The sequence below is a fragment of the Cryptomeria japonica genome, chromosome 2, assembly GCF_030272615.1.
Source record: "Cryptomeria japonica chromosome 2, Sugi_1.0, whole genome shotgun sequence".
Lineage (NCBI taxonomy): Eukaryota > Viridiplantae > Streptophyta > Pinopsida > Cupressales > Cupressaceae > Cryptomeria > Cryptomeria japonica.
Genome location: NC_081406.1, coordinates 203,212,304 through 203,356,482, shown reverse-complemented (window position 1 = coordinate 203,356,482; position 144,179 = coordinate 203,212,304). Strand labels below are relative to the sequence as shown.

Here is a 144,179-nt window from a genome sequence, read left to right as displayed (position 1 = left end):
TGTCACCCTTTGGACATCAATCAAACATGGTCAATGTGTCACCTATCATGCAACAAGGTAATTTGCCCATATCTAGCAACAAATCTTTCCATCAAGACTTTGCACCTCAAGTAGCCTCCATATCTTCCACCATTTCCTCATACATTGAGGTCACACAAGAGCAGTCCTGAAGAAGTCACCAGTGAGGAGGGACCTCAAAGAGATCAATCTGGACTGGTCAACAAGAGTAAACACAACAAAAACACAAAGATATGATGGAGGCAATGCATAATAGATTATATTATAACATGAAAATTGATTACAACCAATCGGGAACAACTGGGTTATAGCATAACCAGTTCACAGGCTTGGTAGAACATGTTCAAATACATAATAGGTCACAACTGGGACCTTGAATCTTAAGATCTATCTTCTACACTTAGTCTAGCTACTTGATTCATTGATTTATTACATTCTAATGTGCAATTACAATTATATATACAATCAAAGGGATCTGATTGACCCAAAAAGGGATCAAAACCTGTAGAACAAAACCTAACTTGTAAAATCAACAAGGTCGGCCTCTGCCAAGAGATTCCTTTGAAAAATCCAAAGGATGAAGTGTAGATTGTGGGAAAAGGTCGGCCACATGCCAAGGAATATCAGAATCAACGCCCAAGGCTCTGCAAGATTCAGAAGGTTTTCGGTAGATCACCAAAATAGGTCGAGGCAATTGGTAACAAGAAATTGTCAACTGGTAACAGGAAACTGATAGCGATATCTTGCCAAAAAATGATCCAAATGCGATGCGGTTTGGAAATAAGAAAGATGATCAAGTATTAAAGTAGAATCCAAATCCACAAGATCCGGTGAGCCAAAACCGAGACACAGAAAGAAAATTTGAAACTGCAAATATAAAACAAAACATAAAGAAAATGTTTTTGGTTGATGCAAGATTTCTATGAACCAGGGACGCTCTTGCATCAAGTCCACACCATCTTTATCCAATAACACAACCTCCCAAAGTCTATCCATAATACAAATCCAATCTAATCCAATTCATGATGCTAGTCCTTTCCATGCTTCATAAATTCAAGATCCAATGCCATTATATATTTCATTTCTAAGAAAACCCACTTCAAAGAGTTTCATTCAAAATCCTTTCTCATCAAGCCAATGTGTTGAAACATTCCAAGAATCTCCTATGCATATCCAAACTCTTTCCCCGTGTCAAGAGGATGATCCAAAATCAGAAGAAACGAGTCCTAAAACAAATAAAGATCAAGAACAAACCCTTCCATCATATCCAGTTTTCGATCAAGAGCCCACCGACCAAGAATCTTATGATGATCCCCTCACTCTTTTCTATTCCATTCATAATGACACCCTTTTATCTCAAGAACAAAGTGTCCTTTCAAGTCCCATCCAACATCCACCTCTTAAGAAAGATCAAGACATCCCTTCCATCCTTCCTAATAATCCCTTTCCAAGTCAAGATCAAAGTATTCCTTCACCTTCATATCCTAAGCAAGATCCCATTATTTCTCCAAATCCTGATCAAGATCCCTCCATCCCTTCATCTCCATGCCATAATCCTCCATGTTCCTCGCAAGATTCCCTCTCAAATGAACTTACCATTTCTCCTAGTCCTCCTCATGATCTCAATCCCTCTACACAAGTTTTTCATGAACTCCTTATCAGTGAAATCACCAATCTTGATCATACTACAGAGAACAATTTATCAATGATTATATCTGTGCCATTTTCACATGCCAATGTGGTCACAACTACATAACCATAATCTATTTGCCTCATACACCCACACTTGATAAATTGGGGCAAGAAGATCTACCAAAGTTGGATTTCTTTAAAAATGATAAGGCTATAGCTGAATTCATGGGTGCCAAAGCTAGATTTCCCTCTAATGATCCACAAAATCCAAAAACAAAGGAAATCAACATTGGAGATGATGAACATGTACACTTAGCTGAGTCCTTATACCCTATTGGAATTTAAGACATCTTTATCCAACTCTTCAAACAATACCAATGAACTACCTACACAAAACTCCCTGACCCTGTGAATAACATGCACCATAAACGATACTATATCTAAGGGATGAGTTAGTTTAGATTTTATTTTTTGCATCACATCTCATTTTATTCAAAGCACTGCATCACATATAGTTTCTTTTTCAAATGCATCGTATTCACAAATTTTCTGCATTTACATATAGCAACATCAATAAAACAAGACAATTGTCCAAGTTTATCATTTTTTGGTATTCAAGAGAAACAAGGGTCATCTCCTTTCTTAGATATTCAGACATGAAGTCTTCGAGATCCTAAGGTCATTCATTTTCAATATTACCTTGTGATGACCCTTTATTTATGGTTGGGTAGTGATTTCACTATTTGAGACTTGTTAACCCAAAATATATCAATTGCTAAATCTCAAACACATTAACAAAATTTATAATTCATTTGAGACACCTAGTTGATCATATGACTAGTGAAAAATATGAAATTCTACTTCAACGTTGCTGTAATTGTTACACCCAAGTAAGTTTCATTACTTACAAGTCAAGGCAAGAAAATATAAAAGAAAAAGTGCTATGCCAAATATTCATCTCAAGGCAAAAGAAAAATGATATGTAACTAAAATATCACGCATGAGAAATATTTACAATGGAGCAATGGAGCAATATTTGAGAAATTACAGTCTATAACCTCGTTGGAGCTCTAAAAGCTTGCTGGCAGTGAGGCTCTATTCAAGATGCTTTTGTAGTTAGAATAATCCACGTAGCTAGTCATATAGGATGCTAAGGATCTTTAGTGAACACAAGAGTAGGAATTAACTCATTTGCACAAGAACCAATGGGGAAGTTTTCCGTGTCTCCATTTGTAAATCCTGGTCACTGAGTGTGTTAATTTGGATGTTCCAAGGGACATTAAGGATCGATTCACCACTTATCTATGAAATGTTTTGTACCTCCAATTCAATTTGTGTATTACGAAATGCTAAACAAACACAGTCATCCTCGTTCGAATAGGAAATGCATATTCATCATGCATATTGAAATTAACATAGATCATGTAAAAAAATCATTGTCTTCACATGCATTTTTGCAGATCATCATGTCATATAGGTCTGCATACTAGGGGCATAGTTGAAAAAAATCATAAAAAATCATTAAAAAGTCCTTAAAAAATCTAAAAAAATCATAAAATATCTTGAAAAAATCCTAAAAATAAAAAATGACCGTGAACAAAAAATCCAAACAAAATCAGAAAATGTCCTAAAAAAAGCCTTAAAAATCAAAAAATCAAAAACTGAAAAATCAAAGCAAGAAAGCGTAGACCATCCATCAAATCAAATCAACAACAGACAAAACTCTCAAAGCCTACAATCAAACTGATAACATGCCTTGTTAATCAATTTATCGATCAAACTCTATCAAACATCAACATGTCTTATACGGGGAAGGGTACACTTGAAACCAGACAGATCGGTCTTACACGGGGCATTCACTCTCTCATACTAGACATTACGATCAATCCTCAAATGATCAAAATAATGACATAGATCAATATGGTTGTTGGATTTTGACCAAGTTATTCTTATATTTATCAATTGATGGCAAGTCATGTTTCATCAAATCCAAAGCAGAAAATACCAAAAACATTCAAATATCAATCCTGAAAAAATACCAAATACATTCAAATACGATCCTGGAAAAGTATACCAAAAATATTCAAATATCAATCCACAAAATCCAATAAGAATAAAAAATCAATAAAAAAACTTGCAATAAAATGTCTCACAAGAATCAAATACCCTAGCAGATATCCATCAAACACTTTGCATGAACTCAACAAAGGAAACAACTATCTAGTAAAATATTTGCAATCAATTGATCAAGTTGTCTTATCAATCGTATCAAATATCCATATCAAGTGATAATTATCTTGTCTTAAACAGAAGAGGATACACTTGAAATCAGACAGGTCAGTCTTAAATAGGATCCACAAATTTTTGAGATCAGACGTTATCAACTATCACATCAAACTATCAAAATGAAGATGCAAATCAGTATGGCTGCTGAATTTTGCCCTAGTTAGTCTTTATCTTTTATCATTTGAAGACAGATCATGTTCCTATGCTACTCAAGGATGTCCACAAGTGACTAGAGGAGCCATGATGGGCATTATATTTTTCTTTACTTGTTGTTTGTGGTGTGAACCAATGAAGTTTTGGGGCAATAGTTATAGTGGGTGTCTGTGATTGGTACGTTCATTCGGCAAGTATCCCATGAAGGATAACTATGCTTGTGACTACCCCACATACCTCGACCCTTGGAATTATCAATGAGATATCTTTACATCTTGGTTCCTTATACCCTGATGTGCAAAGCTCCATTGTTACATAATAAGGATTAGTGATGAATATAGATTGCGCTATGAATAAAGGCACACAAGTTCGTGAAAACCATCATCTTCATTTTCAGTCTATCATTATCAATCTATCATTTCATATCAATCATCCTCAATTGCTTTTAATTCTCATCTTTCATTCTATTTCATTTTAAGGTTCATTCTCTCATATTCTATTTCAATATCATCTTCACATCACCTATCTCTATCTCTAATCAACTAACTATTCTTCTATCTCACATTCTTTTTCATTTGAGAGATTATTAATACCTTTAATGCATAAACAATCTCTCGAGGGGGCATTGCACCCTAAGTATCGCTAGGGCATACTGGGGTAATTTTTCTTTTTGTTTTCTTTGAAACAATGTCGTTTCGACTTTGTCTCAAAGAGGGGCAAATGTAAACACCTAAAAAGGTCTCATTGATCATGTACTAATTATTCGTTTAAATTAGTTAAATAATTCTTTAATTCTTTAATTAAGTTAATTAATCTTATTCTAAGTTTTTCATATTTCTTCCATCATCTTGCTAATTATTCCAATTTCAATTATATCATTGTTTAATCATTTAAACCAATTTCTAATGTTAATTAAATATTTGTTATTTAATTGATTGTGAAAATTAATCCCTCAATTAAATAATCTTTATTATTTAAATAAATTCGTTCTCAATTCTATCTTCTAATCATTTAATCATTAACCCTCTTCTAAATATTAATTATTTAATTAATTATGATTTAGTTCCTTTAATTTAAATAATCTTTATTATTTAATTAAATTCATAATTTGTCTAATTTGTTCTAATTCAAATACATGTGCATGATTTCAAAAATGAAATTGAAAATCAAAGTCAAGTTCTAAATATATTTAAATAACAAGTTGAATTAAAATAAATTCAATATTTGAATTAAATCTCATGCAAAGATTAAATAGAAAATCCAAGTCAAAGTGCAAGCACATGCTAAATTAATTAATTCAATTAATTAATTAATTCAATTAATTAATTAATTCAATTAATTAATTAATTAAAGAATTATCTTTTTAATTCCCATTTCTATCTTCCACTTCGCTTTTTTCCAAAAAGCTTTCAGTCAATTAACTATTCCATCTAATTTAATTGATCATTTCAATTAATTGATTAATTACATCCTCTCAATCAATTCTCCTCCATCCACTCTTTTTCATCTTTCAAACAACTTTTTTCTCAATCAGTTAACTTAATTAACAATTCAATCAATTGAGTTCCACCTCCAAATCAACAGTTCAACTATCAATCAACATGTGAGCTCACCTGAGTTCCACCTCTTGATAAATCTATCCCACCTCTTGATCAATCCTCTACAATAATCTATAAATTGAGCATTCAATCTCCATTTTCAACAATCACGATGAATCACGAACTTTGAACCTTTGTGTCTTTTGCAGGTTGCCAACACGTTATCTTTGTGTCTTTTGCAGGTTGCCAACGCGTTATCTGAGAAGAACAATGGAAGCCATACGTAGTCATGGAATAGGGAGTTTTGATTGAATTTTATAAACCCTATTGTCTTCTTTATATTATTTCATTGATATTTGTTAGAATTATTTAATTAGATAGGGATTCGTGATTATCCTTTATTTCTAATTGAGTAATGATGAATTTAAGAATATACAACACATACTTGAACTTGCTATTATAAACAAGTTTTCTCTATTAAAGAAAATAATAATTAGAAGTATAAAACCTTATGACAACCAATTGCACATACTTGAACTTGCTATTGTGAGAGTAATTGTAGGTGAGCTTCTTCTTTCTTTCTCCTAATGTTGTATGGATTCTTTTTAATTTTGGAATAGTGCTCCAAAGAGAATGCAACTTCTATCAAAGAAGATAATTAGAAGTCTATAACTTTATGAGAGTGTACAAGTAATTGCACATATTTGAACTTTGTATTGTAAGTAATTTTTGTCTAATGAAGAGGAGAATAATTAGAAGTCTAAAATATTATGAGAGTATACAAGTAATTGTACCTACCTGAACTAGTTATTGTAAGAACAATTGTAAACGATTTTCTTCTTTATTTAGTGTTAGTCCTTGTGATTTTTGTATATTGATATCCGATATCATGGATAGTGGTATTTGTGTGGCATGTTTTGTGTTTTAAGTCCTTAGTTTTGACCAAAACCAAGAGATGAAGTTTGGATAGGATGGAGATGGGATACATATAGGACAAGCAAGATCAAAGGTAGTAATGGATGATGGAAGTACGAAATGGATAGATAAGGGATATGGATAAGGTGAAGAAAATAGGACACATGATGCTTATGAAGATCCATAGCCTTATCAAGATCCAAGATGCAAAAAAAGGGATAATGGATGTAGGTAGGATGATGGATGGGGGATGATGTGGGATAATCAAGGATGTGGTAGGTAGGATAACGTGGATGAAACTTGCTTCCAAGTGTAGAGTGCTAAAAGATAATGTATTATAGATTATGCTTGTTTGCTAGGTTTTCATCATTGTACTTGCCCAAGGTGCCACAAGAGGTGGTTTTTACCAGTGTATGGATTATTTCTCTTTATTATTTTAATTTTTTTAATATTTTTTTTACTTTGGAAGATAATGGATGCATGATAGTAGATGGAGGAAGGATTCAAGTGTCTCTTTATTTAGATATAACCCTTGAGATATGTGTTGCAATGGACCATGGCTATGAAGGTATAGTCAAAGACGTTGGTAGGGTAATGGTAAAGGGGAATGAAATGGATGAGGAGATTGCTATGAGGTAAGGATTTATGCAAAGGATTGGATGGGAGGGATGAAAATTTAGAAAATAGGTGCTCGATAATGGATGGGGTGTTGGAAGAATTGTGTATGAGGAGATGGAAATATTGTCAAGATCACCATTGTCACACACCTTGAACAATGGTGGAGTGATGGAGGAAAAATGAATTTTGGATTTGAGATTTTGATGGAGGAGTGGCTATGAATTTGGGGAGCTATGAATTTGGGGACATAAGGACCTAAAATAGATAAAGGAGATTATAGAGGAATAGATTTGGTAGGTGGGAGATGTTTAGATAGAGGAATGAAGAAAGCCTTTGTAACAACAAGTTTGGATGCCAATTTTGATTTTTCTTTGGGATGTAGTGCTTCTATGAGCAACATAGGAATCCACATGTTTTTTAATATTTATTTTTGTTTGATGGGCCTTTATGGCCTTTTGGATTTTTTTTTGCTTTTGGATCAAATTTTTCTTTATTTTTGCATGTCTTTTGATGAGAATGTTGGCAATATCTTGGATTTAGTTAAGTGTTGTCATTGATGTCAACACTATATTCCAGTTGGAGACTATCCTGGTTGGAACGATCCTAGTTAGTCTTGGTGATCTTTTTGGTTTTGGTTGTGATTCTGATCCAGTATGATCAAATCTTTGAAATTGGTTTTCGATGCTTTATTCTAATGGTTACATGCTTTCTATATCTAGTGGCTTCATGGATAGGTTATCGCTTTTGGTATTTTTGGTTATCAGTTGGTTTATGCCTTTACCAGCTAGCTTTTGGCTTCACCAGCTTCTAGTGTTCCCGGTTAGCTTTATCGGTATGTTGTTTTGGTGACTTGGTTAGTGGATTTTGGGTTTGTCTTATGGAATCAATTTATTTCATGATGTTGGTGCTTCTTGATCATATACTGAGAATTTGGTGACTTTGCTTTGGATGGTGTGCTATTATGATGGTCCTATTTGGATCCGGTTAAACTTTTACTGAGGGTTTCTATCGACAAGTGAAGTGTGTTAGATTTTGGTCTTAATGGAATCCCCGACAGTTATAATTGTTTGGTTACTTGTTTTAGGTCCATGCTATGTAATGTAAATCATAAAATTGGTCTGGTGGTATCATATGATGTAATTTTTTAATTATGGGTTTAGGGTTTAGCCGACCTTATCAATAAGGTTGATGATCTGTATTTATAGGTGATTGTTCATGTAATTCAGATGGACATGCAATGGTTATGGTTGCTCAGGTCTGAATTATCAAAGAAAGGATTAAGTGTGAATAAAGTCATATCATTCAAGTGAAGGTTGGAAAGGTTTTGTATTGCAGATTAGACATCAGTGCTTAATCAGAATTGTATCAGGCGTTAGTAGATGCAACTTTCACGGTTCATTATTTTCTAGATTATAGTCCGATGTTTTTGTAAGTCAGTGAGACTTCCCTTTGTGATGAGAAGTGCGCTCTAGGTTGTTGGCCTTTCTGCATGTGCAGACCCCTTTGTAATTATTCACAATACTACTGCAGAGTATTCATCTAATTGTGGGTAGGGTTTCCCATCATGGTTTTTCACTTTCCAGATTTTCCATGTCAAAATATTGGTGTTATGTGTGTTGTTCTTTCATGTTATATTATTCATTGGGTTGTGCTCCGATATAAGGTTTATAATTGAATTAACTGTTGTTATTATTAGTAAACTAATTCACCCCCCCCCCCCCCGTCTCAGTTTACTGCCAATATTAGTGCATTCCAACAATTGGTATCAGAGCAAGGTCCTCTCTATAGAAGCTTAACCGCTTGAGGAGATCTAATGGTAACTACATCTAGTTCCACATTCAATCCTTACCAGAAGGAGAGTCCCAGATTTGATGGTACAAATTATAAGATATGGAAGGAGCAAATGAAGATTCATCTTAGATATCTTGGAGCTGAATTTTGGGAGATAGTGGAGAAAGGGTATATACCTCATGATCCTAATTCTGGAACATCGACACCTACTGATGAACATAAGAGAGCTAGAAATGATGCAAGAGAAAAAGAAGCATTGTTAAGCGCCCTATCTGATGAAAAACTATTGAATATCATAGAGTTGGAGAATGCTAAGCTGACCTAGAAAAAGTTTGAAACTCTTTATGAAGGTGACCAGGCTGTGAAGATTGTAAAACTTGAAGGTTTCCGGGTAAGGTATGAAACCTTAAAGATGGAAGAAGATGAGAAGATAAGTTCTTTCATGGATAGAGTCAATGAGATTGCCATGGGTATCAAATGTTGTGGTGGATCTGTTAGTGAAGATGATATAGTGTCAAAAGTTCTAAGAGTTCTACCTCTGACTTACAAAATGAAGGCTACTGCTATCAATAAACTCCAGACAATGTCAAGTACCCCTGTGACCAGAGATACACTACTTGGGAAATTGACTGCTTTTGAACTTGAAGAACTTGGAGATCAGAGTGCTACTAAAACTAAGACTGTATTTAGAGTATTTGCATCTGGTAAATAGAAGATAGATTGGAAAGAGGTGTATGCTAAGGATATGGAGGAAATCAAGAAAGAAGCCCTGATTGCTAGAAGAATTCCTAAAGGACCAATTGGAAGTAAGTATTAAGGAAAAGTCCCTTTTAAATGTTTTTCATGCAATAAGATTGGTCATTTTTCATCTAGATGTCCTGAAAGAGCTACTAGGAATCATGAAAGATTTATGAATAATTATAAGCCTAATCCTGAATATCAGAGCAAACCTAGATTTAGAAGGAATAAGGATAAATCATGTTATTATGCTAGTGATGATGATGGTATTTTTGATGATGATGATGATGAACCTGTGAGTGGATCCGGTAATGGTGCTTTATTTGAAAAAGATTGGGTCTTTATTGCTATCAAGGATGATTCTCCGAAATCTATCATTGAACCAACACATACTGAGGAAAAGGCCTTGGCTGCTAAAATTTAAGAGAAGGATGAATGGGTTATAGATAGTGGATGCTCACATCACATGACTGGTGACAAAAGAAAGTTCTTATCATTGCAAGAATTTGATGGTGGATTGGTCAGATTTGGAGACAAAAAGGCATGTAGGATCAAAGGCAAAGGAATAATATAATTGGATGGTAAAACTAATACTGATAATGTTTATTATGTTGAAGGATTAAAGCATAATATTTTAAGTGTAGGTCAAATGGTAAATAGAGGATTTCATTTGCAATTCAAGGATGGAAAATGCAAGATCATTGATAAATCTGGATTGGAGATTGCTTCCAGAACTTAGACTAATGTTAATATCTTTCATTTGAACTCTAGTGAGAAGGCTTGCTTGATTTCTCAGATTGATGAAAGTTGGTTATGGCATAAGAGGACATGTCATGTAAATTTTGTTTGCATAGTAAAGATCAGTTCAATACCGGCTGTCAGAGATCTGCCCAAGATTGTTAAACCTCATAATCCAGTATGTAGAGAATGTCAAATGGGTAAGCAAGTTAGAACTTCTTTTAGAAGTGTACATGATAAATCTAATGAAATTATTGATCTTATTCATATTGATTTGTGTGGACCAGTAAGGACTAAAAGTTTTCAAGGTGATAGATATTTTATGTTACTTATTCATGATTATTCTAGAATGATGTGGGTGACATTTTTGAAAGAGAAATCTGAAGCTTTTGAGAAATTCAAAATCTTTAAGGCTATGGTTGAGACTAAGACAAAACTAAAGATAAAGTGCTTAAGATTAGATCATGAAGGTGAGTTTACATTCGATGAGTTCAACAACTTTTGTGAAAGGAATGGTGTTAGGAGATAACTTTCCACACTTAGGACCCCACAAAAGAATGGATTGGTGGAAAGGCAGAATAGAACAATTTTGGATGCTACAAGGACTATGATGACTGAAGCTAAATTACCTGATATCTATTGGAGAGAGGCTATCAATACCACTGTATGCACTTTCAACAGGGTACACATAAAAGGTGATACCAGTAAGATTCCTTAGGAATTATGGTTTGGTCATACTCCTGTCAGATATTTCAGAATTTTTGGAAGCAAATGTTACATTAGAAGAGATGATGCATTAAGAAAGTTTTATCCTAGAAGTGATGAAGGAATATTTTTGGGTTATTCTACTAAGAGCAAAGCATATAGATGTTATAACAAAAGATTGAATAGGATATTAGAAAACATAAATGTCAAGGTGGATGAGCATGTTAGTAATTCGATTAGAGCATATGATTATGGACCGAAAGATGAATTTATCAGAACTAAACCGGTAGTGCAAGAATTAGTTTAGAACAGTGAACCTGTGACATCGATAGCATCAAAAAATTCAACAGTGATAGAGGAACAACGGATTGAGTTAGCAAATCAAGAAAGTTCAAAGACTCCCAGGTATGTAAAGCTAAATCATTCTGAAGATCAGATTATTGGAGATAAAAGGAAAGGTGTGGTGAGTAGGAGAAGGTTAGCTGCTGAAGAGGTATGTTTAATTTCTCAAATTGAATCGGAATCTTTCATTGAAGCAAGTAAGGATGAAAATTAGTTAAAAGAAATCGAAGAGGAATTAGATAAGATTGAAAATAATAAGACATGGGAACTTGTACCTAGACCTAAAGAAAAGAACATTATTGGAACTAAATGGGTTTCCAGGAACAAATTGAATGAGGAAGGTCAAGTGGTAAGGAACAAGGCTAGATTGGTTTGCAAAGGTTATTCACAGGAAGAAGGAACTGATTATGGGGAAATTGTAATGCCCCTCCTTGACTTGGTTGATGCGATACTTGCGATAGGTTCACTGAGGCCATGGAAGGATGTTCAGGATTTTGATTTAGGACATTAGACATTATGGGGACTCACATTATATGTTGGTTGCACGGATGATGGTGTAGAGTTCACTCTTGAGCAGACTCTTGTTCCATTTTTGATAGACCTGATTAGGAATCCTATTTTTGCATGATGGATATGATTAGCCATATATGATGTTTAGATCAATTATGGTTTCTTACATGACTCAAATGATGATTTTGGTTGTTAGACATTGTATGATTTCATGATATTTAAAATTTTGGACTTTGCTCATGAGTAGTTATGATAGTATGTGATTTTGATTTCTATATGGATTATGATACGATTGATGCATAGATGGTTAGCGACAATATCTTGTGTATCATGTACTTGATAGATTTTGTGGATTATGCTTTATTATGAAATGGATTTACTAACCTAGATTTGATTTACTTACCATGCGATGCTTCATGAGTTGCATGTCTTCTATGAGGATATTGTTTGACTATATGCGTGGGGGAATCAACGTCACATCACTCATTGTGAGTGGGATGTGTCGTTGTGACATTCCTCCACTTGTTTGTTATGTATACACATATATATGCACATGTATCATTTTGTGGTTGCAGCATTGCAGGTACTAAGACATTCATTCCTCTCGGTCAACCGGGTGCGAGCTCCCCTGACTTGAAAGGCGTGAGTGTTCCTCTTCCCAATGGCGAATATATGGTCAAAGATGTCACTAGTTCCCTACCTGCACTCTAGGTCTAGTTGGTTGCTAGTGATGTTGTCAGTCTTGGGCGACCCGCCATCTTGTCATGTCGTCAGGGTATGTGAGTATGTGGTGTGAGGAGTGTGTATATTTGGTCAATTTATTTAATTTTGACTTGTCAGTTATGAGGATAAATTGATTATTTGATCCTTTGGTTATGACTGTGGATTAATTATGTTAAGTGATTATCGAATATTAATTAGTAATGTTATGATGATAATGTTTATTTTAATTTATTTAATAATGCTCCTTTGATTTATTTAATAATGTCTATTTCAATTTATTAGGTTTGGCATTTGATATTTTAATGATCTTTAATTATTTTATTATTTGCGCTTTTTTGATATTTGAATAACATTGTTTTGATTTTTGCTTATTTGAATTATTACGATTCAATGATTTTGAAATTGTGGAGATTAATAATTATTTAAATTATTTTGCCTCAAATATTTACTTAATTATTGGTGATTTGATTATTATCTATCATATATGACTTGATTATTTAATTAGCTTTATTGATTGGCGATAATCTATTTTGAATAAAAGTAATAATGAGAGTGAATATTGAAATAATTTCCCTTCGTATTTACCTTTCCATTATTATTTTTAGTGTTATAATCTCGATTTCAAATCTAATTGGAAATTATAATAATGTGTGTATTATTATTAGTTTGGATTTTGATATCCTATGAAAATAGTGGGAGAAATAAAAACCTAATAATTTGGTTGGAGCAAGAATATTTTATATTGTTTTATTCTCATTGGCACAAAAGAAGGTTGGGGTTTTCTTTCAATAATGATCTCCTTGTTTATATTCTCCCCGTGAGTGAAGTTGAGGGGTTCCTTCTTTTGGTTTTTGTTTTGGCTCTAGTTTTTCTGGATCTGGGAATTGCCTGGAAGTGATTGTTGCTTGTGGCTGGAAGGAGGAGGAGGTTTGTTCAGTTGGGGATTCTCTCTTCCATCACTCAGGGAAGAGGTTGGTTTTTAGTTTTCCCCCTCTTTTACTTGTATTTAGTTTTCAAAATATCTGTGTGAGTGGTTCTTGTGATCAAAATTTGAAATCATGGAGTGTATGGGTGTATTTCGTAATTGCTAAATTTGAACATGATAAATTCCTCCTTTGTTTGTGAGTCTGAAACTTCAATAACCTTTTTGAGATTATTAGATAGTTTGAAAATTTGAAACCCTACTCTTCTCTGCTCAATGGTTTTGGAAATGCAAAAAAATGGGTTTTGGGTATTCAGTTGATGAATGGTTACCTTTCTATAGTTATTTATTTATTTACCCATAATGGGGTCTGTTGACTGGATTCTTTAAGAAATCTCCTTACATGTATAGTTTTTTTGTAGCTATCCATTTATCTTTTACCCACATTTCATGGATTGCCCGTTGTTGGATCACCCATTGAGTGGGCAGGCTGAGTGGTCCTATCCACAACGAGGGTTCTAGATTTACTGTTGCCCTTGTTATGTGTGTCTGCTGCCATGTCATTTGCAGTTGAGTGTGTGTGTGTTGATAGGGGGAGTGTATTTGTTAGAGACTATTGTTGTAGGCAGCCCCCCTTTCCTTTCCTTCACCCCCCATGCAACTTTGAATGTGGCGCTATAACCAGCCAACCACCACCACGATATAGTATCGTTGTGTTGTACCATGATATAGTATCACGGTGTTGTACCATGATGCTAGTATCGTGGGTACAACCACCACAATACATATATTGTGGTGGCCTATATGCACATAAACCCCACGCCAAGGGGATGCCAATCACATTGCTTGTCCCTCCTCTTCGCTGCCATGCTGCCCGGGTCGCGAACAAACTAAAATTTGGGTGTGGTCTGCGACCACCCAAATTGACCAATTTACTTATCTTGTGTGTTGTTAAAACAGATGATAGATTTGTGAGTTGTCATGATTAATTTTGGCTCCATTTTTCTCAGAACTAGCTTGAACTTATACGTCACCCATATTCGATAGGTTGGACAAGGAAGAAGTTATGTATGAAATTTTGTTATCCACCCAAATTTTGTGCCTCGAGGATGAAATATATACCTTAACAATCTCAATTTAGTTCTTCCCACAAGATGGAGATTTAATCATTTTGTATTACGTCCTTGTTGTTCATATTTTTAATTGTCGTGTTTCAGTCACCTGACTGTTGTAATATTGTTGATATCTTATTGGGATGTTATTAATTTTCTATGAGTTGTGTGGTTTGAGTTGTTTATATGAATTCATGTCACTATCGCCAAGCAGATAATATGCTGAAATAATATTGTTTATAATGTATTTTCTTTTGAGTTGTTTATTCAAGTTCTTACTACCCAAGCGACATGAAGTTCATGTTGAGATGAATATACTATTATTGTGTAAGTATTTTGAGTTTTGTGTCAATGTACACATATTCAACACTAAATGTGAGTTGTGAAGTGGTTCAAGGATGCATCACATGAGTTACATCATAGGCTAAGATCTATGTAAGCATTGCCCCATGTTTTCCTTATTATCTTTCATTTGTAAACGTCATTTTCACGTTTTGTGTCATGCTTTGTTTAGACACTAGAGGCCACTGTTATGCTATTGCAACTTTGATTGGTTAAAATTTTAGTTTGATCTTTATTGATGTAAGGATTGTGATTTTTATGCGCCCTCATGATGGTTCATGCCATGAGGATGGATCTTGCTCACTGCTGATTTTAGGACAACAAGTGTGGAGACCTTGCTGGGTTTTTTTTTTTTTCTCATCTACAATAGTCTTATATTTTGATTATGTGCTTCCTTAGTCAAGAGGCTCACTTTCATTCTATGTTTATGTCTAATTCTTTATGGATATGCATCTATGCATGGTCATGCTATGACATGATGTTTTCTTCAGAATTACATTATTTTTGTAGAGCCTCTTGTGTTATGTGTGTGGGTCCATGTAGATGGAGTGAGATCCTTGCGATGATTGGGGTCATGAGAGATGGTATATCATGAGTTTCCTTGTAAGGATGCATGGAGTCCAAATCCCTTGGGTGCACAAGAGTTTACCTGCCATTATAATTAAATGATAATTAAATAAAATGAATTGGGTTGGGTAGTTAGATAACTTAATAAAAGATAATGGATTGATGGTGCCTCATGAATCAGTCCTAGGGAGGATGTTTTAGGATGAGCTTGAGAAGGTTGTGGAGACGACAAGCCAATTTCCCTTGGTCTCTCAAAGGTTCAGATGGATCTGCATGCCCTTAGGTTGGGCCTAGTTTCTTTTTTTTGACATGTGATGACACTCCCTTGTACATGTGTCCCCTAGTTTATTGCATTCATATTCTTGTTGGTTTTGTGTCAGCCTTTGGAAGTTTTCTTGGTTGTTTTTTCATCATGAAGGTTTATATGTGCATAAGTGTATGTGTGTGTGTGGATGTCTTTCTTGGTGTTAGTTCCCATGGTCTTAGCGTCAGCCTAGGTGTAGAGTGTTTGTTGGGACCTAGCGACATCTCCTAGCTCGGGGGGTGGTTCCTTGTAGGTTCCACATTGGTCAGGTGGTTGGAGATTTTTGCCATTGGGTTTTTTTCCTCTTTGTGGATGCACCTCTGCTTGCATGGATTGGATCTCCTCCCATGCTGATTTTTGGATTCATGGAGCAGATTTATGTAATGGTGATTTCATGTTTTATGAGATGCTCATATATTATACTAGAGTAGAAACAATGGAAAACAAGTGAGTTGAACTCATAGATGTACTCATTATGTACTTGTAACAATTGTGGTATTCATGGTTGATAGAATTTGTAAAGTATCCTTATGTAGGGATGAAGATGTGATATTATACCATTGTACATTGTAATGTATTATTGGAAGCCTTGTGTTCCTGTTGTAGAGAAAACTTATGTAATTGGATTGCATTGTTTATGTTATAGTGTAGATTTGAGATGTAATGCAATAATATTGTATGGTTAAGGTTGTTAGATCAGTAAGTAGGCCCTCTCATAATATTGTTATGATATGAAGTAAATGTTAAACGTATGTTGATAAGGACATTTGGCAATAATAGAAAAATGCTCTATTTACTTTACTTGTGTTCTATTTTAAACAATGGGAAAAATTAGTATGTAGCAATGGTGAAATCTTATATGTATAGCGATGCTGAAATAATAAGATGATTATGTTCTATTACACAATACTTGAACTTGAATGATGATACTTAAGCAAAGGACCATATAACTATCCATACTAGTACATGAACACCTATGATTTAATAGAGATTTCAGCTAGTACCATAAAAACAGAGCCAACCATAAGGTTGAAAACCACATTTAAACAAAGAGGACCAGTAACATTAGATATACAAAATAATATGTATGCATTTAAGAGATGGTTGTAATAAAGTAACCAATGGATAAACACAACCTATTCACATAGAGAAACATATATTGGTGTGTAAGCAAGGATGCCATGGTAGGATTAGATGGTACAGTTCATTTGTTATGCATTATGTGTGTGGGAAACAATATAGTCATGATTTTCATGGTAGTATTAAGCCATACTTGTCTTATGGAGGCTAATGTATGATAGGTTATGGGTTAAGCATTGAGTAGATGCATTTCACTCATAGGTTTTGTGTACTATAACAGCCTTCCTGCATTTCATTCTAGGAGAATTGTAAGCTTAGAGTTGTCAATGCATTAGTAAGTACGTTATGTTGTCTTCATTATGCATGTATGATTGTAAGCATGTAGGAATGCATGTTGATGGTCCCTAGCTAGTGCTAGTATTTGGGAAGATGCATCTCATACCTAGTTAGTGGTCGTAAGTGTTGTTGTTGGTAGGATGCTTTTGAGATTTTGAGGCACCATATATAGTTTGTCCTCATGTGAAGTTACCATGTTAGAGAGCATGCATAAGTTCATTTGTAGTGGTGTTTTATGGTAAGATAGATCTCAGGGTGCTTACATGTGCACTGCAATTGTTGGTGAGCCTAATGCATTGGATAATAATCATAATGTTGAAGTTGAGTATAGTAGTGATGTCAATATGACCTAGGGAGTTATGTGATTATGTGTCTTGGTTTCGCTTGTGTATGAACATCGTTAAATAACAACATTAAGATGTAGACTAAGTACACTAATCGTAACACATACATTCCTTAGTTTATGTTAAACGAATCTTTAAATAATAAAAAAAATAAAAAATTATTCCACTTTAAGCTAGATTGGTAAAGTTGTTCCCTAGGGTTTATTGGCGGGCGTCACATAAACAAATGCCATGGTTGCTAGAATTGAAGTGGTAAAACTTTTTCTTGCTTATGTTGCACATAAGAACTACAAAGTATATCAGATGGATGTTAAATGTGTATTTATGAATGGAGTGATGAATACTAAAAGAGGGGGGTGAATTAGTGTACCAAAAATTACTGAACTTAAACACTTAAACAGTTTAGTAGTAAACCGGTATAATAGTTTTACTAACAAACCGGTTAACACAAATGCAAACCAAACAACAAATAAGGCATTCACTCACATAAGCACAATCACCATGACACAAGAGATTTTGACGTGGAAACCCAAATGCGAAAAACCACGGTGAGATGAAACTCACAAGTAGCTATCTGCAGAATAGTAACCAGACTGGTTAAGGTCATACAATGATCTTTACCAGAACAGATCCTGTTAGGAATCTCAATCTCTATTAGGAGATAAGTCCGGTTAAAGACTACCTTGTGAGAGGATTTTAGACCCACAGTTGTGAACCACCTTGTTAGAGGATTTACAAAGGCTTTGTCAGACCTACCCGGTTAAGGGTTTTAAACTTGCCGAAGATGTGAGTAATCAATAAGTGAGTGATCTAAATACTAGCACAGTATGCTTGGTTAGATCCTTGATAGCTCATTGTTAATGCATTACAACATTACTTCAGTCTTCAAAATCTCCACACTCTATTTCTTCACACAGACCTAATCTTCTACTGTGATCGCACATGCAAAAACAACCTCATCAACCACACAAAACCCTAACTTCTTTCTCTGCCAAAACCCTAGACATGATGTCCTTAAAAATGAATCTGATTTCATGTTGGTCCAATAGGATTACATTGCAAGTTCCTAGGTTCAGTGCATCTAGACACATTTGGTAACACGACACAGAATCACCACCAAAGTGTTGGTGGATGATAACTCATCACAAAAATAATACCGGTTGGTAACTCATCACAGAGTAATACCGGTTCATACATTTACCTATTACCGGTTCATATATTTTACCGATTATCGATTCACACATTTTACCAATTACCGGTTTGCCAAAATAAAGACTGGGAAAATGATAACTGCCGCTTTAGTTCCTTCATTCCGCTTGAGATCCTCGAACCGCTTGAGGTCTACATACCGCTTGGGTCCTCTTGCCGCTTGAGATCGGTAAACACTTTCTGCAAAACACTGATAGTCTAAAGACTATAATACATAATACCGGTTGAGCATAATTCATACATACAAAAAGTGATCTCAAAGCAAGTGTGTGTCCATCAATGACAATCACAACAACACCATAAAAAATGCCAACAATCTCCCCTTTTGGCATTGATGGCAACACTTAGGAAAATTTTTGACATCTAAGTGTTTTACAACAAAAATATGCCATAATCAAAATTACTCCCCCTAAGCATATACACTATCCCTTTTGCAGAAAATACAATGTATACTACTCCCTTACAGAGATAAACATGAAAATATACATAACATGCATCAAAATTTTAAATACAGAATACTACTCCCCCTTTGCCAACAATGACAAAGTACAGCCGAATAACCCCTGTTTTCATTATCATTAAAATAATGTGTTTATGATAATAAAGAGTGAAACTTGTCAAAAAATGATTTAAAGTCTTGCATAAATGTCTTCATGGATAAGGACCAAGACTCAAGCAGTGAGGTAGCAACCTCACTTTCCGTTTGCATCTAGGATACCTGTTCCTCCATGGCGTCCAAGGTACTCATCTCTTGAGTGACCATTAAGGCATCTAGATTGAGATAGCACTTCTGAAGTATTTGCAATCATGGTAGTAGAACCAGTTGAAGTTCCTGCAAATCTCTGGTCCACTTGGTGATTTCCAACTCTATTCTGGCAGTCTGGAGTTGAAACCGGTGAACGGTTTGCCCATATGTGGTGAAGGAATCATAGGGCATCTTGAAGGTGCATATATATGCTTGCAGGTCAGATTGCAGCTTCTCCTTCTGTACAAGAACATCATTACAAAATAGATGGGGTTGACTAATCTTACTTAGCAGTAGATTCCCCTCATCCAGAGCATCTCTTATGTCTTTCTGTGCTTTCTGTAGTTCGGACCAGAGCTCGTTTAATTTCTTCACCAAGGCAGTGTTCAGATCCTTTTGATGCTTCTTTTGTGCATTGGCTTCAACAACATCTTCTAGGCATTGCACCTTGTCCTCTACAACTGTGCATAAGAGTTTTAGTTGGTCCAGAGAGGAATCGATACTAGGGAGGTTGGTACCGGGTATCAAACTGGTAAGAGTTCCCACTGCAGTTTGAATAGCATCTTGCTCTTTCTTCCTCCTTAATGATTCCAGACGCTCTTGGGCAAGCTTAATGCTTTGGAGCAACTTTGTTTCATTTGTAGATTGGAGGTCAATGGGACTGGTAATATCAGCAGGTTTGGCTTGACTACCGGTTGCCTTTAGGGTCTCCACTTGTGTGCTCTTTGCCACTTCCTCCTTCTCTTTGGCTCTTTTCTTTTCCTCGCCAGCCTTCTTTTGCTCCTCTGCTTCTTTCTCTTTTCTTCTTCCTTGTTTCTATCTTCTTCTTTCCACTTGTCTTCTTCTTGCTTCTTTTCCTCTTCCTGTTTCCTCTTCTCCTCTTCCTTTTTCTTCTCCTCCTCTTCCTGTTTCTTTTTCTCCTCTTCCTCTTTCTTCTTCTCATCTTCCTCTTTCTTCTTCTCCTATTCCTTTTTCTTCTTCTCCTTTTCCTCTTGCTTCTTCTCCTCTTCCTCTTTATTCTTTTTCTCTTTCTCTGCTTCCACTTTATCAGCCTTATCTTTGTCCTATTTTTCTTTGTCCACTTTCTCTTTGTTAGCCTTGTCCTTTGTTGTATTTGGGGTGACATTTTCACCATCCAAAGCATCAACGCCAATAGGGTCCATTTGTTTAGTGACCGGTTCTCCTTCACTGTCATACACCTCATCCGACTTTTTAGTTTCTGGTTCTTGTTCAACTTTCTTGTTGGCTTTGGACACTTGGTGCAACCTCAGAGTGGCTTTGGCATGCGAGTGGGTATCTTTTACCACTTCAGGAACTTTTCCTTCCAATAACAGGAGTCTTCTTCTTCTCATGAAGAAGAGGCCTTTATATTTTTCCATAACTTCAAAAAGTGTTGAATTTGATACATCAAGAAAATATTGTGTAAATATTTCTTCTCTTATTTCCTATTCCTTTTCTATGGCAATGCACCATTTGTTATCTAAATAATTATATAAAGAATCTGGTGTCACATATCTAATTTTTGACAGCGACTGATCATTAATACATAAATATTGAATGACTTCCTATTCAACTTCCTCCTTTTCATTGTCATTAAAATCATCAAAATGATCTATTAAATCACTTAGCACCTTTCTCCTAATATTCTTTATAGTTCTTTGACAATGTGTCAAAGGTTTGTAAGAGGAAATGTCTATATTTACCGGTGTTGATGATGACGGTTCATTGTTGGTTGTCTTTGTCTTCTTCCTCATTTTCCTAGTCTTCTTAGTTTGTTCTTCAAATTCTGTGTCCTTTGAGTCCAGTGTGTTGCCTTTTGTCTTCCACTTCCTCTCAAATACCTTGGCGGGTGCAACTTCTAGTTTCTTCTTTGCCAGTGACCGCTTGGTCACTTTAGGACTTGCTGAAGTAATTGGTGCCGATACAGATGGCATTGCCTTTCCCTTCTTTACTGAAGGTTCTTCAACCGATGTAACCCTTTCCAGATAGGTGTCGGTTCTCTTCTTTTTAGGATCAAGCAGTGAGGCAAGTAGGGTAGAAGCATACCCGTCTAGCATGTCATACATTACCTCATATCCCATGGGCTCCACTTCTTCTTTTCTAGGCTCAGCCGCCTCCATTATGCACTCATCTACTCTAATGATAAAGCAGATGTCCTCTTCATACTTCTTGACAATATCACCAGATATTCTCACCATCTGGATCATCTTGCGTCTGAACTCATCAAAGTATTTGTTCAGGACTTCAGGATAACCGGTTCCAACCACTTGAAGACTTTCTCTGATTTGCTTGGTAGCAGACCAATGAATATCACCTACTCCTGGAAAATAGCCTTGAAAGTAGAAAAACAATCCTACTAGCAGTTGTCCAAATTTAAATCTCAAGGAATTGTCCTGTTTAATTGACTTCAGGTTCACCAAAAGTTGCCTTTGCATACAGGCGCATAAATCAAACGAGGCATCTTCCATGATCATCTTGTAGGTGGCATTTACTACTACAGCAGAGACAGAGTTAATTCTGCTAGCATAGAATGTCCGGTAACCTATTACCATACAAGCATATTTGACTAGATCATCCTTGATGGTATTGACGGTCATTCCCCGTTGGTCACTCACAGAACCGGTGAGCTTGGTCATTTTGGTCTTGATGACCTTCCTTAGGGCTGGCACTTCTCTAACGTTACAGAAACCAGTGACGACATGAATCGCTTCCGGTGTGATGTCATGTGTTCGCTCTAAATACATTTTGTCATCATGCACTCTGCTTAGAATGATGCGGATGTGATATTCTGTGAACTCTTCAAGAAAATACACTGCATTGTGAAGTTTCTTTCTTTCTAGGATGTTGTATTCCAGTTTGATCTTCTTGTCCTTCTTGTAGAATACGCTTAACTCATAATGGATCACTAGAGATCCTAGGTCTTCAATTTTACAATCAATATAATCTGAAATACCTTCCTCAACTATAACACCAACGGGTATTTGGGATAGGGCATTATATTTTTCCTTCCGTTGGATGAAATCTACTGAATCAACGGGTGTACTAGAACTAGAGTGCGATGCAGAAGCCATGATAAACAAAGAAACTCGAAAATACCTTCGTAAGTCGAGATTTAGGGGTTGCAAATTCCACTTCACCACACACTACTTCAGTTGCTAGATCACCGCTTTGTGTTCTTCACTTGACCGATTGATATTATCTTTTGATTCTTCTTCAAGGTTTTTGAAATATCTCTGAATCGCAAGACAAATCGCCTTTTGTCGCTCTGCACTTGAAAACTTCTTCACTCGCAAATGATAAGTGAAAATGACTTGAAAATCCCTTTTAAACGAATTCTTCACCTACCATAATAAATGCTCCACCATTAGGGCATAAACCCTAATTTTCCTTTTACTGTTTCCGGTCTTCTGCCAATTGACAGGTATCTCATACCGATTAAGGTCTTTTACTGGTGTAAATCGGGGGTTCGAAACATTTCACCGATTTGTTTCTCCCTAAGCTTTTCTGTAGCTTAGTTTGCTGGTTCAGAGATTTCCACATTAGGTGCAGAAACCGGTTCTTCTTGAGACACTTCTTCTGGCTTCTTTTTCCAGGTTTTCTTCATATTTGCTTGAACAGTTTCAACATCAATCTTTCCTTCCGGAGTGACCGGTATATCATCTGATATATTCTTTCTCGTTCTACAGAATCTTGTTGTATGACCTGGTTTGTTGCAATGATAGCAAACCATTCCAGGTACTCTCCAAGGTCCTTTATTCATGTTTCCATTCTTCCTTCTGCATGTTGTAGTAGTGTGACCATTATCATGACAGATCAAACAGGTTTCTCTCCATTTGGTTGCCACTTGATAGCCACCGCTTCCTAAGTGATGATTATAGGTACTAAACCGGTTTGGATTCCAGTTCACAAAGGATTCAGGAAAAACTCCTTGATTCCTTTGAGGATACCTTCCGGTGTTGTGCATGGCAAACCTGCATTCAAATGCTCTATGCCCAAACTTTTTGCATGCATAACAATTTCCATTGAATCTATTGGATCTAGGCTTATTATTTAGAAAGTAAGGAAAGTTATTGTAAGCCTTGTTCTACATACATTAGCAATGTGTCCTTCCTTGAGACAATTAAAGCAAACAAGCTTGAACTTTTTCTTACCTTTATTCTTTGATGTCGGTTGCTTCTTTGATGCTACATCTTTTGCTCCACAGGTCTCACCTTCCTCATACCCAGAGAAACCAAGTCCATTAGTATTCTTTACCGGTTTAGCTGATTCAAGCTTTTGCTCTAACTTAGCACCACTCTGATTGAATTTGGCAAGTATCTCCTTTGATTCAGTGAGTTCCTTGGTAATAGTAGCATTGGACTCCTTCAAAGTTGCATTCTCAGAAATAGCCATGTTTAGTTCACCTTGCAGTTCCTCTTTTTCCACTTTACTCTCTTGGAGATGAGCGGTAAGTGCACTGATTTCTTGCTTTAGTTTGGAGATCTCATGATCTTTGTCTTTTGCCAGATCTTCAGCTTTTCTCCGGTTCTCAAGCTCTTGACACATCCTAATAGTTAGTCCTTCAAGTTCCCTTCTTAGGTTAGCATTAGATTCATTCAGTTTTTCAACTTCTTCAACTAGGGCTTCCATGTCTGCTTCATCAAAAGAACTATTTTCAGTAAGCTCCATCAGTTTCTCAGCATGCTCTCTTCTCTTTGCTAGAGAGGCTTTATATTTGACTTTGAGTTCATCATAGGCTTGCTCAGTCTGAGTGAGCCGATGAGTAAGTTCCCTCACAATATATTCCCCCATATCTCCTTCCAAGTGGTTGAACTTATAGAAAGGTTGGCTCTGATACCAATTGATGAATACTAAGAGGGGGGGTGAATTAGTATACCAAAAATTACTGAACTTAAACAGTTTAGCAGTAAACCGGTATAACAGTTTTACTAACAAACCGGTTAACACAAATGCAAACCAAACAACCAATAAGGCATTCACCCACAGAAGCACAATCACCATAACACAAGAGATTTTGACGTGGAAACCCAAATGGGAAAAACCACGGTGAGATGAAACTCACAAGTAACTATCTATAGAATAGTAACCAGACTGGTAAAGGTCATACAATGTTCTTTACCAGAACAGATCTTGTTAGGAATCTCAATCTATGTTAGGAGATAAGTCCGATTAAAGACTACCTTGTGAGAGGATTCCAGATCCACAGTTGTGAACCACCTTGTTAGAGGATTTACAAAGGCTTTGTCAGGCCTACCCGGTTAAGGGTTTCAAACTTGCCGAAGATGTGAGTAATCAGCAAGTGAGTGATCTAAATACTAGCACAGTATGCTTGGTTAGATCATTGATAGCTCAATGTTAATGCATTACAACATTACTTTAGTCTTCAAAATCTCCACACTCTATTTCTTCACACAGACCTAATCTTCTACTGTGATTGCACATGCAAAAACAACCTCATCAACCACACAAAACCCTAACTTCTTTCTCTACCAAAACCCTAGACATGATGTCCTTAAAAAGGAATTTGATTTCATGTCGGTCCAATAGGACTACATTGCACATTCCTAGGTTCAATGCATCTGGAAACATTTGGTAACACGACATAGAATCACCGCCAAAGTGTCGGTGGATGATAACTCATCACAAAAATAATACCGGTTGGTAACTCATCACAGAGTAATACCAGTTCAAACATTTACCTATTACCGGTTCATATATTTTACCGATTACCGGTTCACACATTTTACCACTTACTGGTTTGCCAAAATGAAGACTGGGAAAATGATAACTGCCGCTTGAGATCCTCGAACCGCTTGAGGTCTACATATCGCTTGGGTCCTCTTGTCGCTTGAGATCGGTAAACACTTTCTGCAAAACACCGATAGTCTAAAGACTATAATACATAATACCGGTTTGGAACAAATACCGGTTGAGCATAACTCATATATAGAAAAAGTGATCTCAAAGCAAGTGTGTGTCCATCAATGACAATAACAACAACACCATCAAAAATGTCAACACGAAGATCTTGAAGATGAAGTTTACATTGAACAACCTAATGGATTTTCTTTATTAGAAGACAAGGACATGGTTTTCAGATTGAAGAAAGATTTATATGGACTAAAACAGGCCCCTAGAGCATGGTATGATAGATTGGATAAGTATATTTCAAAGCTTGCTTTCAGTAAAGGTAATGTTGATAGTAACTTATGCCATGCGTGTGAAGTAGGATACCTGCAGCTACAACACAAACACTCAATATATCATTACAAGCATGGTTAGCAAATTGAAATCAAACGAAAGATAAACCATGACAAAGCGACCTATCACCTCCTAAGAGATGCAAGTGTGAAATTTTCTCTTGGATTTAGATGAACAATCCTAGTGACTTGACTACACCTATATGGAGGATTTAAAAGGATATGATATACAAGCTAGATGAGTATATGATTATGCTAGATTGATCTAAGAAGCTAATTAAGCTAATGAGATGCATGATTAAGCTAGATGATGATGCAATTAAGCTATATGAGATATTGATTATGCTATATGATTCAACAATTATGCTTGAATATGATCAAATTAAGCTAGATCTAAGATGTAAAACATGATAAAAATGCTAAACTAGAATGCTTGAAATGATATGCCTATAATAACAATGCTCTAAAATGATATTAGATAGATGTGCCTATAATAACAATGCATAAGATGAAAATGAGATAGGATCCTTTGTGCTCCAAAATGGGGGATATTTATAGGATTTCCAAGGCTAGGGTTGAGGTGGCAAGAATCAACAGTCAAGATTGAGTCTGAAGATATCAAGGGTCAAATTGGAGGAGGTTGGAGGGAGGGATACTTGTCATCTCTTTTTTGACAAGTGTCAGGGAGCCTTGCTCATAAGAGGGCAAGTGTCCAAGGGAGGAGACATGTGGCATAGGTGCCTATAAGGAAACATAGTTGTGGAAACAACTTCCTACACTAATCTCTAGAGGAAAGTATTGTGCAAATTCTTTTAAATCCTTACAATTTCAGATTCTTGAACTACTTTAACAAAGATATTGCAGCCATATACCATGCATACAGAAAATAGAGAATGGCACAATGATTTACCCTAGGGAAAACCTTTCGGTAAAAAACCCCAGCACTCCAAAACCTGCACAATTGATTATCTTCAACACAACGGTTACAACACACTTGCAATGCAAGTTCTTTCAGGAGACAATCAACACTTAAAGACAAATCCAGTAGCACGATATCATACCAACAATACACTCTTTTCATATCATAGTCTGTAACCCTAAAAAATGCTTATGCGCTTTCCTTTTTAGGGCAAGTTCCAAAGATAGCTGTATTAGGGTTTTACCATTCTCTGAGAAAATAGGAACCCTAAAATTTTTTTCGGGGTGATGCCCCGAACCCCACAATTGAGGAAGAGTGTACAGTACTCAACTTTATCAGTTGCCACATGTCTTGCATGTCTTCACCCGTCATTGAAATCTCCTAGAAATAGCTCTCACGTGTCATAGGAATCCGTCATAACCGTTTCAGCCACGATCTCCTTACACACAATTCAAGATGCCGACACATCAAGTGGAGTGACACATCAACATACCAACTAGACATGTACACTCACACTTAATTACATTATTTGCAAGAAATAAATTTTACAAAACAAATAATAAGAATAGGAATTATCCAAGGTTGAGACACCTTATTCCTAACAGTGCCATGTGTCTCAAAGGGAGAATATCCAACCCATAGGAGGTTATGATGAGGTTAGTTAAGCCCAGGATTAGGTGAAATGGGTTAGGTTAGGTGGTTAGAAGTTAGGAGGCATGTGGGTAATTTGAATTTAAAAATTCAAATAATAGGAAAAGGCTAATTAACTTTCAAAAACTCATAAATTGATTTGTTTTAATTAATCAAAGGATTAGAAGAATGAATTAAATGGGGGAGGATTAATTAATCAAAGGGGACTATTGAGATGAACCTATTAAATAAATCCTTAGATTTATTAATAAGTAGGTGAATGGGAGAATTTAATGAAATTGCTAATGAATTCAACTAAATTGGGAAGGGAGTTTAATTAAATATTTGCTTATTTAATTAATTATCTTTAGACCATTTTTAGGTGTATACATTTTGCCCCTCTTTGAAGCGAGGTGTGATGACGCATTGATTCAAAGAATAATCTCATCTTGATGATGTTGATGTGATCTTGGCTCGATAGGATGCCCTAGACATTGATTGATAAATTGCGATATGATGATGCCCCCTCGGGAGATCAATTGAGATAATTGACCTTTGGAATGTTTGAATCTTTGCGAAATTGATTTCCCGATTAGAAATGATTTGATTTCTGTAATGTTGATTGATGAAAGTGTGAGTTCTTTGCTCACTATGATCTGGTTCTCAATGTGATGATTGATAGAGTTTGATTGAATTGATAAGATTGATTAGATTGATAAGATTGAGATCTAGTCTGGTTTCAGGAATGACACCTCCTGTATAAGACAAAGATGATCAAAGTGTCTAGTTTTGGAAATGATATATCCTGTATAAGACATGATCAAAATAGTTGGTTCCAGGAAAGATACATCTTGTATAAGACATGATAGAGTGGATCAGATGAGATGGATTGATAGAATTGATAAGATTGATTGGATAAAGAACTGACATTTTGTTGATATTCTATTGCAGGAAGATTCAAATATGCTGATGTTGGCATATTCGAGGTAGTAGCATAAGATTTGCGTTGGGTCAATAAAAGCTAGAGAGAGATGAGTCATCATTCTGATTGTGTATACACCTATAATGATATATTGATGATTCCTATGATAAATGTGACCTTGGATAAGATGAGATTTTGTGATCCTATGCAAGAATGAAATGCAAGCTAAGTGTAAATGCAAATGAAATGCAATGCTATGATCAGACCAGTCACTGGGTTATTGCGTTTTGTCATCATTGAGCTTTTAAGATGTGGGAAGTGACTGCAAACATCGATGGTATAATTGAACCATGATGACCTGAGCACTACTTTCCTAGATTTTGATATTGCAAGTTAGCACAAGCATCGAGGTATAATTAAACCAAGATGACCTGAGTGTTGCTTGCATAAAATAGACAGTATTAACCATTTCTATATGCAAATTGGAAATGTCTTTGATGATACTCCAATGATCATGTCTTGAGACAAATTTGCACATACTAATGATTAATTTACAGAAAATAGACAACAAAATACCATGTTCCTTCCTTATTCCTCTAGTCAAAGACATCTTGGAGTCACTTAGAAATCATGATAGTGAAAATCAAGATATGGAGAAGTTGAACCAAAGTGTTAAAATCATTAGTCAAAAGATATCATCCATTGATATGTGTGTGTCGTTCTTAGACCAACATGTGATAGTTTGATGGTAGATAAGTTGATCTCGTGTTCAATGTTGGATGTGTCTCAGTTTCACTTGACAAGAGTTGTCTAATTGTTGTTCTACATGTTTGATTAAGCTCAAAACAATCAAATTTTTTGCCGCCAACTAGGTGCAAGATTTTGCCCCAAGCCTAGAAACAAATTTACTATGATATACCCAATGATCCAAACCATGGTGAGAAATCAGCTACGATGCCTGCGTATATACAAAGGCTTATTATGGATATGAATAGCGTTGATGGAAAATGAAATACAAGCGAAAGAATGCATGAACTAATAGATGGAAGAGCTAGTTGACAGATAACGCCTATTGCCAGGTTTTCACCATCTATTTTTATTGCACTTTTTCTCATATTGTTTTTTTTTTCTCTATTTTCGTTGTTTTTGTATTTTCTGATTTTCCACTGTTTTTGGATTTTTTCTGCTTTTTCACTGTTTTTGGATTTTTCTTCTTTTTCATCGTTTTTTTTTTTTAATACTTTTTCACTGTTTTTGATTTTTTCTGATTTTTCACTATTTAAAAAAAAAAACTTTTTCAGACATAAAACTTCTTCAAATGCATGCTATTGATGGGTTCCTCGAGCTGATCCCCATCCTGTGTTGATAGTTGATATGCTCCTGATCCAAATATTGTTGTGACCACAAACAGACCTAACTAGTTTGGTTCAAACTTCCCTTTCTTTTCTCGAGCTGCCTGGTTGCGTGGGTTTTCCTTTATTACTAGTTCTCCAACTTGAAAGGCTATTGGTTTGACATTGTGATTATAACTTTGGCACATTCTTTGTTGATACACATTTAAATGATCAAAGGAATTTTGTCTTCGTTCATGGATCAATTCTAGTTCTTGTAGTCTGGATACTCCTTGTTCTTCATCTGGGATAAGGCCTTGTAATGATACTCGTAGAGAAGTTATCTCTACTTTTATTGGTAGTATTACTTCTGATCCATAGATAAGAGAGAAAGGTGTGGTACCTGTTGGTGTTTGGATACTGGTACGATAGGCCCATAGAGCAGGGTTTAATTGAATATGCCAATCTCTGCCAACATCATTCATTGTCTTTTTGAGGATTTTCAGAATAGTTTTGTTTGATGCTTCTGCTTGTCCATTCCCTTGTGGATAGTAGGGTGTGGAGAATCCGTGTTGGATCTTGAATTTTGCACATAGCTCTTATACATTCTGGTTCTTGAACGGTCGCCCATTATCAGTGATAATGGTCATAGGTATGCCATAGCAACATATGATGTAGTTCAAGATAAATGCAACAATTTGTTTTCTTGTGATATTGATGAGAGGTACTGCCTCAATTCCTTTTGTAAAATACTATGTAGCTACAAGGATGAATTTGTGACCATTGGATGACGAAGGATGTTTCTTTCCTACTAGATCAAGACCCCATTGGCAAAATGGCCAAGATGTTTCCAAAGTATGAAGTTCTTGTGCTGGTGCATGAATCAAATTTACATGGATCTGACATTGTTTGCATGTTTTAGCTTTCTGAAAAGAATCTCGTTCCATAGTTGGCCAATAATAGCCCAAGTGTTTGATTTTTTCCAAAAGGGTAAGACCACTTGAATGAGTGCCACAAATGCCATTATGGACTTCATTTAAGGCCTTCTCAGATTCTTTTTGCTCGAGACATCTTAAGAGAGTACCGTCCAGAGCTCGTTTAAAAAGTGTATCCGCAATAAGAGTATAATGGGAAGATTGGCGAATAAAGTTTCTCTTTTGGTTCTTTGACAAGTCAGGAGGGAGTATATTATATTTTGGGTATGTATAAGTTTGGCCATAGTGGGATGAATCATGCCCTAAAAGGTGACAGATAGTTTGGGAATCAAGACAATTATGAGCAGAGTAAAACAACTCTTCCACTAGGAATTCATAACACTCTTGATTTTCCTGTGTCTGAAGTAGAGAAGCAAGTGTTGCCATGGCATCTGCTACTTTTTTGTCATTCCTCAGAATCTACCGAGAAGTTATTTCGACAAAGTATTTCTTGACATCATCAACCATCTTCTTATAAGGCATTAGTTTTTTATCCTTTGTTTGATAATATTCATTGATTTGATTGATGATGAGTTGAGAGTCTCCAAAAACTTGAAGTTGTGTATTGTTCCATTCTATGACCATTTTTATTCCTGTGACCAAAGCTTCATATTTTGTTGTATTATTGGTACATGGAAAGCTTAATTTGTATGCCTTTGGAACTGTATGACCTTGTGGTGTGATTGATAGAATGCCTACTCATGATCCATGTTGTGTTCATTATTGATTCCTGCTCCTGGACTGATATTTCGGTGATGTTTTAGAAGATTTGGATCTAACCCTGGACTGTCTGCATATGACCACCTTTTGATTTGCCTCCTTTTGAAGAGTTCCAAATATTTTTGCCTTTCTAGTTCTAATAGAGAAGTTTTTGGATATAGATCAGTTGTGCCAATGGTAATTGCCTCTGTTGGTTCTATTAGGATAGATGACCCCTCTTGATAGTATTCAGGTAAGCTGTCAAATATCCCATCTTTCGGCACATCGAGGAGGTTTTCACCATTAGATGCATCCTTTATTTTTACTTTTTCTCGATCTAATGTTGCCAATAAATGGTTTTCAGAATTAGACCTGATATTGTTTTCTTTATTTTCATTTTTGCGACTAGGAGATTTGGCACCCACTTGACTCAAAGATATGTTAGCGAAATCCCTGGTGGAAGTTGTTGTGGGTTCGATTGCATTAAGATATAAGGATATGGCATGGTCATTAGGAAAGGTATCAATGGTGGTATGTCTTTCATTTTCCCAGTCCATAAGTTCAGGATGTATTAAGGGTAAAGGATCCTTAGGTTGAATTGATTCAAATATATTAGGGGTCATGATAGAGATGTCAAAGCTTTCAATATGCATTTCAATGTCTAGAACAATACTCTCATCATAATGACCTCACATAAGTAGCTCCTGATTGTCATCGATTAATTCCAAGTCAATCGAATGTGATACTAATTCAAGCAGACTAGTTCCTAACATTTGCCCTGCATACACATGAACTATATCGACATCTACATCTTCTTCGTCCCTTTCAATTTCAAGTTGCTCTCATTTTTTATCTGTAGCGTCCTAAAATTGTGACACTTGCAATTTTGACTGCATTTGGGTCTTCACGATGGCGATGCAACACTAAACCTGAATGGAGACCCCGAAACTTGCTCACGACACCAAAAACTGCATTTTTCCAGCACCCTGGCCTGATCCTCCTTGCACCCCGTTGTCCCTGGAGGTGGGACCAGAGCGCCCAGCGCCCTGGTCCTTCAGGACCAAGGTGCCCAGCGCCCTGGTCCCCAAGGACCATGGCGCCTAGCGCCCAGCGCCCTGGTCCCTGGCCCTATTTTGGGCCCGGTCTCCTATGGGACTTCGGGCCTTTTTGTTTGCAAATTGGAAAATAACATTTCTTGGTCGGCCTAAGGTCGGGAAAATCAGTCTTTTAACCCTAATTGGCAAGTATATAAACTACATTTCCTCTCCCATTTGAGGAGGTCGAAAAGAGGAAGGACATATGTGTACAAGACGTGGAAACTCTATTCAAACATTCAAGCATTCAAGCATTCAAACATTCCTTCAAGCAATTGATCATTCTAAGTCTCCATTCAAGGCTAAGTGTTGCATTCAAGACAAGGATTCAACCATTGAAGAGGAGATCACATACTACAACATACAAACATACAACATACAACAACATCTATACCTTCGCACATAAGGATACAAACATCCTTACAACAAGGTATTAGTACTTGTTTTACATTACATTTATAGCATTTCTCATTTCTTGGTTAATTCCAAAATCGGGGTTTGACCTAAGGGCAAACCCCTAATCCCTAACCCCCCAATCGTCTTTGCTTTTCTATGTGTAGGTTGCAGGTACGCGGCTGAAATTGAAGATCTGGAATCCTTGTGCAAAGACGAACAGATCCCCCTTCGTTTCGCGGATTTTTCGGAGGACCGTGGCGTCGGGCGCCATCGTCCCGACAACTTTTGCTCAAATTTGCAGGACAGCGCCGTATCGACATTTTACTGCTAATTCCAGGTCCGCAGCTTCATCCTATATCCCTATCTCAGTTTATAAGCGAATCTTTGTCACTTTCTATGCATTCCTAGCTTAATTCTTCTATCAACATTCTTTACAAAAGAGGGTAGCCTTGCTGTCTTAACCCTTGAAACGCATTTAGCATCCAATCTTGCATTGTGTGGGATTGGATCTTGTGGGTTTCAACCCCTCTTTTGAATGTAAAGTCTCTCCCTTAAGTGAAAACCATCAACCCTAGCGACCTCCCTTCTCTCTCCTTGGAGTTGGAAGAGGGGAGAGCAACTAGGGTTCGATTGCGATTTTCCGCTTTACATTATCATATTCACCTTTTTTATGCTTAGAAGATGTGTCTTCATGTAGAGTAATTTTCCCATACCCTAAGCCTGATTTTTCTGTAGCTTGTTGAGTATGAGGTTGTATAGGTTCTGAGATACCTTCTTTTCATTTCTTTGTCTGTAGCACATCTTTGTCTTTTGTTTCCTCTGATAATGTCCCAGCACTGATAAATGCTCCATCAAATATAGGAAGATTTTTCACAATGGGTTGTTGTTTAGAGTTTGATGGTTTTTCATAAGACTTAGGACAAAGTGGTATCTGTGATAGTGAATATTCTTTGTTCCCTAGATCTCTTAGCTGCATTTGTTTTTCCATTCTTGACAAAATCAAGGCAAATAATTTTTCCTTGGATTGTGTGTTTGAAGACGATGCCTCTCTGTTATGTGGAACAATAACCTCTGGGGCCGGTTTTAGATTACTACAACACTGTAATGGATTTGAGTCTTCTGAGATAGTGATTTCTTGCCCATTGTATGGAAACTTTAGGTACCGATGATATGTTGATGGAATAGCTTGTATGTCATGTATCCATGGTTTTTCCAAGAGCATGTCGTATGATAAATCTTAGTCTAGAATTTGGCATGCTGTGTCTTTCTGCAAAGGTCTCACTGTGATGGGTAATATCACAATTTCTTTAGAGGAATGCTCTTCTTCATCATATGCTTTGAATGTGATATTTTTTTTGGGATCAACTGCATCTTCAGAATAACCTAGAGCATGAACAAGATTCAATGAGAAAATGTTTAAGCCAACTCCCCCATCTATTAGGACACGTTTAACAAGCGTTCTATGAATGAGGACTTCAATTTGGAAGGAAGTGTTATGGGGATATTGCAAGGAATCAATGTTTGGATATGAAGGAGATGGGCTTTGAATATGATCCTCTGAAATAGGTTTGATGGCAATTATGGATATCCCTTAGGGAACTTCATCCTTGGGTGTATTGTTTGGTGAGGATTCTATGGAAGGTTCTTGCACAAGAGGTATAGAAATAGATGCCTTTGGGGAGTCAATTTTCTTATGGGGGGATGAGCCATTGCTAGACATAGGTGCGTGATTTTGATCTTCCTCAACAAAATCCCTTAGGGATCTCTTTAAGAGTTTCATAAAAGAGCCACCTTTCTCTGGAGATGCATTTGAATCCTTGAGAGGTTTTGACATAGTTGGCTTTTGATTTTGGACTTGTTTGATTTATCTGATATGTTGACCTGTTATGTCTTCTTCTTGTATTTTGCTTTGGTATTCCATATTTTTATGATCTTCAGCTATTTTGAATGTTTCTATTTCCATTTTTGTGATCTTATGTCTCTGCACTCTAGTTAAAATGGGAATACACGTGTGTTGAATGTTGTGCAAGGATTCAATTGTCTAAAAGGTGTTTCGATAAGTGATCAACTGTTAATGTAGGTATGATAGAGTGATATGACATGAAAAGATGATTCAAGTATTTGTAGATTTGTAATTTTTTCAATCTTCGGTTGGAGTGCAATGATGATGATTTTGATAAGACCAAGTCCAATAGGAACGATATATCCTACGATGTGGGACAAGGTTATCCTGACCAAACGTTGTATTTTCGTGATAGAAGATGATAGATCCTGATGAGAAACTATGTTTTGAGTGATCAGTTTATCAAAGAAGGTGATGATGCACTTTGAGATGTTAGATCTTGAACTTGTTGAATATGAATACTTAAAATTTTTGGGGTGTCTAGTTCTAGAATCCGATTTGACTAAAGATAGCTTGATTGAGTGAACCAAGAAGACAACCTAAGCACAAAATGACATATATCAGTTGTTTATGATCACTGTAAATTGACCAAGCAAACATGACAGATCTAAAAAAGGCATGCAAGAAGACAACTCTGGACTGACAGAGACATAAATTCGTACGACAATTTATACAATCCAAGACGACAATTAATATAGACCCATACGATAAAGAAGGAATCCCGTACGAAAAAGGCCTAATCTTGTACGACACTTCCCACAAAATCAAATGACAACAGATAACAAATAACTCTCTACTAATATGACTCATACGACAATTCCCACAGAACCAGACGATAAACTAAATTTCTCGTATGACAAACTAGAAAGCTTGTACGACTGAGGACAGAGCAGAGACAATTTTTACTTTGACAACTTTTTGACCAAAAATGTTTGATGTTTTGATTATGTTTTCCAATTTTAGATGTCAGAGTTTTTGTTTCAGAGATGAAAACACAACAAATATGTGATATGATAAGTGACCTCAAGCACAACACGCTAAATCCTAAGGAAGTTGGCTGAGAGAGAAAACCTTTGCTTGCAAACTTAGGTACAAACCCAATATCTAATTAGAATGCGATTGCTGAGTCTCACGCAATGGATTCTCAATGCCGTATTATCCGACTCCAAATGCTAATTGGGGAATGAAATGGCAAGTGTCTTGGGAGAGTTACTATCTCTCTTGCACAAAGATTATCCCCCTTTCGGAGGTCAATCGTGTATCTTCTATCTTAGGGTTCATAGTAAGGATTTCCGTTTGGAATTACCCCCTGCAGTCGCACAAGCGCGATTGAGGCCTATAGCCCAACAAGGTACCAAAACAAGAAGTAGTCACGCAAGCATGATTGAGACCAAGAGGCCCTACTTAATGTTCGATATGAGAGATCTCAAAAGAGAAGACTCAAATAATCCCATCCTCCAAGACTTTAATCCCGAGAGGCCTATTTCCTAGAGTGAGTCTGATAGCTTAGGTCTAGTTGTACTCACTTGGGTTGTTCTCACAGGGTGATTACTTTTTCCCACTGTGACAGACCCGCTAAAGGTATTCAAATCTTAAACATAGAAGCACTTCAAGGGTCGGGATTTTTGATTGTCCAAATGGACAAGAGCATACTCTCCTACCTTTTAGACAACTTCTCAAGAATAGAAAGCAAGATGTTCATTAACCATTAGCAAAATAAGTGTGCCTAGAAAACTTAAGAATACACAAAGTCTTGTTGATTTTCCTTAGGCAACCTGCAAAACAAATACGTTAGTAATCATGTTGTTTTGAGAAATTGAATCTTTGGCAAGTGTAATCTTCGACAATCGTCTTGTAAAAACCAGTTAGGCTGCTAGAAAACTCAAAATCAGGCAAGGGTTAGCATTAGTGATATCAAATTTCAAGCACAAAAACCCTAAAATGCAAACTGTTTTGAAAACATAGAAGCAGAAATTCGTACAAGTATTATCACCTAATCGTATGAGTATTCTCACATACTTGTACGACTGCACAAAGAAACTCATATGGTACTATAAAGGTACTCGTACGAGATTCTGAAATAGGCCCAACCAGAAACCCATGAGATTGAAGATTTGATGATGAGAGAGGCTAAGAAATTAGATAACCTGCCCCACGGTGGGAGCCAAAATGTCATGTGTGTGAAGTAGGATACCTATAGCTGCAACACAAATACTCAATAAATCATTACAAGAATGGTTAACAAATTCAAATCAAATGAAAGATAAACCATGACAGAGCGACCTATTGCCTCCTAAGAGATGCGAGTGTGAAATTTGCACTCATATTTAGATGAGCAATCCCAGTGACTTGACTACACCTAGATGGAGGATTTAAAAGTATATGATATGCAAGTTAGATTAGTATATGATTATGCTAGATTGATCCAAGAAGCTAATTAAGCTAATGAGATGCATGATTAAGATAGATGATGATGCAATTAAGCTAGATGAGATATTGATTATGCTATATGATTCAACAATTATGCTAGAATATAATCAAATTAAGCTAGATCTAAGATGTAAAACATGATAAAAATGCTAAACTAGAATGCTAGAAATGATATGCCTATAATAACAATGCTCTAAAATGATATCAGATTCATAAGAGGGAAAGTGTCCAAGGGAGGAGACATGTGGCATAGGTGCCATGTGTCTCAAAGGGAGAAATTCCAACCCATAAAAGGTTAGGATGGGGTTAGTTAAACCAAGGATTAGGTGAAATGGGTTAGGTTAGGAGATGGTTAGGTTAGGTGGTTAGAAGTTAGGAGGCATGTGGGTAATTTGAATTTAAAAATTTAAATAATAGGAAAAGGCTAATTAACTTTCAACAACTCAAAAATTGATTTGTTTTAATTAATTAGGGGATTAGAAGAATGAATTAAATAGAGGGGGATTAATTAATTCAAATTAATTAATCGAAGGGGACTATTGAGATGAACCTATTAAATAAATCCTTATATTTATTAATAAGCAGGTGAATGGGGAATTTAATCAAATTGCTAATGTATTCAATTAAATTGGAAAGGGAGATTAATTAAATAATTGCTTATTTAATTAATTATCTTCAGACCATTTTTAAGGTATATACAACTTATATTACAAAATTGAGCATGATGACATATTGATTATTGAATTCTTTGTGGATGATATCATTTTTGGAGGAGAAGAAGGTTTATGCATGAAATTTGCTAATGATATGAAGAATGAATTTGAAATGTCTATGATTAGTGAGATGAAATTTTTCTTAGGTTTGCAAATTACTCAAAGTGATAAAGGTATTTTCATTTGTCAAACTAAGTATGTGAAGGAGCTACTTAAGAAATTTGGACTTGAGAATTCTAAACCTTCGATACTCCTATGATAACTGGTTGAAAACTGTCAAAGGATGATGAATCACCTAAGGTGAACCCGCGTAGATTCAAATCAATGATTGGTGGTTTGATGTACCTAACTCAAACAAGACCTGATATAATGAATGTTGTTTGTATTACTTCTAGATTTCAGGCAGATCTTAGAGGAACTCATGATATTGCTATCATGAGGATATTCAGATAGATATTTGGTAGGTACAACAGACTTTGGGTTATGGTATCGAAAGAATCATGACTTCACATTATGTGCATGTATAGATTCTAATTGGGCGGGAGACGTGGATGACTGGAAGAGCACTACTGGTGGTGCATTCTTTCTTGGGAAGAAGTTGGTTTCATGGCTTAGTAAGAAACACTTATGCACTTCATTGTCTAAAGTTGAAGTAGAATATGTTGTAGCTGCTACCAACAATACTCATATTTTATGGATGAAACAGATGTTAAAGGATATAAGGGTAAGTAATGATGAGCCTATTGTTATTCATTGTGATAATACTATTGCTATTGATATGTTAAAGAATCTGATATTTCATTCCAAATCAAAATACATTTCTACAAGGTTTAATTTCTTGAAGGAAAAGGTTGAAGCAAAGGAAGTCAGATTGGTTTATGTGCCTACCAAGGAACAAATTGCAGATATTCTAATGAAACCATTGCCTAAAGACACTTTTGAATATCTTAGAGATTAGTTGGGGTTTACCAACCCTCCAGAAGAGACTTAGAGATGTAGAGATGCATCAATCCGGTCAGCTTATCAAACATACTTTTCTGATCTAGGTTGATGAAGATGGTGCTACTAAGGGGGAGTAGCTAGTTGTTTGGTTCAATATTCTTGGTTTAGTATCCGTCCTTTGTCATTGATGTCAAAGGGGGAGAAGGTATTCATGTGAAAACTGCTAGATCTTTTGATGGTTTTGGAGATTGTTGGCATTCCTTGGCACTTGGATATTTTTGACATTCACTGTTGCCATCAATACCAAAGGGGGAGATTGTTGGCAATATTGTGGATTTGGTTAAGTGTATAATTGATGTCAACATTGTATCCTAGTTAGTCTTGGTGATCTTTTTGGTTTTGGTTGTGATTCTGATCCAGTATGATCATACCTCTGGAATCGGTTTTGGATGCTTATTCTGATGATTACATGCTTCCTATATTTTGGTGGCTTCATGGTTTGGTTAACGCTTTTGGTATTTCTGGTTACCGGTTGGTTTATGCCTTTACTGACTAGCTTTTGGCTTCACCGACTTTTGGCGTTCCCAGTTAGCTTTACCAGTATGTTGTTTTGGTGACTTTGTCAATGGATTTTGGGTCTGGCTTATGGAATCAGTTTCTTTCATGATGTTGGTGCTTCTTGACCATATCTCGAGCATTTGGCAACTTTTCTTTGGATGGTGTTCTATTACGATGGTCGTATTTGAATCCGGTTAAACTTTCACTGAGGGTTTCTACTAACAAGTGAAGAGTGTTGGATTTTGGTCTTAGCGGAATCCCCGACAAATATAATTGTTTGGTTACTTGTTTTAGGTCCATGGTATGTAATGTAAATCATAATATTGGTCTGGTGGTATCATATGATGTAATTTTGTAATTATGGGTTTATGGGTTTAGGGTTTAGCCGACCTTGTCAATAAGGTTGATGATCTGTATTTATAGGTGACTTGTTCATGCAATTCAAATGGACATGTGATGGTTATGGCTGGTTAAGTTTGCATTATCAGAGAAATGATTAACTGCAAATAAAGTCATATCATTCAGGTGAAGGTTGGAAAGGTTTTGTATTGCAGAGAAGACATCAGTGCTTAACCGGAATTGTATCAGGTATTAGTAGATGCTACTTTCATAGTTCATTATTTTTCGGATTGTAGTCCGATGTTTTTGTAAGTTAGTGAGACTTCCCTTTCTGATGAGAAGTGCGCTCTAGGTTGTTGGACTTTCTACATGTGTAGACCCCTTTGTAATTATTCACAATACTACTGCAGAGTATTCATCTGATTGTGGGTAGGGTTTCCCACTGTGGTTTTTCCCTTTCCAGGTTTTCCACGTCAAAATATTGGTGTTATGTGTGTTGTGCTTTCATGTTATATTCTACATTGGGTTGTGCTTCAATATAAGGTTTATAATTGAATTAACTGTTGTTATTACTAGTAAATTGATTCACCCCCCCTCCCTCCCAGTTTAGTATCGGTTTCAGTGCATTCCAACAGAGACATGTTGATCCTTGAATGTATGTGGATTTTTGGACTTACGGGTTTTATGCTTGGCATCCAAATTGCTTCCAAAGGGAATGAGATTATGTTGGAATCCAATAACACTGAGAGGGGGGAGGGGTGAATCAGTGTTATACCGGATTGATCACTTTTAACCTTATTAAAACATGCATACACCAATCGGTATACCGGTACATACAGAATTGAAAGAAGTAAAGCAACCAATAAGACAATCACATAAATAAGAACCATAACATATATAATTATACGTGGAAAACCTCAAAGAGGAAAAACCACGGTGGGATTTGTGACCCACAATATCAATCCACTGGCCATATGAAGAGATATTACAAAATATAGGGGCATGCACTTACAGGAAGGCTTACACCCTAGAGCACACTGCTCAATCGCAAAAAGGAGCCTCACTAACTACATATAAATCTAGACTACAATCCAGAGAAGTGTTGAATTACAAAAGATAGCATCTTCTATGCCAGAATACAGTTTCGGTTAACCTCTGACTGTTCTGGTCTGAAACCCTAAACCCTTACATAAATCTCCTCGCATACACGATCTCTCTGATATATTTCACATCATATCACATCCACATATCCATTACATAACAATACCAAAATGGTCTAATCCATCTGACCTATATACCCTTTACAACTTATCATGCCTTATGTCGGCTTACAAAGATAATTATAATATCAATATACATGTTGACTAGATAACATAAATACATGAATATTAAAAAATAATTGACGATGTCGGATCCAAGAGATGTCGGACTCCAATACAGATAGCCTTATTCTAAACCATGTCAGCCTGCATTGCCGATAAGCAAAGAAATCCTTCTATCCTACTGGTGTCGGTGTTGTGTGTGTGAAGTGCCTGTTGGTACACAACTGAACCAAAACATGAAGCCGGAACAAGATACCATGTTGCCAATTCATGGGTGGATAGGAATGACATGGAGATCTTTTGGATGAGTTGATGTAGGTAGATGGTTGGAAGGTTCTCAAGGATGTGTGTCTTTTCCAATCTTGATTTATCATAGGGTAATTTGCTAGTGAGCTAGGGATGGCATGTACATTGGATGGAGGGATATAAGGATGATTTATTTTTTAATAAATCAATTACAAGTGTTTCCTTTGAAAGGAGGAACTATGAAAGCAAGACGAGTCGCCCCCAACAACGGTGTTGCAATGATTTTTATTAACTAAAATTGTGAGCTTAAAGTAGGTATGTAATGATCAACTCTTATCAAGTTGATGCATAATATGATTATGGAAACAAGCAAATGCATGGATCCTAGCACACATTTCACTAATAACTTGAAGCCTATATGATAAATCAAATAAAGAAAGCTACAAAAAATAGAATAAAAATCAAACATAATGGATTTAATGAAAATACCTACTTGTCATTGTTGAAGAGTATTCTTTTAGTTGGTGTATTGAATAATGGAGTCCAAAGGTATTAATTAAAAGTTTGGGTGGTGGTTAAGGGCGGGCATGCATTAACTACTTCAATGCATTAATTTCCAACATTTTTGTAGTAGAAATTTAAAATAGAATTTTGTGGAGCATTAATGAGATGACTCCTCACACAGGATGGTAGAGACATGCATTAATTGTTGGCCATATTTAGTATATTCTATAGTCTAACATCTCCCCCTTTTCTGACATTATGGCTAGGCACTTTTTTGACAATGCCATGTGGGCCCACGTACAGAGTGTACTATTTCTCCATGTTTTTAGTTGTGCACATGGCACATATTAATAAGAAAACTAAATGGCCATGTATTTCCCCTTTATTTATGGCCTTTCCACGTATTTTTTGCAAGCATGTTTGATATTAAACTTGTTTTTGATAACTTGAAAACTATTGGATGACAAATTAAACTTTTTAAGGCTGGTTTATCATAAAATGTGGAATGACGAGTCCACAATAAAATGTGGTTTTATTTGCAATGATGTCAATGAAACAAGGAAGACAATTAATTTTTCCATGTGTTTAGTTGTGCACATGGGACATATTAATAAGAAAACTAAATGGCCATGTATTTCCCCTTTACTTATGACCTTTACACGTATTATTTGCAGTGATGCGAATAATATTATTATGCCTTTATTTTAGATGGGAGTGCTTCTGAATAATACAAGTTTAAATTGTTTTCAAGCATGTTTGATATGAACTTGTTTCTGATAACTTGAAAACTATTAGATGGCAAATTAAACTTGTTTCTAAGCGTGAGACAAGTTTATCATAAAATGTGGAATGATGAGTCCACAATGAAAAAGCCTAACAACTAATTAGGATCTTTCCTTAAAATTGAAAATAAACTTTGAAAAGAATTGGGGGTTAGAAATAAATAACAACTACATATTGAAAAGAATGACATATCTCCACAATTTTTTCTCTTTTTTTTTTCAAATTTTATCTAAAAAATTATTATTATTATAAATTTATTTTAAAATAGACTATTTAAAATAAACAATAATAAAATATATAATATTTAAGAATAACTGTTTAAATAATTGCTGACTAAATTAAGCTAAACAATAATATGTGACCGCAGCTATTCTGATTCCAAAACAATTAACTACAAAATAATATATAATCCACTTGAAACTAAGCATCAAAATTGAATATTCATTGGACAACAACTCTACAAATTGCTCCCTGACTAAAAACCACGAATAAAACTCCTTTTGAAAGAGCTTGGTCTAAATTGTCCATTAGTGTCATTTCAACGCACTTTCCAAACGTGCTGGCTTGACTGTGATTGACGGATAACTACAAAACCTAATTCAACTGTCAGTACCTCCATGAGAGACTTCCACGTATGCTCGAGGCGCATGGTAATCCTTTGCCCCGGCAAGAACAAATAGGCAATGTACAGGTGTCGCAATGTTCCACGGTCGTGGGTTCGAACCGGAGTATGAGTGCAGTAAAACATCGCGTGCCCGCTTTAAAGTCCCGTGTATGAGTAGCCTCCTTTTCCTTCAAACGTTTTCTGGCATTATCTTCCGCTCCCTGGGTGTGGGGAGTTTCTAAGGGAGGTACTATCTGAATGTGAGAGAAATGAGCAAGGGTAGGTGAATTGGGGACGCGGAAGGGTTATATTTTAAGGTTTTTAGCTCTGGCTGGAGTTTGCTTTCATTATTATTAAGCTTTTATGTGTAGAAGATGTTTTTCTGAGAGAGAGCAGGTACGGCCGTTTCATTTTTTGCTTCGTTTTGCAGAATAAGTTTTTTCTGGCGTGAAAGGGTTGGACTTGGACAGATCTGGAAACTTTGGAGACTTCCTTGGGCAGTATTTGAGGTCGGCTGCATCTTCGCTTTCAAAATAAAAGGTTTGCTTCTCAGCATTTAAAGACATTTACTTCTATTTGTCTTCTGTTGTTTTACGCAGTCTTTTGTTTCCTCTTTTACCGGGATCTGTTGGACAGATCGGAGACTTTGGAGACTCACTCAGGCAATATTTGAGGTCGGCTGCAACTTCGCTTTCAAAATAAAAGGTGTGGTCCTCAGCATTTAAAGACCTTTACATTTATTTATCTGCTGGTGTTTTACGCAATCTTTTTTTTTTCTTTTGCCGGGATCTGTCATATTTTAGGTAAATATCTGTGGTTTACATATAGAAAATGCACTCTGCATTATTCGAATGAAAACGAAAATCTTTCTCTCACCAGGAGTAAAACAAATTCGAAATAGAATAATAGACAGGAAATACAGAGGTATTTTAGTCTCGTACAGTACACATGCACGCTTTGTACAAGACAAATTTATCATCGGTCTTCCCCTAAATTTTAAATTGAGCCGTTTGCCAGTGAACTCGAGAATTCGAGATCAAGAAACTGTGAAAATAAACGTATTATTTGAAAAAAATATTTCGACTCTGCTGCAATAAAATCCATAGCCAACCAAATTCTAGCTTAGAGATGGGATCTTTAAAGAATTAGTGATATTTTATGACAGTTTTCTGTGTCCGTTGTCAATGTAAATAAAGTAATATCGCCGTCTTGCCGGAGCCACGCAAAGCACGAACGAAGTTTGGAAATTGTGAATAGTTGAGGCACGCGATGCACGGTCTGAGATGAGTTGGAAATCTCTGGTGTGAACAGAAAACTCTCGTACAGTACGATAAGCATGATAAGTGGACTTACTTGTAATTCATGATAGAGACATGAGTACCTACTCTGTAGACACCATTTTAAGTCTGGAACAAAAGGCATTTGCCGGATAGTGGAAATTCTTTGTTTCGCATGCCGTATTGCTATTTTAAATTTTTTTTATTTAATTTAATTTTACCTTTTGCTTTTCTTCTTTGGCCGATGATTAAGGCCAGCTGTGGACCCTGGAAAAGACGAGTACAGTCGTTTTCGGCTGCAGACAAGCGTGCACCATAGGATAGCCAAAGTCTATCGGATATCTTAAAAGACGACAATGCATACCGAGTAAGACGAGACAACGTTGTACAATCCTTTATGATGGATTGTCAATTCGCCTTCAATATTGATCTAGCATGTCAAATCAATTACTGACGAACTTGCAAATCCTCCAAACTTTCGAGTCATGAAAGTCCAAGGAAGGTACTACATGCGAAGTTATAAAATAAAACAAAATAATTCGGAAGTTTCTTCTGCCAATTCTAAGAAATTTATATCTAAATAATAACACGCATGATATTAAAAAATAAATGTTTTTCTATTAATATATATTTGTTATAGCTTTTTTTTTTTAAATTCAACTTTAAAATATTTTCATATTTTTTATATTTTAATTATTTATGTATTAATTTTGGTATTTACTATCATTTAAAGATTAGAATATGTTATAAAAGTAGCTTATTGATAATAAAGTTTAATTATTCTAAATTCATTAATTATGTATTAATTAATTGAGATAGTTAGAAGATTTGGGGTTAAGGTTTGTTTATGTTGAAGTTGGAAACTAAAATTGTTGTAAAATCTATTAGATTCAACCACTAAACCCTAATAAAACCAGAAACACAACAAAACTAAGAAGAAGTGTGTTAGAAAATGACAAAAACTTGTTAGAATTAACCAAAAATGTAATCGAACAAAAATCTACAAAAAAATCTTAAAATTTTGAAAACCTTAGATGTGATAGAAATTGACAAAAACATGTCGAAAACTTGCAAAAACGTGTTAGGAACCTACAAAGACACATTAGAAAATAGAGAAATCTAACCAGACCAAAAATGTGACAGAAACTGTTGCAGATGCGGAATTGTCCGGAAATTGTCGCAAATTATGGACTTGTAAACTTGAAAACACTAAACAACAATAAAAATGTTAGAAATTTAGGGATTAGGGTCCCATCGTGCGTGCCAAAATGTTTATGTTGAAATTGGAAACTAAAATTATTGTAAAACCTATTAGATTCAACCACTAAACCCTAGTTCTACAATGGAATCCAACCTAAAACCAATAGAGAACCATGAACATGCAAAACATGAGAATAAATTAAATTATACCTTTACATACTCTATGGGTTCGATCTCCATTGTTCTCTTATCTCAATTGATCTTGCTTGATATTATGGTTGCTCTCAAATTTTGTATGCACAAGAGCTCAATAAATAACAGATTGTGATTGTGTATGCAATTTGGCAAATTGTAGCTACTTCACTTGATTGATTTCTTCTGGAAGAGGGAAAAAATCATCTTTTATAGAGAATACCCTAAAAATGGAGGGCTAGGATTAAAAGGTGGAAAGATAAATGGTTGGTTCAGATTAGAGAGTTGGTATAAGAAATGGTAAAATATTGAATTGGTGGTTATAAGTAAATTAAGAGATGAATGACAGGTGCCATGGAGGGAAAATGCTAATGAATTAATTAATTAAATAAAAAATTATTTAATTAATAGAAGAGGCGGGGCCAATTAAATAATAAAATATTTATTTAATTTGGGTAAAAGATAATTTAAATACATAAAAATATTTATTTAAATAGGGAAATGCTAGAAGAGAATTAGTGAATTTTTTTTTTTTGATCAATAAAAGGCCGAAGTCAAATTTTATTTCTTTTGTAAATTTTTTACATCTCCATTCAGTGTGGGCACCGGTAGGAAAGAATGGAGATAAGAAAACCTCCGGTCTAGCCCAAATCCCTTAAAGGATCAGATAATAAACAACTGAAAATTTTTTACAATTCCTCATCTGAGGGAGATGACTGTCTTAATAAGACATTTTAGTTTCTTTTTGTACATAAAAGCTTGCACTAGAATTAGTGAATTAATTAATTAAATAAAAATCTATTTAATTAATAGAAGGCTTAGGATAAAATAAATAATTTTTTTATTTAATTAGGCCAGGTCAATTTTAGGTGTTTACAAAGTTAAACTCAGATTTATTTAATTAAAGATGAAAGATAAAAGGTGAAGGTCAAACTTAATTAAGGCTGAGGAGTAAAGATGAAAGGATGAATTTAAATAAATAATAAATATTTATTTAATTAGTTAGGATGGGACAAAGTCAAATTGTAGGTGTCTACACACAGATTCTTTTCTTGGTTATTCTACAACAATTGTAGGGCTTTTTTTTTGGTTAGTTAAATCTTGGGTGAGATTTACAAATAGTGGTGTCTCCAACCAATCTATGCGTGGAAAATTTATATATAAAAATATATTACACATGGGATACATCACATTAATATTAATAATTGTAGTATGATATACACTAAAACCTCTATTGATATACCATAAAATTGTAGATCTAATTTTTCAAATATTAATAACACATTTTAGACCCATGCTTATGTGCTTTATAGATTCCCTTTCTTTATGATTGTTTACTAATCTACATAAATTAAAAGGCTCTAAAATATAACCACTCTTTGAGAATAATCATAGGAAAGATGATTTGAATATATTGAAAATACCTCTAGATGTTATGAACAATGACACCATTTAAAAAAAAAAATGTAAGTTGTTTTACTATAGTGGCATATATTTAAAATTAAAATTTCTCTCACATTAATATTTACCCACTTTCAAACAAATACTTGAGACAACACGCTTTGCGATGCTATATAAAGGGTTCTCTATATTTTTTGTGTTTGGTCCATTTGAATGATCAAAATTACATTCTACAGTAAATTTTAAGGTGGATGTTGACAATGGCTCTTCTCTTTATATGAGTATTGGCTCACTTAGTGATAACAATACTCTCCACATTTTAAATTTAGTTTTAATTGACTTTTCTTTCTATAAAGGTGTTTCACCTCTACATGACTTTTTTCTTTTGTTGAGTACTTAAGCAATAGTGTTAGGTGTTAGTGTAAATATAGTCATTATACACCTAGTTAGGTAATCACCTTTCTAGGATTGATCTATTCACACCTAGTTTAACTTAGGTTGTTTCATACTTTTGTCTCACCTCATAGCTTTGAAGCATGTGTCCTCATCACTTGAGGCACTTATTGCATGTATACTTGTCACTTGCTCACATCTTTGTCAAGTGAGCTCACAAGTGTTGCACCTTTGGAGGTGTAGTCATAGTTTCATTCCTACCTTCTTAGCTCCTCATCCTTGCCTATATATGCAAGGCTAGATTGTCTAGGTATTGTATTTATCATTTCACTAGCCAAAAGTTTTTTTTTGTGTTTTCAAATCCTTGGCTTTCTCCAACATGGTATTAGAGTCACGATTGCACATTTCTTTTTGCATAAACACGATTCCAACACAAAGCTCGATTCAATATTTTTACTATTATACAAAAAAAGTTGCAAAAAAATGATTTTTTCTAGAAAAGTGTTTATCTACCCTTTGCCCATCTACCAATTTGATCACAATTTTCTGTTGTGCAATTTTTGTTTTGGCCTATTAATTTGTTTGCATGATTTGGACATTGCATTTCCCACAGGGGCTTCACTGGCTAAGCAATATTATATCACATGCATTCATATTGGGGGGTTTAATATCCCCAAAATGAGGGTACAATATATTGCCTATCAGTAAAAATAGGGGGATAATCTTACGCTTTCTGGATTCGACTGTGTAGCATTTTTTTGTATCAAAAAACTGCTACACAGTCTAATCCAGAAAGAGTAAGATTATTAAACTATGGATTGTGGAAATATGATATTAGAAAATAGGGGGGTTTTTAATTTAGGCTATGAAAAAATACAATATCTAGCGAAAATAGGGGGTTTTTAATTCAAGTTGTGTATTGGGAGGGGGTGAAAAAAATGAGTTTAGGGCAATATTTTTAAAAAATAGGGGGATTCTTTAGTATGCCATGAATGCACGTGATATAACCTAGGTTCACTAAGTGAAGCCCCTTTGGCATTTCCAAAGGCACAATACCTTGGGCAGTGTTTGAAGGAGATCTAGTTGGCTACACATTTGTTTTGGCTTTCTTGTAGTCAATAGCTCCATTATTAGGAACATTGGTCAATCTCTCCACATACTTGTGGCTACAACATTTTTTTTATATATCAAATCTCTAGTCACCAATGAAAATGACACACACATTGTTGTTTGCATGCTTGAACTAGGTGTTCATATGAGATATGGAAGAGTATGCTACTTTGGCTGAAAAATGCTACTAATAAATAGAGGCTTTCTACCAGTTTATAACGTTGCAAAATTACCTAAGCCACACACCATAGGCAAATATATCTATACTTTCAAGTGACTAGCTCATTCTACTAGTCTCTATTAGCTCAACCACATGTTGCCTCTCTATGTTAAAAGTTTTTTTGTGGTTTTCCATCTGCATATAACTATCTGTGTCCTGAAAGTGCTCATGGAGTACATTACCCTTGATGGGTAATACACACGAACTTTTGCCTACCACTCTGCGCTCCTTAATCACTTTCAACATAAGGTTAGAATCTCTTTCCCCTTCTTCCTTGTGTCGTCGTTGAATGCCAACATTGTAGAACATAAGAAGGATCCTGTTAAAAATCTTGTCTTGCATGAAGGTTTAATCCTTCTAATTTTTGAACATGCTAAATCTCTACCACCTGTGTCCTCCTCAGGCCTGAGGTTAATCTTGATTCAGTTGATTCTCAGTCTTTGAGGGATGACTACCATACTGACACTGATGATGATGACTTCTCTCCTAGAGAGTCCCCTCCTAAGACCAAGGGTAAAGCCCTTGTTGTTAAAAGCCCCAAATCTAAAAAACCTTGTAGCTCCAACTCCCCTCCCCCTATCTAGAATCTTCACCTAGGCTCTAAGACTTTTAGTGTTTTGGTTGACTATCCTTTGGGTTAGGTAAAGCATCCCTCTCCTTCGGCTTCCATTGATTCTCAATCTAACCTTAACATTGAGAGGCAACCTTTTACGAATACCCTTGACCCCTCTTCGCCTCTGCTTAGTGCTAAGAAAGAGTCTGTATTTGATGTCCATGCCTTAGCCAGAGATGGGGCGGTGGATACTTCAAAATTTTCAAATGGATCTTCCATGAGATCAAAGATATCCAACTTAAACAGAGAGCAGATAGCAGGAACTCAGAGGTAATGAAAGAATAAGTTAAGGATATGGGTAATGTGCATGCATTTGATTAGAATAGTCCCTGGTCTAAGAAAGAGAAGGCCTCTATTATCAATTGCCTAAAGAAAACTATGGAGGCCTTTAATAATTTCAAAAAAGACTATGAAGCTAGGATGGCGACCCAGGAAGAACAGATTGGGAAAATAAAGGATTCCATCAAAGTTGTTAAAATTAGTCATGGTGTGATTGGTGCCATGGTTGAGAGCTTTAAGAATATGATTAGCAGTCTTGAAGAACAGTTTTAGTCGAAAGACATTGTGGATGTGGACACCAATAATGTTTAAGATATCTCCTCGGTCCCCAACAAAAGAACGAGAAGCACTTTGAAGAGAAAGACAATGGGACCTCCTCCTGATTTTCAGAAGCTAAAGAAGATCACCAACACAATCATTGAGATTGAAAAGGAAATGGCACAATCAATGAAGTTGTTGGACTAGTGGTGGTGTTCTGTTGCCTCTTCACTGGGTTTGTTGCTGCTGGAGTTTTTGTTGTCTGGTTTTCTCTGTTGTGTTCAAGCTTCTATTGTTTTTGTTTCCCCCCTATTGTTATGAAGCTTTATGTATATCTTATGGGGCAGTTTGGTCTTTTGTGGTCTCTTTTTGGCTTAATGCCTTGTTAAGTCAGGACTACTTTATGCTATGTTGTTAAAGGGTTTCGAGTCCCTTCAAAACCTGTTTTTACCTTAATAAAAAACAATATTTGTGTCCTTCTGTAGTACACCCATAATTGTAGGCTAGTCTATCTATTATACGTTGTATTAATTTGTAGGATTTACTACAACCCTTGCATAGTGGCACTCTAATATACAATGGCTTCCTCTACAAAGTCATCTGTGATTCCATTTTTGAATTGTATATTGATTATAGATATCTTTCTCATTTGAGCATCAACATGAGACAAATACAATCTCCTTACGAGAAATCACCTATGTAAGACTAAGATTCACTACTTAGAAATCCACTTTTATTTAGAAATTGTTGATCTCTTTATTTGATGCCTAGGAGATACAACCTATGGGAAGTTATGCAAATTGGAGATTATAATGCACTTTACAAGAAAACCTTTAGGATTTTAGAAGCCGATTCTTCATTTTTTGCTTTGGGAAAAGGGAGATAGAAACACAAACATAAACAATCCTAAACTAAATCAATTTGACAAGCTTTAACAATATTTTTCTCATCACATAGTGAATATAATCTTAGTTAAACTACTTTCTATAGAAGTTTGAAAGAGTATTAAGTATGATCGAAAGCTCTACAAGCATCGATATAATTGAAATTATAAACGTAGAAACAATAACAATCAATAATTGTAACAATTCCCATATAGACACAAAGCATCAAGAAAATGAACAAAGATAAACACATTACAAAGGCAAAAATAGCACAATATTATGTATCTAATCTCTATTATTCTTAAGAACACAACCCGCTAGAAGGTTTGAAAAATGTTACAAACCATTGATTAAACTTCTCTCTAAGAGTCTTTGTAAACAAAAGTGATGAACCTTCAATGCAAATTAAATTGCTGCTTTAATAGGAAATCCTCTCATTCGAAAGACATGGTTGAAACATGAGAGATTATGTCCTTATGCTTCATGCATGTGAATTGTCATAATGGTGGTTATTGCAATTGCAAGATTGGGCAATAATATCTTCTCCTTTTCACACAATAGTAGTGGCATCTGTCATGCTCAATTACTTCATTTCAAACCATTGAGTGGATCAAGCTATAAATTTATATTGGCTCTTGCATTTGTGTGACTTGACATGTGACATCATCAACTATCTTTCACAGTGAATTTGTTTCTAAAATGGAGTTGTAAAAGGTGGAAAATGGGTGTTCACTATTCTAGGCATGCAAATTAGGAAACCAAACCCATTCCACAATAAAACTTTTAGGTAAATGAAATTAAGTAGGTTTAGCGTCAAAACCTATTGGCAAAGGGGTTGGAGATAGACTGGAATTAACTTGCTTGATTGAGTTGAAAATGATTTAGGAATGTTTTAATGATTTGAATGCAAGAACTAGGGTTGATGATGTAAAATTAACGATTATCAACATATAGAGATAATTTTAGAACAAATAAGTAAACACCAAGTATAGATCAAAAAATGGGAAGTAGAGAGGAACCAATAGCTGAAATCTAGACTTAGAAATATGGATCAATGACAATAGGTGACCGTGACCCAAAATTATTGGATGTAGACACCAAAAATAATTTCGAGATTAGGATACCACTTGAGTATCTCCCTAAAATTTCATTGAAAAAGCTTTAGTCACTAATGCTAGGTAGCCTTGACCTAATGTTTTTGCTTCTTCAAAATCGGGTTATGTGCATGTCTATTTTCTCTTTTTAGATCTATATTTATTGTCTCCACAATCTTTCACCTGCACACACAAGAGGGGAAAAGTGGTGCTGGGTTGATAGGTGTTTGGCCAGGTCAAACCTTGGGTTTGGACTTAACCCTTAATAAAATAAATGAAAGGAAAGATTTGAAGAAAAATATTGGATCTACAATATTGTAATGGTGGTGAAATTAGGGTTTCACCAATTAAGATAATGAAACCACTAACCTAACCTAATTAACCAAAACATTAAAAGAGGGGGGTAAATTCAATAGATCTAGACACAATTCAATTAAGAAAAGGGCTAAAATACTAATTAAATTTACCTATTTGTTGTCTTCCCCTTTTGAGTTGAATTGTAAATTATATGGCAAATCAATGAATAATTGAAGTGAAGTAGTAATAACAAAATGTTATAGATGTTAGATAGAGATTTTTGAAGAATAAAATGAGAACATGTTGCTGACAATTTGGGTTGAATTGTCGGGACCAGGGTGGTAGGTCGCCTTGGTCCTATAAATCCTAGACAGGCAAGTGGGATCTTTTCTGAATCAAGGAGACACATTGGATCCACTTTCAAAAGAACAAGAAAAAATATTGGGACTAAGGTGGTAGGTCGCCTTCATCCTGTACGTTTCACTCCTTCAAAATTTGAACCTATTCATCGTCATCAATTTTGTCGGAATCTTCAATCACATTTCTTGAATCAATTTCCTACACACCGAGAAAAAAAGGGTTGTAGATAGGGGTTTGCCTTGGGTCAAACCTCAATTTAGGAATTAACCTTGAAATTGAAATGATAATTGTAAAGGAAATAGAATTGAATTGCAACACTTGATGCTTTCCTTTTAAGGGAATGGCTAAATCTGAAATTGAATGCTTCTAATTGAAGTTGATACCTTTATGAAGTTTGTTGGAATCTTCACACAAGGGTTTATAATGTCATGTAGAATGCCTTCATGGAAGTTTGATCATGGATGCCATCTTGAATGCTTGAACTTGACTTAACCTTTCCTTTAATTCTTGATGAATGTTTGATTGCTTGCTCACTTGAATTGAATTTGCTAGAGTGTAATTGAGATCTCGATTGAGCTACTTAGATTTAAAATGATAGGGGTAGACCTCTTTTTATTTCTCATGCACTTGATGTAACTATTGTAGGGACCAAATTTGGGTCTTGATTAAGAGGACCAGAGCGGTTTGGCATTGTGGTCCTAAGCTAGGACCATGGGGCTCTAATGCTCTGGTCTTGAGAATCAAGACTCATACTTGGACAAGAGACATAAGGGGAAGTGAAAATGCAAGTTTTTGAAAGGTGTGAGAGAATCAAAGTGGAGACCAGGCATCGAAAGATAGAACATGAAGGTGGCGTCTAGGTGACGACAAAATTGTATATGGATACAATTTATGATGCTACAAATATTATACCTTAAGCTTGTTGATGTTGATAATAGTGATGATGCAATGCTCTTTTAATATGAGCCACAATTGTTGATATAATAACATGATAGGACAAGACATAAAAATGATTAATAATGAAAACATGCTTGTATGAAGATTGCTACAACTTACTGCTCCATAATACTTAGATCTAAAGGAATTTGCCAATCATACTTGCTCTAGGAAGTGATCTCAATAATGCTCAATGTTGTGGATATATTGAAAATGAATGAGGAAATATGCTATTATATATGGTTTCCAAGGTACTTAATTAGTTAGGCCAACCTCCAACAATCATATTGAAATATTGGGATCATGGATCAATTGGTCAAAATCGAGGCATTGACATATTTAAAAATTGGCCCAAAGTGGGTGAGAAGGATGCCTAGTACCCTTGTCCATCCAAGAATGGGTGAAATAAAGGTGGTTGAGGTGCACTCGGGCTCAAGATAGAGATCGAGATCATTGTGTGATCATATGATGATATTTTTATAGTGCAGAGGCTATAAATAGTCTTGGAAAAGAGATAGGAGGAAACACACTAAGACAAGGGCACAAAAAGGTGTGTAAAATTGAAGGGGTTATAATTTACAACACTACATTTAGCCCCCACTTTAGTGGGAGTATGAACTTGCACTCATTCTCACGATAAAGGAGAAGAGAGAGAGAGAGAGATAAGAGCAACCCAGAGTAAGATTACAAAGAGATAAGACATCACTAAATTCAAGGGAACAAGCCCCCAAGATTAGGATATTAACTCATTCAATCACATGCAATGATACACAAAACAAAGAAAAATAAAGAGAAACTATTCAAAAGAAAAGACACACAAAGGGATTAATACTAAAAACAAAGGCTCCAAGTTAGCTAGGCCTTGATAATAAAAATGTCTTTTAATGAGTAATATCATTCTTATAATGCTATTGCATGAGCACAAGTGGTCATATGAAAAGAACAAGAGCATGCATCAATTGATGAGATAAGAAACCATGATCCAATAATTAGCAAGGTGTGTTACGCTATGGGTTCATGGGAGAAAGAGAAAGGAAATATGGATTCCATTGGCTAGCAAACTATGTTATGCTAGGTCATTCATGGAGGAAGGGAACATACATTCCACGAACTAGCAAGGTTTGTTATGCTAGGTGATCCATGGAGAATGGGGAATGTGAATTCCATGAGCTAGCAAGTTGTGTTATGCTAGGTGATATATGGAAGAGCAAAAATTCTATGAGACAAAAAAGTGTTTTTTTGTGTGATTTGTTGGAGAAGGCAAGGAGAGTCAAAAGGTATAACTAGGTGCATTATGGTAGTTGAATCATCTTGAAAAAAAAAAGTACCAAATAAAACTTGCTATTTGCAAGGCAATCTACTACAAAATGGGAGTTCCAATTACATCAAGATAAGGGCTCGCAAATTGAACAAGGATAAAAAAATATATCACAACTTGCTAGCTCATGAAATCCATGTTCCCCTTTCTCCATGATCACCTAGTATAACTTATGCAAGAGGGAGGATTCACATCAACACTATAGATTGATTTTTGTAACCCTTTAACCATATCAACGTACTAGGACATAATCTGTCACTTGAGAACAGTCCTTAATAACTTTCACTAGAGACATTATTAAGCCAATCTCTTCGGTGAGATTTAAGAAAGCCTAAATACAAATATTTCCTCCAAGTTATAGCCAAATCCAATGGTTAAAACAAAAGTTATGATACTTTTTCCAAAATTGCTAACCCTAGGTAGGGCTCCAAGGAACCTGCACCAAATTGCTTATAAATTTTGAAAGACTTAATGAAATTGAACCAAAAAACCTTTAGATTAAACTAAAATCATTTCTTAAACTTTTCCAATTTTATTGAGGGATTTTATTGTACCAACAATTTCCATACCACAAATTTTGTAGACTGTTATCTTCACCAAAAACTTTCAAATTGGACAACCTTCACCAAAATCGCATATCTTACACAAAACTCAACAAACTTTAATGAGACAAAAATATTTGGAAACTAGAAAAAAATATATTTCCATCCATATATTATAGTCCTCAATATGAGACCATTAAAGGTCCGTAAAATAGCATGTTTCAGACTGCAAATTCTGAAAACTTAAAAAAAAAACAATGTAAGGATGCTACAAAAATAAACCTTCTTTATTCCATACTTCTTTAACCTTCAAAAACCTTCAACAACTCATGGAATTCATGTTGGAGGCCATATTTATGCCTTTTACAACCAACAATGATCAATTACAACTGACTTTTAAATGACTTGACCCTTCACCTTCCACATACAACCAACAATGCAAAATTGCATGACAACATGACAACGTTTTACAATATTTCCATATAACCCACAAATGACCTCCTAAGAATCAAACTCAATACAAATAAGTCCGAAATGGTCTAAAAGACCTTGTTACATTATCAAAACACAATGCTAAAGACAAATTTATTAAATTGCCTCATGGAGGCATAAAGTCCACCAGGTGCTCTTGCACGAATAACACACCTTGCTAACTTGTGGAATGCATGTTCCCTTCCTCCACGTATGATCTAGCATAACACAACTTGCTAGCCAATGGAATCCATATTTCCTTTCTCTTTATCCCATGAACCCATAGTGTGTTTTTTTGTGTGATTTGTGTGAAAAGGCAAGGAGAGTCAAAAGGTATAACGAGGCGCGTTATGGTAGTTGACTCATCTTGAAAAAAAGGGATTACCAAACAAAACTCGCTATTTGCAAGGAAATCTACTACAAAATGGGTGTTCCAATTACATCAAGATAAGGGTTCACAAATTGATCAAGGATAAAAAATATAACACATTGTTTGTAAGAAAACCCTCCTACAAAATGGGTTTTGTAGTGACATCAAGACATGGGTCCATAAGTTGAACAAGGAAAACCAAATAAAACAAACTGTTTATAAGGAAATCCACAAAATTGAACAAGTATAATCAAACAAGACCCACTATTCATAAGGAAACCAACAAAATTGAATAAGCAAACAAATTTCATTGTTTGTCTAGAAATCCATAAAATGCAACAACAAAATATGGCCCATGGAGGCTGAATATATGCCACCCCTTAAAATGTCAACATAACTCCACATTGATATCTTAAGGTAGGAAAGAACAAAGATAATCACCTTGATCAACTAGGAGATATCCTTTAAGAAACAATCATGGACATTCATTCCAAGCTAAAGAGTCCTCAAATATTTTAAGAAAGGAAGAGATAGCTATAAAAGAAATATCTTGCACAAGTGTAAATTGATCCTTTTGAGGGATGCATGATGAAAGGAGGAATAGATCTTTGCCAAAAGACATTTACCTCGAAGAGGAGATCTTTAACATTTAAACAACATCTTTTACCAAACTGGAGGGAAAGGAGACCAATAATGTACCACTTCTCTATTCCTAGGAAAGGGGATTCTTGATAAAGGATTACACACTTTCGGAACCAAGAATAAATCATTAATAAAAACAAACACTTTCAAGCAAGGAAGAGGTCCTAAAAAAGGAAACACACTTCCAAGCAAGGTTCAAATCTCATGAAGTATGGACAATTCTATGCAAGAAAGGACATCTTTATAAAAGATGCAACTCAACAACAAAGAAGTGAATCCTTAGAAAAGAAAGAGAAAATATTGTAAACTATTCTTCTCCCCAAGTAGAAGACACAGATAAGAAGGCCATTATGTTGCTAGCCAAGTATGATTGCACATAAAATTGTACCACTATGAGTGACATAAGTGAGAATGTTCTAAATCCAATTAACCTCTGTAGCAGCATTAAATGCTCCTCGATACTCAACCTCTATAGATGGAAAAGCAATTGCAGACATCTTCTTGCGTGACCAACAAATTGGACCAAAACTAAGAGAGAAGCAATATCTTGAAGTAGACTTGCTATCCTGAGAATTGCCTACCTAATCTGAATCTGTGTATCTCACCAAGTCAAAATTTGTGCCCACTACATAGTGAATCCCATAATTGTGAGTACCTTGATTGTAGTGAAGAATCCTCTTAGCTACTTTCTAGTGTAGCTCATGGGGCTCTTGCATGAATCAAGAGACCATGCCTACAACATATGGAATTCTAGATCTTGTGAGAGTCAAGTATATAAGACTACCAACAAGTTGTTAATATAAAGTGCCATGTACCAAAGTTGAAGAACATTTAGCCTCAAGTTTGACCTTAAATAGAAATGGAGATGGTGCAAGTGTATAATCAGTCATGCAAAATCTTAAGAGCATATCATGAGCATGCTTGGGACATGCACAAAATATTGTTGAAAAAGATTGAGTGATCTCGATCCCCAAGTAGTATAGAAGGCCTAAGTGTGATATTAAGAAATGATCATGAAGGGTAGTTTTCATTGCCTGAATGGTGGATGTGTGACTCGTTGTGATCAACAAGTCATCAACATAGAGAACCAAAAAGGTGAGAGTATCATCTTGCTACAAAATGTATACATTTAGATCAAAATGGCAATGAGTGAAGCCAACTATTAGAAGGAAGGAGTCCATCTTGGCATACCAAGCTTGAGACCTATTTAAGGCCGAAGAGAGACTTATGAAGATGGGAAACAAGTGAAGGATCCTGAATGTACCCCTATGGTTGCTTTGTATATAGCCATTTCTTTCAAGGGATACTTTTTCTATTTTGCAACTCCATTTTGTTGAGGATTGTAGGAAATTGTATGTTGCAAGTCAATGCCTTTAGAGACAAAATTTCTCAAACTTGTTGTTGACAAACTCCTCCCATTATTTGTATGTAGAAATATGCTAGATCTACCATATTGTTTCTCTACAAATGCTTTGAAGTCCAAAAATGAATAAAAGAATTCAAAATTTTGTTTAAGAAAATATACAAAGGTGTATCTAGAAAAATCATTAATAAATGTCAAAACATATAGGGCTTTACTGAAGGATGGATGTAGAAATTGTTAAACCAAATAACTATATACTAACTCCAAAAGATGTGAAGCTCTTCAAGCTTTGCCTTTGTCAAATTTCTCCTCAGGATGCTTGTCAAGAATTCATCCTTGGAAAATATCATAAAAAAGTGAATTGGAGGCAATCTTGTAACCATGTCATGTTGACTGAGCTACTTCAAGTGGCCAAACCATTGATTTCACAAGCTACATCATCAAAATGAGTGAGCAAAATAGATGAAGAAGGATCGAGAACAAAATGAAAAAAATAGGTAAAGTTGTGACTGGTGATCTACTCTCCCAACTACAACTATAGAATTATTATGCAAATCACAAATTACCACTATATTAGGAGAGAAGTCAACCTTCTTTCTTAAACCTATGTGAGGGATTTGATATACTGATAGCAGATTAGTGGATAGTGAGGGCATAGAAAGAACATCATGGAATCTGCCATCTCCCATATCAATAGACCCTCTCCCACACACCTCAATAAGAGTGTCACCACTCATCAATATAGAAGGCATAGAACTTCGCTACAAAGATGCAAGTTCATCCTTTGATGAAGCCATGTGGTGTGAGGAATCCGAATCAAGAAAGCAAGTGGATGGTGGTGAAGCAAATTCTACAAGGGCCTTGCCCTTTCCTTTCCCCTTGTTTTTTTTCAGCCTTGTTAGACCCCTCTCTTGAACTTTGTTTTAATAATTTAGGTACACTGATATTTTTTTTTTCAAGAATGTGTGTCAATTGATCAATTTATTTCTTCAAACATTTATGCTCATCATGACTATGTCTTTTACAATAGGCATATTTTACCTTCTCCTTTTTAGACTTGTCACCATTAGAAGATTGAGTCTCATTAGCTGCTTTTGGGATAGCTTGTTTTTGATCCTTCTTCTCATTGTTATTCTTTGGTTTCTTCTCCTTACTATTACTACTTAGTCCTTTCTATTATTTTGTGCCTTAGTTGACATCCAAGGTATGTAACTTAGAGGATTTTAGATTGCCCATCTTGATTAGCTTATCTTGCTCCCATGCGAGAGAAATATCAAAATCATCTAATGATGGCATGGTAAATTGAGTTCTGAGTGCACCCTTAGTAGCATAGAAGGTAGAAACAAAGACTGAATATTCAAAACTTAGATTAGAGAGAATGATAAGAATCACTTGTTCATCTTTCTTTTCAATTCCACATTGCTTTAACTGTAGCCTTAATGATTTCAATTTTGTGAAGAAATCTTGGATTGTGTTAAAGTTACATAGACTTAGACCTATGAGTTCATTTTCCAACATATGACCCCTCATTGAATTTTGAGTTCATAAAGAAGTTTCCAACTTTGTCCAAATTTGATTAGGAGTACTTAAATATACAACATGAAATAGTAGGTTAGGAGAAACATACAAACACAAAATTCTATATGCTTCATCACGTATGTTAAACCACTTAGGATTTTCGACATCTATAGTAGGTTCAGTTTCCAATCCCATTATTATCCTATGCAAATAAGATTTTCTTAAGTAGATTGTCATGCATGGTTTCCACTAAAAATAATTGTAAAGAGTTAGAATGAGAACTGTTGTTTGATCCATGATGTAGAAATGTAAAAAAACGTGCTGAAAGAAAAAAAATTCAAGAACACCAATACACCCTCACTCTTTTCACTAGTCTCAAAATACCCAAAATATTATAATACTCACACTTTATAATATGGTGCGATTACAAAGTGATGCTCTACAAAAAAGATTAGAAAATCTGTTTGATGGCAACACACACAAGAGCACAAGAAACAAACGTTAGTGTTAGCAACAAAAGATTATCCTAAATAGGCATATCAAGAGAGATATTAAGCATGAAATAGAACGCATATAAACATAGAATAAAATAGCTAATCAAGATGCTCATAGTTGCTCCTCCCTTGTTCCTCTCCTCTCCAAGTCCCAAATGAGTGTAGCTCTCAGCTTTTAGCACTAGCCATGGATGCCATATGGAGATTCAAGATAGTTGAATATGATAAGCAAATGCTATGCAAATGTAGATAGTGATGCTATGAGAAAGCTCTATGCTAATACCAGTATAACAACAATACTCTAATGCTTCTCTCTTGCTTGAGGAGAAGGGTTCTATTTATAGAAGAAATGGGGAAATGAAGGGTTAAGATTGAGTAATCTTAACAAGGGTTAGGATTGAAAGATATTCAATCCATGTGAGAATTTCAACCCAATCCCATGTTGACAAGTGTCACCATGAGGAGGCTTGAGAGGAGAGATAAGGAACATTAAATGCTTGAGGGGACATGATGGTTACCCTAGTCAAAGAAATAAATGCTTTGAAGAGACACATGGGTTACATGAGGGTTAAGTTAGGGGTCAAAGTCCTTAACCATGGGTGCAAGTGGAATTAACCATTAATGGTCATGTAAGAGTCATAAGTGGTTTGGAAGACTTTAGAGGTTAATTTGTTGAACATACAAAGCATTAATTGAGTTTCAAAGACTTTGGAGTCTTTGAGAAGTGACTACAATTTGCTTAGGAATGTGACAATATTTAGGGGATGGATTAGGTTAATTAGGAAAGGTTTAGAAGAATCTAGAAGGGGTTTAGGCATGCAAGTGGATTTTGTAGGAAAATGCAAGTGGGAGAAATTTTGGTATTTTCAATTAAAATAAAATCATTTATTTCAATTAAATGGTGTAATTTGCATTTGGATAAATATTCAAATAAATATTAATTTATTTAAATGAGAAAAAGGAAGATAAAGCATTAAAATGCTTGAAGACTTTGAAGGAAACCATCAAAGGCTTGAAGACTTTAAGGAAAACCATTAAAGTTTTAAGAAGACTTTAAGGGAAGCCATTAAGTTTGAAGACTTTAAAGCCATCAAGTTTGAAGACTTTAAGGGAAACCATTAAAGGCTTAAGAAGACTATAGAAGGAAGCCATCAAGTTTGAAGACTTTAAAGCCATCAAGTTTGAAGCCATCAAGTTTGAAGACTTTAAGGGAAACCATTAAAGGTTTCAAGTGGGTGAGGATAAATAGGATTTTAAATAAATAATTTATTTAAAATAGTTGTGCAACTTGCTTTTGTAGGAAAATACAAGTGGGTGGAGGATAAAGGTGATTTAAATAAATTATTTATTTAAAATAATTGTGCAACTTGCATTTGTAGGAAAATACAAGTGGGTGGAGGATAAAGGTGATTTAAATAAATGTTAATTTATTTAAAATAATTGTGCAACTTGCATTTGTAGGAAAATACAAGTGGGTGGAGGATAAAGGTGATTTAAATAAATGTTAATTTATTTAAATGTGAGAGGTGGGATTTTGGGGGATTTAAATAAATATTAATTTATTTAAATGTGAGAGAATATTTAATTAAATAAATATGATTTATTTATTTAATTAATGGTCTGAATTTGGTTAAGTGAATTAAATCAAATAAATTGAATAATTTATTTAATTAATAGGAGAAGAGGGTTAAGATGAATTAATTAAATATTAATTTAATTAATTATTAATTGATGGTTAAATAATCAAATAAATACTAAGTATTCATTTAATTAAGTGGACAGATTTATGTGACTACATTTGCCCCTCTTTGAGACGGTGCAGTTTATCGCGTCGTTTTAAAGAAAGAAAAATAGGTGTGAAGAAATGCCCCATAAAATGTAAATTTAATGGGTGGTATGCCCCCTCGAGAGATGGGCCGAATTTTTTTGTTTGAAAAATTGGATGATCTCTCGAAAAAGAATGAAAAGTGGAGGGGAGGTAGAATAGAAGAAATTAGAACTAATGATGAAAGAATGGAAGAAAATGGAGTGAATATGAAGAAACAACAAGCCAGCGAGTACTCTGAGGTCATGCAAGAGATACATAGCAGATGTAGTGTGGGGTTTGGATTGATGCTATACAATTGATCAAAATTGGTTAGACAATCTGGTGCAATTGGTTTAATTGCCCTGGTCAAGTAAAAGCGTGACAGTTGATGTCAGTTGGTCGCTTGGACATGATAAAGTCTAAGTAAGTGAATCAAAGTGACCTGATGTGACTTAGACAATTGATGTAATTGCCCGATGAAGTCAAGGTATATGAAGCAAAACACTCGTTAAGACGTAGACAATTGATGTAATTGTCTGTTGGATTGTGTTTGATTGGTTGATCAATTGATAGTGTGTGTGTGTGATGGATGGTTGCGGTGAATCATAGCAGCCCCGTTGAGACTATGTCATTATGATAAATGCCTATTGTAGTCTAGGTTTACCATAATCGATTACCTGTTGAGACCCGAAGATACTTGATCAGAGTATCTGTTGATAGTCTATGTGTGTGGGAGTCGATGTATCTGTGTAGACAGAGTAACTGGCTTAATTTTGTGGATGAGTGAGGATGGGAAGCGATGAAGGGATTAGGATGATGTTGATGATCAAGATAGGGAGGGTGAGGGGGGATTCGATGTTAGATAGAAGATATGGAGGACTAGGACTGAGTCCTGTGGAAGAAGAGGAGTAAAATAGAGTATGCATTATTATGACTATGTATGCATGATATGCAGCTATTATGAATGTATGGATGGGTGGAATGCAACGAAATGCAATATATACATATGCGATGGAATGACGATCCATGGTGCTTTATTTTCATCATTGAGCTTTAAAATGTTGGAAGAGAATACAAGCATCTTGACATAATGATTCAAGATGACCTGAGTATTCCTTATATGGATTTTATATAGCAAGTTAATACAAGCAACTTGATATAATGGATCAAGTTGACCTGAGTATTGCTTGCGGAACAGACAAGGATTATCTCCTTTCATGCATGACTTGGATCGTCCTCCTTGATCTTAGGTTGATCATATCCTGAGACAAGGGCATACCATAATAAGAGATAAAACCTTTATCCAGTTTGGATGAGGAGGAACCAAAGAAGGAGCATTGTACATGCAAACAAATAGTATATACATAAAGAATAAAGAATATGGATCCTTGGTAATGGTTCATGCTCATATGGTCGAGGTATACGCTGTAGTCAGCAAGCCGTAGTGATCTATGACTGCATTTTGCATAAGATCACGTAGCTTGGTGAACTTCCCACATAGACACCATTAGTACATGCCCCAGTACTTCATCGGAAGTAATGCGCAAACGATACAAAACAATGCTGAAAGATCCTAATATAGATAAACAAATGATTGTACTCCCAAATCAACCAAGTATTTGATAGCTTAACATAATTTTCTTGTCAAAGAAAACGTCATTTATGTCTTTGTTTTGGTAAGGAAGGATGCATCCTTGTTGAAGACAGTTTTGATTGTTGATGTCGATTGTTTGGTCAATTGATAAGTGGTCATTTTGTGGAGTATATCACAATGTTTGTTTGGTATCTGTGCGGATGAGTATGTATAATGTGTTGCCATGTTTTTGTTTTATTTTTGATGTTTTGGATTTTGTGAGACGTTTTTTGAATATTTTTGGATTTTGAAGTGTTTTGAATGTTTTTGGATTTTGAATTTGTTTTGAATGGTTTTGGATTTGGTGAGATAGTTTTAAATGAAGAACTTTAATGAATCACAAGACAATGTAGAATCCACTTCCATCAATAGGTTAAAGGCATTGCCCCCAATTTTAGACATGACTATGAAAAAGCGGGATGCAAGATGTATGGAGTACTTTCTTGGATTTGTAGATTTATAACAAGCCATGGTTGATGGATGGATGGATGTATGTATGAAGTAGATGTGATTGCAACAAGTTTGAAAGACAATGGAGCCATAGCCTTTACGAGTGGCGCCTGTTTGCCAGGTTTTCACCACCGTACTTACCCAAGGTGCCATCGGAGTGGTTGTTCACCGTTTGGATGCATGATTTTTCTTTACTTTTTTTGAATGTTTTTGTATTTTCTTCAGGACATTTTTCTGAATGTTTTTGGTATTTTCTGGTATGTAGGGGAGCCTGATGCTCTGTACAGCTTAGGTATAAAACCGTTTGAGGTGCATGTTGTTGATTGGATCTGCAAGCGGTTCTCCTTCTGATGTAGCCAACTGATATGCCCCGGACCCGAATATAGCAGTGACAACATATGGACCCAGCCAGTTTGATTCAAACTTGCCCTGATGTTCCCTATTGGGTTGATTGCAAGGATTCTCTCGTAGAACAAGATCACCTACCTCAAATGTACGAGGTCTAACTCGATGATTGTAGCTTCTGCTCATGCGCTGCTGATAGGCTTTGAGATGGTTGTATGCAGCTTGTCGCTTCTCATCAAGTAACTCTACGTCCTAAAGACGTGAGACTCTGTAAGCTTCATCATCAATGAGATTGTGCAAGGAAACCCGTAGTGACGGTATCTCGACCTCAATAGGCAAGATAACTTCTGCACCATAGACCAATGAATAAGGAGTTGCACCTGTAGGGGTTCAAATGCTAGTTCGATATGCCCATAGCACTGGATTTAGTTGAACAGGCCAATCACGGCCGGCATCATTGACTGTCTTTTTGAGGATTCTTAATATGTTTTTATTGGATGCTTTGGCCTGACCATTGCCTTGTGGGTAATAGGGAGTGGAAAAGCGGTGTTGGATATGAAATTTCTCACAAAGTTCATGGACATCCTGATTTTTGAAAGGAAGACCGCTATCTGTGATGATGGACATGGGTACACCATACCGACAGATGATGTAGTTGAGGATGAATGAGGCGATCTGCTTGTCGGTGACTTGGGTAAGTGGAACAGCTTCGATCCACTTTGTGAAATATTCGGTGGCGGTAATAATGAATTTATGGCCATTAGATGAAGATGGATGAATCTTACCCACAAGGTCAAGGCCCCATTGACAGAAAGGCCAAGGTGTCGTGATTGGTTGCAGTTCCTGAGCTGGTGCATGTATTAGGTCGCCATGAACTTGACATTTCTTGCATTTTCTGACAAAGTAGTAGGAATCCTTTTCCATAGATGGCCAATAATATCTAGCTCGCAGGAGTTTCTTGGTGAGTGATGGACCACTTGAATGAGTCCCGCAAATTCCTTCATGTACCTCTTCCAAAGCCTTTGTTATCTCATCTTGTTCCAGACATCGAAGGAGAGTACCATCAAGACCGCGTCGGTATAGGGTTTCGGCAATAATGGTATATCGAGCAGTTTGGCGAATGAAGGTTTTACGTTGGTTATTTGATTGGTTGGGAGGAAGGGTGTGATCATGGAGATAGGTGTAGAACTCACCATACCATGGGGATTCATAACCGACAAGGTGACATATCATCTCAGATTCAAGGATATCATAAGTGGGGATCCAAAGCTGTTCTACCAAGAACGCGTAGCGTGTTGAATTCTGTGGAAGATCTAGTAGAGATGCGATGGTAGCCATGGCGTCAGCAGCTCGATTCTGATCTCTTGGTATCTGCTCAAAAGTGATAGTAGTAAATGATGTCTTTAGAGTGTCCACCATTTGCTTATATGGCATGAGTTTATTATCTTTGGTCTGATATTCATCAGTTGCTTGTCGAATGACTAGTTGGGAATCGCCATATACTTGTAGTTCTTGTAATTTCCATTGGATGGCTAACCTGAGTCCTGTGATCAAGGCCTCATACTCTGCTATGTTGTTTGTGCATGGAAATGTGAGCCTGTAAGACTTCAGGATGCTATCACCCTGAGGTGTGATAAACAGAATGCCTGCCCCCGAGCCGTGCCTAGTGTATGAACCATCAAAATATAGTTTCCATGGTTGTGCGGTTGTGATCATGAATATCTCTTCATCTGGAAAATTGGAAATGAGAGGATGATCACCTATGAGAGGTGCATCAGCCAACTGATCTGCAATAACCTGACCTTTGATAGCTTTACGGTCTACATACTCGATGTCAAATTCACTTAGAATCATCACCCATTTGGCTAAGCGACCTGTCAATGCTGCTTTGCTGAGTAAATACTTGAGTGGATCAATCTTTGCAATGAGTTGTACTTTGTGTGTTAACAGATAGTGCCTCAGTTTAGTAGCTACTAAGATTATTGCTAAGCAAGCTCGCTCAATAGGTGTGTAATTGAGTTCATAGCCCACTAGTGTGCGAGAGATGTAGTAAACATCACACTCTTTTCCTTCTGCATTATGTTGTGCCAGTAGTACACCCACTGCTGTACTTGTTGCTGAGATATAGAGTAACAACGATCTACTTGGATCTGGTGGCATCAACAATGGTGGATTCATGAGATAGTCTTTAAGCATCTGAAATGCTTGTTGGCATCGGGCATCCCACTGAAAGCGGATGTTCTTGTGTAGCAGATGTGTAAATGGGTGACACTTATCAGCCAATTGTGCAATGAATCTTCGGATGGATTGAAGTCGTCCTTGTAATGTCCTTAGCTGACTGATATTCTTTGGTGGTGGCATGTCCATGATTGCTTTTACCTTTGCTGGGTCGACCTCAATACCTTTGCTTGAGACAATGTATCCTAGAAGCTTCCCGGAGGTCACTCCAAAGACACATTTCTTTGGGTTGAGTTGAACATGGTATTGTTCCAGTCTATCAAAGATTTTATCTAAGATGTGGAGATGCCCTTCTCTGGTGAGTGATTTTGCTAGTAAGTCATCAACATAATCTTCCATCATAGTATGCATCATGTCATGGAAGATGGTGGTCATTGCTCTTTGATAGGTCGCTCCTGCATTCTTTAGACCGAAAGGCATTACATTCCAGCAATATGTGCCCCATGGACATGTGAAGGCTGTCTTATGTTGGTCCTCTGGTGCGATCTTTATTTGATTGTATCCTGAAAAACCATCCATGAGTGAAAGCATGGCATGTCCTGCTGTCAGATCCACTATGATGTCGATATTTGGAAGGGGGAAGTCATCCTTAGGACAGGCCTTATTCAGATCTCTGAAGTCAGTACAAATGCGTATGCCCCCTTTTGGTTTGCCGATAGGCACAATATTGGAGATCCATTCCGCATAATCAATTGGTCTAATGAAACCAACATCTAGGAGTTTCTTGAGTTCTGTTTTGACTAGCACTGCAATCTGAGGATGCATCTTACGAAGCTTCTGCTTGACAGGCTTGGCTCCTTCTGCTACGGTGAGGTGATGCATGACTAAATCAGGATCAAGCCCAGGCATGTCTGCATATGACTATGCAAAGTTGATTTGACGCTGTTGAAAGAACTCTATAAATTTAGGCTGTTCCTCTGGAGTGAGAAGAGATGCCAGATGTATGAGATGAGGATTGTCAGGAGTCCCCACATTGTATTCTTTGGTTTCCTCGATGAGAATTGTTGATCGTTCCTGTTGTGCACTATCAGGGAGAATGTCAAACCCTTCATCCTTAGGTGCCTCAAAGAGGTTTTCACCATTGGATACGCTCTTTCTTTTTACTTTTGTCGGATCAAACAGTGCCACAGTGTGGTTTTCACTGGAAGATCCATGTTTTAATGTTATATTTTTGCAGCTGAAAGGTTTGGCATCCGCCCCAAAGTATGCTGCGCTATTAAGTTCAATGGCGAATCCAGCTTTGTGATCCCCGCTTGGTAGGTTATCCCTTAATTCCAAAAAGTCAATGATAGCCTCATCGTTTTGGAAGAAGTCAAGACATGGGGGATTTGGTTGGTTCCATTCGATGAGTTCAGGGTGGATAATGGGCATTACTTCATCGATTAGGTTAAGTGTGTTAGATGTATCGGTGAGGGTTAAGACGTTATGGTGAAGGTCGTTAATGGTACTCTCCCTGTCAGAATCAGGTGTAGGATGAGACGTAGGGTCTGTGGAAGATGTTTCCAGTTCAGGAACCCAAGTGGTCTTTATCTGTGCTTCTCCATAAACAGGGATATCTTTGCATGGCAGAGGTAGTGATGCATCTTCCTCATCTGAAGTGTTAAGCTGTACAGAATCAAATTCCCACTCATGTGAGTCAGTCTCTGAATCACTTTCCAGCATCCGATTACTATACCATACTGGGATGTCCTTTGAGTTAAATACCGCAGGTGTGATTGGTTGATGTACCTTTGTAATGATCGGTGTTGCAGGAAGGTCGATGGGGATTAAAGGATCTGGTATGGGGAGTATTGGTAATATTGATTCCGTTGCTTCTGCTGGGACTGCTGGTGTTATAGATGCTGCTGCGGGTGCTGATACAGTTATTGCTGCTAATGGTGCGACCGATGAGATGACGAGTTCGTTTGATGGGATGAGTGGCATTGGTGATAGTTGTGTTGGGGTTTTGAGCCTCAGTGGGGCTTTTGGGATGGTGCTTGAGGGTGCTTTGATTATGAAAGGTGCCCGCTTTGCAGTAGGTGGACAAAATGGTTTGCTGGGTTTTCCTTTGAACTTGAGTTTAGGAAAGATCTCTTTTTCAAAGCCGAGGCCTGTATTACCTTTGGGCTTGAATTCCGGCAGCAGGGGTTCATGTCGTCCTTGTTTGCAATATCCCAAAGCACTTTGACCATCATACCCCATTCTTTGCATAATGAGGAGACCTTTGCCATACTGTTCTATAGGAAGTGTAACTCGTGGTTTATCAGTGGTGATGGGATCTTTATAGATCCATTCCGCCAGGTCCTCATCTTGTGTTTCTTCCTCTTGACTCTTTCCAAGAACGAAAGGTGTCAAAGCACATGCTGGTATGTTTAGTGGTTGCTGGAGTACCTGCTGTGGTTTACCATGAGTTCTAGGAGAAGTGGGCATTTGTCTCACACAAAAGAGTTGACTCAAGTTGTATTCCCCAGGACCTTCCTCTGCTATCTTCATCTTAAGCTTTTCTTGCTTGGGTATAATGGTGTTTGAACGGGCAAGAGAGGCGGGACTTATATATGATGTGGAGGAAATGGCTTCTCTATTATTAGGAACGGTAATCTCTGGTTGATGGTTGATATTATGGTAATATGCAACGGGATTTGCGTCACCCAGAATTGTGATCTCTACACCGTTATGTGGGAACTTGATACATTGATGGTAGGTAGATGGAACAGCTTGCATGGCATGTATCCAAGGTCTTCCTAACAATAGATTGTATGGCAGAGGAAGGTCCAGAATCTGACAAATGATGTGCTTTACCACGGGGCCCACTTGGATTGGTAGTACCACAGCTCCTTTGGATGAACGCTCTGCATCGTCATAGGCTTTGATTGTGATCTTTTTACGAGGATCCACTGATTCTACCGCATAGCCCAATGTTGTGACCAATTGTAGTGTACAAATGTTTAGGCCTGCTCCATTATCGATCAAGACTTGCTTGATCCTATGCTGGTTAATAAATCCTTCGATGTGGAGTGAGGCATTATGAGGTTGCTGGAAGGAAGAGTTGTCATTTTCGGAAAAAGTGAGACAAGGTGATGACTTTAGACTTCCAACCATGGCTTGAAATTGGTCTGTATTCAGATTTGCAGGGATTGACGCCTCTTGGAGTGCTTGATCCAAGATAGTTTTATGAGATGGCGATAGACGCAAAAGCTCTAAAATGGATATAAGCGCAGGGGTTTTGTCTAATTGTTCCACAAGATTGTACTGCTTTGGGATGGAGGTGGTGCCTTGTGGAGCTGCCTTTATGGTAACTTTGCCGCGACGCGTAACAACATTGCAATTTGAGTTGGGATTTTTGAAGGTTATAGTTGCAACTTGTTCATTGGCATCATACAGATGATTTACAGTGTAATTATATGCAGCCTGTGTATAATCAGTGGTATCAGTGCCTCGCCTGGAAGTGGAAGGATCCCTTTGATCTTGTGATGGAAGTGGATTTTTGAACATCAAATGATCATTATTGGTTGTTTTAGGGTTATGTCCTTCAATTTCAATTTCTCCTTGATCAATAAGATCCTGAATGAAATCTTTCAATCGGTGACAATTACTTGTCTTGTGCCCTCTTCCTTGATGGAATTCACAGTGTTAAGTATCTCTCCACCATGCTGGTTTGACTTGAGGCTCATAGTTTGATAGCTTAGGCAGAGTGACCAAATTTTGAGAAATGAGTTGTCGCAATACTGTTTCAATGGGTTCCCCTAAGGGAGTGTATGTGCGTTTTTGTTTTTGCTGACGAGGTCTTGGTTCATCGTGAGATGTGATGCGACCTTGATTTGTAGGGCCATTTGTGTTGTTCTGAGGTGGAGGATTCTATCCTGCAAACCGAACCACATGTTGTGCATTTTGGACAGTCCTGGCATCCACAACCCTGTCATTGACAATATTCTTGTTTTTATTCCAGAAGTTTGGTTTATCGCTATTGAAGCGTGGACGAGGACAATCTTTTGGTTCATTAAAGATTTTGATGAGTCCTTTCTTGATGAGTGCCCATTCACATTTTAAACCCTTGGTGATCATATCATTAAATGAGTCTGTGTCTTTAACATCTAGGTGAAATTCCATTTCTTCGTTTAAGTTGGAAATGAATATTTCCACTAGTTCTCGTTCAGGTAACTGAAGAGAACGTCTGCTAGACATTTGGCGCCATCGTTGCAGGAATACTGAGAATAGTTCACCTGGTTTTTGTTTGGTGTTGCACAGATCAGCCATGGTGACATCGCGTTCAATGTTATGAGAGTAATGAGCTAGGAACTTCTGGATGAGTTCCTCAAATGTTCTAATGCCACCTGGTAGTCGGGAAAACCATGATGTGGTTGTTCCTCCCAAGCTTTGGGGAAAAAGGTGCATTAGGTAGGTGTCTTCATATGCCACTTCAAGACAAGCAGAATGAAATTCTCTGACATGATCCCGAGGATCTCCCTTTCCTCTATATTTTTCGAATTTGGGTGTTTCGAATCCTCGTGGAAAGGGTGGCATGTAAAGATTCTTGTCAAAAGGATAGGGACAGATGTCATTGAGGGAGAATTGGTTAATCTTGACACCACTATGAAGCTGTTGGGCGAGACTCTCGACTTGTTGCCGCAACATCTCCATTTCATTTGGAGGAGGAGGTGGTGGGTTACCTTGAGGAATGTTATATCTGATGGGATCTCTACCTCTTTCCTCTTCATGGTGACTTTGTCTTTCTGATGCTTGTCTTAATTGGGCAAGATCAAAGTCAGAGGGGAGTTTGGCTCCTTCTTGAGCGAGTCTTAAGAAGTGAGCATCCGCATTGCTCTTGAGTATTTCGTCAAACAATCTGTTAAAGAGAGGGTTATGTTGAGCCCTTTCTATTGTTGCAGGAGTGGGAGTACTTGGGTTTTCATCATCTGCATTTCCTCCAAGTGCTTCTTGAAATTCATTGAGATTTTCCTCTTCTTCTTCTTCTCTTTCTATTTCTCGTTGCCTTGACTGTGATCAGGTTTGAGCCATTTTGCTTGCAAGCTGTTGTTGAAGTTGTGAGAAAATAATGATGAGTTTTTGATGAAATGAAAGGTTGATGGTTGGTGAATTGTGTTGCACGTGGATCTCTAGCACTTTGAAGGTAGATGTAACTGAAATTCCTTCTTTGAATTGCTTGCTTGTTTGATAAGTTTTGATGTGATAAGGTGTAGAGAAATCTGAGATGTGTTACAGGTTTAACTACCTAGTAATGAGAGGATTCACTCATGAACTAGTTTTAACCTGCGTAGATGTGTCTCTTAGGATGAGCTTATCCTAGATGTAGAAACAATCTAAAAAGTGATGTGATGTGTTTGATTTCAAGCAATATCTAAAAGAGAACTTGGGACAAGAACCTCTTAATGTTTTGAGAGTTGGGACAGATTGATGATGAAGTGATGATGTATGAGTGAGATGATGGATGAAAATGTTTTCAACTTCAATAAAAACTTTGTGTTACAAATGGGACAAACTCTATCTCTTCCCTTTCGGGTGTTGGTGGTATTTCTCGAGCTGTGTTGTAGGTGATGCAGATGTTTGGGAAGAAGTTGGGATTAATCTTTCCTCCTTGATTTTTGTGATAACTCAGAGCTCTATATTGCATAAAAGCTCTGCGGTTCAATGATTCGGAATCAAATTCGTTTGTTTTGCCTTGAAGGTATAGACGCATGCGATGTAAAAAGACTCTATGGGAGACAAAGATTTGTCAATTGGTATAGAAGAATTTCCTCTTTTTGATTAAAGCCTTTGAGCTTAATGGTCTTCTTTTCAATTTGATATTCTGATGACACTTCTTCTTTCGCAAGATGTGAAGAATGGTCATAAAGTTTTTGACTCTTTGTTTGCACTTTGTTTTTGATGTGTTTGGTTGTTTTGACAGATGTTTGTTTGGATGAATACTTTGTTTTTGGGATTGATTTTCTGATTTTTCTTTGACAAGAAAACAAAGCAAGCACACAAACACAAGAATGTTGCCCCAAAGGCACAAATGAGTCTGGGTCTAGATTAACCCAATCCTTGGACTTGTATATGACCCTTCCTTTAGATGTATTTTAAGGTGTATTTCCAAAGCCTGAAGTCAGCTCAATTTGTACTTGGTCTTTAAAACGAACACACTTCAAACACTTTTTATCCCTAGGGTCAAATGGCCAGTTGTGATAAATTTAGCCCACATCTTGATATTTCTTCGACTTTGGTACTACATACCTTATGAATCCCGCCTTGGCAGGTAAGGATGTGATATACTAAGTCTTGCACGAGCATAACAAATAGATGATCCCTATGATGGGGGAGTCACCACTTTTATCAAGCCACAAGTGACTTTTCAAAAAGCTATGTTTCTACTCAAAGAAATATGTATGGTGAGTATCTTGGGAGCAAAACCATCTATGCTCTTGCACTAAATTATATCGCAAATATCCTCAATCAATAGAACAGGTGGGCTACTACTAAAAGGTGTTTAGTCATGTTCGATGTTTTTGGACATAAGATCATTCTGCAGTGACTCACTTAAGAGCCTTGTAACTGGTGGTTGGGCCCATTTGTCCTTTCGGCCAGTTACACTGTAGGAACAGCTATACCCAAGGCTACAGCTTTCGCTCTCACCTGATTTCTATAGCGGTTCGAAGGATTTACCGCTCGAGGTCGTTCCCAAGAGTGATGTGTCTCTTGGCAGGCCTCTCTTAAAAAGATAAAATTTTGAGTGTTACGAACACTTTTCTCTTGCACCTAGGACCACGAAAGCCAAGGGAGAGGATAGTGTGTGTTAGAAGTAGGACCACTCGACCAACTCTTTGCACAAGTGTGCCAAGCACGAAAAACACTTGTTCTTTTTAATTTATCATTGCAATGTGATCTAACTATTTGGAGATGTTGCTCCAACAATCATGGTGTTCTTTTTAATTTTCAAAGGCAATTGTTTGAGTAAACTAGAATTTGAAAATCTTAGTCAACTTAATGAAAAACACGTTTGCATGAAGTAAAATTGCTTTAAAAATGAGACAAGTTGATTGTGAATTTTATTTGCACCAAAAATAGAAGTGTGGATTGTGAGTTTTATCTTGATGCAAGAAATAAAATTTGCCTTGTTGATTTTAAGCACCAAAACGAAGTTTGTTTCCTAACTTGCAAAAAAATAAAGTTGTTTTTGTATAAGTTTGTGGTTCCTTTTACCTTTGAACAATGAAATTCTTTTTAAGAGCCCCAAACAAATGTGTGATTCTTTTTTTAAAAGCCCAAATTTGAAATGTGAAGTTAATTTTAAACTAAAATAAAAAGTAAATTCATTTTTAAAACCAACTTCAAAAACAAGTTAATAAAAAATATAAATCTACTTTTTAATCTAATTTAAATCTGCACAAAAGAGAAAAATAGTTAGTAAAATCCACCTATTTGGTGGGCTTTTACAAGCCTAATTTTTTTTTTTTTTTTGGTACAACGTTTTGTTACAATAGCGCTAGTCTGCGTTTGAACAGAGGCACTATTTAACACAAACGCACTAAAAGAAAGGGAAAGACAGAGAAGGCAAAAGCACTGAAACAAGGTGAATAGCGCCAAAATAATGTAAAACGCATCAAAACAGTGTCAAAAACGCAACCTATGTGACATTTTCAACATTCAAACATGTTATTGGTTAAAAAAAAAAAAAAAAGTTGATCTTTTTGGTGTTTGGATTCACGTCGGGTTCACCAAATGATGCTCTGCAAAAAGGATTAGAAAATCTGTTTGATGACAACACACACAAGAGCACAAGAAACAAACGTTAGTGTTAGCAACAAAAGATTATCCTAAATAGGCATATCAAGAGAGATATTAAGCATGAAATAGAAAGCATATAAACATAGAATAAAATAGCTAATCAAGATGCTCATAGTTGCTCCTCCCTTGTTCCTCTCCTCTCCAAGTCCCAAATGAGTGTAGCTCTCAGCTTTTAGCACTAGCCATGGATGTCATATGGAGATTCAAGATAGTTGAATATGATAAGCAAATGCTATGCAAGTGTAGATAGTGATGCTATGAGAAAGCTCTATGCTAATACCAGTATAACAACAATACTCTAATGCTTCTCTCTTGCTTGAGGAGAAGGGCTTCTATTTATAGAAGAAATGGGGAAATGAAGGGTTAAGATTGAGTAATCTTAACAAGGGTTAGGATTGAAAGATATTCAATCCATGTGAGAATTTCAACCCAATCCCATGTTGACAAGTGTTACCATGAGGAGGCTTGAGAGGAGAGATAAGGAGCATTAAATGCTTGAGGGGACATGATGGTTACCCTAGTCAAAGAAATAAATGCTTTGAAGAGACACATAGGTTACATGAGGGTTAAGTTAGGGGTCAAAGTCCTTAACCATGGGTGCAAGTGGAATTAACCATTAATGGTCATGTAAGAGCCATAAGTGGTTTGGAAGACTTTAGAGGTTAATTTGTTAAACACACAAAGCATTAATTGATTTTCAAAGACTTTGGAGTCTTTGAGAAGTGACTCCAATTTGCTTAGGAATATGACAATATTTAGGGGATGGATTAGGTTAATTAGGAAAGGTTTAGAAGAATCTAGAAGGGGTTTAGGCATGCAAGTGGATTTTGTAGGAAAATGCAAGTGGGAGAAATTTTGGTATTTTCAATTAAAATAAAATCATTTATTTCAATTAAATGGTGTAATTTGCATTTGGATAAATATTCAAATAAATATTAATTTATTTAAATGAGAAAAAGGAAGATAAAGCATTAAAATGCTCGAAGACTTCGAGAGAAACCATCAAAGGCTTGAAGACTTTAAGGAAAACCATTAAAGTCTTAAGAAGACTTTAAGGGAAGCCATTAAGTTTGAAGACTTTAAAGCCATCAAGTTTGAAGACTTTAAGGGAAACTATTAAAGGCTTAAGAAGACTATAGAAGGAAGCCATCAAGTTTGAAGACTTTAAGGGAAACCATTAAAGGTTTCAAGTGGGTAAGGATAAATAGGATTTTAAATAAATAATTTATTTAAAATAATTGTGCAACTTGCTTTTGTAGGAAAATACAAGTGGGTGGAGGATAAAGGTGATTTAAATAAATTATTTATTTAAAATAATTGTGCAACTTGCATTTGTAGGAAAATACAAGTGGGTGGAGGATAAAGGTGATTTAAATAAATGTTAATTTATTTAAAATAATTGTACAACTTGCATTTGTAGGAAAATACAAGTGGGTGGAGGATAAAGGTGATTTAAATAAATGTTAATTTATTTAAATGTGAGAGGTGGGATTTTGGGGGATTTAAATAAATATTAATTTATTTAAATGTGAGAGAATATTTAATTAAATAAATATGATTTATTTATTTAATTAATGGTCTGAATTTGGTTAAGTGAATTAAATCAAATAAATTGAATAATTTATTTAATTAATAGGAGAAGAGGGTTAAGATGAATTAATTAAATATTAATTTAATTAATTATTAATTGATGGTTAAATAATCAAATAAATACTAAGTATTCATTTAATTAAGTGGACAGATTTATGTGACTACACAAAGCTTTTTCCAAATTACAATACTATTAAGACCTACAATGGCTAAAACTACAATCACAAAATCTAGAAATTTAGCTATGAAATTGTTAAGGGACAAATTTAGCATACAATATTTGAAAAAGAAGATAACAAATCATATCAAAACCAATATGTATGTAATGTTCATATCTTTATTTTTCCAATGATATCTTGTTTGTTGAAATTTGACACCTAAGGAAAAGATATGACTTTTTGAAAAATTCATTTATTTGTAGGAGCAATTTGTTTTAGTAGCAATAAGTTCACTTCTGATTTGTTTTGAAAACATTATTCATTGCATGCAGATAATAATTGAAACCTGGAAATATTATTGAGCAACAAACCAAACCCAATTTTTTATTTTAATCTAACAAACAAAAGAGAAAAAATAAATTAAATTTAACTTTCAGCCGACTGAAAAAATGGTCAAGTGACACTTTTTAGACAACAAATTTTGCCAGATTTGACCAATATTTGGAAAATCTAACAACTAACTAGATGATTTTTTTGGGCTAAGAAGAAAACCCATAATTTTTTTTTTAATTTGACTTGTAGAAGATAGAAATTTGATACAAAAATGAAAAAAACCTCTAATCTTTCTCTAATTTTTTTGTTATGATTTTGGTGAAATGAAAGCTAAATTTGATTTTCTTAAGCCTTCTGGACGCTATGAAACAATTGAAAAAGCCACCAATATTACTAGATTGTTGTTAGATTTTGTCAAATATTTGCTCAAAAAAACCCCTCGAGATAAAAATTTTCCCTCAAACTTTTCAAGATTCTCAAGTTCATATGGAAATGCAAAATAAGAGCGTACTCATTTTTTAGGAAACCTGTAGAAAACTTATTAGCTCCCCTGAATTTCTCAAACAAGGAAACTAAAATCTATTCTTACACTAGAATAACTCTGATACCATGTCATAATATAAAAAGATGAATAACCTAGAATAACTAGTGGAAATAAATGAAAATAAAACTATTAATGTAAATGATACAAGATCAAAATAACAACACAAAGTTAATCTCTAAGAGAGAAATGCAAATGTTGTAAAAGAAATTTTTTATTAGGAGAATGCAAGAGCAAAAAGCTTTAAAATGCAATTACAATGCAATAGAATGGAATACAATGACTAGCTAGGAGTACGTATATATATGAAATGAGAGAGGGGGGAGGTGGCAAATACGATCAATGGAAAGAGACTACCACAATAGCTTAAAAAAGGTTATTATATTTCACATGGAAGATGCCAACACCTTGCACCCACTCACACTAATACTCAATTAATCCTAGGCAATCTTAATTAAAAGTGTAGAAAAACGTAGAAATAGGAAAATAAATAACCAGTTAGGAAATAAAAACCTACATTAACAAACATATGATTTTGATAGATATAGCTAATAAGCAATGCAATTTCACATGTGAAATAGAAAACTAGTTAGATTTTGTAAATTCCATTATGAGAAATCAAATCCGAAAACACCTAATCAGAAATATACAAAATGTTACAAGTGTTAGGTTCACCAACAATGTAAAAGGTTTGGTGAACTAGACCTCTAAATGTATGTAATGAATGATATATTTCGGAAAAGATTGCATATATTTTATTAAATGCATACAAGTTAGATTTGAAAGTGAAAATCAAAACTTAATGCAAGCATAGGACATGTCGGATTAACCAAAAATGTAAAGGTGGAAAATGAGTGTTCACTACTTTAGGCATGCAAACTAGGAAATCAAGCCCATTTCAGAACAATAGATTTAGGTAAATGAAATTTATTTGGTTCAACCTCAAAATCTATTGGGAATGGGGCTAAATACAATTTGGTATTCAATTATTTGATTGATTTGAAAATAATTTAGGAATGTTATGATTTGAATACAAGAACTAGGGTTCGTAATGTAAAATTGACAATTTTATGAGCATGCATAGACATTTTGAAAATAGATATGCCGACATGAAGTACAAATTTGAAAATGGGAAGTAGAGAGGAACTTGTGGTTGAAATATGGACTCGGAAATGCAGGTCAACAATGTTAGGTGACCTTGACCCAAAATTATTGGAGGCAAACAATAGAAACAATTTTGGGATTAGGATGTCACATTGAGTATCTCCTTGAAATTTCATTGAAAAAGCATCTGCCACAAATGTTATGCAACCTTGACCTAGTCTTATTGGTTCTTCAAAATCTAGTTTTGTGTGTCTGAGTCATCTCTTTGCGAATCTATATTTATTATGTTCAAAATTTGTTACTTGTGCACACAAGATAAAAACGATGTGTGGCTCGTATGAGTTTGCCTAGGTCAAACCCTGGGTTTGGAATTAACCCTTAATAAAATAAATTAAAACACTAAAGATGTTAGATGTACAATATTATACCTCAAGCTTGGTGATGTTGATAATGGTGATGATGCAATGCTCTTTAAATATGACCCACAAGTGTTGATACAATAACATAACACGACAAGACATAAAAATGATCAATCATGAAACCATGCTCACATGAAGATTTCTACAACTTGCTGCTCCATAATGCTCATATATGAAGGAATTCACCAATAATAATTTCTCTAGGGAGTGATTTTAATAATGCTCAATGTTATGGAAATATTGAAAATGAATGAGGAAAGGTGCTCTTATGTAGAGTTCCCAAGGTATTTCATAAATTAGGTTGAGCCGTTGCAGTCATATTAAAATATCAAGATCGATCAACTGGCGAGAATTTGGGAATCAACATATTTAAAAATGGACCTAATTTGGGAAGATGAGGATGCCTAGCACCCTTTTCCACCCACAAATGGGTAAAACAAAGGTGGCTAAGGTGCAATCAGGTTTAGGCTAGATACTTAGATCACCATGTGATCATATGATGACAATTTTAAATTGCGAAGGCCAAAAATAGGCTTAGAAAAGAGCTAGGAGGAAACACACTAAGGCAAGGGCACAAAAATGAGTGTAAAATTGTAAGGGGTATCAATTTACAACACTACATGACACTTTCAAAGTCCATCCAAGTTTTAAAATTTTCCCAATTTATGCCTTGCTGACATGTAGTTCTTGTGAGATTTTGCCACATAATAAAAAAATTTGCCTTTGTGCTTTCTCTAGAGAGTTGTAGCCTTGACACACAACATCATGATGCAACACCTAGACACTTTATCCTTGGTCACATTAAAGTGACTATAGAGTAGACATGTGGCTCCTGTGGAGAAACTATACTTTAAAAGTGAAAACCACTTAGTCTTTTTCATTAGTGGCATGCAGAGCCACCACATGGTACTTTTGCACAACTTGTTGGGAGTCACTACTCTTGGACAGGGACAACATGCATTGTGGCAACACTTGGAGCACTTTGAGTGGTTTATCAAGTCAAATATAAAAGGTTTGTGAACCTAGTGAAATGAAGTTGGGAAAGGGAGGGAAAGCTACCACTCACTCAAAATGATTAAAAACAATACAAAACCTCATTGAAATTTTTATTTCAAAACACCTTTCCAAAAACCTTTCGTAGATAATATCTATAGCTTCTGGTGACTCCTTAGGGACCTTTGCCTATAGAGGCGAGAATTCAAAAACTTTGGTTCATTGCCAAAACTAGAACACAAAATGAACACCATGTAGGATCACAACTTTGAGAGTGCTGATTACAAGGGTGCCTAGTTTTCCTCTGATGGTTGCGCCTTCTACTATAAATCCTCAAACACTTGATCCAAGTCAATTATCTCTTTTAAAGAGAAACTACTCAACATTGATAATAGAGATTTCTTGCGAAATTTGAGCTATTTCACGAGATGCAAAATTCCTTCTACCTTCATGGCACTTGGAGATGAGATGAGGGACTAAAAGGTAGATTGGTCCTACTACTTGTTCTCCAATGGTTTCCTTATTTCATCTTTTGTCAAAACCCATCCATCAAGGAGAAAACGGGAAAGGAGTCCCAATTAGACTACTTGCCTGACATGCCCTCTCATCTATTTTATTGTTAATTCTAGGGAATGGATACACTCCTTTCCTTTAAAGGCTACCTAATTAGATTTGATATATTCATTTTCTTTATTGGCAACTTGGCTTCTATTGCTGATTCCTACCACTGCCAAAGTATGATTTGTTGCAATGTATAATTTCTTGATCAACAAATCAGACTTTGCAACCTTCAAAGTAATGGATGACAAAATTTGCTCCACATTAATGCCAACATTTGAAGTCAATTTTTGGGCATCCACTGTGAATTTGAGTGCAATTCGAAAAGTAGTAGTTACATCTTTTATTTTTTTCTAGTATGAAACATACAACTAATGAAGCAAGGAAAGAATGTTTGCCTATCACACCAAGATGGATAACACACTATTCTATTTATGGATTTGTTGATCTTTATCTCTACATTTTACTTGCAATTTCCTTAATTTATTTATAGAATTTATGATTTCCTACCTTGCTTGCATTGATTCCCGCTCTTTTCCTTGAACAATGGACTTAGCAACCTCTTTTGCCTTCTTCACAATATCTAGTTGAGCTTGTGTTTCCACTAACTCCTTTTGAAATTTAGCTTCCTTATCTTGCATCTCCTATTGGATCTACACTTGCATACCCAAAGAATCCCAGAGCTCAAACTGCACTCATGTTATTTTTTTGCATTTTGTATTGTTATTGTGTTTTGGCCAATTCTTTCTCTTTCTCCTCCATACCTTGAGATTAAGCATTATTTAACTCCTTTTGCAACTTGATCTTCAAGCTCTATATATCTTGTTGTAGTTGTTGTTGTATGCTCATTCCATCTAAAATTCTCTTTTACATATATTTGTGCCAACTTTTGTTCCATGGCTTGTAAATTAAGCTCAACATTCTCCTTCTCCTTCTTGCTCACATCCATTAAATCTTGTGCATCTTGCAAATATTATTGCAACTTGGCCCCTTCTTCTTGCTTAGATTGAAGAGTTGTTGTTAGATCCTTGTCCTGTAGTTCTTTATTTAAGTCGGCAATCTCCAGATTTTTACCCTTGATCTCAACATTTGGCTTGTCAACCATAGCCTTCATGCTCTTTAGCTCTTGTTCTCTTTTATTTGCCTCTTAGCTAACTTTTAAAAAGTTGTTTGTGACAACTTTTTGAGTTTCCTCCATTAATTCTACCTTATCCTAAGGGCGAGCTTGGCTAAGGTTAAGAATAACAGTGTGGACTGTATAGTCTTTAGGTTGCATTTGTCCTTCAAGATTGACAACATTGGGAGTCACTGTTGCAACCATTGATCTCTAGTGAGTCTCATCATAAATGAACTCTATCATGGGAGAGACCGAGTTTTGAACCTTTTTCCTCTTCTTTTTTGCATCCTTTCCTTTTGAGCCTCCTTGGTTACATTCTTTTGCTCTTGGTATTCTATGGAGGACTGAATGTACTGCTCAACAAAAGGGATGCCGATAGGAAGGCCAAAAGGGGTAGAGTCTATGAAAATCTCTATTTGTGCTCTTGTTGAGGCAATTAACAAAAATCTTAATGTGGAAGGGGATAAAGGTGGAATGCTCTATAAAGCTTGCATTGGGCACAAGGTTATTAGAGAGACCAATGGGGTAGATGAGAATAATGACATTATGGAAGGTGGTGGCAACGGGATCTACGCGGTGGATGAAGTGAGTGTGCACGAGTTACTTATTTCTCATGGGTCCTTCCTTTGTTTTATTAGGCCCCTTTTTTATGCTCATATCATTTCTTCTATACCGCCATGCGTCAAATGGGCAGGGTTTTGATGAGACGTTTTCTTCTTGTATTTATCAGGCCCCATTTTGCTGCCACATGTTTTTTTGTCGATGTTTTGGTTTCATTTTTAGAGTGGGCCTGCTCATTATAAATTGGCGTTGCCACGCATCAAGCTTGCGAGCGTTCTTTCATAAAAATAAAAGAAAGAGTCAAAAGCCCTGCCTAAGTGCCACATGTTAGGCTTACGAATCTTTTTTGAAAGATGAAAGGAACGAGGAGTAGCATACACCGTTTGGTGGCCACATGGCTTTGAGAACATTTTGAAGAAAGGCGCTAAAGAATGTAAGAAATGGGAGATGGCCACCAACGATAGAGATTAATTTTGAAGATATAAATCGGTTAAGAAGTCGTTCGATGGTTGAAGTGGTTATAAAGCCATCATGACATGTCACAAAAAAAAGGCAAGACAAAAAGTGGCACTAGTCACGTGATCAGGAAGGAAGGTAGTTACCTAGAGATCTATGTCCACATTAAGGAGGCTTTAAATTAGGATTTTGCGGTGATTTGATGGGGCTCACTACTTAGAGTAGATTTTGATGTTATTCAAACTTTAGCAATTTAATTTTGTGTTTTGATATTTCGGACCGTGCCAACTTTTGACCTCTTCGTATAACTCTTTATGTTTTATAATACACTTTATGTCCCTTGAAAGGAAGACTGATATTTCTGTATCTATTTAAGTTTTTATAATTCTAAGCATAACTTGAATTGATTGAATCATGTTTTAGACTCTTATATTTCAATTTTTCGGTTATGCTGAGAATATATCATATTGGTCGTGAATCTAGAATGAATTTTATGATAATAAATGATAGTTTGGCCTTTGAATTATGCATTTGATGTATAGTTTATTGTGCTTTTGAAGTTGAGTGTTGAATTCTGGTGCATTGTCTAGACTAGTTAGAATTTTAGTTTTCTCTTCACTTTTCCCTTTCATATAATGAAGAACCAACTTCTAAAATCTCAGATCTCATTAATTAAGGTACAATAGGTACCCTATTTAATGAACTTCCCATAAGGCTATTGTCTTGGAAGCAATTTGAAGCATCAATCCACAGTTCTTTTTTTTGGCGTGCCCGGTGGGATCAATTTTTTTTTATATAAAGTGGGTGTATGACCATAGGCTTGTTACTAGAAGCCAAACTGCAGTGAATCGTAGTTTATTTGTACTACCTCTGGTAGCAGTCTAACCTAGAATCTCAAGGGGGGCGTGCAAATCCCAGTTCAAGCCCCTGTGCAAATGGTCGTTCCTCCTCGAAATTTTGTTACCTGAAATAATGTGTGTCCTCTTATTCCACCCGCGTCTCCTAATCAATGGGATCTCATTCTAGCTCTAGCTCTCAAAGCCTTACCAAAATTCACCAGAGAATATTCCAAGACCGTCGCGGAACACTTGTAGGATGTGGTTGAGGTTTGCACTGTGCACAATGTCACCCAACAAAATGTGGTGTTAAGATTGCTTGTGGCTTCCTTTAAAGGGAAAGGTCAAGATTGGTATCGATCCTTGCAACCTAATTCAATTGCTGATTGAGACAAGCTTGTGGATTCCTTCTTTGAACGATTTATAGAAAAGGGTGATAGATCTTCCTTACTGCAACAACTGATAACCATAAAACGGCTCCTCAGGGAGGCTGTTACTGATTTCAATAATAGGTTTCACAAAAAATGGCAAAGGATTCCTGTCACCGCCCATCCTCCTATGGATATGGCATTTTCCTTTTATCTCAAGGCCTTTAACTTTGATATATCCATCATGATTTAATCCCTTGGTAGGAACACTCTCCTAGATGCATACGAACTTGCAATCCAGACATAAAATAACCCGACTGATGCTAGGAAGCTTCCTTTGAGACTTCCCATGCCATTCTTCCCTAAATCATCAAGGCAAGTCCCAAAGCAAGTCCCTCCAAGCACATCAACTCAGTTGCAATTCATGTATGTCTATCCTAATTCCCAATAAAGTAATGTTGCTGCAACATCTTCTTTGGCGATCAAGGTAAATGATATAAAAAATCTACTACAAACCTTGTCAAATTAAATAATTAATATAAAGAGGCAACAAGCAGCTCTTGCAAGACCCTCGTTTTAGAGTTATCAATTCTGAAGGCCTCCATATCAACAGAATCAGTACCAAGGGGTACTAAAGCTACTCAATCATAGCCAAATAACCAGATTGTTCCAGTTTGGACTCCTCTACAAGTTATACCGACAAGTCAAAGCAAGGAGTTGGTCATAGGACATAATAACTTGGTAGATGATACCAATTCTTGGTGCTTCCCTTGTAATGAATCTCACATGCCAAGGAATTTCCCACAGGGAAACTTGCAACAAAAGGTGGTAGAGAAATGAAGCCAAGGAATTAATCTTGATGCTGGGGTCTATGCATCCCCAGAGATGGATAGTGTCGTGCTCACTGTACAGATGCAGGGCAAGTCTTTAGAGCAAGAGTCCGAAATCGCCCTGGACCACTCACTTTTCTCATGGATGGAAGGTGAGGAAGTAGTGTTTGCTAATGATGATGGCATTTCCACCTTAAAGACTCTTGTGGTGCAATTCGAATACAACCTTTGCTCGAAACACAGATTCACAAGCAAGCCGATCGTGTAGCAGCCTAAGATAGGTCCAAACAAAGTTCAAGAGCAGCCTGCCACAGTTCCTCCTTATCAAAGACTTAAGGGACCAAAGGTGTTTATTCCTATGACCCTTAATATCGTGGAGAAACTAAAAAGGGCTCCCACGAGTGTATCCTTATGGGATATTTCGCTATTCTAGAATATAAACCTTTGTTACGAGAAGCACTAGGTGAAATGAAGAAGAGTTTGTCTAAACCTATGACCAAGTCAACATTTGCAAAAGACAAAGGGTCTGATTCCATGAATCAAGAATGTTCAGCTACAATGCTCACAAACCAAGGAGAAGCATCTACAGATGAAAAGTTAGATAAGACGAAGCCAACTCCTTTCTTTTTAACTCTGATTGTTGAAGATAAATTGCTCCATAATTCTATGATTGATTATGTGGCTAGCATCACGATGATGCCAAAGCAAATAGAAGAAGTCTTGAAACTAGATTATGAACCTTTAGATGGGGGTGTTATGCAGTTAGACGATAATAAATTCCAAGCTATGGGCATAATTAGGAAACTTTCGCTTACCTTGTATGCTTACCCTAGTATTATAGTTCCCCAGGAAGTTGTAATAATTGATATTCCTCCCATATTTGGACTCTTCTCATCAAGAGATTTCATAGCCAAGATAAGCGAATACCTTTCTCTAGACTAGTCACATCTCATTTTCAGTACTAAGCATAGATCCAAGTTAAATATTGTGTCTGAACCTTTGCATTCTGAGCACGTAGTTGACGAAGCTTTGATGAACTTTGAAGCGACCCACACTTCCATTACTAATGATGTAATGTGTTGTGTAGAATTATTGGAAGATAAAGAAGTAACTGGAGAATGGACACCTGAACTTGAACTTTTCTTGAATGAGTTCATTGACTTAGATCCTTTTGGCAATTATCATGCCACTAGCATTGGGACCTATGTGATCTTTGACAAGGATCAATTTATCCTTAAGGTCTCCAATGATCCGTGAGATGAAAAGAAAGAAGAAGAGGACTTGGATTCTAAGCTCTGGACCTTGTATTTTGATGGAGTGAGATGTAAAGTAGGATCCAGAGCCATTATTTGCCTAACCTCTCCATTCGGAGAGCAAATCTTGAGATATTTCCATTTTCAATTTCCCTACCCCAATAATGAAGTGGAGTATGGAGGATTAATGCACATACTAAGCCTCGCTAAGCGTATGGGTGTCAAATAGTTGAGAGTCCTCGGGGATTCTGAGCTTGTGGTGAAACAAGTCCAAGGTCAATCCGCAACAAAGCACGTCTGAATGCGCTCATACTAGCATATAGTATGGGATCTTATAGAGAGCTTTTAAGCTTTCAACAATGAATGCATCAGAAACTGAAGGTACTTTCAAAAATGAGGAAGAAGATGAGAAAGTGAAGGTCGACTTGTTTGATCATCTCTTGTTTTATAATGTGATATTCTTTCACAATGGCTTAAGGAAGCATATAGAGTGGGATGGCATGGTGATTATGGCATGGTAGTTGTAGCAAGGGGTATTCATAGAGCATATCATCAGTGGGGAGGTGGAAAGCTTAGGGACTTTAGAACGAGAATATAGTAAGTAGAGAGGGTGGACCCACCAATCGATGGCAGAATGAAATCACAATGATGTGAACATCATCATCAATGTTTGTTACAGGATGGGAAAATGAATCTCTTGTTTATTTTTCTAACATTGATGTGAATACAGAGGAGAAAGAGTTTGCAACCAAAAATTATCTTTTAGAAGACATGGATAAAGTTGAACAAATTATTGTAGTGGATAATGAATACATTGTTGTAGCAGTAACAAAGAAATAGGTGATGCATGAATTTTATTATTTTACAAGAAAAAGAGAAAATTTATTCATATAATTTTCTATAATTTCATAGTGCATATTGGTGGGAGTTGGATTATGTGAAAAGAGAGAGAAAGAGACGAAGAATGAATGATAGTAGAGACATCAAATTGCAATGAAAATTGGGGAAGAATATTAAGGCACACAAGGTAGAGAGATGGATCCAAGACAAACATAGAATCTAGAGATGTTTATGAGTTCCCCTCACGAGACATTTGAATCTACCTTGGGTGTTTGATGCAAGAGCATCCATGTTCAAATGGGGTATCCTCATCAACCAGAAATATGTTAAATTTAAATTTTCTAAGGTTTTTGTAGAATAATGTTGTAGGATGAATAATAAAAGGCCAAATTTATTAAATATTTATGGCCATAGTTTAGGAGGCATGTTTAGTTGGTAATTCAAATTTGAATGTGGCATATTCTTCTTGAAACTTGGAATATTCTTGTTTGGGTGTGATCTTTTGGGAGTTAACATTTTGATCACTCATACTTTCCCTTCTAAATGATAGCAATTAAAAATGGATTCCAAGAATGAGTTATTGGTTAGTTTCTAATTTGGTGGTCTTGTTGAGTAGAGAAGGTGGTCTAGTTGACTAATATTATTGGTAGGTTTAGAGATGGAGATGGAAAAGCATCTATTGACATTTAATGCAATTTCTAATTGGAAAAGAGGCTTCCCTCTTTCTTTTGGTGTGTTCTTTAGCTTGGGGTTACCAAAACCATAGTTGGAGGTAACTCATGTGGAGTTTTAGCAATTTCAACTCCAATTCCTTCATATCTAGGCCAAGTTTTTGAGGTTTGAAGGTGAAGAAGCAAGAAAGAAAGGAGACATCAGATTTTGGATGGTAATTGCTGTTGTAGCTTCTTTTTGCAAGTTATGAAGCATTTGTAATAATATTTAGATGTATTAGATGTGAAGTCAATAGGCCCACATATTGTAATCAACTTATGTTTTTATTTCCAATACAAAATTCTATGTTTTGTCTTGTATATGTGTAATCAGATTTTTGTGAGTTTGCTAATTTATTTTAATGAAGGGTTGAAGGGAGAGAATCCCTTTGCATCACTTGCCAATTTTTTCTAGATTTAACTTGAATGATATTCCTCATCCTCAATATTTAAGATTCAACTTTATTTGTGTACCATGCATTAAATTGAGAAATACTTAAGTAAATTATATATTCATTATAATATGTATTATTTTTATGATGGATGATTGAACTCTATATGAAATGTCTATTTATTTTTATAAAATAATTTTTAAGTCTATTTTTTCTTATTAAATTATATTTTTTATTTTCTTTTATCTTGAAATTCCTCTTTTGTTATGTTTTGTTATGTTTCTAGCACATTCTTTTCATATAATTCAATCATCTATTTTCCTCATCCTCAAATGTATCATTAATAATTTTTAAAATGATATACTAATTCATTTATATCAATTGTAAAAATATTATGTCTACTATCCTCATTACAAGTTTAATGGGTTATATACCATTTAATGTAATTAGGGGTTAGAATTGTGTCATTTTCTTACAAGTGTTCACAATTCCAATAGAAATTCACTTCTATAAATATTGATAACTATTGATACTTCGGTTTCTTATTGTTTAAGATTCAAAATTTAATATGAGATCCAATTTTTTTATCATTACTTTAAACAATTGACTTATTGAATTTAAACAATTGACTTATTGAATGTAAGGTAATAAGTAACTTAAAAAAAAAGCATTAGAAAATCATTTTGCATAAAATAGAAGTGGAATTGTGAAGGATCTAGGATGTAGGATGATGAGTAACTTCTTTAAAAAATAAATCATTTAAACCTTTTACTGGGAGATAAGATTTATAAAAGTTTGATAGACCAAATGAAATTATTGAAAAAGTATCAAATATAAATGCAACTACTAGGTCCATATAGATTCTTCAATATTTATTAATAACTTTTTTTATTAGTTATACAATTTGGTTTTACTTAATAGACATGCAAAAGAGCTATTACAAACAAAGAACCACTATTTAAAAATTGAATATAATATAAAATATTTAAATAGCTATTTAGATTTTAGTTTATATTATCTTTAACCCTTTTATTGAAATACATATGGTTTTAGCTTTTTATGTTTGAAAGTTCAATAAAAATGAATGTGGGATGACTACATTTTAGTTTTCTTTATAAAAGAATTATTATTCAATATTTTATAAAAATTACAATAAATAATAAGATTAGAAATAGGCAAATTAGAAATATATAGGTTGGATATAAACATGAAGTATTATTATGAAATTATTCTTTTAAAATACATGCATTTATACAACTATCTTTTTTGTTGGTGCAGATTCAGTGTTGATCAAAAACTTATTGGTAAGATGGCTAATCTTCCAATAATAGAAGATGCTTCTAGCATTGAAATCAAAGCACACTCAAATTTAAAATTTACAAGTTTTCAACATGGAAATAATAATTGGCATGAGATTGGCTCAATTAGCCTTTCACATGATGTGCCAACAAAGGTAGTGGAGGAAATTGATGAAAGTGAGAAAGTGGCAGAGGCTGGTGATGATGGTGGAAGACAATCGTTCAATAGCAAAACAAGGCTTGAAATTAATGGGAATATGGTTGAGATGGGATTGATGCCAAATGATGCACTTGTTTATTCTTTCCCACATGGAGATTCTACATGCGCTGTAACTTCACTTGTAACACCATTGTCTTCTGATATCATTGAACTACCCTTGTCAAAGCACCCTTCAGTGGCACCGGAAGGAGGAGACATGGATAGAAACCAACAACCTCAACACTCACAAAAGCAAGTTAGTTTCTCAAAATCCATTTAGTGTGATATATTTCATGCATTTTTTTTGTTTTGAATAGTTCTTATCTTACCCATATAATCATTAAAGGATGTGCATGTGTAATATTGTCTTATATCTTTCATTTCAAATTTGCAGTAATTTTGAAATACTTATTAACCATTCAATACTTTTTATTTATTTATAGAATTTCAATATCTTTTGAATAGTGATGAGCTTATAAAATTGTTGTTACATGCTCTAATATATTTAACTTTAATATAAGAATAGCACCTCTATTAATTTAGTACCATCTCTATTAATTTAGTGCATTGTGATCTCCTTTATGTTACAAACACTTTCATGGGGTTAATATGCTACTCTCTACTTAATTTTTATTGGTAAAAGAAGTATTCCATTGATTCCCTTTCCCATTCAACAAAAAAATATATTTTAACCATTTTAAAGGTTGAAAACTACAAAATAAAGCACTCAAAAGACATACATTACTACCAAATTCAAAAAAATATAGTCCATAATGAATTAAAACTAGCAACTTGAGCTAAGGGAGAACTACCAAAAACCATAAGAAACTATCAACTTGATCTCCATTCAACACATAAAGAAACTTAAAACCTAGCATCCATGTTGCACACATTCATATGTCCTAACAACTAGAACGTGATCTTGAATTTCCATAGGCTCTATAACTATCTATGACTAGGCTCATTACTATTTGCAAAATCTAGGATTGTACCTCCATCCTTGTCCATAGCTATGCCCTGACAAAGATTATCCATTGCCTTGCCAATCACTTATATTTTTCCTTGAGGGATGAAATATCACATCCCGTTTTGTTAGAAGCTTCCTCTACACTTGTTTGAAACCTTCCTCAATAAATATAGGCTTTGTAACATTAATTACTACCCACTAAACACCTATCCTAATGTAAAGTCTAAAGGACATCCACATATCTAGCCCCATATTCACAATATTGTTATAGATTGATTGCATGCCTGGAAGACCCTTCACCCAACTTCACTATTTTATCTTTGCATAAAAAAAAATCTTTGATTGAGTCCTTTGAATTTTATCTAGAAAAATCCACATCTTTTATGAGAAGCACCTAGAAAATCCATTCATAAATATTTTCATATTAGATTGGATGTTGGAAATTTGGCTGAAAAATATTGTGATAAAATAGTAAACTAATTCTTCCTTACACCTATATTTTTAAATAATGCTACCTAAATCATTCTAATATAAGTTTGAATTTCAAATAGATTTGAATGATTCCCAAAAGAATTAAGTGACAAGCATGAATTTCTGACATAGAGTATATGAAAAGAAAGAAAAATGTTGTGGTTGGACTTTCTTGGAAGCCTACTCTATGCTCTCTTTGCACTATTTCTATTGATTGGAAAGTCTATCATGTATGAGTATAATAATTTATGTTCTAATATTCTTGATGATGGGGTGAAATATGACAAATGTATAGCAGTGGCTCATGACTCAAACTTTACAAAAATAGAGTCATTTTAGTACTTAAGTTTGAAGTTAAGGAAGAAATAATGAGGGATTTTCATGACACACCTTTAATAAGTCATCAAGGATATCACAAGAACTAGAAGAAAATAAATGAAATATTTTCATGGAAAGGGATTAAAGAGGTTTTTTTAGGTATATTAGATAATTCTTGACTTGCAAATAAAATAAAGGCAAGAAAGTTTCTCTAATAAGTTCACTTCAACCACTACCAATTCATAACTAGCAATGAAAGAGTATGTTTATAGAAGTCATCTTAGGGATTCCTAAGGTATATGAAAGAGATTGTATTTGTTTTGTTGATATGTTTGCTAAGTATACACATTATTTTCTATAATTACATAGTTTGAAGCACCATAAGTGAGTTTTTTTGTTAATATTTATCTTACACCCCTTGCCCAAGAACATTATGGGTGAAAGGGATATAAAGTTACTTATTTATTTTTGGATGGAAATTTCAACTTGATAGGTATACAACTTATTCCAAGTACTAACTCTTATCGATAAACATAGATAGTGAACAAGTGGATTGAGGGGTACTTAAGAAATAATATTTCAAATTAGCAATATGGATGCATTAAGTGGTTGCCACTAAGAGAGTTTGCTACAACACTTCTTTCAATATGTCCATTTATATGTTACCATTCAAAGTTGTATATAGATACGATGATTTATTATTTTTTAGATTTGTAGTGTCATAAAATTGCGACCCTTGCAATTTGCGACCACATTAAGGTCTTCACATTGGCGATTTGAATCCCCAAGCCTGCTCGGAGACCTGAGACTTGCTCAACCCCCGAAAACCGCACTTGTTTTGCCCTCTGCACTGCTTGAACCTGCTTCCTGTCTTGAGACAAGGGCAGGACAGGGGCGTGGCACCCTTGTCCTTGCCCTATTTTGGGACCCACTATGTCCTATCCTTGCATTGGACTTTGCATAAAGCGGGAAAACTTTCCTTGTGTAGGCCTGTGACAGAAAATCAGCCAATTGGCCCTAATTGACGAGTATATAAGTCGCATTTGTCCTCTCATTTGCATAAGTTAACCAAGCAAAAAATTTGGATAAGCGATAAGGCGGGCATAAGTTCAAGCATTCAAGCATTCCTTTGTAGCATTGAGCATTCTCAAGTCTCCCTTCAAGGCTAGGTGTTGCATTCAAGTCAAGGATTCAACCATTGAAGAGGATATTCCTTTCAACATTCAATTCAATACAAACAAATCTACCTACATTCTATCTACAACCTCTCTTGAGGTGACTTACATTTGAGTCTTTCATTTACATTTACTTGCAAGTACTTTCTTTCATCGTTTGGTTAATTCCAAAACTAGGGTTTGACCTAAAGACAAACCCCCAATCCCAACCCCTTTTCTTCTCTTTTTTGTGTGTAGGTTGCAGGTGTGCAGCTATGTTTGCAGATTCAGACTCCATTTGCAGAGGCGGAAAAACCCTTTTCGTTTCGTGGATTTTTTGGAGGACTGTGGACACTTTTAGCACGGTCGCGACAAATTTTTCTCAAATTCACAGGACAACTTCGTCTTGAATTCATTTAGTATTCAATCTCTTCCTTAAGAGATTGGATCTATTGAATTTCCCTCCTCTTTTAAATGTAATGTGGATAAAGTGTTTGAATAGAAATCTACAGTGAGACTTTCATCTCTTCTCGGAGGGAAGAAAAACTTTCCTCTTGATCTCTCCATCATTCACCTTTTTTCACCATTACAAGATTATAGAGTAGTTATAGTATGTGATTTGGTAAATCAAAGTCAAGACATATTGAGATCACTCAAGGATTGTTGGAATAGCCAAGATATCTTGTAAAATAAAACATGCTTCTACCAAATAAAAATTATTATCATAAGAAACAGTCATGTACAAAGGAGTTTTACATATAAAGGAAAGGGTGATGAGGTAAGAAGGAAGGAGTGAAACTTTAACTACCCTCTAAGAGTGTAACACATATAGGACTCTATGAAAAAAATATGCACACTTGGTGTGTACACATGAGGTGAGAAAAAGGTGAGATGTCTACCCACTGCGCCTAAGAGTAGTGTGAATAGGACTCCTTTAGATATGCTAAAAGTTAACCAGTTTAAGTATATCTCTCTTCACACTAACACACCTTCTTAGTTGATATTTTGGAAGAAAGCTAAATATTGAAAATATAAGTCTCCATAACAAGGCCTAATAAGGTACAAGATGAAAGTATCTTATAAGTGTATAGAAGGAAAAAACCAAATAGGAATTCAATTTCTCACCAAAAAGAGAAAGAGAAGGAAATAAATGTCCGCAAAAGTTGTTCCTTGAAGATATGAACATGATGACGAACTCTTGAAGAATGTAGAAGCTAGAAAATATTTTGAAGAAGTAATGATTTCTAATAGAACCAATTGAACCTCCAAATCCTGTAGATCAAGATAAGAGATGCAAAGAACTACACGAGTGACATCAATTACACTACTCAACTATGAATATTCAAAGAGTACAAAGGAGAAAACACTTTGTGAAATAAAAAATGCAGATTGTACTATGATCGACATTTATAAAATAAAGAAAGAAATAATTGCTTTCTATTATCCCAATGAAATGAAACTACAACATTTAAAAAATAATGCAGTATAGCCACATGGTCTTTCTCATTACAATAATGTGCATGCCAAAGTCGTAGTCTACATTACTAAATCTATATACCCTATAACCCCCATTCACTTGCTTTATTTGGAAAGTATAACTACCTTAGAATATTTTGGAAGCCTTGATTTGGGCACCAGAATCTTAACTGTTCAAATTCTAAGCGTCCATTTTCCTACTCAAGTAATTTTTTTAATGAAAATAGTAAATTTGGAATTCTAGGAGTTCAATTTTTGAGAGCCATAACTTCTAAACTGATTGTTAGATTTTCATTCACGATATATCATTGGAAAGATCATGAAGAGACCTACACCAAAAGATTGTGCTAACGCAAATACATTCAACTTTCAAGCCCATTGCATCTAAACCTGTATTGGTTAAATTTTATAGAATAAAAGACTCCAAACTAAGCAAGAAGAAACCCATTTGAATGTGAACCATGATGCGGTGACAGACATACAAGACCATTAGCAATCTGCTTAATAACTAGATGCATTAGAGAAGATATTTTTTGTTTGAATCTCATACAGGGTGAAATAGGGGTGAGAGTGAGAGGGGTGTGGGAGGGAATGACATTTCTTTGAAAGTTATGACAAAGTAAAAAATCCAATTAATCTAGTCCAGGGAAAACCCCTTGGGAATAATACACCAAAAGTGTCACAAGTCAAGAAAGGGATAAAACCATTAACCTTATTGTAAAGGAAATTTTAAAATCTTAAGAAAATAGGGGAATTGAATCTCTAGTTTCAGCTCTGTCCACCCCAATATGCCAACTACTTATTTGGACACCAATTAATGTAGTTGATGAACCATCAACTACATCTGACCCTTGCATGATGTAAGCCATTCATTTGTGTGGGATCCATTAGTAGCCATGTATTTAATTTATTTAAAGAGTGAATGCATTTATTGTAGTATCCATCTTTCATTCTACATACAAACTCTTATTAAAAATTATCCCAAGCACTTATGTTTAAGTAATCAAATTTGAGGATAAAAATTAATAAAGACCACTTCCTTAATAAAGACTCCGTCCTCTAAGGATTTTACCAACAAGGCTTGGAAACTTTCAGGAAAAAGGTTTATTCACAATAACCAACTCTTATTTACATAGGAACTCAACTATAATAGAACCTCTACAATGTGAAACACATTATCTTCTAAGTTGGCATAAACTTAGATTGTTGTTAACACCTTCAACTTCACCTCACTATTATATCTTTGAAATATTATTTTAAGGTGATGCTTTGTCATCTTCCCAAACCTATACAAGTCTCTATATTTACTTAATCACCACTAAAATCATGCCAAAGTAGAAATGTAACAATATATACCACCATCAATCCATCAATACCCATATCATATAGAAGCCAAATGCCAACATAAAAATAATGTCACTTCACAATTGTGACATTGTCTAAACTAAATGTGGCTTACATACATGATCATGATTAAGAAAACCCAAATGAATGTAAAAACCCCTCACTATAGATGTTCAAATTATAACCAAGTCATAATCTAGAGGATCCCACCTATAATTATACATCCATAAAACCTATCATAAGGGGTGTAGATAACATTCTAAAAATAAAGCAATATTAGGCAACTTGTTACTATTTTTTATTAAAATATGATTGATATCCAAGTCTTGTACCCCTTTATTAGCTGAAATATCTACCACATTGTTGTCTCTTCTATAATAATGTTTGACCTTAATGAAAGAAAATATTACTTTCCACAACACTTCCTCCAAAAGAGCCCCAAGATTCTAATCTGGAGAAAAATGCCTATTCACTACATTAATTATTGTTAGAAATTAGAATGTTTTATTACTAATTAATAAAAAATATAAATTAAATTAATTAAAAATTGTAAGATACACATATTCAACACATTACACAACATATGCATGGGAAAACCTTATAGATGAAAAAACGACATAAAGTATAATTTTAATAATTAAACAAATTAAAAATTATTTATGTAAAAATATTGATAGAATTTGGGGTATTAGTTGTGCTCATTTCCATAGGTCCACATTCTTGTGCAAAAAATATAATTCTTAACAAATTTAAAAGATGAATGCAATCTCTTTAAATATAGGAGAAGGAGTAGAAAAATACATAAAAGAATATTAGTCACACCTAGTCAGCATTACCATTTATAATTTTTTTTTGTTTTGGTCGATATGGTTTTATGCTCTACTGGTGGCTGGAAGCTCCTGTGTCATTGGTGTTAATCTTTATTTGCCTCTATGGATACAAGAACTATTGTTCTGTTGGCTTCAAGGTGTTTGAATCTCTATCAGGCTGCTCTTGGTGGTATTTTTTGTGGTTGCTTCTGTTTGAGGCTCTTTCTGGTTCTCGCCTTGGTCATTTAGAGGTGGAATCTCTTTTTTTCTCGTCTTAGAGGGGATTGTTTCAAGCCTCTTGTAGTTGCTCTATTTTTGGTGGTTGGTTGCTTTGGATCTATGGATGTTTCTGCATTGATGGTTTCTTTCTTCACTGACCCTATTGAGGTGGGGGCTTCCTCTATTGAGGTGAGGACATCTTTTATAGAGGTGGAGACGATTTTTTATGGTGTGAAAGGGACTTGTTGGAGGGGGGAACTCGACAGCTGTTATTCTTATGGTTATGGGAGCCATGTTAAAACCCTTGAAGATGGTTGTGGGTACCAGTCAAAACCCTCTAGTGCAACTTTTCTTCTTGGTGTTGGATGCTTGGGAGGAGAAGATGTTGATATTTTTTAAAAGTTTGTGGAAGCCTTTCAAAAATCCATTTACCTAGATGCTTTATGTGTGTATTTTTCTTATTTTTTGGGGTCTTAAGGTTATGGGAGCCTTGCAAAAACCCATGTTTCAAGTTGCAGGTGCCTTGCAAAATCCTTTGTCTATGTTTTTCTAATTTTTTTTGCTTGTTGGCTTTGGCCTTTTATGTGGGTCACCTTGTGCTTTGATGCTTAGTTTCTTGTGACTGGCTAACAGTTCATTGTGGAATGGCGGTCATTTGTCTTTGATGTATCTATGTGCAACATTTTGTTTCTAAGTTCTGGATCTCGTAAAATGTACCTGTATGGGTTTTCGGGTCCCCTCAAAACTTGTTTGATCCTTAATAAAAAAACATTACCATTTTTAAATAATCAACAACTAAACAGTTATTAAAGTATAATTATTTTAAATAAGGCATGTTTCTAATTATCATTTGTGAATAATTGACAATCTTATAGTTGTATTTTAGAGACATGCTTAATGAATCATATAATATATATAAGGTTTTATAATTGTATTTTAGAATAACATATAAATATTACAAGGGTACAATCCCTAATAAAATTATGTTCAAAGACTTTTCCTTAATGCTAATAAGGAGCATCACTTGCCATTTTTTATCAAAGAAAAAATGAAGTACCCTAGTAATGTAGGTCTTCTTTGACAATGATATGCATGCACAAATGTATGCCAAAATGAAGATCATTTATTTTAAACTACACGAAAGTAATCTTGTCATAATTTATAATATGTATTTTAAAAAATATATTTGAGGTATTATAAAGTTTTTATTAGATTTTGAGTCTCCTCAAACTAGCCTCAATTAGGTTCAGTACAATGCTAGGTTCAATACAATTCTTTTGTATGTGAACGAATTACCAAGAGAATTTTTTTACAATATATTAAGGACTTATACATATAATGCTTAGAGGTCTTCTGTTATACCTATTAGGTCCCACATCCAAGATTTAGGCACCAGGATATATGACTAACATACACTCTCCCCCTTAATGACATTGCCTTAAGGCTACAATTGGTTTGAATTTGGAGAATTCGGTATTGCATATAGGTTTGACACGCGATTGTTAAGTTTCCATCTTATTTCTTGTTGATCATAGTACATCTTCCACTAGATAATTAGATGAATAGAATTGAGGAGAAATTTTACAGGATGGAATACTATCTCTTGAGTAAAATTTTCACGATCTTCAATTTAATTTTTAGTCTTAAAAAAAAAATATTAATCTTTCGTAAGAGCATAATAACATGATTTTCATATAATGAGGTGGAAATTTTACTAGTATTGAGATGAAAAAAATCTTCTAGTAATATTTTAAGTCACATCGATGCATTTGGAGTTACTTTTATGTTTAACATTTTGATTAAAGATCCATAGAAGGTAGCTCGTTGAAGTATTACTCCATCCATGTGATAACAACTACACCATTTATTTTTGTGACATAGTTTGTGGTAGATTTGTTTTAATTAGTAAAGCAACATTAACTAGGGCGCTGACCCTTATCATAGTCAAATACTATCAACAACACATTTAACAACATCAAGCAGCAAGAACAAGGGTGCTTGTCCATAATACAACAACTTGCAGATAGTGAGAGAATAACTAACCAAGAGAGCAAGCCCCCAAACAACAAGGTTAGACAGGCAAATAGGAAAGCATGTCAAACCAAAAATAACCCAGACCCAACTCAAGGATGTGTAGAGACACCCAAGCCTTGAAAAGGAGGGTTTTGGGAGATGGGGGAAGACTTCCTCTTCGGCCTGTGACAAACTACAATCTAGGCGATACTATAATTAGGACCATCAAGAGAGAGATCAAGCGGAGAGAACCCCACAAGGTTACAACTAGTAGTGACAACAGAGTGTTATTGTAGGACCGCAACAAGTTGCAACAAAATTACAACAGGCTAATGCAGAGGAACACCATTAGGAGAAAAATTGGTAGGAGTAGAACAAGGCTGCAAATCCTCAAGGGTAGGAGTTGCAACATTGGCAACAACAACATCAACAGTAAGAGGTCGTGGTAGATTTGTTGTAACTAAGGTTTAACTAACATAGTCAACAATGACATTGTTCAAAGGTCCCCATTTAAATAGTTTCATCTAGTTCAAAAATAGAGTCATAAGGTAGGATGATAAGTTTTAAGTTTATATTAGGTGCAAACAAGGTTCTATGAAGTGACTAGGCTCAACCATAAGAGGATAAACTATAAAAGAACTAATACGAGATGGTAACATTTTTTTTTTCTTAACCTTGTGGTATCCCCTGGCAGGATCTTTCTATTCACCCGCTGTACGACTTAACCCAACGTCTCCTCAGTCCTTGCGTTGGTCTTACTTTTTCTGCCAAGTTGGGGACTTCGAAGAGGCAAGACTAGTCCACAAGAGGTGACTAATTTGGCCCCAACGCCTCGACCACCGGTTAATTGTAGAGCAGCGTGAGTTGACCTCAAGACCTATATGGGAAGAACCCAAAGCCCTTAACCAACCAGGCTACCCTATGGGGCTATAATACAAGATAATAACATTAAAAATTATCATGTGAAGACCTTGATTATTACATATATGGTTCATAATGATCATAAGTAATACAAATAATTTACTATAATGTGTTATTCTTACATGATACTTATGTGGTTTTGATATGCACTTCTATATTATTGTAAGCACAAATGACTATCTATAATAATTATATTTTAGATAACTAGTTAATAATAAGATCATGTAAATTTAATCAACAACTTATCATAAATAATTTTTTTCATAAAACTACAATAAATATATAGAAAATTAATGTTTTTGATTAGGCAAGCAGGGATTTTGAAAGGGTCTTGATCCATTGTACAAAGAGAAAGAAAATAATTATGCTTAGTAAAATATTGAACAATAGCTACATAATAACTACAAAACATTAAATGACACAAATGATCAACCTAAAATCAATGCACGGTTGAAAAAATGATCTAGAGCTCTTTGCTTGATCGCACTAGAAGGACCTTTCTCCCCAAATTTTAGCTCCTTAAGACAAGGAGGAGATATAAAATCATTGGAACATCCATCTATCGTACCCAATGAATATTCTATCCTTGAACAATCCAAAGAAGATGCAAAATTAAAGTTATAATGAATAAACAATACACAATAATAAATAATAATAACAAAAAATACAAATTAGGTATGTTGCATCCTTTATGAAATATAAAATTAATTGATTTGTCAAAGTGAATGCTTCTAGCTTCTTAATTTGGAAGTTTGAAGTAGTTCTATCTAAAAAGAAAGTAATCTATAAAAATTTGGAAATATTTACACTTGCAATGTGAAACTATTGGATTTATTTCATTACCAATGGTGTGTTGGACAGGTGTTCACTAGCGTATGCATTAATAAGACATCAAACAAAAATCAAGTTTGTAGATATCAAATACAAGATTTAACAAATAAAATAAAAATTATATTTATTATAGATTAGCTTGACAAATATTTTGATAATAGTACAATAAAAGTTTGAGAAGTCCAAAATCATAAGACAATTTATGAAAAATAAATGACTTGCTATGAAGTTGTGGGTTTTTATTTAAATAAGGAATTATGATTTTATTAAATCAAAACTAATATTAAATAAGTTTATTCGCCCATGGAATGATATAGCTATCATATTAAAATAGTTCATAGTAATCTATAAAGGGAGAATCTCATAAATAAATAGGATAAAATATCTCCAAAAATTGGTTATTACTTCATTTTGATAGAAAATTAGAGCTTTCCTTGATCAAGCTATGAATGCTACTATATTCATCATTATGTTGCCTTGACCAATGCTCTTGGGCTAGTCTCTAAGTTGTTGCTCCTAGGGGTAACATGAATTGCTATATTTAGATATCATTGCTTGCTTCTCAAAGAATGAAAATACAACGGCTTGTTAGATTTAACTTCTTGACATTACATGTTTATTAAAAAAATAAAATAATTTTGTTTAAATTGAACTCAAGATTTAATGTAATAATTTTTCAATACATAATATTTAGTTTTTTTTTAATGATTGAATTTGTTAAGTCATATAATTATCAAGGTGAAAAGTACTAGCCTATGTCTAGTCACATGTTATGGAAAGGGCACTTTTAATTTGAGTTAAAGCCATATATGCACATGCATTTCTATGGATATGGGAATTTTTAAAATAGAATATTTTTTGGGGGTTGAAGAAAGATCTTTGAAGTAAACTATTTTTAAAAGAAATTCAAAGAAACAAAGAATCAAAGTTGGAAAAATACATAAATAATAATGAAATCATTATATGTTTTAAAGGTGGGCATTATTAATACATGCTTAGCATGTTAAAAACATGATACTATTCTCAATGTCCTTTCATTACGTGAAACTATTAAATAGGTTATGAATTGTGAGATGTTTTTTATTATAAAAACAACGTTTACTAGGGTGCTGACCCTTTACATAGCCAAAGACTATCAACATTAACAAAAATAGTAGACAAGGGTGTTGATGCTTAAAAACACAGCCCAAGGGCAGTAAAAGAAACAACAAAATAGGGGTACAAACCCTAAAGGAACCAAGGTCAGACCTGTGAGAAGTTCACCTATCAAACCTGCAACAACCCAAAACCCAACTCAAAGATTGGGACAATCATTCGAGCCAAGGAAAATTTGGGGGAGGGGGTAAGATTTTCCCTTCCGCCTGTGATGAACCACGATCCAGGCAATACTATCATTAAGGCCATCAAAAGAAGGATTGGGCAGGGAGGGCCCCGTAGAGTTACAAGCACCATCGACAACATGCTATTGCGATAGAATGGCAACATGTTGCTGCAACATAACATCATTAGGATGCTGTAGTAGAACATCATCAGGATGTTGCAGTAGAACATCAACAAGATGTTGCAACAAAACAACACCAGGAGCATATTCGACAGGAGTGGATCGATGATGTAGAGCATTAGCAACAATCCTAGGGCCAGAGGAGGCCAAGTTAGTAGCACTGAGGGGTTCAACAGGAGCCTCAACAACAGTAAGAGGCACAACCTCATCCCGGGAGGAGTCATCATCCGCTTGAGAGGAGTCATCAGTATCAACAACATTGGCCATCAAATGATCAACAATAACATCCTTCCACCAAGTAGCAAAGCCTTTGTGTCAAGAGAGAGAACAATTCGAAGCCAAATGACCCGTAGAGAAGCACCTTCGACAATAGAAGGGAAGGCCCTCATAGTCCAATGATTGAGTCCAAGGCCTATCCCCAACCATAAGAACCACATCCCCAGGGAGAGGCTTGGAATTGTGAGATGTTTATTTTGCGATAACTATAATTTTTCCAATCATTGCCTAAATTCACTTTTAGAGTCTTTAATAAACAATGAACTTACATTTTTTTTTATTAATAACCACCATTTTCATTAATAATGATAAAGTACAGTATTCACAAAAAAAGGTAGGGGGATATAGGATCACAACTTAGGAGTCAAATGGGCAATGCTTGGATAATAAAAAACACAGTAACAAAGACTAAGACCAAAAAGCATAAAACATAAAACAACAGCTTAAGTGGCTAAAGTAGTAGTTGAAGGAGGTGGATCTTTGTCATCCTTAGGACCCCATAGGATAGCAGGGTTAGGGTTATCGTTCGGAAGGGACCACTCTTCTTCTATAGTAGCCTCCACTTTTTCCTTGTCCTACCTTGTTTGAGAGGGCAAGATTGCGAAAGTCAAATGTGGGAATCCTTTAGAAGAATCAGGCCACCCACTGTCACCACCAGAAATCAGCCAACCACTTCCACCACTAGAAGTCGACCACCCGTTGCCACTTCCATTAGTTAGGCCCACACACCTTGATCCCCAATTGGAGGAAAAACCCCGCATGGTGGAGAGGCAGAGTGCCACTTGTTGAAAGCACTACCACCATTATATTGGCAATAAGGAGCCTTAGGCTGTGAACAATGAGCAAAAGAGCTATGTCCACGTGGGCATCCATGGGGCAGAGTACTGATCATGAGAGGCTAAGGGACTAGCAGAGGCACCAACAAAAGTATAGAGAGGCACTTTGGGAAATGTACTTGTAGGGGCATTTCCCAAATGATTGAAAAAGGGTCTAAAGGTGGGACACCTCTATCACAACCTTGTTGGCTTGCACTTGAATATGAAGCATGACATTATTACATACACAAGCTTTAGTAAAAAACAAGATATGAGTATCAATAGAGCTATGAGGAAACAAAATATCATTCCTATCTTTCCAAATTGTGAAGAGGATTTCCACCCTAAAAGAATTTCAAATTTGGGCAATTTGAAAGGGATGTAAGGCGAATCCCCCAAAAGGGCCATATGACAAGAAAAAGGCTTTGGCCAGAAAGGTAAAAAGAATTATGAATCCAATTCTACAAGTTATGAGTATGGTGGCAAACCAAAAGAGGTGAATGAAATTTTTAGGCTGACCACAAAAAGGGTATTGCGGATCTAGAATAACCACATGCCTCATATGAGAACCTAGAGGCAAGCCTTGGAAAAGAATGCACTAAGAAAATTGAGCAAGTTTATTTTTGAGGATAGTAGACCAAATATTGTGGAATTTGCGACTCAAAAACACCTGGGAGGATTGCAAATCCATCAAAGACTCAAAGTTGGCACCATAGGTAGGTGCGAAGAGATCCAATGGTATCACATATGGGCTTTGTAATTGCAAAAGGAAATATTAGGAAACCAATGCTAATCTTATCACCAAGGTTTCTTAGAATAAATACTCGCCTTGTGTAGCATATTCAGAGGCAAAGTAGAAATGACATAGTCAAATGTTTGTCGATCTAGTCGGGCAAGCTGTAACTAGGCTCACATATCTTCCCATGAGTAAAGACTTATAGTAGCCTGAGGAAAAAAGTCTTAGGGAGTGTGGATGTCATGCTTATAAAAGCACAAAGCACAAACTCCAAGCACTTGGGCCAAGGGGAGACCACCAAATGTTATGCTAGTTGAATGAGAGACCATCTCTGAAACCAAATTCATTCCACCAAAGGGAAGGTTTGACAACTTCTCAAGCATGACAAATGCTTTTGGCCACAAAAGTACTTGTTACCTGAACAACATCCTTCATAGTGAGAAGGTTTTGAAAATCAATCCCCTTTTAAGAAGGTCTATTGGTAGGGAACCCTAAATAAATGCAATGACAGAGAAGGATTTTCTAAGCTTCATTGCTAGAGATGGCACGTATGATCCATTTAACACATAAGGTGAGACCTTGCTTCTAAGTAGAAAGAAGCCCAAGTCCACTAGACTCCTGTGGGAGATAACAATACTCCTAGGCCACTCTATGAATGTTATGGTGATCTGTTGAAGAGGCCCACTAAAAATCTCTGAGAAGCTTTTCAAGGTTATTGTAGGAAGCTTTGGACGAAGCTTGTTAAGAATTGTAGTAAACATGAGTGGTTGCCAAAATCTTCGAGAAAATTTGAAACATCCTGGCTAGAGAAAGTGGTTTGGTGATCAAGTAAGCTAACTTCTTCTCTATTCTTGTGAGGACTGCATTCCAAAGATCCATAGGAGATCCTTCGAACCTGGCAATTTAAGGAACTCCCCAAAATTGAAAGATTTTATCATGACCTATCCATTTCCACCCATACTAGAGTATCTAATGAGGGATCGGAGGGAAGGATTGTCGATAACACTGGGTTTTGTGCCATTGGATTGTCTTAACTTAGATATCTGGACACTCAACATAATGAATCCTTTTTGTAAGGAAAATGCTTAGCCACCACCAAGTAATTTAATCAAAGATCATTAAAGGTTTTAGTTTTTGTATAAGGCTCACGAACATAGGCAATGTTTGAAAGTACTCTACAATATAAGTTTTGATTACTATTTAGGTTTTCTCCAGATACATAATGTTCATATATGTTCCTATTAAAGAGCACCTCCAATCTTCAAAAAATAAGAAGATAATCTAAGATAACATTTGTAAAATTTATAAACATGTTGATTTTTAAATTTTTTTCTAATTATTTTTTATCAAGTTCTACATGCATTTAGTTCAACTTATTAAAATAATTAAAGTATAGTCTAAATTGCTTTGATGTCATATTAAAAATTAAGATCTTATATTATTAATCATTACAAAATATAAAAAATAAAAATTGTAAAATATGTAAACATAACACATTACATAATATATACATGGGGAAAACCATTTCAAACAAAAAATCACACAAAACATCGTTTTAATAATTAAACATTTTCAAAAGTTTCTAAATGAAAATATAGATAGAAAATGAGAATGTCACTTTACACAAGCCTTTATAGTCTTGTGCAAAAAATCCAATTCTTACCAACTCTCAATGAGGAAGAACCTCCTTAAACATAAGAAAAAGGGTAAAAATTACCTAAAGAAGTATTCATCACACCTATTCAAAACTACCATTTATAAATAACTAATAATATAATAGTTATAGAACTACAATTATATTAATGAGACATGTTCATGAATCATATAGTATATATCAAGCTTTATAATTTTATATTAGAATAATATATAAATATTATAAGGGCATGATCCCTAATAACATTATGTTCTAACTATAATAGTATGTGAATTCATTCACCCTAATTTCCTAATAACATTATAAGTAGTCTAAATGCCATACAAAAAGACTTTCATCTTTAGTTCATTAATTATTCTTTGGGTTACCTGGGAATTTCACCCCTTCTCAAAAGAAAGGCTCCATAATAATCCCTAATCACATTTCTATCCCCTACAACACGAATTTCTTTTGGAGGCCCATCAAATTTTTTGTTCAACACTACCTCTAGAAAAAACCATTTATCCTTACAACCATTTATTTTATTCCCTAATAATACATTAATGAGATATATTTTTATAATACTTTAGTTATTGTAAAGAAAACAATTTAATTATATTTAAATATTAAATTTAACATGTTGTTATAATTTTGAGGTTCCTTTGTTTCTTATAGCTATTAGATAATGTAAGAGGACAAATCCAATTATATTTATGAGATTCTTAAGAAATTTCTTCTAAATTTTTAAAAGATTATAGTGGATTTTGTAACTAAAAATTATCTCTATTAATGAAGTTGACTATGCATTAACTAACAATCTTTAAATATTTAATTTTTTCCTTACAAGGTAGTTATGGCATATTCAAAAGATAGTCATGGATTCAACAATGTTTATATCTAAGTTGATTGCTACATAATTTATTATTAACAAATAAAAAACAATTTATTATATTGGCAGGTAAAATGCTCACGAATCATGGAATATATATTGATCCTTTCTTATCTAGCAGTGTTTGGGATTCTTGGGGTAAGATTCAATATCTATATTTATAGTTTTCATATATCATAAATAAATAAGATTGTTTTCTCTAGTTGTCACATGTATGCTCATATATTTCTCATCGCTTGTATACTAGGAAAAATGGAAAAATTTAAATATTCTATATTACAAATATGTAGTGAAATTTGTAATAAAAAATGAGTAATTCTTAGCCTAATAATAATCTACAATATCTTTATACCACGTCACCTCATAAAATATATTAATATAACTTTACTTTACATGAGATACAAAATGCAATAAATTATTTAAACACATCTATCTAATATTTTAAAGAGACGTTTTTTTTAATAATTATGAAAATATATTTTTAATATAAGATCTAAAATTATATGTTTAAAACTTATATTTGATTAAAATCATTATATTTGAAATCGAAGCATTAACATATTCTTTTGTGTAGGTATTCATAAGGTATGCATTACAAATATTACTTGGACCAAATATAGCCAATGTAACAAATGATCATAGTGCTCTATATATTGATCTTCCTTCAAATATGGTGAGGATTTTATCTTTATTTTTTCCCTCTTTCAATGAGCATAATAAATCTCTCCCTTGTAGATGATGTTACAAATTGCTAGTAGCTAATGATTATTGATAATACTTCGATTTATGAGTAGTTACTTTTTTGGTGATAGGTTGGAAGCTTTTTCATGGGATGGGTTGGAGTTGTGTTCAAAAATAATATCAATGTTTTCTCTGAAGCATTGGCCATCGGACTATCATCAGGATTGATGGGAAGCATTACTACTTTCACATCTTGGACTCAAGTAACACTAAACTTAACAACTGAAGGACATTGGGTGACTGGAATTATTGGTCTTCTTTTAGGTAAGATAGAAAATAATAAAATATATCCCATAATGATTTAAAGCAACTTTTTTCTCATCACAAGGAAGAAAATTTACAAATTAAGTATGAACATACATAATCATTATACCTTATACACATTTCTTAGATATTTTATATTATTTTTAGCATATATAATCTAATGATTAAATTATCCATATAATAAAATATTATTTATAAAATGACAGGAATGGAGCTCTCCCAAATGTCACTTATATTAGGGATTGAATTTGCAAAGTTAATTGAATATATTCATAATAAAGTCAAGAAGCAACGGTTAGTCTTGACATGGATCCCATCTTATGAATACAATCAATTTCAATTATATGGCTTTATCATGCTCATGTTTATCATTGGAATATTATGGGGAGGAAGCCTTGTTTTAGTAGTGTTTGAGTTTACATCCCACCATAAGACAAAATTATGGATAGCCAGTATGGTTGGACCATTTGGAGTGTGGATGAGATGGTTTATGGCACGTCTGAATGGCCAAGGAATTGGAGCACAAAAGTACTTAAAATGGATCCCAATGGGAACATTACTTACAAATATCATGGCAAGCATTATGATGGCTGCTTTATCAACAATTCATTTAGTGGTACAACATTCTTTTAAAATTATTTTCCTATACTATAATTTTGTCTATCCACTCTATTATTATATTAAAATCATTTTTTAATTGCAGGTTAAGGATCATACTAAAAGAATTGTGATAGAAGGCCTTCAACTTGGCTTTTTAGGGTGCCTAAGTACTGTGTCCACATTTGTAGTAGAAGTTCGAGCCATGCATCAAAGTAGTCATCCTTGGAGGGCTTATGTGTATATATTATTATCTTTACTTCCTGCATTTATATTTGGAACTTTGATATACTCAATACCAATATGGATTGGAGTATATTCTTAAACATAAAATATGTAATTAAATGTTTTTAAAAAATCCACATTTATCTACTTGATTTACTAAATGCATTTTAATATATTTGAAAATCCAATAAGTGATTTATGATAAATAACTCATGTAAATAAGTTAATTTTATTATAAATAAGTCTAGTTAAATAGACACACATATTTCAACTATTTTATAACTCTTGTACATATCTATTGGACTTTTGCATATTGGACTATTATGGAAGGACATTATACATATGTAACACCCCGTTTCATGTATATCTAATACAACCCCAAACCATTACATGCTTTTATTCAATAAATGGTTAGATAGATTAAGGGATTATTTCTGAGATGATTGTGTGAAAATATTCTTGGTAACTCCATAGTAAAAATGATGAAAAAATGATATCAAATAAAATGAATTCTTATTGTTGTCTAACTATGCTAGTGAATGTCTTTGCTGTGTGCAGGAGAGTAATGAAGGATACTTGAGAAATACTTATTCCAAATCAATTTCCTATATGAGAAGCTATAAGTTAAACTATTGTTGACTTAGAAGGAAATGAGGTTTCGTTATTTGATGTAGATGTGTTTGTCAGGTTTATTATTGTGAGTTTTTGAGTGAATTCTCATGTTTAAATTACAAACTAGAGTTCTAGTGTCTATACCCTTGAGGTGGCACCCTATTGGATATGTAATTGAAGCCCTAAGGCTTGTTTTAAGTCTCCAAAATTCCTCATTAAGACGAGTGACAAATTTGGGGGATAGATGAGTTGAGGGTACCAACCCCACTCCGCATACCTCATTTATGAGGGAACACTTGGGGAATTGAGTGCCCTAATTTTTGTCCCCTCTTAAAAGAGTAAAAGACATCACCGAGGAGAGGATGAGAAGGTGACAAGTGTCACCTCCCCATCCAAGTCATTTGAGTTAATATCCCTTATATTGGGAGTTGTTCCATTCACCTTATTGACTGGATTTCATGGTGGAATGATGCTATCTAACATACAACTCATTTTATTTGCATCTATGGTAGATAGTTGGCCTTGTATCGTAGGCAGTCCTATGAGGATACCACCAAGGACTTGAAATCTACTACAGGAGCTTTAATGGCTAAACACTTCAGCCCTGATTTATAGGTCCAGGTTGCCCAACTTCAACATAAAAAATATATAGTAGATAACCATGCTGCTAGAGGGACACATATTAAATCCAGATTGCATTGGCTTAAGGTTGGTGACTGGGCTTATAAAGAGTAATTTTTGGATCTTAGAGCTTGCCATTCCTCTCTAGGGATCAAAAGGATTAAGGTTAGTCAATTGGTGCTCTCTGAGATACTAGATATTCTTCAAGTTTTTTTCAGACATTATGAGAAGGTGTTCATTGTGCAGGAAAATTCCCCTAAGTGTGATTGAGCCTTGCAAGAATTCCTTGCGGTTGTTCCTTCTCGGTCCTATGATGCTCAAAGTGTTTTGTGACCAATTTCTCACTCTTGAGGACCTTAAAGAGGTTATTTTTTCGATGGCATATGACAAAACTCCTGGTTGTGATGGCTTCCCTTGTGAATTTTATAGAGCCTTGTGGCCTTGTGTTGGCTCTGATATGCATAAGGTCTATTTGGATACTTTTCACTCCCAATCTACCATAGAGAGCCATTTTTATTAAAATTGATTTTTCCAAAGCTTATAATTGCATTTAATGGCCTTTTATTCTTGTGATGTTGAAAGCATTAGGGTTTGGACCTCGCTTGATCCAATCTATACAAATGCTTTTTGAGGATGCTTCAACTTGCATCACCATTAATGGACGCCAATATTTGGCCTTTGGCCTTTTTCAGGTCTATCCACTAGGGATGTCCTCTTGCCCCCTGTTTGTATGTGCTTGATTCTACCATTTCAATTGGACTTGTCAGGGGGATTTTCCTCAGTGAGTCATCTTCTCATCTTATCAATGACCATTTTATGGATGATTCTTTTCTCACTCTCATTGAAGAGGAGAATAATGTCAAGGAGGCACTTCATTGCTTGGACACTTTTTGCTTGGTGTCTGGGTTGTCTATCCAATGGCACAAAACCCAATGTTATAGGCAACCTTTCCTTCCTACTCCACCTTGGATTCTTTAGTATGGCTGGAAATGTATCCAACATGGGGAGATTTTTCAATTCTTGGGCATTCCCTTTGCTTTCCAAGGGTCCGTTGCTTCCCTTTGGAATGCTATGTTAGCTAAAATTGAGAATAAGCTTTCTTACTAGATTACCAAACCTCTCTCTTTGGCTAGTAAATTCTAGATTTTCTCTAAGGTGCTTGCGGCCACACATGTTTATTAATCTTCTTGTTGGGCTCCTTCCAAAGTCTCTTACAACAAGCTTAAGAAGATTCTGCAAGACTTTTCTTGGGCTAATGGAGCTGATCATCATGGTTTTCACAGAGTTACTTAGGATTTCTATTGTCTCCCATGCGATTCTGGAGGCCTTGGTCTTTTCTCTACCAAAAAAAATGGTGTTGCTTTGTGTGCCAAATGGGTCCTCAGAGCTATTTCTAGCAATGAAGCTTGGAAATTTTTGATTTGAAATTGTATTTCCTTGGGGCATGTAGTCAATAGACTAGCCTAGAAGGGGATTGGCTTTCACACCCTTTTATTAAGAAAGATGTTGTGCACATTCAGGGCACTTTTGTTGCCAAAAGTATTTGGCGGGCTTGGGAATTCATCAAGTCTTGGTTTTGCTAGGATGGATCGGGTTTTTGTGATGGTCTTTCCTTTAGCTAGCACAATATTTGGTGCTTGCCTCTCATAAATGTCTAGGGGCTTCCTCTTGCCCATGTTCCTAGAATTCATGCTCTACATTTTCACAAATAGACATTCGTACTCGTGATTTTTTTTTTTCTCATGTCACTATGAATCTCTATTCTTGGGAAGATTTGTAGACCCAATTTTGTCTCATTTGACCAGAATGATAGACATTTAAGCTTGTGATTTTTTTGCTGCCTCTGAATATGCTACACAAGCTTGGTATTCATTCTATGAGGCCTTAGTGGAAATATTGGCATTGGTTTCCCAACATCGCTTTCTGTAATTATAAACTCAAGATAGGTTATAATTGGCTTGTGCCTCATTTGCCTATGGTTACCACTTTGAATCTTAGATGGCTCTAGCAATATTCGCAAAGAACTTGGAGTCGTAGATTTCTTACTCTCTGGTTTGATATTAAATTGCCTAAAGTGGCTCATTTTGCTTGGTATATTCTTTTCCAAGGCTTGCCTTTGGGTTCTCATCTCACGCATTTGAGGGTTCCAAACTCTCGTTGTCCCTTTTGTGGGTTGCCTGAGACCTTGATGCATCTCTTCTGGTTTTGCAAAAGAGTTCAATAGCTGTGGACACGGATACATGATTTTTTAGGCCTTTTTGACCCGAGTTCTTCTCTTGGCATATGGTTTCGCTAGGAGATTCCTCTCGGCTCCCCTTCAAATTCAAGTAGATATGGCATGCTTTTAGGATGGAAATCCTCTTCAATTTAGAGAAACACAAAAATGTTGTGTTCTCATAGCTCTCTTGATATTCATGTTTCTTTGTATGCTAAAGCTTGTATTTACAATAATGTGATGTTACAGATTCAAGTACGAGTGAATAAAGTGGCTCTTGAGGTGGCCCACTTGTAGGTGCTACTTGATCACTGGGGTAATGCCCCTTGTACGATTTTCAGGATTCCGCCAGACCCTTCTACCTCTGGTGATCGTTCTTTGGTCCATGGCCACTGGCATGGTTGCCCCTCTTCTGTTGGTGCCCCAAAACGGGTTTATACTGACTCAAAGGCAGAGACCAACTTGTTTTCTTCTAAAATATCTATGGAAAAGCCACTTCCAACTCATTAATATCCTTCAGACTTGGACCAACAATAACAAGGATGTGAGATCCTTCTGCACTTTAGGGTCTGCAAAACCAGGGAGGGTGATCCCCATGCTTATTTGTGATTTTACGCCACACTCACAAATCATGCATGAAACAAAGAAGATAATCTCATATAAAGACTCAACAATAAGGGATAATGCTCAGGAATGGAAAATTCCTTAGTGATCCTCAAACAACTTGGAGCATGAGATGATTGATACACATGACAACATTCATGTAAAATGAAAATATTCAGATATTCAACAAGTTGTAGCAAACCAGTGGTGATTCCGAATAGTAAATAAATACCAAGGCATTCACATAACTATGATCAGTGCCTTACTCCATTGGGTACATGAATTCATATTGCATTAAACTGTACTTCTGACACAATTTATCTAACAACATATAACCTAAGATAATAGTGCCTTGCAATACATTATATTTATAATCCCTACCCATAACTACTTATCAAAAATCCCTGTAAAGATCCCTATCACTCTGCAATTTTATTCAAGCATTTAATTGACCCCTTAGACCAAAGCATGAATAAAAATGCATACACCACAATAGTGCAACGAATGATAAAATCCTTGATAATATGCATTCAAAACATGATAGAACAATACACTGGAGAGAAGTGGGTTTGAATTATATATTTATTTAATAATTTTGTTGTCTCTGTAAGAATACAATCCATACATAACTCCTTCAAGAACCTGCAAAAATTATAGACACAAGACTCTTTCTATTCTGCTCTGTAAAATAACCGTTTACAACCCTTTTGTTTCACCTAGACTTTGCTATTTGGAAATATAAATTTGGAACACTCAAGGGAGCAAAAATTTGAACCCTGTCTCATAGCCCTGAATTCTCTTTTATAAAAAATAAGGGAGAAAACAAGATTCGGGCCAGAGGAGACACTTGCCATCTCAGAATGACTATATATAATTCCATTATGTTATATAAAACAATCATCCTCAAACTTGCTTATGTAGGATCAAAGTATGCAGCCTATACAGGTTCAAATATCTGCCACTAAAAGACAAAAACAGTTATACAAACTATTTACAACTTTTATTCATCATTCAGATACATGCTACTCCACACACTATAGTCTTCATCAGATGGCCAATTGAAATTCATGACTTCATCAGCTTTTGCCCTGTATGGAATATACTTAACGACTACTTGGTTTGCCTCTCTTTCAAAATGATCCTATAGCAATTATTTTATCCATGCTATCCTCCAACATATCCATATTTATGCCTTCACAAATCATTTCTACCTGGGTATTGATGACTCTTTCTGCCTCCTCTTTCCAAAATTGTAAAGGATTGACTACCCCTTCTTTATCTTCAATTTCTAGCAAAAGAGTTTGTTCTAATTCACTAAAACTCTTTATCAATTCCCTTACCTTTCTTTCTATATTTTCTGGCAAAATTTGGGCTTCCTGCATTGATTTTACCAACAAATATGTTGGTTGGAGTGCATGTGGTCTCTCGGTAATTTAGAGGCCATGGAAATCATTCTGAGCTCATTTCCTCTTTGCAACTATTTTGTAAATAGGGGAATTGCCACTTCTTTATCATCATTAAAATTTTGGATAACATTAAAAAGTAAAGAATATAGAGCATGGATACTATTTAACTTGCTATCAACTTTCTCATTTAAATGAGTTAGCACTGAGCTAACTATATCCTTTTGTTGCCCAACTGATTGTTTTTTTTATTCTTTCAATTTATTTTCTAATTCAAAAATCTTATCTAAAAGCTGAGACTCATTTGGTTCAGTTGATCTTGTAGTATCAGGCTCATCATCATCATCATCATAGGGGACTAATGCCATACCAGGGACATCAGTACTTGTATTTAGTTGAGCTACTTCTCCTCCCGGGGCCATAGGTGGTGACCTGGATGTTGATGGCTTAGACGGCCCTGTAAGTGTAGGATAGGAAACCTTTATTTGTCCTTGCTCAAGGAGTTGCACTCTCGTTTGCAACTCCACACACATTTTCTGAGATGCATTATAATCATGATTATAAAATCTTGTCAAACTTTCTTATTAGCTTAGCCTTCTCTGAAGCTTCCTTTTTTGCGCTCTCATGTGCCAGATTAGCAACATCAACATTTAACTTTGTAGCCTCTACACTTGATGTGTCAGATGCTCTTTTTTATAATTAAGCTTCCTCTCAATTTGGGGTTTAAATCACTAATATTAGGCTTCCTAGGTCCTTCCTCTAGTGCCCATATTGCCAAGGTTGCATAATCATCTGCAAAATCTGATCCTCTTAATGCTAACCCTGCTTCTTCTTCCTTTGATTTCCTATTTGTGTCAAATACTACTGCATCTGCTATGTCCCATTCTAGCAAGATAAAAACTCCAACCCGACTTACAATTTTCCTGCCCTCATCAGCAGTGATTTCCTTAAACTCTTCCTTCATTTCACTCTTTACTTCCTCTTTGATTTCTTGATCTGATCTATCTAGCCTTTGGATCTTCTTCTTAGTAATTCTTCTTCTATATTCCTCAACCTTTGTCTTCCATACTAACTGCAAAAAAGCTTAGCTCCTTACAAAAGCATCATCCTCAAGGAATTTGTCACATGCCTCCTTTCTCGCATCTTTGAAGGATTTACCTTGGATATCCAAGGGAGTAAGACTCAACTCCAAATTAGGAGGCAATGCAGGAACACCAAATTGCATCTCTACATTTGTTGCAATAAACCTATCTTCCTCCATTTGTTCCTCATCCTACCTTATTGGTGAAAAAGATACAGCTGATGGCGAATGACTTCTGTCAAAATCTTTAAGTTCAATGATCTTGAATCCTTGAAAAGGCTTAGTTTGTATCTTGGGGAAAGGCTTTGAACTCATCATCTTCTTACCCTTTCTCCTTATCAATCTCCCACTGTCATTACTACTATCTTTTTCATCGCTTGTGTCTTCTCTTGCTCGTTTGTGAGAAGATTCCTGAATAGGCCTCCCTGCTACCATGCCACTTGCTCTATGGGATAAAGGAGGTTGTGAGCTTGAATGTTTCTAGCTATGAACTTCTTCAAGTTTAGCTATCTTCTCTTTTAAAATCTTCTTCAACTGCTTAAAATTTTTCATAACAATATCAATCTTGGCACAAAATGGGGAAAAATCCTTTAATGGATCATATTTTGGATCCATCTTTTGGATAGCAGCCCATAATTTTCTAAAGATTATCCACTTGTCTTTTCTCCATTCCTGAGTCATGGGGTCAAATTCATTTCTGATTAAGTCCTCAGAAAAATTATGCACATGGGGCAATAGAACTCCTTTTATTCTTGTTTAAAAATCTTTGTAAAAACCCTCAGGATCACTGTTTCTAGCTATACTTACCCCCAAATGATATGGAGCAAATAATTTGTCAAAGTTATCATATCCTCCCTTTAGAATTACAAAATAAGGGATAATAGTGTAATTCAGGAAAATTGTTCCTTTTCCCTTTCCTTTTAAATCCTTATCCTGAATGCATCCTATTTGCCACATCATCTTAGCAAAACCCATTCTCGGAGGAATGTTGAAGGGCAGTACATGTGGTTGTCCGGAGAAACCATAGATCCTAATAATAGTACTTATAGAGTAAGGGATAAAATCCCCCCAATTATGTTCAATCCTAGCAAGAGGCACCCTCTCCTTGGGTCTCACAAAATCATGTAGTTCCTTAAGAATCCTTGATGGATTTACTATCAACTTTTGCCTCAACCTAGAAGCAAAATTGTTATCAAACCTTATAAATCTAGCCTCTTGTCTATCCCAAGACATATCTGTGCTCCAGAGCTGTACTGACATCTCCTGGTTATCAATTGTCCTTTTGAGGTTCATGGTACCGTCAAAGTAATCTACATTCCTAGAAAGGAACATATACATAAGTAAAGAATACCAAGAGAATTTTGCTCCAACAACTTGATTCTTAATGTGTAGTAACCCCTCATGAATCTTTTCGTCAAGGTAGGGGGCAAAGTCAAAAACCACTGTAAAGTTTGGATGTTGTATTTGCATAGCCATGTACATAAAATTAGGTGGCATCACTATAATGGGATTAAAACCCAATATTTGGCATAACGAGAAGAAAGTAGCCGAAAAATAGGGAGCAAAAACACCAATTGGGAATGGATCCTCTGAGCTAGGGCCAATATGGTGTGTTGGATTCCCTTCTTTGGCTAAATGCATTGGAAGGAAACTCTTTCTAATGAATTCCCTCATCTTGTAATACTCTTATTTTTGCTCATTTAAATCTATCTACACTGGGCTCGGGGATGGTTCATATAGGTCAAAAATCTCTTGGAACTCTTCCCTTTTAATGGTTAATAGAATTTATCCATAATTTCCCCTAATAACCCTTGAAACTGGGTCATACCTATCTGCAATAGCTTTGAGTAGGTCGACATCCATGAAAACACCCGGTACTACCAACTTACCCAAATCATACTGCCAAGGACTGGATAATGGGGAATGCAATTTTCTTTGTCCATACCATAATTTAAACATTTCCAACCCAGTCATCGGTATATTAGCATCCGCTAAGAGGAATGCTTTGTCGGTTAACCCTTCCCCAAGGGTTTTTCCATCCACAAATATTTGTCCTTGTTGTTTATCATTTATAGAGGGCTCCAGTTGGTCCAAGAAATCATCATATAGATTTCTTTTCATATAATCCACTTGTCCTAAATGTTTCTGTGAGGGAGCCATCTTCTACAACTAGGGCTTTATACTATAACTCCAAATTTGGGAAGGAAAAAACTAGGGCTAGTACAAGATTTTAAATTACCAGAGTAATTCAAAGAAATTTCATTACTTTGTCTAGCACATAACCCTAGAACAAATTGAATTCTCTACTCACAACTTCACACACAATTTATAATATCAATTTGTTTCAAGAACATATGGAGATCTCAGATAAATTTATTGCTTTGATTTTCGCTAGAGATGACAATTTTATGTCACAGAGAGTTGTTTCAACCTCCTTTAGCAGCAGGAAAACCTTCTGGATTGCTATGAAATCTTTTGTGAATGAAGAAAAACCTTTTAAGATTCTTTTAATTATTTCCTAGAAAAGAACGCAAATGTCTCGTCCGCCATTAATATTCGTGTGAGCAAAACAACGACTCATAACTTTTCATTTAAAAAAGTTTGAAACCTGGTCATCGATCATCCTCCAAGTTGGTAATTCCAATGATCATCTCTTGTCAACTCAACACTTGACTTTCCATCTGTACCAACGGACTCACAAAATCATGACTAATCAGTACCACATCATCCTTCGACCAGACTCCGTTAGCGGCCTCACCGTAAGCCTTCCTGACCAACCTGGGACATGTGGCATCATCTCATGATGTCACGGTCCGTAACCTCCTTGCAAATTCCATCGCGGGAACATGGGGACCGTCAGATGTGTTCAAACTTTACTGTCCAACACAATGCCCGTTAACTCCTCCAGAATTAAAAATTGAGCACCTTTTACCTCAGGATAAAACATCTTTGTTCATTTTGAACACATGCAAAATGATAGGACTGTTAGTAGACCGACCTTTACCGCCCGAGAACCGGTAACACAATGCTTCGACCGATTATACTACCAATCCTGTTAGTTTCCGCTGATAACATGTGGCACAATCTCGCAGTGCCACGGTCTTTAAAACCCTCACATCTTTGATCACGGGGAAGTGCGAATCGTTGGATCCATCCTGTCTTTAGCAAACAGTTGAAATACTTAGGAATTTTGGGCTTAGGGAAATCGTGGGCACAAATATTTAAAAGGAAACTGGTCATAAGGAAATTTTGCGACTTAAGAAAAATCATTTTTCATAAACTGGTTACCCATCACTTAACACTTAGAAAATGAAATGACCCCACCCATGGTAAACAACCCTTGGCTTTAAGTGGGAAAAAGGTAATGACAAAATATAAAAAGGACCAAAAACTTTCTTTCAAACCAAGATTTAATCAAGAAAAGACAATACCCCTAAAGCCCTAAACCCTGATAACTTTACAGAGGGCAAAATAAAACCAGAACAACCAAATTTTACAAAACATAATTTTAGGTCCTATCATCTTCCACTGGCAAATTTCACACGCCTTGCTCTTAGGCTCATCATCGCCACTCTGGCAGAGGGAGAGACTTTCCACATTGCCGCTCAACCTCTCCCCCTTGAAGCAGATTTGCCTCTAGGTGGCTTGTAGTTGGCAGTGCCTCTTCACCTTCGAGTGATTTTGGTTGGCCCAATTGTTCTAAAGGGTTCCCCTGGCTTGGCTTGGCTATTTCTCCAATGAGAAAAGGTAAAGATGAATAAGAAGAGGTTGTTGAGGATGGGTGGTCTCTTCCAGACCCACCCTGACCTCGCTGATATATGGGGTAAAAAGGATGACATGGATCCACCTCCTCCTTTTGCTGCTACTACTCTAGCCTCTTAGTCTTTTTGTGTTGTTTTTGGATTTTCGGGTTGTGCCCGTGTTTTGACTAGCTTTTTTTGGGTGTTTCCAGGCTCTGCCCAAGTGACTTTCGAGGAGTGATTTATTCCTCCCACCCTTTTTTTGTAAATAGTGTACTCTTATATACTTAATTTAATGGAAATGCCTATTCATCAAAAAATCATTTAAAGATAGTTATATATTATATTATTTACTTATATAAGGAATATTTAATAAAATGCATCATTATCTCTTTTATAAATAGTAAAAATCTATTTTATTTAGACATATATGAATTCAATAAATAAATAAAATTATATTAAAAACAAAAATATATATTTAATAAAATATACTTTTAAAAAATCTTATTTTATTTTAGGATATATTAAATTATATATACATATATCTAATATTAAAATAAATTTATAAATTAAATACATATAAAAAAATTATATATAAATTGAAAAAAGGTTCACAACTCATTAATGGGGCCGCATGTCTTTTTGTATACGACTATTCTGCCTACAAAATGACATGTCCATGACATCATACATACATAACACAATAGGAAAAGTACACACCAACATAAGTGGGAACTCACCAAAAGTAGATATGGTGTGACAACATATTAGATGGAAAAGGAAGGCGGGAAAATGAAAATCAAGGAAAAAGTGTTGTTTTGGTGGGAAAAGTAAAAATAGAGGGAAACAAGTCAATATGAACACTATGGGGGTTTATTTCTAGCATAAATTGTAGTACAAAGACAACATCAGAAAATTGCAAACAAGGTGGTTAGGCCCATATAAAATTGCATATTTTTTTCCCAATGGAGCTATGCAACTTACAACGATTGACCCTGTGCAATTCAAGCTATTAGTCAATGGTCATTGCTTGAAACTTTACCATAAACCAACTTCTGAACAGGAGTTCCTGCAACAATTTAATGCTACTCATAGTTCCGAAACTCTTAAAGTTGAAGAAGGTGGACTTAATTTCCCACCTTCTACCTAGTCAAATATTTGCATGCATTCATAATAAATAATTCTACTCCTCATGGGAGTACATTTCTCCATCAATAAATTCACCACCTTTTTCATCTCACATCACTTGTCTTCCACATCACCTCACCATCATTCCACTTCACTTTTCAGCCAGTTTACTTGTTCAAATTGATACCTACTCCCACAATGTGTGGACATCATGCATTAATGACAAACTCCAGGTAGGTACTTACAAATCGTGTATATTCATTATTTCATATACTTTTATTTTCTTACTACTTTATTAATATGCATAATGCACATAGTATATCTCTTCCAAATTTCCTACACTTCTACACTAGACATGTGAGGACACCTGTCACAATTTAGGTTGGGGGAAGGGTACACATGTGTCATCCGTGTCATGACCTTTTTTTTAAGTTGTATGTTAACATGTCACTTTTTTATTTAAAAAAATCTTCTGAACCTAAGATGAAGTGACAATTTACATGTATAATGTGACCTTTCTTTAATATTAAACTTACCCATTTTGAGCCTAGTTGTATTGACACTGCCGCCATTTCAAGTTATGATCCCTTTATTTGGTATATCCTTTAATGAGCCTAATTGTCATAATAATACTGAAAGATGGGAATTGAAGGGTTATTGTCTTGGTGGAGGGGTGAAATTTCGTAAGAAGTTGCAGGAGGTGCATTTAGGGTATTTTAAGAAAATTTAAAAGATATAAGCTAAAGGTAACACAATAAGAGGACCACTTATTCAAAATAAGCCTACAATTCATATGATACTTCTTCAAGATCCTCTTTGTGAGCCAAAGTTCACGCAGTGTGGATGGTTGCATTATTTCTTGAAGATAAATGGTTTTAATAATAACATTGCTATGGAGTTTGCTCATACTTTCTCGAATGGCGAAGCAATGGTGAAAGGGTTAAAGGTAATTTCTACAGAGTGGTGGATAGCTAAAGTTTCAGGGTTGCCCATGGATAGTGAAAAATACCCTGAAGACAAGGATGCATGTTTGCCAGGGCTGAATTCACTAAACCTCATGACCCTCCACTAATTTTGGACAAGCAAGGGGCTAGAAGGCTCTCTTTACTAGACAATTGGAGGCAAGTATTAGTTTATGTGATCAAGTATCTTACCTGTGAAGGTAGCCAATATTGTCTCCATTCACTGCATTTTAAACTATTGATCCACATGAGACACGACTGGAGGATGAACATGTCAAATGTGCTATATAATCTGCTCTGAATCATGGCAACTGAAACTAAAAAAGGTAGGCCGAATTCTGTCTCACACCATTATTTAATAAAATTGCTTGTGGAAAGATCTTTCCGAGATATATCCTAGATGTCTTGGTATGAATTTGTTGTAATTACAGAGTTTAGAGCAGTTAATGTTGGACTTAGGGGTCAAGCTTTAACCCAGATGGTTAGAACTACGAAGGAAAATATTAAATTAACCCCAAGTGCCTCAACATCTAGGGCAGATACTGCATACTCTCTTGCAGTTGAACCAAGTCCATCTGAATCTTCATCTAGTAATGCTCGTAGCTCTTCAACAAACCCTTATGTTAATGTCTCACCTGAAACCCCAATGAGGACTAGGGTTGTTGTGCAAAAACAAAAACAAAAACAAAAGAAAATTAAGGAAAAAGAGGAAAAGGTAAAGAAACAAAAGTTGGAAAAGAAAATCCCAAGCCCTAGAGAACGAAAAGCTAAAGAACAAGAATCACCTACAACCACTTCTCAAACCAAGAAATATACCAAGAAACACAAACAAACCAAAACCCCTAAAGTGGCTAAGAAGGCACCATAAAGAAGTAGTCACAGGCTCAGAGGAAAACCTAGGAAAGTGGCTAAACATAGTGAGCCTATGGTTAATATTCAAATTGAATCATCGAAATCCGTTCATACTACCCCTAGTGAAGGGAAGAGGATAATTTTCAATCATCCTCCTAGTGAGGGCCTACAATTCTCCTCTTCAGCTAACCAGCAAGACAATCCACTGATGGAAGTTCATGAGTTAGAAGGGGAGAGGAATGAAGAGGTGTTGCAGGAAGGGAGGTTAAGATAGAAGCCTCAAGAGGATGTAGGTATGGAGCGCCTTCTTGGACTAGCTGTTGTAGTAGAGAAGATGGATAAATAAGTGCTAACAAGGAGAGAAGAAGAGGGATTAATACATTAAAGGCTCCAAGTAGTTAGGCAGAGGCCTACGTCTTTCTCATGGATGTCTCTAGCCTTGGACTTGTTCAAAGACATGATGGATAAGGAAGAAGAATGGAATAAATAGAAACTACAGATAATCAATAAGAAGGATAAAGAGATTGAGAGGGAAAAAAAAGATATTGCTACATTGAAAAGCAAGGTGGAGAATGTAATTATTGGCAATTGACACTCATCTGGTTTAGTTGTGTTGTCATTGATGGAAACAAACATCACTTTGGGTTGGACACTTAACCGATACTCACCGATATTCATGATTCGACAATCGATATTCAAGTCATCTGACAGACAAGGGAAACCAACAAACTAGGAATGGGTATATGAGGTCGACATAGGAGATTGATTCGGTTGATCTACATGACAATAATCAATGGCATCGGTCACAAAGTTTAATGTATTTTTTTTTTTAGGCCGACATGTAAATAAATTGTAATATAATTTTAAGCCAACATAAGGCATTCATGTTTATGTTTGGGAAGGGTATTTAAGTTAGTTCGGTTAGGTTATTTTGGATATACATACAAAGAGAAGGAATATATAGTGATGTGATATTGTGCAAGCAATGTTGATTGACTGAATGCAAATATAATATAATGTAGTCGGTCTTGGTTATTGGTTTAGAGGTTTGGGATGAGAAGTAAGTTACTGGTAAATGAGGACACAGTGACAACTGGTACAGACAATGCTTGAACCAGAACTCATCCAACATAGCAGATGCATTCTTTGAGTTCAGAATTTTGTTTGTAAACTAGTATTTGGTGTTTGTAGTCAACGAGACTCCTTTTGTGATGAGCAATGCGCTCTAGGTTGTTGGCCTTCCTGCATGTGCATGCCCCTATTGTAATATTTATTCATTTGGCAAGTGGATAGATATTGTGGGTCACCAATCCCATCGTGGTTTTTCCTCTTTGAGGTTTTCCATGTATAAATCTATGTGTTATGGTGTATGTTGTTGTGGTGGCATCATTTCTACTTACTGTTATATTCTTTTATGGTTACCAGTTACTAAAATACTTTGTTAATAAGGTTAAAATTGATCTCACCGGTAGAACATTGATTCAACGCCTCCGCCCCCCCTCCCCCCCTCTCAGTGTTCTTGGATTCCAACAATTGGTATCACAACTTGGTACCTTGGAGTAAGTTTAACAGCTTAAGGAAGATCCTGAATCTGGAATCCATGGAGATGAGTATGGAGAAACAACTTGAAGTAGCACTTGAAGATTATGATGTTGAAAGGATGAAGAACTTGAAGTTGCAAGATGAGTTGAACTCTACAAACGAATTCATTCTTATCCTACATGAGAGGCTGTCATCTGCTCAAGCTAGAAGAAAGGAACTTTTACAAAATCAGGATGATGAAGAAAAGAATGCCCTTAAAGAACAATGTCGGAATCTGAGTCAGGAGAATACTGTCATGAAGAATGAAATGCAATCGCTAACTATGAGGATGTCCGAGGAGATTGAAGACCGGAAGAAGAATGCAAAAAATATTGGAAAATCATTGAAAGACAGATCTGAGGAATACATTAGGCTGGCACACAAGAATGATATGTTGAGATCTGAGCTAGTGCAAACCCAGAATAATGAGCAGGAGTTGGAAAGATTGATAACAGTCCTAAGGGGAGATCTGGATACTGCAAATGAATACAAAGACAAGTTTACAGAAAGTTCTGCAAAGCTTGGTGATCTATTCAAGGATCAAAGATGCAAGGGAAACACTAGAGGTCTTGGATTTGAGCATGGAGAAAGCTCTGGTACTACAAATGAAGGTAAAGAAACTGATCAGAAGGAGAACCCACCTATCAACCGGAACCAGAAATTATCGGTAAGACAACCCAATGCACATAAATTAAATGGTAGATATTTTGTTTGCAATAAATTTGGTCATATGGAAAGACATTTGCAAAAACAGAAAAAATTAGGACAATCATGTAGTTCCTGCGCAGTGTTCAAATTGTAAGAAGTATGGTCATAGGATAGAAGATTGTAGAATGAATGTGAAATGTCATGCATGTGGAAAGTTTGGACATATGGCTAATTAATGCAAGTCAAGGAATGATCAAGGATAAAGTAAAGCAATTCAAAAAAATAATGTCACTTGCTATGCATGCAACAAAATAGGACATATTGCTAAGTTTTGCAGAAGCAAGAACAATCCAGTAGGAAATGATGAGAAAGGAAAGCAAAAGGTTGATGATATACAGAAGGTGTATGAGAAGAAAGGGGTTAGGAAATATGAATATCAACCGATAGAGACAAACAACCCGGTTACTCAACCGACAAAGCAAAATGTTCCTGCACCGGTAGGAAACTCGTCCAATAACTAAGGCATTAGCCTTAGGGGGAGGAAAATTAATGATAAATCTTGCATTACCCCTAGTAGCAGTCTGAAAGATTGTTTTAGATCTTGGAGAAGTCAATCTGAAGGTGTTTCGGTACTGAACTTATGGATTTTGAATATGGGATGATAAGACAACATGCATTTATGTCAATGTGAAATTAGTGTTTTTGCAGAATAAGAGAAAAATGTTGGTTCATTCTTGATCACACAACATTCAGATAAAAGAAGAGAAAGTTCAAGGAAATTCAAGGTGATCAAGAGCATTTTCAAGTGAATTTCAGTGCATTTAGAGCGGATTTTCAAGAGCTTTCATCGGCAAAGGTTGTGAGGTATTTTATCAGTTTCTGAGCTATCTCATGTTTGCAATGGCTTCTGGATCAGTTCTCGCTCTGGTAGGTTTGGATACCCCTATTGTTGTTGACATCAAGGATTGTCCTCACTCGGTTTTCAAGCAATGCCCTCAGATTGTGAAGGTCGATGATTTAGTCGGTGCCTTTTCTAGGGTTCTAGACGAGGTTCTGTATATTGAAGATGTTCGTGCATATATCCACTGCACTCTAGAGGATTTAGGTTCTTCTGAAATCAAAACAATGTACATGACAAATCTATTGGATAGGAAGGGATAGATGAAACTATTATTCCAAATTCTAAAGGATCAAGGTTTCACAGACATTTTGGAGATGCCAAATTTTGAAGATGAAATGATCTGGTATGTGCTGAGTCGTATCCATAGGGAATTCATGTGGCTAGACCGACCTTACAAAGTTGCCAAGGAGGCTATTCATGCAATCATTGGTTTGCCCTAGACTGATGAGACTCCCAAAAAGAAGAAAATATATAGCAATGAGGTGGAGAAGTTAACTGATGCAAGTTTGGACAACCGGTCAATGAGGATAAGCACTATAAGAGACAAAGTTGTTCAATTTGCAAGTATGATCATTGGTTACAAGGTAACCCAATCAGACCGATTGAACTTTGTTTCCAGCTCATGCATTTACTATGCTCATAAGATGGTCAAAGAAAATGATAGGTATGATCTCTATCAATGGATGTGTGAAGAACTTATTTCAAACCTGGGGAAGATTACGAGTAAGAAGAAAGGTGTTTTCTAGTATGGCAACCTTGTTGTTTTCTTGACGCTTTTATTTCTAAATGAGTTACCGAGATCCGGTAAAACACAATGGGCATTTGATATGCCGATAGGGAAACAAATAAAAGATGCTATAAGAGGCTTGGCACAGAACAAGGAGAGAGACTCCATTTTATGAGGTTATTTTAAATCTTTTCAGAAGACAATGAAGAAGAGAGAGAGAGAGTGCCTAAGCATATTGTTGATAAGTACTCTACATAAATATGCTTTATGGTTAAGAAGGATGAAACATTGATGGAGGCAGTGCAACCACAAAATATCTGGATCACTAAGATGGGTTATGAGGTTGATGCTGAGATCTTGGACTTATATGCCAAGACTCTTATTGATTCCACAGTTGATGAAGATGAGAAAACCTTTGGGAAAACAAAGCAAAAGGAATCCGAAGTTCAGATAGGTTTTAGCAAGAAGAAGTGGGAAGGAAAAATCAAGAAGGTTGGTGAAGATGTCGAGAAAATTTCCTCTGAAATCAAACAAATCATTGCATTAGCAGAAGGGTAATCTCCTACAACAGTTCAGACTCCACCGACAATAACAACCAACAAGGGTGTATTGAAGAGGAAGAAAATGGAAACTTATATTGCCCCTATTGAATATGGTTTTGATATTGATGTTGTGCCCTCAAAGATTCCCAAGACTTACATCAAGATACAAAGGAAAAAGCTTGAGGAAGGAAAGAAAAAGAAATTAAAGGTCACCCCTCCGACAACGCCAAAGAAAATTTTGAAGGAGAGGAAACCCATAGAGAAGAGGAAACTGGTTAAAGAGTCTACTTCTACTCCTAGCAAGAAGAAATCAGATATAGATATGGATCTTGAATCTGGTACGAGTAGTGAAGTCATTCCTCCTCTCTTAGTTGCTAAATTGATAGATCAAATAACTAAAGATGGAATTTTGAGTAATATCTGTAGACACCCAAAATTGTCCAGTCTAATTAAATAAATATTTTATTTATTTAATTATCTAAGCTTAATTCTTCTATTAATTAAATAAATCTTTATTTATTTAATTCATTCATTTATCCTCTTCTAGCCTTATTTCTCATTTAAATAAATACATTTATTTATTTAAATTATCCTTTTCCTAAATTAAATAAACATTTTATTTATTTAATTATCCCGCTTCTTCTATTAATTAAATAAATATTTATTTATATAATTAATTCATTAACCTTTTCTACCCATGACACATGTCATTCATCTATTAATTCATACACTACCTACCCCTTTCATTATTTTATTATTTCTTTTACCTACCCTCTAATCATAGCCGACCTCCTTTTACACCTCTCAATCTTATCCCTCCATTTCATATAGTGTCTTCTATATAAGGAGATGCCTCCTTCATTATCAAACCCTAATCAATCTATGCACCCCCCGTTGACTACTTGACTACACTACACTTTTGAACATAGGCGATCCTACTTGCAACCACATTCCGTTCTTTGTTGAGCTCTTGTGCACATAAAATCTGAGGGCAAATATATCAAGCAAGATCAATGGAGATAGGAAGAATGAAGATCCAAACCCTATTGGACATGTGATGGTATAATCTTTGTGATTTCATTTGATTTGCATTGTCTTAGGTAATCTTCATATGTTATGGTGATCTTTGTTCTTGTTAGGCTAGGGTTTTGTGGTTGAGTTCATTTAGCCTTTCAATATCGTTATTATTGTTATCCATTTTCACCATAAATATTTTGGCACGCCCCGTGGGACATGGATTTTTGTTAGATCAATGTTTTTTGCAGGTTTTTCTAACCCTATATTGTTGTTTCGTAAAACAATTTGGAAAATAACCTTGTGCAGCTAGGGTTTTGGACACAAAATCAAGATCTTGGAGAGATATTATAATATCTCACAAAGGGCTTGAAAATTTTGCACCAAATATTTTTTGCAGGTTGAAGAAAGTATCAGGAGCTCTCAATCCAAAATTCAAAATTTTTGGAGCACATTTTCATTTTCTATGAATTTTTTTATGATTTTTCATAAAAAATTAATTTTGAAAGCAAATGAGAGAATTTTTTGGATTTTCTTATATTTTTGGAAATCTCTCATAATTATACATGGGATTTGTTCTTTGTGATTTTAATTTTGATGCAAAATATTTCCCTAAAAATTGGATCTTTAAAAATTAGGCTTTTTCCTTATTTTGATCAGATCTCACTAATGGCTTCACATTTTGGCATCAAATTGTTTGAGCAGGTCAGGAAAAGTATCAGAAGGATTTAATAAAAATTTCAGATTTTTTGGATCATGTGTTCAATTTATATGAATTTTTTATGATTTTTCATAAAAAATTAATTTTGAGAGCAAATTAGCGAATTTTTTGGATTTTCTTACATTTTTGGAAATCTCTCAGAATAATACATAGGATCTGTTCTTTGTGATTTTAAATTTGATGCAAAATCTTTTCTCAAAAATCAGATCTTTGAAAATTAGGGTTTTGCATTATTTTACTCATATCTCACAAACTGCTTATATTTGTTGCAGAAATTTTTTTATGTAGGTTTGGAAGACCATCAGGACTCTCCAGTAAAAATTTCAAATTTTTTGGATCGATTTTGCATTTTATATGAATTTTTTATGATTTTTCATAAAAAATTAATTTTTGGAGCAAATTAGCAAATTTTTTTGGATTTTCATACATTTCTGAAAATCTCTTGAAATTTTACAAGGGGTCTTTTTTTATGATGAATCAGATCTTTGAATTGGTCAACAAAATGCATTGTTGAAGGCCCCTATTTCACAGTCTTTTGGATCTAAAATTTACCTAACTTGTGTGCTTGCAGGAAGGGGTGATTATTTCAAACAATCCAAACTACTAATAAATCTTTATTGCAGGTCCTTGACAAGGGTTTTTGGATTTTCATTGTGTGCGTTGTTTTCATAGACTAGCAAACACTTCAATTGGTGCACTAAAATTGAATCATTGTCTTTTGTATCTTGAGCAATAAACTCTTTTTGTTTAATCTTTAGAGGGCCTGTCTTCCCATGTGGTCATTAGGACTACTAGTGAGAAGAGAATGACCCAAGTGGTAGCGAGGAAAACCCACCTCTTCCAAACCACTATAAACAACTATATTCAAGGTGAAAACTATGGATAACGTGTGCTGATTAGTTCATACTGACACTATGTCTCCCCATAAACCCGTTTGATCAAATTTATTTGATCATTGTAGGGCGTAACCCCTACTGGCTGGGAGCCTTCTGTATTTACAGAGTTGAAAGTGTCGCATGTATGGCCACACGAGCGGATGCCCTTACTAGCACCTTTTTGTTTTAGAAACCAAAATCCTTCTAGTTGTTGAGGCAGGAGGTCGGACCTCTGGTAGCGGCCCACACACATACGGTTCTTAGTAGAGATACAAAGTTCACCACAGGGAGTTTTCATAGGGACTGATGCTTGGCTGACCCGAGAAGTGAGTGCCGAGGGTGGAGCCAGTGAGGTCAAGCATCTAAATATCCGCTCTGAATAGCGTAGCCTCGGGGGTAAAACCTCATGTGGGATCAACAACTATTATCTTGGCCAGCCATAAGACTTGTGCTTGACTTATTTTAAACATTCAAAACATTCAAGACCAAACAGCAAAACATTGTGTCTTTTGTGTCTTCAAGTGTATGCAAAACATTTTTACATCAAACAACACACTTTTCTTGGAGTCATTTTGAGTCAAAACACTTGCAAACATTGAGTCCTCATCAACATCATGTCCTTTTGTCACGAAAAATAGTCAAACATTCAGATTTGGTCACAACCAACAACTTCACAAATTGGAAAAATTTTACAGTCCAGCAAACAAGAGCAATCATTTTCAAAATTCTTGAGCTTCCTAGGTTGTTTCTCCAGGTTTTCATCTAGCATTCAACTTCTCTTTGGGTCTCACAAAGTCCATCATTGCTTTACATCTTGCATTAAATTTACATTTGTCTAAACTTGAGTCAAAAGGTCACTTGCTTGTCCTCATCATACTTTGTCAGCACACTACATACAACAACATTTTGCTAAGTGGTCCCTCATCAAGGTCTATCACCTTTGGGTCTCATTTGGTCTTACTTAGAGTCAAGGTCAACCTACCTCATCAAGAGAAACTATCCTCTCTTTGGAAGTCACACCTACTCTACTACATACATACTTGGTCTTACACTTTGGACATTGAAAGTACACTTCAGATTCATTTACATTACATCCAACCCTTGGTCTTCCATACTTTTTCCATTTTCATCTAGTCTCACACATCTCGGTCAATACCTAGTTCATAGTTGAAACCCGTCTTCAAAAATCTAGGAGAGAAACTAAAGAGGCTCAAGAGTCCGCAAACATGAGTTCTTATGAGTATGACAATGATATCTTTTTCAATTCTGATCATATTACATTACTTGACATGGATGCCTATAGAAACATTCCAAATGTTGAGAACATGGACACTACAAACAACAATGATACACATAATGATGATATGGACAACTTTTCAGTACATTTAGCAGATGTGGAAGAATCCATTATGGATCCCCATTTCAATCGATTGGTTGAGGAAATAATGAGGAGGGATAGACAATACTTCTTACAAGTGATGGTACAAAGTGGAGCCAAGATACCTCATGATTTTGACATGTTTCAAATAATGGAAAATCGACCTTTGCAACAACCTCACTCCAACATGGATCAAAGGAGGCCTAATAGTGGAGGCAATAGAAGACCACATCTTGTGCTTGAATCACTATCATCTTTGTTTCAAAAACCAGAGGTCCCACATACACATGGTCAAGCATATGATACTCACCTTCGCAGACCGTTATGGAAGTCTTATGCAGAGAAATATGCTCAATCACATATCAATGCTAAGGGTCAACCACCAAAGCAATTGGATATTTAAAGGCATGCTCAAAATTTGGACACAAGGAAACCCCGTGTCAAATTTGGGGGCAACACATTAGAACATGACATGCCTGTAGAGTATGGTATACATGGACAAAATAGATATTTCGTTCCTCAACATGAATCTATACCAAGTGGTCCATATATGCAGAATCACTATAGACCTCCTCCATATGAACATGTGTATGATCAATATCATCCATATATGCAACATGCTTCTCCTCCAATTGGTGCCTCAAGCATGGGGTATGGTCCAAGAAGTCGATCTCCACCTAAGAGCAATTTTGAGCAACAAATCAGGGACTTAAAGAAAATGGAGGACATAAATACACTAAAGCCAACATACACAATGAGAGACATATGTCCTTATCCATTTGACAAGAGCATTCCAATGCCTCCTTTTCCTACACACTTTGTGATGCCTAAATTTGATAAGTATAGAGGAAAAGGGGATCCTAAGGCACACATAAGATAGTTTTTCACAGCTTGCATTGAGATAGCAGCAGAAGAGACATATTTGATGAGATTATTCCCACAGAGCCTAGGCGATCAAGCTATGGAATGGTTCTCCCAACTTCCACCTGGGATTAAGTCATGGGGTGACTTAGTAGAGGCATTTATTCAACATTTTTCCTATAATATAGAGACAGACATATCAGTCACTACTTTGTGCAACACCAAGCAAAAAGAGGGAGAGTCTTTTGCATCATTTTTACAAAGATGGAGGAATCTAGCCAACAGATGCTCTTGTGAAATTACACAAAAACAAATGATAGAGATGTTCACCCAAAATGTTAACAAAGACATTGGCTATGATCTAAGGAAATCTTGTTTGTCCACCTTCAAGGACATCATTGAAAAAGGCTTAGTGATAGAAAAGGTCCTAATTGAACAAGGAGTCATTAAGATATTGAAGGAAAACAAAGATAACTTTAAAGGAAAAGACAAGCCAAGATTTTGGAATAAAAACAAGAACATAGTCAATGATGGTGTTGTTGATGCCAATACAATGCGACCCAAGTTCGTTTTTTCCGGATCAAATCAGGTGAATACTCAAACAACTTCTAAATCACGAAGGAAGTACACTCCATTAGGAGAACCACTTGAGTCAGTTTTCAAAAAGCTAGTGGCAAACAAGGTAATCACTATTCCAGATTTTCGTCCATATGAACCAAAGGTTAAACCAAATTGGTGGAATGATGATGAATATTGTGAATTTCATAAGAGAAAGGGTCATAAGACAGGAAATTGCCATCGACTGAAGAACATCATACAAGATCTCATTGATAGGGGTGACATTGAGATTGAAGGGCACTCATCCAATCAAGAACATGAGATGTTTAAGGAACCATTCCCAAAGCATGACAAGGGAAAAGTTGTAGCCACAGATGACCAAACCAACTATACCAGAGCATCCTACAACTATGATTCAACTATCAATCACATCTCGATGGACAATTACGTCTCTACCATTATCATCAAGGACAAAAACCCTGAGAATTCTACCCAAAGACCCAAGATTGTCCTAAAAGGCATGGGGTCTTCTTCTGAACCTACCTCTGAATGTAATGTCACAACTCATCGAGGTAAATTCAGTTTGCAAGGTGCTCCAGCTAAAAACACCGCTTCCTCATCAACCAAGCCTGAGTATGATCTTGTAGAACAGTTAGGGAAGACACCTGCTCTTATTTCAATCCTTGAGCTCTTACGCATATCCCCCACACATAAAGCTATTCTTGACAAAATCTTGAGAGATACTTCCGTCCCTACTGATCTGAATGTGGACCAGTTTCAAGCCATGGTGGGATACCTATCCATTCCACACTCCCTTACATTCACAGAAGCTGACGACGCCTCCATGAGCCAGCCACATAATGCACCTTTACACATTGAAGCCTTCATACACAAACATCGAATAAAACGAGTCCTGATAGATGGAGGAGCAGGTCTAAACATTTGTACATTGAGCACTATTAAACAACTGGGATATTCTGATAAAGCTATGAATTCTACAAACAAAATTACCATCAAGGCATATGATGATGAAGAGCATTCATCCAAAGGCATCGTCACCTTATCTCTCAGAGTTGGGCCCGTTACAAAGGATGTGGTTTTTCAGGTCCTTGATCTAGATCTCACATACAACATACTCTTGGGACATCCTTGGATTCATGAGATGAGTGCAGTACCATCTACATATTATCGATGTATCAAGTTTCCACACAGTGGAGTTGAAGTGACCATCAAAGCGGATCCAAATCCATTCATATATTGTAACAATCTACGACCTAGATCAGAAATAACAATTCCAGTCAATCAAGAAGCTATTCCTTCATAAGCATATGTGGATCCAGAATCCTTGAAAGTTTCTACATCAAAACAAGCAGAGATAAAAGAAAAGATCAAGATTAAAGACCTTGGTTGTGGTGAGTATATCTTTCATGTTGATCAACTCCCACTATCTCCTAAGGTATTCAGTCAACAAGAACAATCTACAAACAATTTGCAATACCAAGGAATTGGGTATGAACCACCTAGTGTTGTGTCTACTAAGTCTGAATGCAAATCTCCTCTAGTGGTGCAAGCAGCTCTTGATGTCAATAGTCCTAAGAGTAGTTCCAGCAAATAATCTATTGAGTGTATCGCCAACCCTCTTGAGAAATCACATAGCTTTACCATTTCATCCACTCATTCCATTTCCACTCCGCTCCTAGACTTGGATCAACAAGAATTAGAAAAACCCTTACTAATTGGGGATAAAAAATCAAGATTTGAAAAGAAAAATCTAAAAGTCAATAATAAAGAAAAGTCCTTTCGTCCAAATCAAAATCAAAAGCTATTGGACTTTGCAAAAATCAAAGTCAAGGATAAAAATCATATGAAGAAAAAAGAGAAAGAGTTGATCTCCCCTAATACCAAAATAACTGGGGGCAAAATTTCTAAAATTTTTAGTCAAACAACATACTTGTTGATCCTAAGTCTCCATCATGCTATCCTACTTTCACTTCTTTTCGCAATCATAAGCCTTCATCACTCATCCACTTGTTTCACACATCCATTCCCTTCTGGCGATACATCATGGACCTTTAACGGAGCTTCCTTGAAGGATTTTGTTATCAGGGGTGCCCAAACTTCTTCAGGTGACACGCATATGGGCCTACGTAGTCCACACACTAGTAATTCTATCGCAGTTCCTTTATCAAGGAAGACAGTCACTCAAGCTACACATCATTCAGTCAAGGAATGATACAACTATAATCATAAGGTAAAGCCTCACACATTTGAGGTGGGTGACTTAGTTCTCAAAGAAAATCCCAAAAATCAACAAGACAGAGAGAAGAAGGGCAAGTTCGAACCAAATTGGCTTGGTCCTTACATCATTACAACAACATATGGATATGGGGCATATCAGCTCTCAACTACAGAAGGTGAACCTTTGGAGGATCCTATCAATAACATGCACCTTCGCAGGTTTTACACATAGCTCTTCAGAGTATCCTAATTTAAAAAAAAATACAAAAAATTCAAAAATTTCAAAAATACAAAAAAAATTATAAAACAAAAATATCATTACTTAGTGAAAATCTGGCAGACAAGCGCCTTGTGACAACAAAAAAATCAAAAAAATCAAAAAAGTGAAGAGAAATAAATCCGTCCAACGGTGAAAACCACTTCGGTGGCACCCTGGGCAAGAACCATGGTGAAAATTGGGTCACCAGCGCCATGCGTAGAGACATTGCTCCTCCCTCCTTCAGGATTCCATTTCATCCTTCACTTTGCACACACTCACAACCTATTCATTCATAATAAACTTACCCATTCCCATCATGGCTTGTTATTGATCTACCCAAGATTGGTTCGCCATTCATAATAAACCTCCCTTTTCACCTCCCTTTCCATCCATAATAAATCAAATCCTATATGTGGCTAAGGCAAATCCTACATCTAGTGATGGGTGTGGAACTGAGAACATCACATGTTTCGAGGAGTACAGTTTCTTCCAGCTTCCTTTAGTCTATCCGTGCACAATCCGCAATAAAGCAACATTTGCATCACATATTCGCAAAAAGGTAAGGATGGGGTATCGTCACCTATTTGTATTTGCTGTCTGTGGATTGTCTCTTTGTAATGCTATGACTTGTCCACGGATATGAGGACACTGAGAGTCTAGTGTGAACTGGGGCATTCCTTGTTTGTGATTGTCTTATCTCCATGCAAACAAATACAATGACTTTCTGGGTCAAACATATGCCTCGAATGTCATAACCTACTTTCCATAATAAAGCTCAATGATGATAAAGAACAAGAAGCTCTTTCACTTTCATATCTTCTATCTTTCATCCCCCTTTCTTGATTGACTTCCATCATCCTTCTCGAGTCCGCGTAGCCTGCTATCACATGACTGAGTATAATGACACACCAAAAACATTTGCATTTCATGTAGTTGCACCTGCATTACCACATATAAGCATTTCATACATACATATAGATATCACAACTGCAACACAACCTGCACACAACACCTGTTAGCACAATTTACATTTGCATTATCATATTCATCTGCATTACATACATTCACATTTGCATCATGCATAACATATAAAACATAAAAGAACAAAAATATATAGCATTGCATAATATACATATTTGCATCCATATCATAAGCATCACATAGAAACATACATCACATAGGTATGCATGCATATAGCTGCCGCAAAGATGAATCATCTCATATATATAATCATAAGTGTCATGATACAATGATGTCAAGATCATATGGCTACTGTAGACACCCAAAATTGTCCAGTCTAATTAAATAAATATTTTATTTATTTAATTATCTAAGCTTAATTCTTCTATTAATTAAATAAATCTTTATTTATTTAATTAATTCATTTATCCTCTTCTAGCCTTATTTCTCATTTAAATAAATACATTTATTTATTTAAATTATCCTTTTCTTAAATTAAATAAATATCTTATTTATTTAATTGATCCCACTTCTTCTATTAATTAAATAAATCTTTATTTATTTAATTAATTCATTAACCTTTTCTACCCATGACACATGTCATTCATCTCTTAATTCATACACTACCTACCCCTTTCATTATTTTATTATTTCTTTTATCTACCCTCTAATCATAGCCGACCTCCTTTTACACCTCTCAATCTTATCCCTCCATTTCATATAGTGTCTTCTATATAAGGAGATGCTTCCTTCATTATCAAACCCTAATCAATCTATGCACCCCTCGTTGACTACTTGAATACACTACGTTTTTGAACATAGGCGATCCTACTTGCAACCACATTCCATTTTTTGTTGAGCTCTTGTGCACATAAAATCTGAGAGCAAATATAACAAGCAAGATCAATGGAGATAGGAAGAATGGAGATCCAAACCCTATTGGACATGTGATGGTATAATCTTTGTGATTTCATTTGATTTGCATTGTCTTAGGTAATCTTCATATGTTATGGTGGATATTTGTTCTTGTTAGGCTAGGGTTTTGTGGTTTAATTCATTTAGCCTTTCAATATCGTTATTATTGTTATCCTTTTTCACCATAAACAATATCCAACATTAATATGTCCATATGGATGATAAGGAACAAATGGAGATTGAGGAAGTAGTTTTGTTATGCTTAGATATATATAAGAAGACATTACTTGAGATTGGAAATCAAATACTGGGAGATTTGTACAATAAGCTAGATGCTAGGAGATTGTCTGTACTTGAAGAAGATAAAAATATAAAGATGCTAGAGTTATTGATTGTTTGTGGTGCAATAACTGATGAGGAGTTGCAGCAATGTCTGGAATATGCAAATAAAATAATTTTTCAGAGCAAACACAGACATGTGAGTCTAATGGTAGGTATAGTAAATGAAATAGTTAAGGAGACCCACAAGACATGGGTAAAATTCTTTGTAGATAAACCTGATTTCTTTACTCCACTAGTATTCCCTCCTAAGTCTGGTATTCAAGATATCTTAGTTGATGGTAAAGGGAAAGGTATATTAGGTTTGGATTCACTGGTTTTGGAACAGAAACTAACAAAGGATATTCCTCTAGCAGTATCACTTGTACATAATGTAGAGAAACCAATAGTTAACACTGAAGTTGTGCATGATAAGCAGAATACACAGGAACAGAACATTTTAGATTTAGAGGTTATTGATGTAGATACAAAAAATAAACAGTTTGAGGATATTGAACCTCTGACAAAAAATGTACATACAAAAGAGGTTAACATTGAGTAGGTTACCCCACCAAGTGGCAAAGCCATCGATGGTAGTCAGCAGGTTGGAGAGTCTAGTAATTCATTGTTGACACTTGGCTCATTTGGTCAAGTTGATTTTGGACAGAGGAATATAGAGCAACTAAGTAGTTTTGAATTGATGTATGTTGCAGCTCAAAAGTTAAGGAAGGAAGGAAAAGAAGACAAGAAAGTCATTGAGCAGGCCATTCCGGTTCTGCAATAGCTAGTACCAGGATACACTAGTCCTGTAGCTAGCCCCTCTAGTAAGCTTAAGAGATTGACTAAACACATTGCAAAAGAGTTTCAAACTCTTCAACAGATATCAAACCGTTAGTTAATAGAGAGATACAATGCAGTTAACAAGGTCACCTGTGACAATATGATCATATCAGACAAGCTGAAGATGATAGATCAACTAACAAAGATTGATGAGCCTCTTAATTAGTGTAGTTGTATATATAGGTCATGTACTAACACTAACAAACTTACATCTGACCTGGAGGTAAAAATAAAGCGGCAAAGGCCCGGTTGGAACATCTGGCTAACAATTTTGATGGTACTTAGTCATTGACCAGTGCTATTGATGGTCAAATTTTGGTTACAGAATCTGAGATATCAGCCTTGGAGAAAGATATAGATAGGCTAATCTGGTGAGCTAGGGAATTGAGAGGATTGGTTAGTGTATATGGTGAAAATGGATAACAATAATAACGATATTGAAAGGCTAAATGAATTCAACCACAAAACCTTAGCCTAACAACAACAAAGATCCACCATAACATATGAAGATTACCTAAGACAATGCAAATCAAACGAAATCACAAAGATTATACTATCACATGTCCAATAGTGTTTGGATCTCCATTCTTCCTATCTCCATTGATCTTGCTTGATATATTTGCTCTCAGATTTTATGTTTACAAGAGCTCAACAAAGAACGGAATGTGGTTGCAAGTAGGATCGCCTATGTTCAAAAGCGTAGTGTAGTCAAGTAGTCGACAGGGGGTTTGATAATGAAGGAAGCATCTCCTTATATAGAAGACACTATATGAATTGGAGGGATAAGATTGAGAGGTGTAAAAGGAGGTCAGCTATGATTAGAGGGTAAGTAAAAGAAATAATAAAATAATGAAAGGGGTGGGTAGTGTATGAATTAAGAGATGAATGGCATGTGTCATGGGTAGAAAAGGTTAATGAATTAATTAAATAAATAAATATTTATTTAATTAATAGAAGAAGTGAGATCAATTAAATAAATAAGATATTTATTTAATTTAGAAAAAGGATAATTTAAATAAATAAATGTATTTATTTAAATGAGAAATAAGGCTAGAAGAGGATAAATGAATTAATTAAATAAATAAAGATTTATTTAATTAATAGAAGAATTAGGCTTAGATAATTAAATGAATAAAATATTTATATAATTAGACTGGACAATTTTGGGTGTCTACAGTTAGTCCCCAGTTGAACACTTTGTTACTTGATAAGAGGGAAAGTTTAGAATTGATGAATAAGCCCACACTGATAGACCTAAGTGAAGAAGAGCTTCATGCATACATTCTTAATAGGTTTGTATCTATTTTGGGAACATTGAAAATCGGTTGAGATACTTACTTAGGATTTTTGAAGGGTGTTTACCTGGATATATTCAAGTACATCTAGATCCAATAAACACATTTTGATTTCATTCTTTCATTCATTTGTCTAGCCTTTGTCATTGATGTCAAAGGGGGAGTGGTTGTTGTAAAAAATGTTAAGGGCAATAAGAAGTAATGTATATCTCAGGGGGAGCAGGGTCGGTTTTGGGAGGAACTAGGACAACACTTCAGCGATCCATTTTTCACATGAGTGTTGTCATCAATACCAAAGGGGGAGATTTTTGGCAATTGATACTCATCATTTAGTTATGTTGTCATTGATGGAAACACACATCATTTTGGGTTGGACACTTAACCGGTACTCACCGGTATTCATGATTTGGCAACCGACATTCAAGTCATCCAACAGACAAGGGGAACTGACAAACTAGGAATCGGTATATGAGGCCGACATAGGAGATTGATTCGGCTAGTCTACATGGCAACAATCGGCGACATCGGTCATGAAGTTTAATGTATTTATTTTTGTCTAGGCCGACATGTAAATAAATTGTAATCATTGTAAGACAACATAAGGCATTCATGTTTATGTTTGAGAAGGGTATTTAAGTTAGTCCAATTAGGTTATTTTGGATATACATACGGAGAGAAGGAATATATAGTGATGTGATATTGTGCGAGCAATGTTGATAGACACAATGCAAATATAATATTTTTTAGTCAGTCTTGGTTATTGGTTTAGAGGTTTGGGATGCGAAGTAAGTTACCGGTAAAGGAGGACACAGTGATAACCGATACAAACAATGCTTGAACCAGAACTCATCCAGCATAACAGATGCATTCTCTGATTTGAGAATTTTGTTTGTAAACCAGTATTTGGTGTTTGTAGTCAGTGAGGCTCCTTTTGTGATGAGCAGTGCACTCTAGGTTGTTGGCCTTCCTCCATGTGTAGACCCCTATTGTAATATTAATTTATTTGGCTAGTGGATAGATATTGTGGGTCACCAATCCCATCCTTTTTGAGGTTCTCTATGTATAAATCTCTATGTTATGGTGTATGTCCTTGTGGTGATATCATTTCTACTTACTGTTATATTCTTTTATGGTTACCGGTTACTGAAATACTTTGTTAATAAGGTTAAAATTGATCTCACCGGTAGAACACTGATTCACCCTCCCTTTCAGTATTCTTGGATTCCAACAGTAGCAATCTTGGTAACATATATTTTCAAATGTAGAACACCACCAAGAGTATATGAAATATATTTAAGAAATAAGATTTTCATTTGATCGATCAAACCCACGGGTGAGTGAAAGATTAAATCAGAGGAAAGAAAAAGAATAAAAATAAGAAACAAGATTCATACATAGGAAATTAATTTTTTTATTTATAGGAAAGAAAAGAATAAAAACAAGAAAACAAGATTCATGCACGGGTAATTAATCTCTATTCACAGAGAGAAGAATTAATTCTTGGAAAAAAATAACTAAATAGGAAAAAGAGGATTTTTGCACAAATCTAGACTTAAATAGAAAAGAAAGCAAAAGCAAGATCTATTTCCTTCTTTTTCCCTAAAGAAAATTAATTAAATAAATAGATATTCTTACATGCATTTTTAAGGAGAAAAGGTTTACTTTTTTTTTTCTTTTTTTTTTTGAAACAACACACACACACACACACACACACACACACACATATATATATTCTTATTTTGAATTAATAGAATTTCCTTTATTAATTTTTCTAATTAACTAAGATGGTAGATATATTATATGAAATAAACTCTAAGAGAGAAAATAAACTATTTATTGCAAAATACAAAGTTCACGTATGTCAATTAAAAGAATGCAAAGAGAGGAGAACCAGGATACTCGAAGCTCGATGTAGAATCCCCTCCAAATTCTTCAAGCTAGCCTCCCTTGATCCTTCCTAGAAACTTTGTGAAATTTCTTGAAAACAACTACTTAACAATCCTACAATGAAATGTGACTCAAAGAGAAACCTACTACTTTCAATAACTTGAGAAAATTTCTTTCTTCAAAATAACCAACCCCCTCTTTTCAAAAACATGCATACATTATATAGAAAAGATCCCTCAATTCCACTATCAAGAGAATTAACTGAAAGAAATGATTCTTTTTCAATATTGGATCGATGTAAAATTGATTAATATCTTAGTGGGGGGAGTTACATGCAAGGAAATTAAAGAATGAAGATTCCTCTAGAAGCTTCTAATTTCTCCTACAACATGTGCCTATTTGAGAATGGGAAATTAAATAATGCCTATTTAAATTATATTCTCCAAGTGTGTATGTGGGTCAATTATTTAACCTTTTATAATAATTATTCAACCATATTCAATAGCTCAACCACAAAAAGATATAATAGTAATTGTATCAAATGAAAAGTGATAAAGGAGGGTTATGACATCCTCCCCCCCTTAAATCGTGCATCGTCTTGATGCACTTATTCAATGTATCCATAAAAGAGTCTATAGTTCATGATCATTCTAAAACAAAAAAGGAACATTTTGTTGCATTTCCCTAGTATCTTCCCATGTGGCATTTCTTTCATTGTATTGTTTCCACTGTACTTTGCATTGATCAACCTCTATGTTGCGCAATTGGTACAAATGCCTCTCCAAGATTTTGAATGGCTCTATCATTATTCCCCCCGTTTCCTGGACTTGTAAGGCATCCCAATTCAAGATATGTTTTTCATCAAGCACAGACTTTTTAAGGAGAGACACATGGAAGACACCATGGATTCGGCTCAATTGGGGAGGTAAGGCCAACTGGTATGCAATTGGATTAATCCTATCCAAGATCTCAAAAGGCCCAACATAACGAGGTGCAAGCTTAGTCTTTTTACCAAATTTTATGGAGCTCTTGTGTGGCCTAACCCTTAGGAAGACTTTCTCTCTCACCTCAAACTCCCTTGGTGTCTTGTTCTTATTTGCATAACTCTTCTGCCTATCTGAGGCTTCCTTCAATCTTTGCCTAATCTCCTTAGCTTTCTTTTCCATTTCCTTTAACATATCTAGACCAATAATTACTCTATCTTCAAGACTGTCCCAACTCAAAGGTGTTTGACATGGCCTACCATACAATGCTTCAAAAGGTGTCATTCCCAAAGATGTTTGATATGTATTATTGTAAGAAAACTCTACCAGAGGTAGGTAATCTTCCGATTTCTTTTGTTGTTCCATGCAGTACATGTGAAGTAGGTCTTCCAAAATCTGATTTGTCCTTTATGTTTGACCGTCAGTTTCAGGATGGTATGCAGTACTAAAATTTAGTTGAGTTCCCAGAGCTAATTGAAGAGTTGTTAAAAACCTTGAAGTGAATTTAACATCTCTATCTGATATGATTTTCTCTTGCATTCCATGCAATCTAAATATTTCCTTAACAAAGCGCCTTGCCAAGGTAGGCACATCATCTGTCAGATTCCCTAGTATGAAGTGTGCCACCTTAGTGAGTTTGTCAATTACCACCATTATTGTATCATGCCTAGAAGGTGACATGGGAAACCCTTGCACAAAATTCATGCTAATAACTTGCCACTTGTGTTGAAGTACATCATGTAAGTGTAATAATCTAGCTGGATGTCTATGCTCTTCCTTTACCCTTTGAAACTCCAAACATTTAGCCACATACTTAACTATGCCATTTTTCATCCCTTACCAAAAGTATAGCTTCTTTAGATCTGCATAATTTTATTAACTCCCGGGTGCCCTAAGTAAGGGGTATTATGAGCCTCTGATAAGACTACCTTCCTTAAGTTCCCTAAACTAGGAACATAGATTCGACTATTGTATTTGAGCAGCCCATCTTCATCTAATGTATACCCTTCAACCTTATAATCTGTTGGATCGTATTCTAAAGTCAATTTGACTTGCTCATACCATGGGTCATGTCCTTTCTCATCTATTACTTTCCTTTTGAAAGTATTTTTGAATGTTGCTATAGTCATGAAGTGCCTCCTCCTACTTAAAGCATCTGCAACCCTATTTTCCTTCCCCTTAATATATTCAAAATCATATTCACTTAAAAATTCTAACCAACTTCTTTGTCTAGCATTTAAGTGGGGTTGAGTTAAAATGTACTTTAGTCCTTGATTATCAGATTTTAACTCAAAGGGCATCTCCAGTAAGAAGTGCCTCCATTTTTGTAGGGCATGCACAATTGCTACTAACTCTAAGTCGTGGGGTGCATAATTAACTTCATGAGTCTTCATCTTCCTAGATTCATAAGCTACTACCCCTTCATCTTGGATAAGTACTCCTCCTAAACCTTCAATAGAAGCATCAACTATGACTGTGAAGTGTCCATTCGGATCTGGTACCCTTAAAATGGGTGTTGAGGTTAGTTTTTCTTTCAAAATTTGCCTTATCACTTTGCTTTGTCCACACAAAATTTTTACCTTTCCTCTGTAATGATGTGATAGGGTTTGCTATCTTAGAGAATCCTTCCACAAACCTCCTATAGTACCCTACTAGCCCTATAAAGCTTCTTACCTCTGAAACATTTTTAGGGATCAACCATTCTATTATTGCCTTTATCTTATTTGGATCAACTGCTATTCCTTCCTTTGATATGATATGCCCAAGGTAGTGAATCTTTTCCTCGAAGAAGGCACATTTTGATAGTTTTCCATATAACTTATGTTCCCTCAACCTTTGCAAAACCATTTGTAGGTGTACTAAATGTTCCTCCTCATTCCTAGAGTAAATCAATATGTCATCTAGAAATACCAAGACAAATTTGTCCAAGTAGTCATGGAGTACACTATTCATTAGGTTCATAAATGCAGCTGGGGCATTAACTACACCAAAAGGTACTACTGTGAATTCATAATTCCCATAGCTAGTCCTAAAAGTTGTCTTCAGAATGCCCTCTTCTTTAATTCTGAGTTGATTGTATCTTGATCGGAGGTCTATCTTTGAGAAAATTGTTGCTCCTTTCATTTGGTCAAAAAGATCCTCTATTCGAGGTAAGGGATACCTATTCTTTATTGTGGCCTTGTTCAACATCCTATAGTCAATACATAGTGTTAAGGTCCCATCCTTCTTCTTAACGAATAAGACTGGTACTCCCCATGGTGATACACTTGGCCTTATTAATCCCTTAGCTAAGAGTTCCTCTAATTGCATTTTGAGTTCTTGTAATTCAGTTGTGTTCATTCGGTAAGGTGCCCTTGATACTGGTTAAGCTCTCGGTAGTAAGTCGATAGAAAAGTCAAACTTCCTTTTAGGGGGTAAGCTTGGTAATTCTTCTAGAAATACATCCTTGAATTCTCATAATAAAGGGGCATTTTCAAGGGTTGGGGTATTTTCCTCTTCTTCTTCATCAATTCCAACCATATAGATTAGGCCTCCTCTTCTTCTTTCCTTCTTTAATTGCATGGCTGATATGGTTTCTAGGTTAATGGGGTTAAACTTTCCTTGGATTTTGACCCTTTTTCCCCCATCATCCAAACATTCAACAACTTTTTTATAGCAATCTACATTAGCTTGATAATCTGTTAACTCATTCCAATAATTACATCATATAATCCTAGGAGTGCCACATAGAGAGCTACCCTTGTTTCAAACTTAGGAAATTGTACCCTTGCCCTTGGCAAACACTTAGTTACTTCCCTAGTTGCCTTATCCCCATATTGAACCATCCATGATGACTCCATTTGATTAACTTTTAATTCATATTTGCTTACTAATTTAGGTGAGATGAAACATTCAGATGACCCAGTGTCAATTAGAATTGAAATTGGTTGTTCAAATAGTGTACCTGTAGTTTCCACGAGAACATTCTGGAATCTTGTTCTTCGGTTCCTAACTGTTGCATGAATCCTTTATTGAGGCCCTTGTTGTGGTTGATTGGCCCTAATATGACCTTGCATCCTGGGACATTCTCTAGCAAAATGGTTTTCCCCACACATAAAACATCCACCTGGAGGTCCCCTCCTGCCTTGATTCCTAGGGGGATCATTCCTTGTTTCATTGGCCCTGGGTGGATAAGTTATTTTGTTGTGCTGGTCATTCCTATTATAATTGCCCCTATTGTTATTATTATTATTATTATTATTTCCATTCCTCTAATATTGATTAGGGGGTGGCCTTCTTTTGAAAGAATTATTCCTTTGACTTTTGTTGAAGTTAGTGTTCCCCTTGAATTCCTGCTTCCTTTTAAATGAGTGGTTCCCATTATAGTTATGCCTTGCTATTGTTAGGGCTTGAATCTTTCTCTCCTACCTTAGGGACTTTTCAAGTAATTCATTCATGTTTTTGGGTCCATGCATGTCAACCTCTGCCCCTATGTTGGTATTTAGTCCAAAAATAAACTTCCTCGTTTGACCTTCTTCATCATTCTGGTACATAGGTGCGTACTTAAGCAATTTGGCAAACTTATCCCAATATTGTTGGACTGATAGGGGCCCTTGTCGTAGATTATGGAACTCTGTCACCTTCTGATCAAAGAACAATTGTGGTAACCACCTTTTATAGAAATGGTGAACAAATTGATCCCATATGATCATATCCCTGCTATACCCATTTTGCTCCATTGTGTTGGTCCATCAACTAGCTGCCTCCCTTGTGAGTTGATAGGAACCCCATAAGGCCTCGGTTGTTTTGCTAAAATCCCTTAGTTCAAAATACTTTTCTATTTCATTTAACAAATTTTCAGCTCCTTCAACAATTTGCTTCCCATCGAACTTGGGGGCGTGATTTTCTTCAAATCCTTAGAGATTTCCAACATGTTATTTTCTCTTCTATTGTCCATCACACTCCCTTGATTGTTACCAGGGTTCCCATTTTCAATTTCACTTCGATTTTCAATGTCATTTTGCCTTGCCCTAAGGTCCTGCATTGTTTGCTCCAAGAAGTTGATCTTATCCTTCTGTTTGG

The 144,179-nt window shown here is 35.6% G+C and overlaps 1 protein-coding gene across 6 annotated transcripts; it reads left to right on the top strand.

The window, feature by feature from the left end:
- Positions 1–43,211: 43,211 nt before the first annotated feature.
- LOC131046294 (uncharacterized) lies at positions 43,212–107,534 on the top strand. Of its 6 annotated transcripts, none has more exons than XM_057979995.2 (9): positions 43,223–43,456; positions 43,608–43,717; positions 43,814–43,882; positions 88,981–89,455; positions 105,642–105,710; positions 106,147–106,245; positions 106,385–106,577; positions 106,784–107,193; positions 107,281–107,534. In XM_057979995.2, the coding sequence occupies exons 4-9, from the start codon at positions 89,012–89,014 to the stop codon at positions 107,497–107,499; spliced, it is 1,434 nt and encodes a 477-aa protein (XP_057835978.1). In that variant the 5' UTR covers positions 43,223–43,456; positions 43,608–43,717; positions 43,814–43,882; positions 88,981–89,011; the 3' UTR covers positions 107,500–107,534. The 6 variants fall into 6 exon arrangements, with proteins under 6 accessions (XP_057835980.1, XP_057835979.1, XP_057835978.1 ...); XM_057979993.2 differs by having other exon boundaries at positions 43,223–43,494; XM_057979998.2 differs by having other exon boundaries at positions 43,229–43,456; positions 106,784–106,871.
- Positions 107,535–144,179: the final 36,645 nt, after the last annotated feature.

Bases quoted from the DNA above. Each gene is read 5' to 3' on its own strand.
- LOC131046294 (XM_057979995.2), top strand. From the start codon at position 89,012: ATGGCTAATCTTCCAATAATAGAAGATGCTTCTAGCATTGAAATCAAA. The intron at 105,711-106,146 runs GTAAGATTCAAT...TCTTTTGTGTAG, and splicing joins CAGTGTTTGGGATTCTTGGG to GTATTCATAAGGTATGCATT. The intron at 106,246-106,384 runs GTGAGGATTTTA...TTTTGGTGATAG, and splicing joins TTGATCTTCCTTCAAATATG to GTTGGAAGCTTTTTCATGGG.